This window comes from Notamacropus eugenii, chromosome 2 (assembly GCF_028372415.1).
Source record: "Notamacropus eugenii isolate mMacEug1 chromosome 2, mMacEug1.pri_v2, whole genome shotgun sequence".
NCBI classification, from domain to species: domain Eukaryota; kingdom Metazoa; phylum Chordata; class Mammalia; order Diprotodontia; family Macropodidae; genus Notamacropus; species Notamacropus eugenii.
In genome coordinates, this window is record NC_092873.1 from 521,188,415 (window position 1) to 521,332,593 (window position 144,179).

The 144,179-nt window shown below is 39.7% G+C and overlaps 1 protein-coding gene across 1 annotated transcript; it reads left to right on the plus strand.

The window, feature by feature from the left end:
* Positions 1–24,745: 24,745 nt before the first annotated feature.
* Positions 24,746–87,287, plus strand: LOC140523242 (heat shock cognate 71 kDa protein-like). Its single transcript, XM_072638205.1, has 5 exons — positions 24,746–24,877; positions 62,161–62,269; positions 66,628–66,774; positions 85,006–85,655; positions 85,824–87,287. Exons 1-5 carry the CDS (start codon positions 24,746–24,748, stop codon positions 87,030–87,032), a joined length of 2,247 nt encoding a protein of 748 aa, XP_072494306.1. The 3' UTR covers positions 87,033–87,287.
* Positions 87,288–144,179: the final 56,892 nt, after the last annotated feature.

Consider the following 144,179-nt stretch of genomic DNA (forward strand, 5'->3'; position numbering starts at 1 on the left):
ATGTAAACAGTTAAACTTTAGAAAGTCCGTTATGAATTCTCTTTCCTGTATACATTTTCTTGCTTCTCTTGATTCTTCTATTTGAAATCAAATTTTCTATTCATCTCTGGTCTTTTCATCAGGAATGCTTGAAAGTCTTCTATTTCATTGAATGACCATTGTTTCCCCTTAAGTATTATACTCAGTTTTGCTGGGTAGGTGATTCTTGATTTTAATCCTAGCTCCTTTGACTTCTGGAATATCATATTCCAAACCCTTCAATCCCTTAATGTAGAAGCTGCTAGGTCTTATGTTAACCTGATTGTATTTCCACAATACTCAAATTGTTTCATTCTGACTGCTTGCAATATTTTCTCCTTGACCCTAGAACTCTGAAATTTGGCTACAATATTCGTAAGAGTTTTTCTTTTAGGATCTCTTTCCAGAGGTGATCTGTGGATTCTTTCAATATTTATCTTGCCCTCAGGTTCTAGAATACCAGGGCACTGTTCCTTGATAATTTCATGAAAGATGATGTCTAGGCTCTTTTTTTTTATCATGGCTTTAAAGTAGTCCCATAATTTTTTAAATTGTCTCTCCTGGGTCTATTTTCCAGGTCAGTTGTTTTTCCAATGAGATATTTGACATTGTCTTCTATATTTTTTCATTCTTTTGGTTTTGTTTTGTATTTTCTTGGTTTCTCATAAATTCATTAGCTTCCATCTGCTCCATTCTAATTTTTAAAGAACTGTTTTCTTCAGTGATCTTTTTAACCTCCTTTTCCATTTGACTAATTCTGCTTTTAAAAGCATCCTTCTCCTCATTGGCTTTTTGGACCTCTTTTGCCATTTGGATTAGTCAATTTTTAAAAGTATTATTTTCTTCAGCACTTTTTGGTTCTCCTTTAGCAAGCTGTTGACTCACTTTTCATGATTTTCTTGCATTGCTCTCATTTCTCTTCCTAATTTTTCCTCCACCTCTCTTACTTGATTTTCAAAATCCTTTTTGAACTCTTCCATGTCCTGAGATGATTGCATATATTTTTTGGAGGTTTTGGATGTAAAAGCCTTGAATGTTATGTCTTCCTCTGGTGGTATGCTTTGTTCTTCTTCTGGTTCTAGAATCTCAGGGCAGTTTTCCTTGATAATTTCATGGAAGATGATGTCTAGGCTCTTCTTTTGATCATGGTTTTCAGGTAGTCCCAGAATTTTTACATTGTCTCTCCTGATTCTATTTTCCAGGTCAGTTGTTTTTCCAATAAGATATTTCACATTATCTTCCAATTCTTCGAATCTGCACGGTATGTTCTGAGATATCTGTCTTTCTCATAAAGTCCTTAGCGTCCATCTGTACCATTCCAGTTTTGAAAGATCTATTTTCTTCAGTGAGCTTTTGAATTTCCTTTTCCATTTGGTTCATTCTGCTTTTGAAAGCATTCTTCTCCTCATTGGCCCCTTGCACCTCCCTTGCCAACTGAGTTAGGCTAGTTCTCAAGGTGCCAATTTCTTCAAGATTTTTTTGGTTCTCCTTTAGCAGGGAGCTGATCTGCTTTTCATGCTTCTCCCTCATCCCTCTCATTTCCCTTCCCAGTCTTTCCTCCACCTCTCTAACTTGATTTTCAAAATTCCTCTTGAGCTCTTCCATGGCCCGAGCCCATTGGATGGGCTGGGACACAAAATCCTCGATTTCTGTGTCTTTGCCTGATGGCAAGCATTGTTCCTCCCCATCAGAAAGGAAGGGAGGAAGTGTCTTTTCTCTGAGAAAATACCCTTCAATAGTTTTATTTCTTTTGCCTTTTCTGGGCATTCTCCCCCAATCAGTGACCTGACCTCTGAATGTTCTCCTCAAACCCACCTCGCCTCCTGGTCCTCCCAGCCAGCGTTTGGGGACTGAGATTCAAATGCTGCTTCCCACCTTAGGGTTTTTGGCAGGGGCAGGGCTGCTAATCAGTGTGAGAATTAAGTTCAGGTGGTCAGGGGCAGGGCCGCCTCTCTGGCTCAGTTCCCTCAGGGGGTTTATGCACAGACCTTCCACAATGGATCCAGGCTCCCGCCCGTTTGGGGAGCCCCTGTCTGTAGCCGCCTCTCAACTTCTATCTCCTGGGGGGGCCCGAGCCATGGGGGCACCCCACTCCCCTCTCAACCCGCCAAAGAGACTCTCTCACCTACCCCCATCAGTCACCTGTTGGTGGTTGGGCTTGTGCCGCCGCTGGAGATCCCGTCCCCTTAGCCCTCTCGGATCTTTTCCTCACGGTGTCATGGCTGTGGCAGGGTTGCCCTCTGCTCCCCATCCCGGCGCCCAGTCCACGGCACGAAGGACCCCCCGCGAGAGGTTTGCAGGTCTTTCCGGAACAGAAATCTCCCTCGCTCCAATATTCCATGGTCTCTGGCTGCAGAATTCACCCTGGGTTGGTCCCCTCTAGCCGTTCTGTGGTTTGTGGGTTCGGAGCTATGTGTATGTGCGTCTTTCTACTTCACCATCTTGGCTCCGCCCTTGCTTTGTTCTTCCTCATCCAAAAGCATGGAAGAAAATACCTTTTTACTAAGAAAGTAATCTTCTAAAGTCTTACTTTTTCCCTTTTGGGGGCATTTTCCCAGTCAGTTATTTGACTTTTGAGTCCTTTGTCAAGTGGAAGGTATACTCTAGGGACCAGTTCCTCCAAGGTAGCAAAATCAAGGGAGAGGAGTTTACTCCTTTCCTGGCCTGCTTTCTGGTCTGGAAGCAACTACAAGCTTTTCTTCAAGGATCTGCAAGTAGCCTCCACCAGCTCCACCAGACAGTTCTCCTCTGAAGCCCAGGGCTGCCATTCAGAACTGAGACCTAGTTTGGCCACTCAATTACCCCATGGTCTTTAGGTGGAGGGCTCCAAAAGTGGACACTATTGCAGCAGTGGATGACACAGCCCTGGGGCCAGGGTTAGGATCAGACTCTGCTCCCTTCTCACTTAGGTGAAAGAGCTTTCTCACTGTGACATTTAAAGCTGTCTTTGGCATTTGTGGGTTGAGTAATCTGGAAACTGCAGCTGCTACCCATGATTCTATGCCCCAAAGCCTGTTCCAGTCCAGCCAATGTCATGCAGGAAAGGCTGAGCTGCACTCAGCTCTGACCCCAGTGTGATCGGCCTTTCCTGTCAGCCTTCCAGGCAGTCTTGAGCTGGAAATCTCTTTCACTCTGTTGTTTCATGGTTTCTGCTGCTTTAGCACTTGGGTCATTTTTTACAGGTATTTTATGGGCTACGGGGGTAGAGCTAGAGCAGGTCTGTCCTTCTACTCTACCATCTTGGCTCCACCTCCTCTAACAACTCTTGATGAGCATCTCTTAAGTTGCAGAGGGCTTCTGCCTTGCTCTGTGACCAAGAGATAACCATGGGGTTATGTATTATAACCCCCAGCTTTACAACCCCTATTCCTAGGGACTAGAATATTTAATTGTTCTGTCAGTTAAACAAGTATTTATTGAAAAATTGCAATGTGTCAAATGCCTAGCTAAGCCATTGGGCAGACAAAGACAAACGTTTCAAGGATCGTACATTCTACCTTTCAATGTCTTTAGTCCAGTTAATGAAACTACCCATAAAGAGAAGAAAATAAGCCACAAAGTTTAGCAAATGTCAATGAACTAGACTATTTTATCCCTCATTTAAAATATATACATATATATATAAAACTTTAATCAATTTCAAATACCATCATGGGCCATATCTTTAAATACTAAAGAAGTCAAATTTGTTGATAACTCTGGAAGGCAGATAATAAAAGTATTTTGATGACCATTCTATGGAAGAGGAAACTAAGGCTAAGGAAAACAGTGTGATAATTTAGGTTAAATCTCACTTCTGAACAGACTCCCAGGGTTTCTGTATCTTTTTCTGTAAAATGAAAGTGTTAGAATAGATTATGTTGGAGGTCCCTTCTGGGTCTGGATCTTGGATCCCATGAGTCCATGTTCCTATTTGTTCTGGTCAAGCCATAAATGTAGTCCCCAGGGATGTGAGAACGAATGCCAGCTTTCTGACTCCAGCAAATCCAGGCTTCACTGCATTAGGTGATGCTGCCTGGAGCATATGGACCTATACAGCCTTCAAAGGCAGGATATAAGAGTCAAATCTCAGTGCCTAAGTACTATTTAACATTCCTGAACACCCTGGCTAATTCAGCCCAGCTTCTTTCTTCCCCTTATTCTTAAATAAGGGCCCATTATACATTTTATAGTATTACCCTGAATTTCTCCTCTAGTCATCCTCTAAGAGAGGCCTTTTCTTTGTGAAATAGCCATTTCTAGAGAAATTCCTCTCCCAGGAATCTCACATTTTCCCAGCAGAGGAACAAAGATCAGACATGAGGCCAGGACCCCCTAATCTCCTATCAGATGGTCTGTGAGCCCATCTTCTTGGCTCCTCTCTGGTTGAGCCCAGGGCTACCAAAACTATGATCAAATGTGGAGGAAAAAATACGTAGGACATTTCATTTCTTCCACTGCCTACCCACCATTGATTAACCAGACTTTTGGGTGGGTCTTCCAAATGTTGGGGTGCTAGACTTCAGATTGGCTTCAGGCCTCTCTGGTAATTATGTATTCTTTCAGGCAAATTATTCTACTTTGAATAAAAATAACTTGTATGAGTTTCTCTGGAATGATCCCCACATACTTATCTCACAAAGTGTACACAGAGTATCTTCTGAAATAAAAGCATCCTGAAACAATCCCCCTAAAACAAACAACCAAAATTAATCCAAAGCAAATCATTAATCTGCAAATGTCAGCGCATTCCAAAGACAGCTGTGGTCGAATACAGAAGACCTGGGATTGAATCGCTATTCTGCTTCTATTACTGACTTTGTGTCTTTGGACAGTTCATTTCACTTATGTGGGTGTCAGGGTGTCTTCACTAAAATGAGATTAGACCAGCTGATCTCTAGGGTCTGTTCTAGCATTAAAATGTGTTTAATATTTAGAAACCATATTTTAAAAAGTTACAAGAACTGAGAAAATTTTAAGTTGAGCATTTAAGTGGTTGGCAGCAAGGTGGAGCAACAGATAAAGTGCCAGGTCTGGAGTCAGGAAGACCTCAGTTCAAATCCAGCCACAGACACTTACTAGCTGTGTGACCTTGGGCAAGTCACTTAGCTCAGTTTGCCTTCATTTCCTCATCTGTAAAACAAGCTGGAACCCCAAATGGGATCATGAAAAGTTGTACACAGCTGAAATGACTGAACACCAAATTTTAAGCAGTATGATGGATAGAGTGCTATCCTTAGCATCAGGAAGACTTGAGTTCAAACCCTGCGAGACTTGGGAAAGTCACAACCTTCTTCAGTCTTCTTTCCCCATTTGCAAAATGAGAATACTAATAAAACTTTCTCCCAAAGTTGTTGTGAGGATCAAACTTGAAAGCATGTAAAGTTCTTTACAAACCTTAAAGCTTGGTATAAATGCTTGTTATTATTCATTTGAAAACTTTTAAAAATCATTTTTGAGTCAATATGTATTTTTTTTAATATTTAGCAGATAAAGACTAGATCCATGATTTCACAGGAATTAGAGCTCATAGTTAAGGAAACCCCCTCTCCCAATGTGTTACGTTCTCTGAAACTTTGTCTTTGAGGCTTGCTTTCAGCACTGAGAAATCCCAGGTCATGCAGAGAGCCTCCCAGCCAGTATGTGCCATAAGCAGAAGGTGTGTACCCAGCTCTTCCTGGGCCCAGAGGTTATCTCGTTATCTTTATCACATTTCCATGTTTCTAGGTGACAAATGAGGCTAGGTTTTGTTCTAGAAAGAGTCGTGTTCCCTGGCTTTAATGGGCAGTGAGTTTTTCTGGGCTGCAGGGTTTGGCCAGCCTCCTTGCCATGTCCCCAGAGGACATTATTATATGTGCTCCTCCCCATTAGAAAGAAAGTTCCTTGCAGGCAGGGACTATCTTGTCTGCTTATGGAACTTGGCACCATGCCTGACACACAGTAAGCACTTAATAGATGTCTTCATCTCAGTACCTACACAACTCATGTGGGTTTTGTGAATCTTTGATGAGCTAGCACAGAAAAAAACTCCCTTGAGTACTACTCAGATACCAGTTATTTTTCACACAATTAAACAGTCAGCTTCTATATGAAGGAAACTCAAGTTTTTCTAACCTTTTAAAATATGGTTTCTAAATATTAGACACATTTTAGTGCTAGAACAGACCCTAGAGATCAGCTGGTCTAATCTCATTTTAGTGAAGACACCCTGACACCCACATAAGTGAAATGAACTGTCCAAAGACACAAAGTCAGTAATAGAATCAAGAAATTATAGAACAAAAACAAAAGAATGAAAAAATAGCAGGCAATGTGAAATGTCTCATTGGAAAAATGACTGACCCGGAAAATAGATTCAAGAGAGACATTCTAAAACTTATTGGACTACCTGAAAGCCGTGATCAGAAAAAGAGCCTAGACATCATCTTTCAAGAAATTATCAAGGAAAACTGCCCTGATATTCTAGAACCAGACAGTAAAATAGATATTGAAAGAATTTGCCAATCACCTCCTGAAAGAGATTCAAAAAGGAAAACTCCTAGGAATATTATAGCCAAATTCTAGAGCTCCCAGGTCAAAGAGAAAATATTGCAAGCATACAGAGAGAAACAATTTGAATTTCATGGAAATACAATCAGGATAACAGAACATCTAGCAGCTTCTACATTAAGGAATTGATGGGCTGGGAATATGATATTCTGGAGGTCAGAGGAGCTAGGATTAAAACCAAGAATCACCTACCCAGCAAAACTGAGTATAATCTTTCAGGGGTGGGGAATGGACATTCAATGAAATAGAGCATTTTCAAGAATTCTTGATGAAAAGACCAGACCTGAATAGAAAATTTCATTTTCAAATACATGAATCAAGAGAAGCAATGGGGGTGGGTGGGGAGGGAGAAAGAGAGAGAAGTTGGAACTTAAAGTTTTAAAAATGAATGTTAAAAATTGTGTTTACATGCAACTGGGAAATAAGACATACAGGCAATGGAGTATATAAACCTATCTTGCCCTAGAAGAAAATAGAGGGGGAGGGGATAAGGGAAGGGAGGGATGTGATAGAAGACAGGGCAGATTGGGGGAAGTGGTAATCAGAATGCAAGCTGTCTTGGGGTGTGCAGAGGGGAACAATGGGGAGAAAATTTAGAATACAAAATATTGTGGATGTGAATGTTGAAAACTAAAAATAAATAGTTTTTTTTAAATAATAATATGAAAAATTATATCCTAGAGTTTCAGCTAAAAAGACCTCATTTGGGGAGTGGGGAAGACTTTTATCAGTGATACATTGGTTCACTCTGCTTCTAATTTTGCTATACCTAAAAGAAAGATTTTTTTTTCTTTTTTTTTCTTCATGGGTTTATTATTAGTGGTCAAAGTCTAACCACACAGAAAGGAATCAGACATTGGACAAACTGTGTTGGCATAGAAACCCAATTTATGATGTTGAGCATGGGGAAGTAGGTTGACATCTGGACTTGGAGTCAGGAAGACCTGGATTCAAATCCTGCTCCCTAACAGAAGGCTTATTAGCCTGATCCTTGAAAAGCCACCTCATTTCTACAGATTTCAGTTTCTCTACCTATAAAAGAAAAGAGTTGGAGCTGAAGAGCTGTAAGTTCACCTTCAACTCAAAATCTATTATCCTAATCAAAGGAAATCAGAGAATCAGGCAAAAGTCATCTGAATTCAGGAAGTGATGAGAGAGCAAGGCTAAAACCTAGTAGCTTCCATATTCAAAATATTTTCAGGCTAAGAACTTTCCTCATAGTGTCCACATAACACACAGGATGTGACATGAAAGTCTTATGGCCTCCATTTTTCTTTTGGCTCCAGACCATGAATATCACTTTTGTAGGGATCTCCAAGGTGAGGCAACTCCCTCTATCAACAGCACTCTGGACAGCACCTGGCCCATAGAAGGTACTTAATAAGGGCTAGTTGACTTAATCTGATGACTACTAATGTCTACTAACTTGCTTCAGCAAGTTCTGCATGTCCTAGTCTTAGAAAGTTACCCAACAATACTGAGAGGTTACATTTGCATCACACTTTGAGATTTGCAAAACACTTTACAATTATTACCTCATTTGACCTTCACTATGCCTCTGGGAGGTAGGTGTTATTATTTCTCCCATTTTTATACAAGAAGAAACTGAGGCAGACAAAGATTAAGTGATTTATACAGGATCACACATCCAAGATGGGATTTGAACTTAGGGCTTCCTGCCTATGGCAGCTACATGGAACAGTTGATAAAGAGCCAGGTCTAACACCAAGAAGACTTATATCATGAATTCAAATCTGACCTCAGATACTTACGAGCTTTGTAACCCTGGATAAGTGACTTAACCCTATTTTCTTCAGTTTTTTCACCTGTAAAATAAATTATCAAAGGAAATGGCCAACCATTTCAGTAACTTCACAAGAAAACCCCAGAGGGGGCACAAAGACTAGGACATGACTTAAAAATGACTGAACAACAACTTCCCAACTTCAGGACCAGCATTCTATTCACTGTGTTCCATACTCAGCATCATAAAACCATTAGGCTGGATCTGAACGCAGGTCTTCATTACTTTTAGGTCAGCACCATAGCCATTAATCCCATTAGGTAATGGAAAAATTACTCCCAAAGAGGTGAAGTGATTTGTCTAATGCAGGGTGGGGAAACTTCAGCCTCGAGGCTACATATGGCCCTCTAGGTCCTCAAGGTAACCCTTTGACTGAGTACAAACTTTTGTTCTGTGAAGTTTGGATTCAGTCAAAGGGCCATACTCAAGGACCTAGAGGACCACATGTGACCTCATGTTATCCCAAAACTTAAAGTTATCCTCTTACTAGAGCCAATCAGAGCTATATCTTAGAGTTAGATTTTCCAGTACCAAATAGAAAGTTTATTTTTCTATGCTGTTCCATGCAAGTCCTACCCTAGTCTCTCTTTGTAACAAAGCTTATCTGAACAAAGTCTATCATCTATGGGGTCCAAATAATTGCTTAACTTCAATTGGGTCAGGAAGAAGTAAAGCTCACTGAGTGAGACTCAATTCAAATATTTCCAGAAAACTGAATCCAAACCCCAAATGAACCCCACTTTAAAATTATATCCATTACCCATATCACCATCCCCCTAATTATCCTCATAATTTATATGAGTCTCAAAGTCCTTATTATAGATGTAATTTTCAAAACAGCAGACTGTAAGTGAGAAGCCACTTAACTGGTCTGATCAAAGGCTAAGACCACTGGAAACCTTGTATAAGGCTGGAGAACATTTTCATACAAGATCCATCCCAAATTTCTAGGTACTCATGATTCCAGAAGCTGAATTATTATGGAACATATCAATATTTATTTTAAAAATTTCAATAAATTGAATAATTGTTTAATTGAATATTTTATTGAATAATTGTTAGATTGAATAATTTAATTAAATAGTTGTTAAATATGTAATTTTTTTCCGATACTCATTTATTTAACATGAGCAGTGTTGGAAATACTACAGATGGACCCAATACTTCTCTGTTGTGTCTTATTCACAAACTAGTATGTTCATATATATTTAATGTTATTAAGTATTTTAAGTATTATTTAATCCCAGGTCTGCATTTTGCAGAAAAAGGAATTGAAGCCCAGAGAGATGAAGTCATTTGCCCACACATTGTCACTTAGTGACAAAGCCACTTAGTGTTTAGAACCTATACATCCCAACTGTTTTTCAGGCTTAACTTACCTAAAACCAGGACCACAACCTCGTGAGCCACTGTTGGTTGCTATGTAGCAATCTTCCTACAATCCAAGTATTCCTTAGATTTATAGACATCATATAGTAAGGCTAGAAGGGAGCATGGAGGTCATCAAGTCAAATGTTTTCATTATAAATATGAAGACAAACTCCAGAGAGATCAATGAACTTGGCCAGGGCCACATGGCAAAGTTAAGGATAGGATTGGGACTAGATTATTAGTTAGGACACTGATGAGGCAGATGGTGTGCAAAGAATTATGTCAAAGACAGTTAGAGAGCTGGAGACCATGCTATTAAAAATGATCAATCTAAAGCAATGAGAAGGTAACCATAGAGAAGAATGAACATAATGGGTACTTGATCACTGACTCTAGGATTTGCCACTTTTCCAAAGAAAGATTGGATGTATTCCATTTGACTCATAAAGGCAGAAACAGGAGCAAGGGATAGAAATTGCAGAGGAGATTTAGACTCAATCTTACACAAAATAAATGGCTACTTGTTCAGTTTCAGCTGTCCCATAGTCTGTTTCAGTATTCTTCAATGAGGGTCTCCAATATAAAGCTAACTGACTACTTTTCATAGGATGAAGATGAAATTCCTATACAGGTTCACATTGGACCAAATGTTATCTAAGGCCCTTTTACAGCTCCCAATTCTGTAACTAATTTTTGAACCAAGTCTTCTGAGTTTCAGTTCAGGGTTTTAACCATTAGTCCTTGTATGACTGAATGGTCAAGTCCTCATGGAAAAGACCTAGCTACTGCTCACATAGCATCTTCTGTCTCCATGCCTTTGCTCTGACCTTCCATCATTTTTAAAATGTTCTTCCTTAGTCTTAAAATCACTGATTTCCTTCACGACTTAGCTCAAAAGTTACTAACTTAAGAGGGCTTTCCTAGTCCTTCACCCTTACCACTAGTGCCTCCACCTCTAAAGCTACCTTCCACCTATTCTGTACCTATTTTATATGTGTCTATTTGTATGCGTGTCATCTCCTTTCCCCACTTATATTTAAGCTCCATGAGGACAGGAACTCTTTTTGCCTTTCATTGTAGCCCCAGGGTTTCGCACAAAGCCTGACATATAGTAACCATTAAGTAAAAGTTTCTCTATTGCTTGAAAATAAACAAAGATTTTTGATGGTAGTGGAGGAAGTCAATTAGGGGTATGAAAACAAACACACCCCCAGAGTTGGAGATGTCGTCATTACCCCAGTGTTGCCTTCAGGTTTTTCCATTTATAATTTTAATTATTTTAATGGGTGTCATTGTGATAATTGCTTTGAGGCCTAGAACACTGCAGAGGGTACTGGATGAGATCCTAAACCACTGTAAAGAGATTGGTCTAACTCTCCATTGCAGAAAACAAAGTGGTATAGGAAAGCCTACTGTCCAGATTGTGATTTCAAAGAGGAAGGTAAGTTGTGGAGGCTATCAATCATTATGCATACATGTATATAATATATGTATGCACATACATGCACACACATGTATATATGAATTCAATACATTCTGTAAAAGGCTGATAAGTTGGGCCAAAATTGAACAGGAAGAGAAAAGCAAACTAGATTGCTTTTGGAAAATCATAAAGTTCTGTTAATAAAACAAACTTCTACCTTGGAGCAAAGGTTCATCATTTTAATCCTGGCATTGTTCTATGGTTGTGAGTCATAGACCCATAAAAACTCTGAGCCACTGAAAATGAGTATTACCCAGAGATTGATGGGGAAGTATATGGTGGGTGGATGCAGGCTGCCACACAACCCAATCAGGGCACTACAAAAAAGTAACTAAGTAAAGAATGTTATCATCAAAGGACGTATGAGTAAAACAGAAGATTGGCCATGAGAGAGCTCATGTGCCCATCAGTAATTGCAGAATGCCAACAGAAAACAATAGAGCATTTGGGATAGACTCATTGATGACAAAATTTTAGGAAGAAAACTGGAAGAGTCATCCATATAGGATGGGCAGAGAGGGATGAGTTGAATCATTGGAAGGAATGTTTCCATTAACAGAATGAGAAATATTTTTTTGATAATTTACCTGTCTTTAGGACTAAAAAAAGGAACTGGATCTCTGATTTCACTAGTATATGAAAGATACCCATATTTCTTACCCTTGTGGGTCAGTCAATCACTATCTTATCTATCATTTATAGTCAGAGAGTTTCCTTAGCCAGTGAGAAAATAAGTGACCTGCTACTCAGATTCACAGAACAGGACTTGATCCCAGGTCTTCCTGGGTCCAAGGAGAGTCTCTGTTCACAGAAGGCAGTCTCTCTGAATATCTTTAACACAAGCAGTTAAAAACTCATGTGGCTCTTTTTTTGTTGTTAATTTTTTTTTCTTTAGCTTGAAAATATCAAGACTATTTCAACATGGAAGAAAACATGTCCTTTTGTGACGTGGAAGGGGTTTTCTATGAGTCTTGATTAGTCAGGGCATCTAAGATCCCAAGGAGCCCTCAGCCCTCTCAGCCTCATAAGTCTCAGATATTATCATATGATTTCTTATAGTGCGTTACTGATACAAAGCCAGCCAGCCCCCTCCCTCAACTTTCCTCAATATCCAAGATTAATAACTTCAAGTTCCAAAAAACTTCCCGTTTCTCTGTGTATGTGTGTGTATGTGTGTGTGTGTGTGTATGTGTGTATGTGTGTGTGTGTGTGTGTGTGTGTGGTATTTTGTTTTTGCTTTTGGTGGTTTTTTTTGTTTTTTTTAGCAACAGCTATCTCCTTCTCTGTGTCTTTCATCTGATCTTAACAGTTCCCATCAAATTCTGTATTTTGCTTAGTAGTTGGACCAGGGGGGATATGATCTTCCCCATTTTCCACTGCTGTTCTAATAGGACCATACAAAACTCAGATTGTTTTTATAGGAGTCACTGAAGGCAGGTCACATTTCAAGCAACACCCGAAAAGCACCATGGACTCTGGCTCACCCAGTGATTTATGACTAACCCCTTCAGAGCAATCCCCATTTACGCATTCATTTATCCTGTCTCAGGGTGTCATATTTTTGGCAGACTCATGAAGCACAGTATAGGGTGTCCTAGTTCTCCTCCTGCGCCATCAGAAACCATTTAGCAGAAGTGAAATGATATTGCCTTTTAATTTTCGCATATAAGGCTGTGGTTTGTGTAACATGACTCAGCCAGGGCCTGATTAATGAGGACGCATCCAGTCACACAGCGGCCAAGTCCACAGGTATTAAAAGCATTAAAGATTCTAACGCCAGGATCCAAAAGCAAGGTCCAAAGAGATTGGAATGTACTGCTGGGAGGAAGATTGCAAAGGAACTGAAAATAAATAGGGTGGAAAAGTCAAGGAAGCGTTTGTGTTGCCCCACTATGACCACTCCTTCTTCCACTAATGGCATCCTTAAATTCTTGGAAATCTGGACACAGGTACATAGGAGAGAGCAGATCTCAGAGAGACCTTCTATGGAATAACTGAATTTCAGAGTCTTGTAGTTGGAAGGTGAGGATAACTAGTGAAGCCTTTGCTTGCTCATGGAGTCTGCTTATGAAGGAGGCTAGACGGTATAGTGGTCAGAGCACTGCACTTAAAGGCATGAAAACCAATGTTCAAACCTTAGCTCTGAATCTAACTAGCTGAGTGATGCTCAGGAAATTGCAAAGCTTCTCAGGCTTCATTATCCCCATCTGTCAAATGGGGATGATAATAGCACCTGTCTCACAGGGGGGTTGTGGGGATCAGATGACAGGCATTTGTCAACCACTTCGTGAAACTTGAAACAGTACATCTTTCCTTTTATAATCATTATTTTTCACCACATGGTATGACTAAAGGATAAGCAGACATAACAACACTCACATCCACAGTATAATCAACAAATGAGAGGAAAGCTTCTAATGCATCTTCCCACTGTGGAAGACTTAGAGGAGTGAATGAAAAAGGATCACCAAGGATAGTGCCCACCTGGATGAGATCACAGTTTCAGAGTCTAGTAAATGGGATGCCCTAAACAGAAAGACACAGGAATTGGGAATTATCCAGAGTGATGCACGTGGAAAGCCACCTGGTGCTCAATAACTCAGAATTCACAATAGTCCAATTACTAAGGCCAGCGTAGCAGGGCTCCAATCAACAAGCTTATTGTCAATGACTGCTCCTTCAGTGCACACGTGTCCTTTAATCTAGCAAATATGGTAGGGCATAATTATTTCCAGAAACGAATTTGTGACTAGGACTCATGAAAGGTGAAGTAAAAACCCCATCCATTTTGGTTTTCTGCTTGAGCTATAGTTCTTGTACAGTCAATCCATGCCCCATTTTTCCTACTCTCCAGATATTTACAATCACCCACAGAATACCCCTCTTTAAACCAATGAAAGTAGCCACCCTTCCAACCAACCTAGTGGTCATAGAGCTGAAAGGACTCACAGAGGTCATCTAGCGCATCTCCACAAGGCACAGAACAGGGCAATGACTCCCCAAAGTCACACAGAGCCAAGATTCAAGTACAGATTCCAGTGATTCTAAACCAAGTACTCTTGCCCCTTTAGTCTAGACCCCTTCTTTTACAGAGAGGCATCCTAATGCCTGAAAAAGTGAAGTGATTATCTCAGCATCAAATAGTAAGGAAAACCAGACCAGGAGGCTGGTAACTTGGTTTTTTTCCAATATACCACAACCTCGTACTCATCAATAAGTTGATCAAATTCATATCCCATTAATGTATATTTTTCACTGTTTATGCAAGACATTTTAATAGATTCTGGAATCAATGAAGGTTTTTTTTGAGATATTGTCCCTTAAGGAGATACAGTACAATAGAAGAACTCAAGTAGAAAATCAATCATAATACTAAAGAAAAAGAAAGAAAGACATGCAAGAGAATTAGGAACAAAGTGGTAAGGGAAGTTTAGGGAAGAAAGAGACCAATTCTGGACAGGAAGGTGGGTATCAGGGATAATTTCAGAAAGGAGGTGACACTGAGTTTTATTATTCAGTCAGTCATTTTATTCATTCAACTAATATTTATTAAATAGGACTGTGTTAAACAGCATGACAAGTACAATGTTTGAATGTGACGCAGTGTTATCCTACCCTCAAGATTTCTCCCTGATCCCCACCAAAACCCTGTTCACTGTGACATCTAGCAGTATGGCTGTTAGTTAACTATTCAGTAGTCAGAGAGTCAGTTTGAGATGCAATTGATGGAGCAGAGACATGGATAGAGTGAAGCAAGCACCCCAAGGAGGAAGGAGCTTGAAGGAGTGGGATCTGTGGGAGCAGTAAAGAGAGCCGTCTAGGAACTCAAGAGACAGTTAGCCCTAGCAATTGACAAATAAGCTGAGTGACCTACAGTGCAGAAATAGGACACCCAAAGGGGAGTTTTCTAGGAAAGTTTGAGGCACAAGTTGTGAATTGCCTTGACCATATGTCTTCCCTATAAATGCACTTCTTTGCATTTTCAGTTTCTGCTTACTCTTCCATGGGAATGTATATGTGTGGGTGTGAGAGAGAACATTCCAAATTTCTAAGGTGAATACTGTGTAGTTACTTTAAAAAACCTATGTCATTTTAGTAAATATTGTTCTATGGGCCATTTGTGTCTGGGTGACTATTGATGTAATGGGCAGCACACAGGTAGGGGCTAGTGAAGTATGGTAATAGGAAACAAGACTAACAGACTGGCCCCTTCAAACCTATGACAACAGTTACTCTTCTTGGAAACCTCTGAGTTATGAGTGAAGAATGCTGCTGAAAGGAAGAGGGACAGAAAAGATAGAAAGACAGACAGACGGACAGACAGACAGACATAGACAGACAGACAGACAGAAAGACACATAGATAGATAGATAGATAGATAGATAGATAGATAGATAGATAGATAGAAAGATAGATAGATAGATGATAGATAGATAGATAGATAGATAGATAGATAGATAGATAGACGGATGGATGGATGGATGGATGGATGGATGGATGGATGGATGGATGGATAGATAGATAGGTGGATGAGTGGGTGGGTGGGTGGATGGATGAATGGATGGATGGATGGATGGATAGATAGATGATAGATAGATAGATACATAGGCAGATAGATAGATAGGTAGATAGATAGATAGATAGATAGATAGATAGATAGATAGATAGACAGATAGATATGTATTTGCATGGTATATTTGTGCTTATATTGTCTCCCCAAATATAACATAATCTCCTCGAGAAGAAACTTTTCCACTTTTGTTTTCTTATCACCAGCACCTAGCACACTGACTGGCACATAGTAGGTGCTTAATAAATTATTGCTGATGAATTAATTGATAGATGGATAAAGGCAGGTTTTTTCATTTTATTTCCTTCCTTATGCTTACCATGACATTCTAGGCATAGAAAAGGTTTAATAAACGCAGTTTGAAATTAATTAAACAGAAGTGACTGAGTAAACTCCCTCCACTTTGTGGAGACCATGTGGCACTTTCTGAGCCTGGGTCTGTTTGACACCAATTTTGCCTCCCCCTTCCAGCTTCAACACCAGAGACCTCCAAAGACTCCCGGTGGTGACAAACCTGCCACCGCTCTCAACTGCAACTGTTTTTAGAAGTGGAATGGGGGCTGACTACATTCCCAGCACTGAGAAGTCGCCCTGCTGTTCTGCTGATGTATCCATTCTGTTTGGATATTTTTAGAAGAGGAAGAGATTTTGAAGGGTGTGGAGGATGGTTGATAAAGACTACAGACCCCAGATGAATGCTAAAGAACTGGAGAAGAACTGATTAACAAGAATGGAAAAGGCTCCTTCAGGGATGTGGGGGAGAATTAACCTAGGAATTCTGAGTAAAAGAGAACCACAAGTAAAAGATTCACTCATTGTTGATAGTTGGAAAATAAAGAATTGGGGGCATCAGGCAGTCAGTGTAAGGTAGTGGAATTAGGAGAAAATCTTTCAAAAACAGCATATTGGCCTCCCTTCCTTCTTTGAAGAGGCAGAGGGCTATGAATGTGGAACACTCTATGTATTGTCAGATTTAATGAATATATTTATTAGTTTTGCTGAAAATTCTTCTAAATTAGACTCTGAGTCTTGAGACAGACCCTGGTTTTGGTTTTGGTTTCAGGGAATTTTTTTACATCCTCAGAATTTAGCACCATGCCTGACACATAGTAAGTACTTAAATATCCGTTGACTTACAAGGGATGACTCTCTGGATGGGAGAAAGAAGGATATATTGGGAATTGATTGTGACTATAAAAGCACATATGTGTGTCTACTTCTCATAGTAGATAGACCTAGATTCAGGAAGTCTTAAATACAAATCCAGCCTAAGACACTAGTTTTGTAACCTTGGGCAAATCACTTAACCTCTTTCTGCCTCAGTTCCTTCGATTATAAAATGAGGGTCATAACAGCACCCACTTGCCATGCTTGTTGTGAGAAACAGACGAGATCATATTTGTAAAATGCTTTGCAAACCTTAAGGTACCATGTAAATACTACTTATTATTATCACATATATAATACACGGCATATTTACATAGTAAAGCAGTGAAGCAGTGTGGATGTAGAGGTGGATCCTAGAACCAGGAAGGGCTGGATTCAAGTTGCACCTCTGATACATGCTAGCTATGAGACCCTCATTGAGTGACTTAACCTCTCGGCTCTCCAGCCAACTCCCTCAAGTTGGCATAGGAGAAAGTTTTGTCATCCAGCGTTCCCTCTAGCAATGCAATCTGGGTCTAATTCTAATGCAAATCCAAGGGGTCAGAGCTGGAAAGGTCCTTAGAACACAGAATGTTAGAATGTACATCATAGAGTGTTAGCAATATCAATATTATTTAATACAATATTAATTTTATGAAAGAGGAAAGCAGGGACAACAGAAGAAAAGCAACCTGTTCAAAATCACAAGGCAAGTTAGTTTTGCTTTGTTTGGTATGGTCTGGGGCCCTGAATGTCATTTCACTGATGGGGGTACCTCCCACTAGAGAAAGTCACTCCATCAGTGCAGTCAGTCAATAATACATCTATACCTTACATTCTTAAGTATTGTCCCAGGATCACGTAGCTGTCAAGCGACTTATCTCCCTATAGTCAGATTCATGAGCTATGCGTAGGGAGGGGGAATTCTTAACCAAACATAGGATAGAGTCAATTCCAAATTATAAAATAGACCATCTTGATTACATGTTTTGATTACATGGAACTGAAACACTTTTGCACAAACACAATTAGCATATCTAAGACAAGAATGGAAGCAGCTGACTGGGAAAAATTCTATGAAATTTGTCTGATAAGGCTTTGATATCTGAAATAGACAAGAAATAGAGATGTATAAGAACAAAAGTCATTACCCAAAAGTGATGCAAAGATATGAGCAAACAGTTCTCAAAAGAAGAATTGCAAACTCTTAGCCATCATGAGAAAGAACACTTCAAGTCATGAGTGATTAAAATTGCAAATCAAAACAATTTTGAGTTTCACCTAATAGCCTAATTAGGTTTCACCTAATACTCAGCAAATTGGAAAGGTGACAGAAGATGGCAATAATCAGTGTTAGAAAGGTTGTGAATAAAGCTTGCACACTAGTACTTTGTTGATAGAGCTGTGGATAGATACAATTATTCTGGGAAAGAAAATTGGAATTAGGTGAATAAAATGACTAAAACGTTCTTGTTTTTTTACCCAGAAATCCCAATGATAACAATATACTCCAGGGAGGATATTGACAGAATAAATATTCCATATACATGAAAATATTTATGGTACCATTTTTTTTAGTGAGAAAAAACTGGAAAAAAGTAAATACCTCTTAAATTGTTCTATATAAATATAATGCAGTGTTTCTGTAAAAAATGGTGAATGCAGAGAAGTATGGGAAGAGCTATGTGAACTGACATAAAGTAAAATAAACAGAGCCAGAAAAACAATATACACAATGACTACAACAAAGAAAATTGAAAAAGAAATAACCACAAAACTAAACTGAATATTTTGAAATTGTAAGGACCAAGCTTTACCTCAAAGAAGCGATATAATAAAGTAATTCCTCCCAGTCCTTTGTAGAGATAGAGGCCAATAGGTGTGGAATATTTCATATGTTAGAGTTTAACTTAGATTATTCTTATTATTCTTCCATCTTTAGAAATACATTCCTTTTACATTAGGAGGGCAGAGCCAAGATGGTGGACTAGAAAGACTGACCTATAGAAGTTCTCCCACATAACCTATAAAATAGCTGTAAAAAATGACTCTAAACAAATTCTAGAGAAGCAAAAGCCACAAAACAACAGAGTGAAAGACATTTCCAGCCCAAGACAACCTGGAAGACTGACAGGAAAGATCATATTGCACCCCACTGGGCATGGAGACGAGTGCAGCCCAGCCTGGGCCATAAAGCATGGCAGGGATAGGACCTGGAACAGGCTTCAGGGCACCACCAACAGCAGCAGCTCTCAGATTGCTCAGCTACAAATGCCATAGACATCTTCAAATGTCAGTGAGAAAGCCTTTTCATCTGGAAGAGAAGGGAAAGTGGTCTGGCCCCGACAGCAGGAGCCACTGCACCAGCAGCATTAATTTTTGGAGCCCTCTGCCTAAAGTCTCTGGAGGAGCTGAGCAGCTGATCTGAATCTCAGCTCTGAGTCAGGCCTTGAGGTGGGGAGGAACAGCTCTGGCGTGATGGAGCTGGAATTCTACTTACACATTCTGGGCAGAAAAGTTTTTGGTTGTTCCCAGACCAGTGTGCAGGCCAGGAGAGGAGTAATTTCTCTCTCATGATTGTTCTACCTTGGAGGAACTGAGAACGTGCAGGTGCCCAGAGTATGCCCTACTTTTGACAAAGGACTCAAAAGTCAAATAACTGACTGGGAAAATACCCAAAAAGGGGGAAAAAATAAGAGTATAGAAGGTTACTTTCTTGGTGAACAGGTATTTTCTTCCATCCTTTCGGATGAGGAAGAAGAATACATGCCATCAGAGGAAGTCAAGGCTTCCAAAACCTCCAAAATAAATATGCAATGGTCTCAGGCCATAGGAGAAGTCAAAAAGGATTTTGAAAATCAATTAAGAGAAGTAGAGGAAAAATTGGGAATAGAAATGAGAGAGATGCAAAAAAATCATGAAAAGCAAGTCAACAACTTGCCAAAGGAGACCCAAAAAAATGCTGAAGAAAATAACACCTTTAAAAATAGGTTAACTCAATTGACAAAAGAGGTCCAAAAAGCCAAGGTGGAGAAGAATGCTTTATAAAGCAGAATTAGCCAAATGGAAAAGGAGGCTCAAAAGCTCACTGAAGAAAATAGTTGAGTCTTTCTTATTTTTTTTAATTTTCAGTATTCTACAATCACTACCATATAACTTAGATTTTCTTCCCTCCCTCCTTCTCTTCCCCGCTCCCTCCCTGAGATGGCATACAATTTTATATAGGTTCTACTCATACATTCCTATTAAATACATTTTCACCATAGTTATGCTGCAGAGAAGAATTAAAATGAATGGGAGAAATCATAAAACAAACCAAAACATAATACCACAGATGATAATTTGTTACATTCTGTGATTGAATTCCATAGTTCCTTTTGTGGACATGGAAGGAATTTTGACTTAAAATTTCATTGGGAATTTTTTAGGTCCTTACATTGCAATGAAGTTCTAAATCTACCAGAAAAAATCCTCACACACTGTGGTTTTTGCTGTGTACAAAGTTCTGGTTCTGCTCCTTTCACTCAGCATTAGACCATATAAGTCTTTCCAGGCCTCTCTGAATTCTTCCTGTTCATCATTTCTTATAGCAAAATAGTATTCCATTGCATTTATATACCATAATTTATTCAGCCATTCTCAAATTGATGGGCATCCCCTTGATTTCCAGTTTTTGGCCACCACAAAGAGTGATGCTATAAATATTTTTGTACATGTGGGACCCTTTCCCATTTTTATGATCTCTTGGGGATACAGCCCTAGAAGTGGTATTGCTGGGTCAAAGGGTATGCATATATTTGGAGCCCTTTGGGCATAGTTCCAAATTGCTTTCCAGAATGTCTGGATGAGCTCACAGCTTTACCAACAATGAATGAGTGTTCCAACCTTTTCACATCTTCTCCAACATTTATCATCTTCCTATTCTGTCATGTTAGTAAATCTGATAGATGTGATGTGGTATCTCAGAGTTGTTTCAGTTTGTATCTCTCTAATCAATAGTGACTTAGAGCATTTTTTCGTATGATTATAGATATCTTTAATATATTCCTCTGAAAACTGCCTGTTCATATCCTTTGACCATTTATCAGTTGGGGAATGACTTGTATGCATTTGACTCAGAAGAAAATAGTTTTTTTAAAAATTAGAATAGAACAGATGGAAGCTAATGACTTTATGAGAAACCAAGAAATCGCAAAACAAAACCAAAAGAAAGAAAGAATCGAAGACAATGTGAAATATCTCATTGGAAATACAACTGACCTGGAAAATAGATCCAGTAGAGACAGTTTAAAAATTATGAGACTACCTGAAAGCCATGATCAAAAAGAGAACCTAGACATTGTCTTTCATGAAATTATCAAGGAAAACTGCCCTGATATTCTAGAACCAGTGGACAAAATAAATATTGAAAGAATCCACCAATCAACTCATGAAAGAGATCCAAAAAGAGAATATGATCAATATCCTATGAATATTGTAGCCAAATTCTAGAGTTCCCAGGTCAAGGACAAAATATTGCAAGCAGCTAGAAAGATACAATTCAAGTATTGTGGAAATACAATCAGGTTAACACAAGATCTAGCAGCTTCTACACTAAAGGACTGCAGGGCTTGGAATGTGGTATTCCAGAAGTCAAAGGAACTAGGACTAAAACCAAGAATCACCTATCCAGCAAAACTAAGTATAATACTTCAAGGGAAAAAATGGTCATTCAATGAAATAGAGGACTTTCAAGCATTCTTGATGAAAAGACCAGAACTGAAAAGAAAATTTGACTTTCAAACACAAGAATCAAGAGAAGCTAGAAGTAAACAGGAAAGATAAATTATAAGGGACTTTCTAAAGTTGAACTGCTTACATTCCTACGTGGAAAGATAATGCTTGTAGCTCTTGAGACTTTTCTCAATATTTGGGTAGCTGGACAGATTACACACACATACAGACACACACACACACACACACACACACACACACATATATATATATATATATATATATATATATATATATATATAGAGAGAGAGAGAGAGAGAGAGAGAGAGAGAGAGAGAGAGAGAGAGAGAGAGAGAGAGAGAGAGAGAGAGAGAGAGCACAGGGTGAGTTTAGTAAAAAGGGATGATACATAAAAAAAATAAAATTAAGGGGTGAGAGAGGAATATATTGGGAGGAGAAAGGGAGAAATATAATGGGGCAAATTATCTTTCCTAAAAGAGGCAAGAAAAAGCTTTTTCAATGGAGAAGAAAAGGGGGAGGTGAGAGGGAAAAGCAAATCTTACTCCCTTCACATTTGGCTTAAGGAGGGAATAACATGTTCACCCAATTTGGTATGAAAATCTATCTTACACCACAGAAAAGTAGGGAAGAAGGGGACAAGTGGGGTGGAGGGTGCTAGAAGGGAGGGCAAATGGGAGGAGGGAGTAATTAGAAGTAAACAGTTTTGAGGACTGACAAGGTCAAAAGAGAGAATAGAATAAATGGGGGACAGGATAGGATGGAGGGAAATATAGTTAGTCTTATGCAACATGACTAGTATGGAAGTATTTTGTAAAACTACACATATGTAGCCTATATTAAATTGCTTGCCTTCTCAGTGGGGATGGGTGGGAAGGGAGCAAGGGAGATTAGCTGGAACTCAAAGTTTTGGGAATGAATGTTGAGAATTGCTTTTTGCATACAACTGAGAAATAAGAAATACTGGTAATGGGGTATAGAAATCATCTTGACCTACAAGAAAAGACAGAAGATGGGGATAAGGGCAGGGAAGGGTGTGAGAAGGGAGGGCATATTGAGGGAAGGAGTAATCAAAATGCATGGCATTATGGGATGGGTGAAGGGGAGAGATGGGGAGAAAATTTGAAACTCAAAATTTTGTGGAAATGAATGTTGAAAACTAAAAATGAATACATAAACATTAAAAAAAAAGAAATACATTCCTTTAAGTCAAACCGTATTTATGAAGCACCTACTATGTGACTGACATAGTGCTAAGCACTGGGGATGGAAAGAAAGGCAAAATCAGTCACTGTCCTCAAAGAGCTCACAAGCTAATGGAGGGAAAATATGCAAATGACTGTACAAACTAAATATATGCATGTGCATATGTGTGCATGTATGTATGTGTGTGCGTATGTGTGTGTGTGTTATTGGCAGTAATCTGAGAGAGAAGGTACTACCATTAAGGAGGTCCAGGAAAAGCTTCTGACAGAAGGTAAGATTGTAGTGACATTTGAAGGAAGCCAAGGAAGCTAGGGAAGGCTAAGAGAAACAGATAGGGGAGAAGTATAGGTGATACAAAAACAAAATATGCTAATAATAATCTATTTTTAAAAGAATACATGCACATTATGGGCAGGGTTTTTTTTGTCTTCATTTTGTGTCACAATACCACTTTGGTATTATCCCATAACACTTCATAAATACCTATTCCTCGTTTGATCAGTTATTACAAATAGTGTTCTTAAACCCAGGAAAACTTATATGAACTGATGCTGAGTGAAGTGAGCAGAACCAGGAGAATGTTTTACACAGTTCTAGCCACATTGTACAATGACTGACTTTGATCAATTTGGCTCTTCTCAGCAATGCAAGGACCTAAAACATTTCTAAAGGACTCATGATGCAAAATGCCATCCATATCCAAAGAACTATGGAATTGGAACACAGAATGAAGCAGAATATTTTCTCTTTTGTTATGTTTTGTTTTATTTTTCTTTCTCATGGTTTTTCTGATTTGCTGTAATTCTTCTACCCAACATAACTAATGTGGAAATGTGTTTAATAGGAATGTATGTGCAGAACCCATATAAAATTGCATGCTGTTTTGAGGAGAGAGGAGGGAGGAAGGAGGAGAAAATTTAAAACCTATTGATGTGAATGTTGAAAACTGAAAACAAATTGATAAATCTGGGGGGGGGGGGATGAGAATTTTTTAACTACAATCATGATTCTATTTCAACAGATTTTGTTTCTGTTGGTACCCCCGTTGCTATTCAATTGGGATTAAATGCTGACTGGTTATTTTTCAAGCACAAATAAATAAATAAAATAGTGTTATTTATGACTAAATATTCAACTAATGTTTACCTTAAAAACAATGATTACTGAGCATAATTTAATTTCAGTGACCATCCACAATCATTTATTTTGAAAATCAGTTGAAATAATAGGCACATACCATTTTGTAATCATACAATGTCATAAATACGAGCTGTCATCACGTGATATTGGAAGATCTGAAGAGCCTATTAGCTACGAAAGATCTCGGAGGCTATGGAGGTCCACCAGTTCATTTTGCCGATGAGTAAACTGAGGTATAGAGAGATTAAATATCTTTTCCAAAGTCTAGAGGAAGTAAATCTCAGTAAAGTGAGGGGTTTTTTACCCCAGATCCTCTGATTCCAAAGCCACAATGCTCCCAACATCATTGTTATCACTGCACTTGCCATTTGCTATATTAGAAAAGACAATGGGATAGGAAATAGAACTCCTTGTGTTTTTTTCCATATATGCCATTGTCCAATTGACAGGCCATTCACTGGGGTACACTGTGTAAACACTGCATCCTTTGATAGAGTCAACCGGCCCTGCCAGTTATTCACTCCCTGTTCAAATGTATCCCAACTCACTTAATCATCTTGTTCTTCAGTCTTCTCATATGAAAAATGTGGGAGTGGAACTAGATGTCCTCTGAGTTCCCTTCCAGCTAATCTCTTTGCTCTTAAGAGCCTATAGTACATGCAAATGCACCTAAAGGAAGGCTTTAAAGAAATTATCCTAAGGCACATTCTTTGGCAGGGACCAGTGACAGAGTGGAACTGGTGGGGGCATGGCAGGTGTCAAGCCTCAGAAGATGAAGCCAGGAAATCAGCGCAACTACAGCAACAAGCTCCTTGACGTAAGCGCTGAATCCAAGTCAGTTGGAATGAGCTCACCTTTACTAAGCCCTAGTGGCTGCAAGGTCAGTACCTCATGGCGAGAATATATCTATAAAACCTGATGTAGGCCTGGTCCCCAAGGAACTCACAAATAAGGATAAAGGAAAGAGTAAAAATCTCCCCACTGCTGAAGGATTGTTCTTCCTTCTGGAATGTGTGGCGCTTGGGGCTGCTTGAAATGTCCTCGAGAAGAATGCCAAGTGTCAAGCTCAAATTGACAGTTCACAATCCTGACTTGGTTGTTTTTTGATGTTTTACTAATCTGTAAAATAAAGGGACTGTACTCAGTGACCTCTAAGGACCTTTCTAATGCTAAATATGTGACCTACTAACAACATTAGTGGCTATGAGTGGATTTGTGGATGAATCTTGATTTCCACCTACATGACATTCTGTACTTCCAAATGAATTCTGTTATTTTTCTAATTCAGCAAAATAATTTTTCAATAATTTACTTTGGATGACTCTCTGTTCACTCCTGGCCTAGTCCCATTGTCTCTTATCCTACTGGCTCCTGGATGAGTCAAACCAACTCAGGCTATTAGTATTGTTTTAGATACCATATTTGGGGAAGGACATCTCCACACTGGAATGTATGTAGGGAAGGATGACCATGATAGCAAAGAGTTATGGAACCAACCAAATCATTCAATAACAGGTTAGAAGAATGCAGATTTTAATCCTGGAGAAGAGAAGATTTGGAGGAAGCATGATTTCAGTCTTACTCTTTGAAGAAATGTCATATAGAAGATGAATTCAACCTTGTGTGTAGCCTCAGGACAACAATAACAGCCACAGACAGTTGCTTAATATGCAGAAGATTTGGAATGGTCCAAAAATGAAATGAGTGCCTAAAGCAGTAATGAGTTCTCTATTATTATAGCATTTTAAGGGGAGCTTGATGACTATTTATCATGTATGTTGTAGAGGGGATCCAGGCTTCAGATTGCAACTGGATTGGGTTCTATTATCCAACTCTGACATTACATGACTCGATGCTTAGCCCCTGCCTTCAGCATCTTCTTGGTTTTCCTGATCCTCAGATTCAGTGTATGTCAACTATATGCTTACTATGTGCCTGGTACCAGGGACACAAAGTCAAAATAAACCACCACCAACTAGTAGTCCATCCTCAAAAAGGTGTATATTACTAGGGAAATACAAAGTAGAGAAACATTAGTATAGGGACAATAATGCAAGGGAAGATGGAGCTATAATTCCAAGTGCTGGAGTCAAAGATCAAGGCAAAAATGAAAAGGATGAGAAAACTTCCTATAGGTGAGGACTTTCCATCCTACTTCTTTCTTCCTCTCTAATTCCCAGAATCCTAGCCCTAAATATAGCAACCTAAAAACACTCTCTAGTGAATAGTTGGAAGATCTCAAAGCTGTCTTTTGACTCTTCCATTCTCTCATTTATCACTCCCACATTTGATTATTCAAATAAAAAGCCTTTGGATTTTGAGGTCACACTATCAACAAGTGAAAGTAAACTGCGTTCGTTGAATATTATGTCATGCTGAGTTGCAGCTAGTCAGTCTTTCTCACTTTCTGGAAACGTGTGGGTATTAGGCAGCTCTGTTGGACTAACACATGACTCACAGACTTTCAATGTTTCTTATCAAGAGATAAGGCTTCCTGCCAAGCCACTATCCACTGATACTCTGAGTATCAAGCAGAAGTCTTCTCTGATTGGGTGGGATTTGGGGGAAACCGCACCACATGTCAGTCATATAAAATTTCAATTCATTTTTTAAATGTCACCCATTTATTAAGTACCTGTCATAGAAAATCATTGTGTTGGAGATGAGCATGCAGAAAAAGAAATGAAAAACCATTCTTGTCCTCAAGGAGCTTACATTGTACTGGAGACAGAGATGAGCTATACAATATGTATGCAAATGTATAAATAAAAGATAATTTTAGAGAGAGAAAGAAACAGGGTGTGGGGGAGAAGACAATTGAACACATTAGAACTGATGAGGTCACCAAAAAGAAGCTATAAAATAAGAAAAAGTCTGGCATGGAGCTTAAAAGGATAGCTGCAATTAAGAGGTGGGATATGGATGATGATCCAGCACTTGAGACGAGCAAGAAGAAGGCAAACCTGGAAACAATGATGCCATGGAAAATGATTTTTGGGTGTCTATGAAGCCACTTCTCATTAAGAAGGCACAGGATTCAGGTCTGGGGAGGTGATGGACCTGTTATTTCTATCTCAAGTATTACATTTTAGGGAGGACATTGAAAAGCTAGAGAATGTCTAGAGAAAGGCAACGAGGATGGTGGAAGGCTTGGAGATTACTCCGATGTAGATCACTTGAAAGAAATAAGCAAGTTTATCATGGAAAAGAAGAGGAGACAGGGTAGCAATCTACTAGATATATTGAAATGGAACCCTATGTGCATTTCACATTCAACTTGTCCAAAATGAAATCCACAATCTCCCCATCCCCAAGCCTATTCTTATTAGTAATTTCCCTGTTTCTTCTGAGGTCCATTACCATTATTCCATTTTCATAGTCCCATCATTCTGGGGTCGTCTTCAGCTCCTCCATCTCCCCTCGTTCCACATATGTCAATTTGTGCTGATTTTAACATCATAGCATCTCTCACATCCATCTTCTTCTCTCTGTTCCCATGGCCACTACTGAACTTCACCAGGATTACCACAAGGCCTACCACATAGTAGGCACTAAATTAATTCTTGTTAACTTGATTGACTTGACTTTCTAATTGTCATCAGGGATTTGGGGGGCTGTTCTGTGGAAGAAAGATATGACTTATTCAGATGATTAGATTCTTAGACAATGACCTGTGATGAGAATAAGACTGTTGTCACTCACTCTACTTCCAAAGAGTTGTCTCCAGCTCCCTGTGTTTTTACTTTTTTAGTGCTAAGCATACTTCCTAGAACTGTATGCATTTAATAAATTCTCATTAAAGGCTACAAAAAATGATTATAGTGAGAGAGAGAGAGAGAGAGAGAGAGAGAGAGAGAGAAGAGAGAGAGAGAGAGAGAGAGAGAGAGAGGAAGGAAGGAAGGAAGGAAGGAAGGAAGGAAGGAAGGAAGGAAGGAAGGAAGGAAGGAAGGAAGGAAGATAACACATTTGTTAAGTGTTTACTATGTTCCAGACAGTCTGCTAAGTACTGGGATTACTAATACAAGGAGACTAGACAGTCCCTGCTTTCTAGGAGCTTATTCTGTAACAATGGAAGACAACAGATAAAGTGGAGCTAAAAACACAAGGGCAAATTGCATATGGCATGAATGACATGGAGCATACAGTAAGCGATATTGATGATAGCAAAACTCATCGCAATAATAATAATAGGCAGCATTCACACTGTTTTACGATTTGAAAAGCTCTTTACACACGCTATCTCGCTGGTAAATAATTTTAGTGCACATAAAGCTTTAGAGATGACCAGTAGCTCTCTATGTTATCTTTCTTGACCCTCCTCTACCTGAGTTCTGATAGTCTCCTGACGTAACACATGCAAAGAGAAGGCATTCTTATAATTGCTGAGTGATTTGTCCTGGTTTACATTCATTAAAGATGAAAATAATTGAAGCAGCCCCACAAATTCCCATTCTAAGCAATCTTTATTAAGAAATACTTTGCACTTATCTCCTACCTGGAAAGGCAAAGCATTCAGCCTTTTTTCTGATTTCCACAGCTTACCCTTCATTAATAGAAGAGGAGAATTGAGACCTTATGTCATAACTGCATCATGTCCCACAAACAAAAAGGATGCTGGGTGCTGAAAGCAACCAATGCTGCTCTCTTTATGCCATTGTCTTCCTTTCAGACCCCCCCCCCCAAAGGGGATTTTTTTCTGTTAAGCTCCCTCCCCCTAACACACTTGGCTCTGATTGCAGGCACTGGTTAGGTTAATTAGAACAATTAAGATGCACCTGGGGTATAAATATCATTTTTAGTTTATCTGAAAAGAGGCATGCCATTGGGCTTAACAAGCTGATTCTCTCTCTCCCTGGAAAATAGAATGAAAATAGCAAAGCTTCTGCTCTGGGCCAGCTCCTTCAATGTTCTCTCCAACCCCAGAGTGAAATGAGGCTCCAGACGGTCAGGCAGCTGTAGACAAGACTGCCAGGGGTCCACTGCTTTTCTGGTGTGGGAGTGGAGCTGAAGGGAATGCTTGTCAGTGTTTGGGAGAATTGAATCTCCACCTGGACTAACATCTGTTTAGTCTAGGGTAACAAACAGACCCCAAATATCCATTCCAGAAACAGTAATGTGATAATAACTCACAATTAAATAGCTCTTTATACACCTCCTGCTCAGAGTCCTCATCATGTCAGGGAGATGGTGCTGGCTTTTCAGAGGAGTGGAGGTTTTAGGAGATCATAGCTCTAGAACTGGGAAGGATCTCAGAGGCTATTAACTCCAGTTGCTGCCCCTTCATATTACAGATGAATAAACTGAAGCCCAGGTCTTGAGATCCAGGATTTGTCTGAGCCCACATAGACAGAAAGCATCAGATCTAAGATTTGATTCTAACTCCAGGAGCCAAGAAGCAAGAAAGGATACAGAAGTGATCTGGTATAGATGAGAAAACTCCCTCATGTACAGATGAGGAAGCAAGAGCCCAGAAACGTTCAATGATTTCCCCAAGGTTACACTGGTAACAAATAGTAGATTTGGGACTTGAATCCAGATTCTCTGCTGCCAAATCAATGGCTCCTTCCATGCCACCACACTAGCTTTGCTTTCCAAGATTGTGCTGGTAGAGCACCAACTTTGGGGGATTCAATAAGCTAGAAATGCTCTGAGTCTGGTTGGGGCAGAGGAGGTGCTGGGCATCTTCCATCTGAGAATCTCTCTAGCTGTGTTCAAAGAGTTTGCCAGAATGGCCTTAATACAATGATATTTTTTGAGCTGTAATGAATCACAAAGGCAGTTTAGTATTAGGGAATGTGATCTGTATCAACAATAAACATCCAGGTCAATGAAATCATCTTCTCACCAGTCATTGATCCTTTAGGGCAAGAGGCAATGCCCTGGAAGACTTAAGTCTTTCAGCTCCTGAACTATTGGGTCTAAGGTCATGAGCAGTAGGTGAGCGCTTCATGTGCTTCATGACTTAGAGGAAGTTTTAGTTATAAAATTTACATAAACATGTACTTTACTTGCCACCACCTTCTTGACAATTACCATCCTGAGCCAAACATCCATTTTTCAGCTCTGAAATCATAATCAAATCAATGTTATCATTGCTACTGGAAAGGGCACAATAGCCTGCTCTCCTGTGGCTCTGCACACTGTCTCTATAACTCTTTTTTCTTTTCTTTTTTGTTCGTGAGGTAATAGGGTTAAGTGACTTGCCTAGGGTCACACAGTTAGTGTGTGTCAAGTGTCTGAGGCTGAATTTGAACTGAGGTCCTCCTAACTCCATGGCAGGTGCTCTATCCACTGCTTCACCTAGCTTGCCCTCTTCATAACTTTCCTTACCAAAATACTCAATCCCAGTCACAATCCTATATATGTTCTGTCTCTCCTTAGAATATGAGCTCTCTGGGAATAAGGACTTTCTCCCCTTTTGTATTTCTATCCCCAGTGCCGAGTGTAGCTCGTTTATACTGATCTTTAATCCCACTCTCACTGATAAATCAAGTCCCCAGAGCTTGTCTGCCTACTTCCCTTAGGATTCTAGTGATACCCCTGACTGATCAGAGGTTATTCTATGACACCATTAGCTTGAATCCTTAGTGCTATGCCTCCCATCATGACTGTCAGTTGAAAATCATTTTAGTCATCCCACCTTAAGTATATAGGTGGTACTAGCTAAAATGATATAATAAAGAACAGTTGGCACAAAATATCCTACACACACACACACACACACACACACACACACACACACACACACACACACACACACACACCACTCTCCCATCAGTAAGTACAAAAGCCAAGGGAAAATAGGCTCAAACTTAGAAAGAAAATAGGGCAAAGGGATAATATTCAGCTCCTGGTTGCTACAAGTCCTTTTCTCCTATTTGGGAAGGCATGAGGAATCTGTCTCCATCTATCCTTTGCTCCTGATGCGTATACTGTCATTAGCTGATCTAGGGATATGACTAAGATACCAATGAGAGGATGGGAAGCCCAGCATCCTTTGGACCCTTCAAAGCCCACAAGGTCCTCTTCCAGCCAAAAACAGTGGTGAGTAAAAGAAAGAAACTTAGCCAAGGACAAAGCTGCTCTCTCTCCTCTCTGACCCAGATGCTTTCTCCTAAGCTGTGAAGGAAAGCCACACTTGCTTCAATTTCTGGAAATTCCTTCCTAACTTGACTGATAATTTATAGACAAACCCAAGTTTCCTCAGTCCATTGGAACTGGTCTCATGTCTGAAGTCATCTCACTCTATCTAATGGTTTTCAAAGACTTTTTACACATAGTCTGACATCATTTAATTGATTGAGAAAAGTTCTCAGTTAAGATATCAGAGCTAAGTGGACTAGGTTATTTTGAATACCTGGCTTTACATCAGCACACTGCTTGTCACATAGCAAGTGCTTAATCCATTGTTTTCATTTCTTCATACATTCAATGAAATATAAGAAATGTATGTTAACCATGACTAATATGAAAATCTGTTTTGCATAACAACGTGTTTAGCCTGTATCAAATTGTTCTGAATTTGGAAGAAGGGAGGGAAGGAGAGAATTTAGAACTCAAAAATTTTTTAAATAAACGTTAGACTTTTTACACGTAATTAGAAAAGCAATTTTTTAATGTAATGTTATCCATGGGATGAAAAAAGAATATGTTACTTTATTTGAGCCTCAAAACTTTGTGAGAGAGATACTGTAATCAATCACCAAGAATTTATTAAGTGTCTATTACTAGTACTAGGTGTGGTGTCAGGGAATCAGAGATAAAAGTATGATTCTTGCCCTCACGGAGCTTATATCCCCTTGGGGAACTTGTAAACAGAGAAGCAATACTGGATACATGATAAATGTACAACGTGCAGGAGCAGAGAGGTCGCCAACAGCAGGGGTGGGGGAATCAAGAAATGCTGATCCTTGAAGGAAGCTAGGGATTCTAAGAAGTAGTGAGGCAGAAGGACATTCTAGACATGCAGGATAGCCAGTGCAAAGGTACTTAGGTGGGAGATGGTCCTGCTTGGAAGGACAATAGGCTTAGTGACAAGGAACAATGAACCAGTAAATGTATGTTGGCCCCAGATTGTAAAGGACTTTACAAGTCAAATAGAGAAGTTTGTATTTTAGTCTACTGGCAGTGGGCAACCATGGAACATTCACAAGCATAAGAGTGATATGATCACACTAACCCCTTGAAGTCTGAGTTCCAGGGGGAAATATCCTGAGGAATTACAGAGACATAAAAGCAGCTACATATGCACACATAGAGAACTGATGAACTGGGGAACAGAAATGAGTCACATTAAACACACATTAGGCTTTGTCAGGAAACTTGAAAATCTATATTTTTGGTCCATTTCCAAATATATACCTCACACCTCCCCTAGTCAGATAGCCATCCTTTGGGGAAAAAAAGAATAATGAGGAAGGGGTTTTAAGAGGAATGGGGGAGAGCAAAGCAGTTCTGCAAATAGCTGAGTTTGGCAGTATATGTAATGTTCCACACCTGACTTCCCTGCTTTTCTAGTGCAGAAATGGAGATACTTTTTCCACCTCATCTTTAAGTTCAAAGTTGGCCATCGTAAGTAGAAAACATTCCCATTCAGGGACTTTGTTCTTTCCATCTACATTGTTGTGGTCATTGTACATGTCGTTCCCTAATTCTGCTTACTACACTCTCCATCAGTTGCTTTATCTTTCAATATTTCTCTGCATTCTTCATAGCGATCTTTCCTTATTCTATTGCATTCACGGACCTCATCTTGCTTGACCATTCTCTAATCAAAGGGCATCGACTTTGTTTCCAATTCTTTGCCACCACAAGAAGGGCTACTATGAGTATTTTTGTGTGCGTACATGAGATTTTTCTTTCTCTCTCTGACCTCCTTAGAGTATCTGTGCAGCAGTGGAATCCCTAAATCAAAGGTTGTGTACATTCTAATCTGTCAAGAAACTTGTAAGCATAGTAATGTCCCAAATTCTGCATCTGATTGAAATTCCATGGGCTCTTGTTCTTCCCCTGAGGAAACTGGAGGCATCTCAGCAACTTGACCATGAAGATGCTTGGGACTGCTCTAAATCTGATTGGTGGTCACTTGTCATTATTCCACAATGTTGATATCAATGTACTGATAGGGGATTATTATTATTATAGGTAATTTCTATATGAGCATTTGTAATAGAGCAGTGAAATCATAGGTCTAGAATCTAGAAAGTCGGCAATACTGCCCCCAGAGGAATGCTGGAATGAGGAGAGGCAGCTAGTAGTGTCAGGTGCAATTGGAGGGAGGGGTATTGAATAAAAATAAGGGAGCAGTAGAAGCATAAGGAAAGAAGAGAAGAAAATTTTTAAAACTGTTAGTACAAGTTTCATCTATTTCATAACAGAGCTAAAGTCATAGGTATTACACATTATTTTCAAAATAAAACACACAAAATGCAAGTTATAAACAATCAGTGGTCAAGTCTGCCAACAGATCTTAACAAGCAAGTGTTGGCAGGGTGAGCATGTCATGCATTCTGGGGAAGCCCAGTATGCCTCAGCAAGAATATGTCATGTCATCATGCAATATTGCATCATCAAAATTTCAATGCAGGAAAAAACCACAAACTTCCCATAAGTTGTTATTTTTAAGATATCATTATATATATGCATATATATATATTTATAAATTTTAAATGATGCACATTTCAAAAAAAACCTGTTTAAGGGTCAAAGAAAGTAGATATCCAGGAGAGGAGGGGTCTGAGTAATTTTTTTAAAGGGAGCAGTAGGTCAAACAAGTTTAGGAACCTCTGGTCTAGACCAAAGGACTAATACTTCAATACTCTAGTATAAAATACAGCTTGAAGGGTAGCCTATGGTAACCATTGGAAGGAAGGTATATTACATGGTTTGTACTGTAGTTTATTTTTAATAAATCCTAGGCTTTCACAGTTCCCTCTCCTTCTTGTGATTTCCTACTCTGCTTATCTTCCACCATATTGTCAGCCAACTAACTTAATATTTGAGCTGAATATTTGAGCTGTTACAGAATCAGAGAATGTCAGAGGTTGAAGAACCTCAAAGATCACATTGTCCAGTGCTACCAAACTCAAGTAGCCGTACAAAAGAATCCTTTCAGGCTGCATGTTAGCTTAGAAAACCACCTTCCAAGTTTTATTGGCTTTTTATTTATTTTGCTAAATGTTTCCCAATTACATCTTAATCTGTTTCTGGCCACACTCTGAAAGTATTATGAGCTACATGTGGCCAGTGAGCCACATATTTGATGCTTCTAACATAGTACAACCTATAACTGAACTATTGTCCTTTCTTGTAACAGTGAGAGGCTCCACAAAAGTGAAGCAGATCTTCATACCATCTCTTGACCATTAGCAAACCACACTGCCAGCACTATGGCCAGTTTCCTCTTTCCTCTCGCTGGAATTCTCTCCTGACCCCCACTCCTTTCAGCTTCCTTTTTTGCATTATCATCCCTCATTAGAATGTTAGAACATAAGTTCCTTGAGTTCAGGGACAATCTAGCTTTCTCGTATTTGGATCTTCAGTTCTTAGCATGATGCCTGACATATGGTAGGCACTTAACAAATGCTTTTCTCATTCATTCATTCATCCATTCATTCATTCATTCATTCATTCATTCATATCTACCTTTCATTTTAAAATCTCCAGAGAGAGCCTACTATCTTCTGAGGCAGTCCATTCCATTTTTGGACGGTTTTATTTGAGGAAGAAACAACTTTTATTTCTCTCAAACCTAAATATGTATCTCTGAATTTTGTTCATGGCTTCTATTTCATCTCTTTTTATCCTTTATTTTTCTTTAGACCTTCACTCTACTAGTTAGTAGAGCTTGTCTGACTAACACAAATGACTGGCTGTGATTTTATTCCCATACCAGCAGGTGATCATCTTTTGCCCATTAAAATATAATCTTCAAATATACATTATATGGAATATGTGTCAGCACGTATGTGTATATTATATATACTTGTGTACTCCATATGCAGCTACATACTTGTATAAATAACTATATCCTACATTGGATAATATACAAATATATACTTAAATTTTCATTTCTGTGTATATAAATGTACATATTTACATGTAAAGACACAGATAGATGCATAGATAGATACACAGAGAGACACATAGAGAGATAGAGATGGATAGTTTGGTGCTAAGCATGTCTGATACATTCTACCTCTATTAGAAGAAACGATTTGTAATATAAAGTTGTGAGACTGAATGGGCTATAAGCCTATTACCTCTTTCATTTCTCAAACTTAAACTATGTTTTCTAACAGTAAGGAAAGTAAAAAGAAAAAGAAGATCTTATGCTTGCCAAAGGGACCCCAGGAGCCATCCAGTCCAACATCTGTTGCCACTATAAATACCCAGTCTGCCTGAAGACCTCCAATGACAGATAATTCCCTACCTGTTAGAGTAGGCCATTCCAGCAACAATGGAAGCTCTCACTGTTGAGAAGTTTTCCCTAAAAAGCCTAAGTTCACCTCTTTGAATCTCCCATCCATTTTCTCTGTTAGGGCTGCCCTCTGGATCCAAAAGAGTAAACTAACCCCCCACTTCCATATTATGACCCTTTGAATATTTGACTATTGTTATCTCCCTCCTTCCCTGGTCCTTGAAAATCTTCTCTTCTCCAGGCTAAAAACATCAGTTCTTTCAACAGCTACTCATATGGCATGGATTTAAGACCCACTATCATTCTAGCCACCCTCCACTAGATAATTGTCTTAGCAATGTCCTCTTTAAACTCCAGAGGTAAACACAGCTCCCCAGATGTGCTCTGACCATGACCAAGTCCATCCCTTTCATCACCCACCCCTGTGACCACTTTGATTGAAGGTACCAAGTTTCAAAGTGTATGTAGGTTTTGTTGGGAGAACTTTTCAAGCTCTTTCAAAAATGTCACTACTTTCTTATTCTCTGTAATGGATGTTGACATGTAAACTGTAATTATCTTCATGGTGGGCTTTTTGCTTATGTTTATCTTAAACAAAGTAAGACAAGATAACCGAGCATCCCATGAAATGATGCCCCTTGTTGCCTTTGGGTACATGATGAAATCAGCTCCAGTAAATCCTTTGTTTGCTTCTCCAAGGAAGCACTATGAGTCATCCTTCCATTCTGTTACAAATTGCTTTTGGTCTTCTGGTTTCATTTACCATGAGAATATTAATCATCTTTTTAAAAAATGTTTCCTCTAACAAGCACTTTTTTTCTCTTCCCCTTCTCCCCCTCACCCCTAAGAAGGAAAACAAAACCCTTAGAGTAAACAAGCAAAGCCAAGCAAAACAAATTCTCTTATTGACCATGGCCAAAAACCCACCTCATTCTACATGTTTAATCCATCATGTCTCTGTCAGGAGGTAAAGAGCGTTCTTTATCCTTAGTCCTTTCGAATCATGATGGATTATCTCATTCATTAGAGTTCTTAAGCCTTTCATAGTTATTTGCTTTTTATACTATTGCCATTATAATATAAATTATTTTCCTGGTTCTACATCCATCCATACAAATCTTCCCAGGTTTCTCTGAAACCATCCTGTCATCATTGCTTACAAAGCAATAGTATTCCTTCATCTTCCTATACCATGATTCTCCATCTTGATATGACCCACTTCCTTCAAAAGTGTGTTAATTATTTAGCATTTGGCAAAGGTCTCACACTGGTGGATCTTCAGTTAAATTGATGAACATCATCAATTTAAAAACACTTGTTAAGCAACTACTATGTTCTAAGCATGGTGCTGTTGTGATGATGACAACAGGGAGCAAGTGTAGTGCCTAGTATTTTATAGGCACTGTGTTACATGCTTTACAACCATCTCAATTGGTTTTCACAAAAATCCAATAAGGTAGGTGCTATTATTATCCCCATTTTATAATTGAGGAAGCTGAAGCAACCACAGGTTAAGTGGCTTGCACAGACTCACACGGCAGGTAAGTGTCTGAGGCCACATTTGAACTCAGGTCTTCCCAATCCCAGAATTCTACCAATTATGCCACCTGGCTACCTCTAATAAGAGCTAACATTTACTAAGCTTTCAAATTATCCTATGGACATTGTCTCATTTCATCTTCCAATCACCCTGTATGAGAATTCCTTTTTTTATTCTCATTTTACACCTAAAGGACCTGAGGCTGAGAAAGTTTAATGATGTGGCCATGGGTTCACAAACTAGTAAATTCTTGAGACAGGCTTTGAATCCAGAGTTTCTTCCTCACTCTGTGTTTGGCCCTCTATCCCATTTAACTCATTGGTTATAGATAACCTGAGAATGGGGTGATTTGGGGAACTGTCTTCCACCATTCAGCCACCTCAGGAAGGAAGTAGATGGTATGCACACAGGGGTAGGACACAACTGATCACCAGAAACTTTTCTCATGGAATCAGTAGAGTCTAAGAGATTCCCATGGAGTTGGTAGAGCTCAATCCATCCTACCACCCCAAAAATGTCCATAAGTAAATGGAATATTGGAAAGTCTACATGAATAAGGTCTGGTCTTAACTTATGGGAAAAAGGCAAGGGTCTGGAGAGTTCAAGTCATCTTCCTAAGGAGAACACTTTAATAGGTAGGATGGGTTCAGGGGATGAAAAGTCTTAAATATGAGGCTGAAGAGTTCATACTTTCTCCAATGAGAAATGGACACCAGATCTGATTGAATATACTTTGATAGAATCATAGGCTCATAGACACAGAGGCAGGAGGGACTTCAGAGGTGATCCATTCTAAATCTTACAGGACTCAATGTAAACATCTCCTCCGTGAAGACTTCTATGAATCATCCCATCATCATTGCTGCCACCATTCCTTGAATTCTACATATGACTTTGTACTTCCCTTTTGGAGTAACTCTGCTAAAGTTTTATATTCTAGTTTGTTTTGGTAATCATAGACTTTATAAATGGAAGGGACTACAAAGATTACTTTGTTCAAGTATTACATTTCATCAGTGAAAACTGAGACGCAGAGAGGTTAAGCAACTTACCTAAAGCCTCACAGGTATTTTGAGGCAGAGCTCAGATCCAAACCCAGGCCCTCTTGTTCCAAATTTGTGCTCTTACCCTACACCATGCTTTCTTATCTACCCTTCTAGATTGCAAATACAATACACTAAGGCATGAGGACATCATTTTTATCTCTGTTTCTCCCAGCTTGTCACCTGAGTAAATATATCTAAGTAAATATAAAGAGAAAGTAGAGATAGTATGCTTGGGTTCAAGAGATCTAGCTTGGAGGTCTAGTTCAATTATTTGCTAGCCTTGAAACCATGGATGAGTCTCATTATTTCTCTAAACTTCAGTTTCTTTATTTAGGAAATAGGAATAAAACCATTCATATACTTAGCCACTCAGTTGTGGCATTTCCACCTCTCTAATATTTCTTACATCTAGCTTTCTCTCCTCTATTTCCAAAGTCACTGGAAGAGAGAGGGAGGCTGACAACTTTGCACAACTCTATCTCACTTAAATCCAATTCACACTCAAGCCATCACCCTCATGATCTCATTGCTCTCCTTCAAAAATGAAGGACACACAGCAACAACCCTTCAGTAGGAAGAGAACTCCTCAATACCTACTTGATCTAAAATCCATTCTCTTTATCTTTTTTTTTTTTTGCTTAGAGTTTTGGCTCCTGTCATGGACTCCACACAAAAACTTTGGGAGGAATACTTTGGAATCGGACAGGCAATAATAAAGCAATCAACCTGTACCTACTCAGGCACTGACTTGATAAATGTTGGGGGCACAAAGTGAAAAATAAAAGTCTCTAGGTTTTAAAAAACTTATAATTTGAACCTTAACAAGTATTTTATTTTTATACTTGTGGGACTGAAATTGGCGCTCCATTTTAGCAATGGTAGCTTTTCTAGGTAAGAATACTTTTGATTGAATTCAACACTAGAACCAAGTGTGCCCAGGGTCTAGGTGTTTCCTTGAATCTCTCAAAGCTATATGTAGGTATGACAGCCTAAATAATTTCCATCAAGGGAACAAGCAACCTCAGAACTGGAGGAGAAATTGAGAGTATCTGGATTTGAGAATTTAGGGCAAATATGGCTTATCCAGCATACCTATTGGGAGCAAACAGAGCGGAGATGGAGTTTCTCTAGGTATCTTGAGACCATTTTCCCAATTTTGGCTCCCAGAGCCTATCTATCCATAAATGTTATAATATAACCTTCTGTTCAGTTACTCATATGTTTCCAGTAAACCAAATTTTGCTTCATCTACAAAGAGAACATGGGTTAATGAGAAAGAGACAAATAGACTGAAACAGAGAAAGGCATAGACTGAGAAACAGAGAGCAAGAGTAAGAGACAGAAAAATAAAAAGACAAAGACCGTGAAGAAGAGGGAAAGGGACAGAGCACTTTTATTAGGTATTTAATAATAATTTTTACAGTATCAGCACACGTTGAAGGCTTGAGTTGGGATAGTATTGATGTAACCATAGAAAGAGTCCATCAATCAGGTCATGTGCCAAGTCCTGAAGAAACAAAGATGATAAACCAGGAAAAAAATTTAAGGATTGGTATACATGTGAAGTTAGGCAGAAAGCATTTAGGCATTGCCTAAATATCAGGAATTTTCTTAACTTGCTCAGAGCAAATGTGACTGAATTCATAACTTGGAGTCTCAAATAAGTTCTCTTAAGATAGAGGAAGGAAGTGGACATTATGAGGCCATTATAGTACCCAACAGGCTTAGTTGTTGCAATGAGTTTTTATATATACATTATTTAATTTGAGCCTCACAAGAATACTGTGAAGTAGATACACTACAGAAATTTGTATCTTCATTATACAAATGAGGAAACTGAGGCTCAAAGAGGTGAAGTGACTTCATAGGATCTCAGAAATTGAAACTGAAAGGGAATTTAGATTTTATCTAATTTAATTTATCTAATCTAATTTAATATCGTTTTACAAATGAGGAAAGTAAGGTCCCAAAAATGAGAGTGACTTGTTAAAGGTCATAACGACATTCAAGAACAAAGGTAGGAATTGAACCCAGGTCCTCTATGACACCAAATGCATGACTCTTCCCACTATACTGTGCTTAGTTGCCCATTGTCACAATGCTAATAATTGTCAGATGTGAGATTTTATACAGGTCACTCATTTACTCTGAATTCAACATTCTATGCACTGAGCCACACTACCTCTCATTAGGGTGATGGAGACATGCTTTGCTTTCCAGGGATAACTACACATGCTTAGACCTGAGCACCTTTTTCCTATAACCCATTTCTGAGCACTTTGCTGAGCTAGCTTTCTCCCCATATCCCAAGAACTCAGGGAGGGAAAGGGCAGCTTCAGAGATGTGCCTGGACTTATCTTCCTGCTTGAATAATACTACAATAAATTCTGTTAGCTCACTCACAATGTAATTCCCACATTAGGGGGGAAAAGTCATTTTCAGCCCCAGGATTATTCTAAGTGTGGGTGTGAGGCTGGCTCTGTGGGCTTTCTTCCCCCAGGAGTGGCACAATGCTGATTGCCCAAAACAATGAGCTCATCCAGAATCTCAGCGCACTGGATGCCAGGTGAACAAATTGTACTATTATTAGGTTTTTCAGGCAGGAAATGCTTTTGTTTCCCTCCTTTGCATCTTAACACCAGCCACTGCAATGGATGTCAACTTTGGGAATATCATTTCCCATTAATATGGGAGGAATGTAAAAAGCTTTGGGGGCTGGATTTTGCATGGAACAATTAATTTTTGTAGGAGGAGATTTATCAGGGAAAATTTTTATAGTATCAGCACACATTGAAGGTTTGAGTAGGGAGAGTACTGATGTAACCACGGAAAGAGTCCATCAATCACAATGGAGCTTTCACGACTGAAAAGTAGACTCCCTCTATTTGGGCATTGATGCATCAGGGCTTTGATTTTTTAAAGAATTGTATTGTTTTTATTCTGAATATAACAGATACCAAATAAAATGAATATTTCCATAAACATGGTAAAGCCAAAATCTTTTGATAATATACAAAACGATAGTATATAGCACATTTTCTCTAAATACTTCAGACACTGATGTTGCTTTCAAAGCATTCAATTTTTCTGTGATTCATTTTGGTCTTCTATTCTCAATGTTGTTAATAATAACATAATATCTAGCATTTATAGTGTTTTAAGATTTGCAAAAACTTTTACATATTATTTAACCTTCAAACTGACCCTATGAAGCATGAGTCGAATAATAAAAATAGCTCGCTTTTTTGCAGCATTTAAGGTTTTCAAAGTTCTTTACATATATTATCTCATTTAATCCTCACAATAACCCAATAAAGTAGATACTTTGTTATCTTCTTTTGACAGAGAAGGAAACTGAGGCTGAGTGAGGTTGTGTCTTTCTAGGGTCACCCAGTTAGTGTTAGTCAGGACTTGAATTCAAGTCTTACTGATTCTAAGTCGAGCATTTTTTTCATTGCTTCACCTAAAGCATTTTTTTCAAAATCCTACAGTTATCTTTTTCTTTCTTCCTTCCTCTCTCACTCACTTTCTCCCCTCACTTCCTTCCTCCTTTTATCCTTTCCTTCTTCTCACTCTTTCTTTTTTCTTTCTTCTTCTTCCTTCCTTCACCCTCTTCCTTCCGTCATTCCTTCTTTCCTCCCTTTTTTCCTCTTTTCTCTCTTCCTTTTTTCTTTGCTTTTTTCCCTTTCTTCCTTCCTTTTTTCCTTTTCCTTCCTTCTTTACTTGCTTCTCTGTCCCTAACCATCCTCTCCCTCCCACCCACCCACATTGAAAAAGAAAAGGAAAAACATTGATAATAGATACACATAGTCAAGCAGTTTTCTGTGTGGATGGTCAGGTGATACTCTTATGAGTGATTATAGATTTCTTCCAGGTGGCTCTGAAAATTCCATTGCTTTATGAAATTAGCACAATGTTAACCAAAAAAGAGGAACATCTGCAGAATCTCACCATTCATGGAAAATCTCTGCATCTCAACATCTGAGCTGCGTCTCCTCCATCAAAGTGGGTAGCACTTTTATTGAGCACACATCTTCCTATTTCATACCTAGCCTGGTGTTTATGATCGAAGTGTCATGGAAAACATTACTATTATATTTTTCAAGGAATTTTGAATGATTTTGTTATGTGGTTGATAATCAGCTTATCATAAACCACAAGCCAGTGGTTTTATTCTACTTAAGCAAAGGCTTTCCCATAATCAAAAAACAATAAAACATAGTAGGTGCTTATGTGGTCCAGTGATGAATATCTCTTGTGAAAGTCTTTGGGTTCTCTACTCATACCTTCACTACAACTGCCATCCATGTATAGATGAATCACATAAGATTTTTGCATACCTAGAATAAGATCAGTAATTTTTTTAATGTTTGCTCAGACACCTTTTGTTGTTGTTGTTTTGGTATTAATAAACTGAGTTGTTTTTTCCCTCCACATCTTTGGTATCTTCTCCTCCTTCAGAAACCTTGCACATTGTTCCCTAAGCACTCTCAGAATTCTGTCTCCTCTAGCATAAATCTCTTCTATATAAATGTGGTCTAATCTGGCTAGTTCTTTCTGACTCTGTTCTCTTGGTACCATTTTTATTTCTCTTATAAAAACATCTGGGATTGGGATGTTAGAATCAAAGTGTTAAGGTTCCATTGTCTTTGATGATGTAAGCACTTTGTTATAGTAATATTTACAGATCTTTTTTTTCTATTCATTGTTTTCATTTCCTTTTGGACCTTGGGGTGGTTTTGTTTAGTTGTATGTGTTAACTAAGCTTTCTTTAAACTGGTTTTATCCTCCACTGCTTTTCCCTGGCAGAAATGGTACTACTCATAACCATGCGTTATCCTTCATAAGAGATTACAAATGAGTTTAAATTATAAACCAATGTTGTGTTTGTCTGTTTGATAAATAAATCAAATGTCCACTTACTAAGGTGATTTCTGGACTTTTTTGGTCCTTTCATTATGACAACAGATTGTAGCTAATAAATTTATATCAAATAATTATAATCAATGTTGATATCCTTTCTTATGTCTATTTCCCATTTTTCCATTGCTGGTTACTCATTTAAATAGTTCACAATTTAGTTATTTCGATTGTGTGCCACATTTCCCTTATTATTCTTCTTTTTAAACTAATTCTGATCTTTGACTTAATAAGATAGTGGTCAGCCTATTCTGGGATAAATCCTATATTAGAAACAAGTCTCTTTCTATCTATTAAAATTCAATCATTTACATCTTTTTCCATGTTAATGCTCATAATATCCTGTGCCTACCAGTTACTTTCTCATAATATAAATACCATTTACATGTCTGTAAAGTTTGTAAAGAGATTTATAACTATTATCTCATTTGATCTTCACAATAATCCTGGGAGTTAGATGCTATTATCCTCTTTTTACAGGTGAGGCTGCTAAGGCAGACAGAGATAAAACACATTGCCAAAGATTATATTGCTAGCAAGTATCTGAGGCTAGACTTCAATTCAGGAGAACTGGCTTCCTGACTTTAGACCCAGCACTCTATCCATGGAATCACCTAGCTGCCCTCAACTACTTTGCCACTTATTGTGGGGTGTTTTTTAAGGAATTTTATGTTCTTAATCATTTATGTGTACGTATATATATAATATGCATATTATATATATCTTTTATTAAAAACAAAATATACATACACAAATTACACGCATACAAAATATATACTTTAAGGACATATATACATGCATGTGAGTATATATCTATCTAGTCAAATTCCTTGGGAAGAACTAAAGGATATATTTATGTGTGGCTCTACAGTTAGGCAGCTCTACCATATTTCCAAATATATGAACTCTAAAATTCTCTCCAATAATTCATAGCTTCCTTCTGCATTAAACAAACCACTCTATCTGGATGATCCATAGGCTTGCACAAAAACCTCAGTTATGATGGGAACCTGCCTATCCAGGAAGCAAGACTATCTAGAAAACATGCTTCGACTTACAGAATGTTAGAGCCCAGAATAACAAAGTAAGGAGCAATCTTGGAGCATTAAATGGTAGAGTGGGAGCAAACTTGAAACTTTACAAAATGCTATTATACGGATCATAAGATATTAGAGTTGGGGGAGCAGTGGTGTGAAGAGAGATCCTGGAATAGAAAAAGAACATAGAACGTCAGCAACAGGAGAGACTTCAGAACATCAAATATTAGAGAGAAGGAACCTTAGAAATTGGAAGGTTAAAACAAAGAACATAGACTGTAGGACTTGGAAGGGTCCTAACATTCAGTGTTAGGACATCAAAAGCCAGAGATGAGAGGCACATTAGAAGATAAAATGTTATAATATAGAACATCAAAGTTGGAAGAGACCTCAGAACTTAAATTAGAATTGAGAAACCTTAGATAATAGAATACCATTAGTAAAGGTGACCTTATAATATGGAAGCTTGCATATTGGAGTTCGGTGGAGAAAGAATTTAGAACACAGGATTAAAGCACAGACTATCAACAATAGGATGGACTTTCCAATATCAAATGCTAGATCTGAAGGAACCTTAGAACTTGGAGTATTAAAACAGTAAAATATCAGGGTTGAAAGGTATCTTGGAATATAGGCTGTTAGAATAAAGAATGTGAAAGGTGGAAAAGACTTCAGAATACTATTACAGTTGGAAAGGAACTTAGGATATAAAATGCAAGAACACAGAGTGTTTGAAATTGGAGGAATGTCAGAATCTAGAATTTCCAAACCCATAAAATGAATTTCTAGAGCTGGGATCAGACATGAAGAATCATCTGGTTCAATCTCCTCATTTTACAAAAGAATATAGAAAGGTTTAGATATATTTGATAACTTGCTCAAGGTCAGGTAGCATGTCAATGACTTACATTATTATTTTTGCTTTCCATCCAAGGTCTCATTCCTTTTCCTTTTCCACATTGCCATGATCATATTGAAATTTTTTTTCTTTTGGACATTGCCAGTCTGAAACTTTTATCAAAGCAGCCTAATTACAGAAATTAGTATAGGAATTATTGCCTAGCAAAAAAAATGATACTGATAGAGCCAAATTCTCAGAGAACAGAAGCTAGTCTCCAAGAGTAAATTAGTTATTTGGGGGTGGAGTGGACAGTGCTACATTAAATCTATGATAATCACTTTAAGGTCAACCTAATATCTCAAATAAAAATTTCCACCTCGTTTTGACATATGGCCAATTCTCAATTATCTGCGGCAATGAAGGATATAAATTGCATGGATAATGAGGGGTCAGCAGGAGAGAAAACAAAGCAATGTGAAATGACTGCTGGACACAAAGTCAGACAAAATGGATTGGAATTCGGGTTCTTCCACTTACTACATGTGTAGCCTTGGACAAGTCACTTAACTTCTACAGACCTCAGTTTCCCTGTTTGTAAAATAAGCAGATTGGACTCAATGAGCTCTACAAACCTTTCCATCTCTAACATTCTATATTCCAAAGCCCCTCCCAGCTCTGATATTCTTTTCTCTAGCATTCAGGTGTTCTAAGGTCCCTCCCAGCTCTAACATTCTAGATATCAGTATTCTGTGTTTTAAGGTCTCCTTCAAAGCTGCAATTCTATGCTCTAATATTTCTATATAATAAGGTATATCCCAACTCTTTCATCCTGTCTCCTAATAGTCAATGTTCTGAGTTTCCTTTTAGATCTAATATCTTATAATTTTCAACATGATTCTCTACAGTTTAGATTCATGGGGAGAAAAGGCCACATCTAATGCCTGTAACCTTATAAATGCTGCACCAGTGAAGGTGTTTTCCTAACCACGTGAATCAGAACCTTTCCCCACTTTACAAGAATATCTTCAGGAAAAAATGGCAGAGTACAAGTAGCAACTCAGCTGAACTCTCCCTACAACAACCTCTAGACACCTTTAAAAATAACACCTGAAACTGAATTTTGGAGTGACATAGCCAACAAAATGTTACAGTGACGCATTTTTCTAGCCTAAGACAACTTAGAAGGTCAACAGAAGAGGTCTGTGACACCAGGGTTGTTGTAGCGCACACAGTGGCAGCACCAGCAGCTAGCCTTGAAGGCAACTGCAACAGGTGTCAGCAGCAACTTTGGAAAGTCTCAGCTGAAAGACTGTGATGGGATAGGACAACTGGTCAGAAAGAGATTACCCGAAACCCTTTGCTGGCACTGAGTGCAAAACTCTGTTTCATTTCCCATAGCCAGTTCCAGATCACAATTTCAGGGCAAAAATAAGCACTAGCATTTGTGGCCAAAGCAGAGCAAGGGTCCTGGTCACAGTTCCCGAGTGTAGAAGAATTCTTATGATGCTCAGAAAAGAGTAGGGGCCCTGGTCTTAAATCTAAGGCAGAAAGGAGCACTGGTGCTTGTGACCACAAAAGATCAGGGGACCCAGTCACAGTTTCAAGGCCAAGAGGAATGATAGCACTTGTGGCTACAGGGAAGCAAGGTCCCTTCCTGGGTGAAGACCAGAGGACAGGCCAAGAGAGCAGTAACCTCACCTCTTCTTGGATCAAACCCCCTTGGGAGCACCAAAAATTACAGATTCTTAGGACTAGCTCTGAAAACAACAGCATGAAAAAACAGAAATTTGGGCAGTGTCCCTAACATTCTAGAAGCAGAGTAAGTAGAAGCTAATGACTCCATGAAATATCAAGAAAAAAATAAAACAAAGTCAAAAGAATGAAAAAATAGAAGAAAATTTTAAATATCTCAGAAAAACAAGTGACGTGGAAACTAGATCAAGAAGGGATAATTTAAGAATTATTGGACTACCTGGATGCTACCACCAAAAAAAAGACCTTAAACATGATATTTCAAAAGTTTGTCAAGGAAAATTGCCATGGTATTCTAGAGCCAGAGGGTAAAATAGAAATTACAAGAATCCATTGGTCACCTCTTCAAAAAGATTCCAATATGAAAACTCCCAGAAATACTATAATCAAATTCCAGAGCTCCCAGATCAAGCAGAAAATATTACAAGCAGTCAGAAAGAAACAGCTCAAGTATCATGGAGCCACAGTCAACATAATATAAAACTTAGCAGCTTCCACATTAAAGAAGCAGAAGATTTGGAATATGATATCCTGGAAGGTTAAGGAGCTAGGATTACAAGGAAGAATCACCTACCCATCAAAACCAAGTATAATCTTTCAAGGGGAAATAGATATTTAATGAAATAGGGGATTTTCAAGCTTTCCTGATTAAAAGACTAGAGCTGAATAAAAAAAAATAACTTTCAAATACGAGACTCAAGAGAAATAAAAAGTTTAACATGAAAGAGAAATTATAAGGGATTCAAAAAGACTAAACTGTGTATACTATTATATAGGAAGATAAGAACTTTATCATTATTAAGGTAGAAAGGAGTATGGAGGGCACAGGTGTGAATTGACTTTAATGGGAAAACCACAAAATTTATTGGGTGAAAAAGAGGCATGCACTAGGAGTAAAGGGAAGAGAGAGGAAGAATTGGAGAAATTATCTCATGTAAAAAATGCAGAAGGAGGAATTTATATAGTGGAAGGGAAAATAGGGGGTGGATAATGCTTAAACCTCACTCTTATTGGAATTGATTCAAAGAAAGAATGCTGTACACATAAGGTTAGGTATAGAAATCTCTCTTACTCAACAGGAAAGTAGGATGGGAAAGGGATAAAAGAAGACAAGTAGGGTGGCTGATAGAAGAGAAAGCAGAGTAAATGAAACAGTGGTCAGAAGTAAAACAGACTTTTGAGAAAGGACAGAAGGGAGAAGGAGAGACCAAGAAACAGAAAGGAAAAGCAGGGGAAAATAGGATGAAGGCAAATAGACAGTAACCATAAAGATGAATTTTAGTGTTATGAACTCATCCAAAAAATGGAAGTAGATGGAAGAGTGGATAAGAAAAGAGAATCTGACAATATGTTGTTTACAAGAAACACACTTGAAACAAAAAGATGCACACAGAGTAAAAATAAGAGACTGTAGCAAAATCTGTTATGACTCAGCTGAGGTTAAAAAACAAAAGGCAAGGGTAGCAACCACGATCTCAAGCAAACCAAAAGCAAAAATAGACCAAATTAAAAGAGACAATCAGGGAAATTACATTTGCTAAAAGGAATGATAGACAGTGAAGTAATAACAATACTAAACATATATGCACCAAATGGCATATTATTGAATTCTTAAATGAAAAGTTAAATGAATTACAAGAAGAAATAGATAATAAAATTATACTCAGGGGCAAGGAAGAGGCTTTAACTTTCCCCTCTCAGAATTAAATAAATCTAACCATAATATAAATAAGGAAGAAACTAAGGAGATGAATAGAATTTTAGAAAAGTTAGTTCTGAGAAACCTCAGGAAAAAATTTCAATGGGAATAAAAGGAGTATATCTTTTTCTATGACGCCTTCAAAAAAAATAACCATGTGTTAGGATACAAAAACCTCACAACCAAATGGAGAAAAGCAGAACTGTTAAATGCATCATTTTCAGACCATAATGCAATAAAATTACATTCAATAGAGACATGGAAGCACAGATAAAAATTAATTGGAAAGTAAATAATTTAATCCAAAAGAATGAATAGGTCAAAGAACAAATCATTGAAATAATCAATAATTTCATTGAAGAGAAAGACAACAGTAAAACAACTTATCAGAATTTGTACTTAGGGGAAAATCTATCTCCAAATGCTTACATCACTAAGAAAAAAATAAAGAGCAGATCAAGGAATCGATCACAGAGCTAAAAAAATTGAAATATAACAAATGAAAGATTCCCAATTAAACATCAAATTGTAAATCCTGAAAATCAAGGTCGAGAGTAATAAAATTGAAAGTAAGAAAACCATTGAACTAAACTAAGAGATGGTTTTATGGGGAAAAAACAGTAAAATAGACAAACCATTGGTTAATTTGATTTTTAAAAAGACAGAAGAAAATCAAATTGCCAGTATCAAAGATGAAAAACGTGAATTCACTACCAATGAAGAGGAAATTGAAGCAATTTTAAGAGCAATTTTGCCCAATTGTATGCCAATAAATCTGATAATCTAAGTGAAATAGATGAGTATTTACAAAAATTTGCCAAGATTAACAGAAGAAATAAAATACTTAATACCCACTTTAGAAAAAGAAATTGGAAAAGAAAAAGAAATTGAACAAGCCATCAAAGATCTCCCTAAGAAAAAAATCCTCATGGCCACATGGATTCACAAATGAATTCTACTAAACACTTAAAGAAAAATTAATTCCAATATATAAACTATTTGGAAAAATTGGCAAAGGAGTCCTACTAAATTCATTTTCTGAGGCAAATATAGTGCTGACTCTTAAACCAGAATGGCAAAAACAGAAAAAGAAAATTACAGGACAATTTATCTATTAAATATTGATGCAAAAATTTTAAATAAAATATTTCCAAGGAGATTAAAGAAACATATTACAAATAGCATACATTATGGCATTTATATTAGGAATGCAGGGCTTGTTCAATATGAGGAAAACTATGAGCAAAGTTGGCCGTATTAATATGTAAACAAAAAAAAATCATGTAATTATCTCAATAGATGTGGAAAAAACTTTTAACACAATGCAGCCTATATTCCTATTAAAAAAAATTAAAAAAAAAACAAATGGAGCTTTCTTTAAAATGTTCAGTAAAATCTGTCTAAAACCAGTAGCAAGCATTATTGATAATGGAGATAACGTGGAAATCTTCCCACTAAGGAAAGGGTTGAAACAAGGATAACCATTATGATCATTATTACTCAGTATTTTACTGGAAATTCTAGCTATAACAAAGAAAAGAAAAATTTAAGGAATTCAAATGAGGAAGAGGTGGGAAGGTAGGAGAGAATTTGGAAATCAAAATTAAAAAAAAAAAAACACTAAAAATAAATAAATAATTTTTAAAAGAGCATCTTGAATTCTATGACTGGGAAGTCACCAGCTGGGGGTGAGGATGAGTCATTCATCTATTACAACATATTGTTCAGAAAAAAAATAATTTTCAAAGCAAGACCACAGAGCAACTTTTGGACAGTCTTTGGAGAGGAGAGTTGGTAGGTAAGGAAGGAAACTGATACATTACATAAACAGCCCCCAATATATAGCAAAATCCACTGGAAGGCAGTGTGCCGTTCTGCTGAGAGCCCCCATACATACTCATGTGGTTCTGCTCTGCAATGATTTACTGCCGGTAGTTGTTCTTAGAGAACGCAAACAAGTCATGAATGAACTTTGTAATGTGCCATTTCCTGCTGCCTTCTCCAGATACTCCCAGACCAATTTTATTTGGTCAAAGGATCTCAGAGTTGGGAGGGACCCCAGAGGCCATCCAACCCAGCACATCCCTGAACAAGATCACTCTACAACTTCTCTGACCAGTGGTCATTCAGGCTTTTCTGGAGGACTTCCAATTCACTAATTCCGCAGGCCCATGGTTGGATAATACTAATTGTTAGAAACACTTAGGAAATCTTTGGATATGTGGTCAATAACGGGTGAGATGAAATGAGAAGGAATAGTTACTCCTAGATTTTTTTTTCCTTTGGACAGAAGAAATTATCTTCTTTTGGAAAGTATGATCCTGAAAGCAGCATATTATAATGGGAAGAAAAACCCCGCCAGATCTTTAATGCAATTCCCAGGATTTGCTACTTTTGAGACATTAGCTAACTCCATTTTGCATTCCTTTTCTGATTTTTAAGTACGGTTTTATGGGTGCTTCTTGTCTTTAATCAGTCATTCCCCACAAAATCCTGTATCAAACACCACCTTATGACCAAAGCAAACAAGTGAATTAAATAATAAATAAAACTGTCTGCTACAGAAAACTTATCTGACAACGTAGACAACATTTTATTCTGGTAGTCCCCTTCTTCAGTGTCCTTTCTTCCTCTCAGCACGCTCTTCTTGCCCTTCTGCAGACTCTCCTGGCCTTTCTGTACAGTGTGCAAGAAACCTCTTCTCCATCTCCCACATTGCCCTACTAGTTGTCCCTTGTACACTACACTGCTAATGAAGCCCATTTAAGCTTAGTTTAAATGTACCATGAAGTCCTGTGGCTGCTTCCCAGCATCCTGACTCCTCGGCATAGGCTGCTCTTCTCACTTCTACCTCTTAAAAACTCCAGTTCCCTTCAAGGTCAAGGTTAGCTGCTCTGTCCTGCATGAAACCTGTCCTGACCCAGCACTCATACACACAAGCACACACACGTTGCTAATGGCTTCCCCCCACCCCCAGGAAATTATTGTGTACTTAGGTAGCATCCCCAAGAGGATGAGTAGTGGAGAGGCTCTGCAGGGCAATTCTGTTAATTTCCTACGGCTTGCTGTCTGCTATACGTGCATTTTTCGTTAACTGCTGAGCTGAACATATATATACACACACATTACATAAACTTATACATACACTTGTATACGTACTTGTATATCTATATATATATATGATAAAGGCATATTCTCTAAGCCTGAAACCACTTTCTGTTCTGCTAAATTCAAGAATGTGGTTCCCTCTCCAAGCTGGGGAGGGGAGCTGAGGTGTAGCCTGGCTGGTGGGCACATAGCAAATCTGTCCTGGTAGCCAGAGTCTTCTTGCCTTCCCTTTAGTCTAACAAGATCCTGAAATGCGGTCCCCACTTCCAGAGTACCTAAGCGGGTACAGCAGCAGGCTGTTCAAGAGGGAGAAAGCCACCCACTGGAAGAGAGTCTGCGGGGAAGTAAATATCCCACAGGGCAGGGATCAAGGCTGCCCTCAGGGGAGGTGAAATGTAAAGTAACTAATGAGGAGCCCAATTGCCAATGACATAATGAGGTTTATGTCCTAGTCCCTCAATTAATTGTCCTCATTCTAGAATTCTCTGTTTAGCCTTCCCCTTCCTGTGTGGGAATTAAATTTCTTGTCCATACCTGAGTCATGCTTGAATTCTGGGCACCTTCTACTAATGTTCTCCCCCTCCCCATTCTTACTGGGAATGACCTTTTGCAAAGTCCAAAATCAATTTTTTTTTCCTTAGAACTTGAAGTGGTAATGGAATTGAAACACTAGGGCCCTAGTCTTCCTAGTCAGGCAACCCTGGAGCAACGAACTCAGGGCTAACCTCCAGGGCAGGCAGAGGCAGGGACTGGGGAAGGTCACTAGCTCCAGCAGCTACAGTCTGTCTGTCTGCCTTATGAGACCCAATGATAGATTTACTTCATCTCTATTTCTCTAAGTGTATGTTGATTCCCCCATAGAATGTGAGCTCCTGGCAGAAGAGAACCAGTTTCCTCATTTATATCCCTGGCTGTGGGACACAGAGGATACAGAACTGACCTTGGCCTCTGTAGGGCCTGAGTTCAAGTCCTAACTCTAACATATGTTGGCTATGTGATGCTGGGGAAGTCATTAGCATCCCAGTATCCCCAGACAACTCTCTAAGCCGCTATGTTGAAAAACTTTTGCATCATAACTGTTGGTAGAAGGAGTTTTCTCAAAGCTGTTCAGAATTCATAGGTCTGTAGATCCTTGTCCCCCCACCCCACCCCCCCCCACCCCCCGCCAAAAGGGAAAGTAAATCTGTGGGCCTTAGAAGTGCTTTACAAATAGTATGTGCTTGATAAATATTTGTTGAATTGAGTTCTATAAATAATTCAAGTAGGCATTTTTAGGATTAGTTTCAACCTCATCCAACACTGAACTTCTCCCCAGAGCTCCTAACAATAAAATGGTCTGATGAGAATTTCTTCACCTTTCCCTTCTACTCTTCTTGCTTAGTAATGTTTTCCTCCAATTCTGGATTCATCTTCTTTGGAAACGGAAAGGGAGGGAGGAAAGCAGGAGCAGCCTGGAGCCCAGAGTCTCTGCAGCTCTGGGATAGTATCACATGACTCTCCCAAAGTGAATTCAAGGGCTTAGGAATCAGTTTGAACCAGCAAAGATAAACAAGTCTGGAAGACATTAGTCTAGGCCTTGGCATGTGCTGAAAAGGGGGATGTCAAGACCAAACTCCGAAAGGATGATCTATGTATTTATGTAGCTACATTTCGAAATGTCCAGGAAGCACTGTGCCCCTCTCTGGTTCCAGTGTTCGTCTCTCTGTTGTTTGGGCTGTCAAATAGTGATATACCCCTGGCTTAATTTACTCTCCCAATAAACAAATCAAGAATGAGTGTGGTCATATTGACTGCAGTTCATGTAACAAAACAAAAAAAAAAAAAGAAATTTATATTTAGGGTTTTGTTTTAAGATTTGAGTCATTGCCTGTGGTTAATTCACATGAGGGAATTTAACTGCCTTCTTCCCTTGGTGTTACTCCTTGACAGTAGAAAACAGCAGAGTCAGACTCCAATAAGAACCAAGCTTGCTTAAGTTCAGGCCAGTGACTATCACCTCTTGTTTCCCAACCAGCTCAAACTCATTCCTTGGTTTTGTTCTGCTTCATGAAAATAAAGAGATATTAGTTGGGTTTCTCTTGAGGAGCCCTAGCACTCCCTAGAATGCAAATATAGGATGAATAAAACTATATCAACTCCAGAAAGAAGAACCCCAAGTAGACAGATGATGAATTTGTAGACAAGGTTGGAGAAGTTCAGACCCCTATAATAGAGGATTCCTCTGATTCATAGGGTCCTGTTAATGACTCGTATCTGTAGAACTATGACATTTCCCCTCCATTGGCTTGCCTCACCAAGTTTGAGACAAGTAGCCAGGATCCAAACACCAGTATCACAGGCGTCGCTGGCTCAGTTTCCTAAGGACTAGACTCTGTGCTTTCTGGCAACCACAGGACTTGAAGATCGTAGATTTCAAACTGGAAATGATGTTAAAGACTATCAAGACCTGGATGACATTAAGATTTGAATCATTTTGGTCTTTTAGCTACATTACCCCAGCTGATAATATTCCTTCTTTGGAAGAATTTGTGATTTCATGTTTTCTTGAACTTAGCATATATGAAAAAAATCACTCTAATGACCATACTAACTTCAGAGGTAGAATTTTTACCACATGATAGGATTTAGAGCTTAGGAACCTTAGAAAATGACTGTTTCAGCTTCATTTAACTTATGAGAAGACTGAGATCCAGAGAATAGAAATTACTTTTGAAGGTAAAGATGCTAGATTTGTAGCCCAAGTCAGTGTTCTCTCCTCTCCACCGTATGAACCCAGGGCTACTTTTTACCCCTTAAGCATGTATGTCCCACTGCAGGAGGAGATGGGGGTCTTTATTCTTCTCAGCTTTGACATATTTGCATTTCTGACTATGGTTTGGAAAGAGAAAACAAGGTGGGCCACAGAAAAGATGCTGGGAAGCAATTTCCTTCTTTTAAAATAGCTTCATATTTGAAATTGTCCCAATTACATGAGTTCAACCCTAACACAATGATCAATTGCTCCTCTAGGGACAGTTCCCAATGAAAATTTTTCTGGGAGTTTGAGTGTTATATAAATGGAATAAATAAATAAATGGAAAAATCGTGCTTTGGGCCAATAACTCCAGATTAAAGAAGACACTGTTCAAATTTTAAATGCACACGGCGCTGGGCCATACCTTTCATCAAAAGGAAAGTAACAGCTATATCTTGAAGCAATGGCAGGAGTTCACAATCGAATTTAACCTTGAGTTTTGGAGGGGTCAATGTGAGATTATTTTACTTCCCTTTGGTGTTTTTATCTGGAAAATCAAAAAGTTGGATTTGATGATTTGAAATTTCTGTGTAAATTTAAAATACTCTTCCTAATGCCACTACTTGAGATAGCTAGATCGTACAACGATGAGTGTGCTGAAATCAGGAAGATTCAAATCTGACTTCAGACATTTGCTAGTTGTGTGACCCTGGGAAAGTCACTTAACCTCCACCTGCCTTAGCTTCCTCTTCTATAAAATGGGGATTAGAAGAACATCTACTTCCCAAGGCTGTTATGAAAATAAAACAAAACGATGTGTAATGAGTTTTACAAAGTTTAAAGCACTCTGTAAATGCCAGCTGTTGGTCTTATTATTATTTCTATGATCTCTAAGATCTGTTCTAGATATAAATCCTATGATCACAAGAGCCAGTGGTCCTACTTTGTAACTATTAGGGTAGAGAGGAGGTAATACATTTGTGGACTACTTGGTAATAGCCAAGTTTCCATAAAGTAAATCCTATTTTTCCCAATGAAATCTACAGTAAAACTTTTATTATCTCTTCTTGAAAAACTATAAAAATAATATTGTAATAATGATAACCATTAAAATCCACATCTGGATAGGTCACTATGCTTGTAAGATTTTTTTTAAATCAACTGTCCCCTTAAAACTCAACTAAAGCTTTGGGGAAGGGGTATGGCTGTTGATGTCAGTTTCATGGCCCTGGGATAGTGACATAGTGAGTAACCTCAAACCCAATCAGTACCATGGCTAGGAAAAGTATGAAGTTGGTCACAACTGTGATGCATTGAAATATTATGGGCATATGGTGGTGGTAGTATGTAGTGGAGAAATAGGAGAACCTCTTACATATCCTTGAATTAACTCAACAAATGTATTAAATATCAGATGCAAAGCACTGGGACTGGTCCTGGAAATAGAGACAAAAATAAAAATCAATACCTTTTCTTAAGGAGTTTATATTCAACTGTGGCATACGATATATAAATGTACAACACAACAAAAGATAATTTGAGGAGGGAGAGAACAAAACAATCAGGTAAATCAGGAAAGATTATATAGGATGTGGTTCTTGGGCTAAGCCTTTAAGAAAGCTAAGGATTCTCAGATGTGGAAGTGAAGAGGAAATTTATCCAGTCTTGGGGAATCATCTCTCTAAACAGAGGCAAGGGATAGAATTCTAAGACCAGGGAAGAGCAACTAGTCCAGTTTGGCTGGGGTCTCAAGCATCTAAAAGATAGCAACGTACCATGGCTGGGAAGTTTGGCTCATGTCAAATAAAGAAGAACATTAAATATCAAGCTGTGGCCTTTGTATTTTATATTAGGTACAATGGGAAGCCACTAAAGACTCTTGAACAATAGAGCAGTATGGTCAAATCTATGTCTTGGGGAGATCCATTTAGCAACATCTCCTATATACACTCTTTTCATTCTTTTAGTGCTACCATCACCCTGGTGCAGACCATTACCCCATGCTTGGGCTATTGTGATCATCTACTAGAGAGTCTTCCTGCCTCAAATCTCTCCCATCCATCTTCTCCTCAGCTAGAAAATTAATCATCTTAAAGTACAACTCTGACTAGGCTACTCCCTACTCAATGATCTATACTGACTCCCCATCACCCCTGTCTAGCATTCAATTCCTTTGATAACCTTGTAAATTCCTGGCTCCTTCCTACCTTTCCAGGCTCCTTATATCCTACTTACCTCCATGTACTCTATGACACAGTGACATCAACCTTCCTGACATTCCTCACACAAGACTTTCCATTTCTAAACTCCATGGGTTTTTCACTCATACCTAGAATTTTCTCCTTCCCTATCTCCACTTCTAGCTTCTCTAGTTTCTTTTAAGTTCAGCTAAAATTCCACTCTCTGTAGGGAGTCTTTTTCTAATCCCCTTTAATGCTAATCTTTTCCCTTTGAAATTGCCTTCTTCTTTTTCTCTGAATATATCTTGTTTGTACAGAGTTGTATGTCTGCTCTCTCCTTGTTAGATGGTGAACCCCTTGAGGGAAGGGCCTTGTTTACTTTTCTTTGTATTCTCAATGTTTAACATTGTACTTGGCACTGGTTGGCACTTAATAAATGCCTGTGGACTTGACTTGATGTGATTTGACTACAGTGAAGATGATGAACCATAGAGCAGAGTTTGGAGTCAAGGAGGCCAATTAGGAGGCTATTATAATAGTCAAGGTGAGACTTGATCCAGGGTAGTGTTCATGTGAAAAGAGAGGAGATGATGAACATGAGAAGCGTTATGGAATTAGAATATTTGGAAGCCTTTTGAACAGATTCCATTGTTATTACAGTTATTCAGAGGAAAGGGGTGACTACAATATTTGGGCTCCCCAATTTAAGGTTCAACATAGATGGCAGGCATTGTTACCATTGATATATGGCAAGAATATATTTTTAACTCAATGCTTTCTGAACTTAGTAAAGGGAGCTATGATCAGCAGACACCTATATGGCTTACTAAGCTGTATTTACTCATTTCACACTGTTATATTTGATCCACAGGAAATCAGAAGATACCATTATATCCATTTTAGCATGTGAAGAAACGAAAAAGCAAAATATAAATTACTTACTCAGGGTCAGGGAGCTTGAGACACAAAAATTAAACCCAAAATGTCTTACACCTATTTCACAAGCAGAGGAGAGAATTGTCTCATTCCCTTTTCTTCCACAGAAACAGAAGGTGATTTTTCAAAAGTTCTTTGAAGTAAGAGGGCAGGGCATGCATGGCTACTCTGGGAATGTATGTCACAGGCAATGACTTCAGGATATTTCTTTTGACTAATGCTGTGTTACTATAGGCATGCCCACCATGACCCAAAGATACTGAGGGCTGAAAGAATCAATGTCTTTAGATTCTCCAGGGAACTCTGCAGAAAGACACCTCTATAATCATATTTAATCTAAGACTGGAGAAATATAGACATGGAATGTAATCACAGAGATGTTCTGAGCAATCTACATGGTCTTCTTTCATTTCAAGATGTCAATACCCTGCCAAAGCTGCTTGCTTGAGAAGGCATAGAAGCGATTAACATCACCAAAGAAAAAGGAGACCATGTTCTTCAAGATAATACAATCAAGCAAATACACATCTCACACCTCCCACCTCATAGTCCTACATCATACCTCACACCTCACACCTCACCTAGAAACTGATGTCAAGAATATCTCTGATTAATCTCTCACCCCTTGACAGTACTATTTATAACTCAGCGAAAATACAAAGATATATTGATTATGATTTAATGACAACACCACTTATTGTGGTGAAGGATGGTAAAATATTTTACAAGGTTAGATTATTATCATTTGTTGATGTTTCAAGGTTATAAATAATGAAACATGACAATCTCAGAATGGAATTTTAGTATCATGCAAAGACCAGTGGCAAGGTTTAACATGGGCATAGGAAGGAGGCTATAAAACATCACAAATGAGAGATGAAGCAAAAGAAGTGGTGTAAAAAATGCTATTAGAGAAATGTATGATTTGAAAAAGTAGACCAGTCGTATGTGAAGAGAGAGTGATCATCTAAGGAAAGACCGTATATTCCATGGTTATCCATGCAATGTTGAGAAACCTAGAGGAAGACCCATAGCATCGTGTGGAGGGTTCTTGTGTTGGATTTTCATGAAGACTTGAACAAGCAATGCACAGGATGGGCTGCAATCTGCATTACTAGAGGGCATATCTCCATGGATAGGATCATAAATTCATCAGAATATTTATGTGTCAAAATGCAGATTTCCTGAGAAGCAATGGAATGAAATAGAAAGAAGATGAAGCTCATAGGGTCACAGGAGTTCATAGGATCATAGCTTTTGCTTTGGAAGGGACCTTCAGACATCATCTAATGCTACTCCTTCCTTTCACAGATGAAGAAATTGAGGTCCAAAGTGGGTCAATTGATTTCCCAAAGACATACATAGGTATTACGAGTCACTCCTGGATTTGAGCTAGGCTTCTCTAACTCTAGCTCCTAGTACATACCTAGCTTCTAGTCCTGCTATACACATTTACAAGTCATTTGACCACAGCTAGATCTCTGTATCCCACTTTCCTCATTAATAGAATGGGATCGCTAGTACGTATACCATCATATTTTAAAAGTTTGTCAGGATCAAATGAGGGAATGCTTGTCAAAATGTTTTATGAAACTTAAAATTCTTCATAAGAGCCAACAGTTATTATTATTCTCTTGACAGGTAAGCATGTTTGACACTTGCTCTCCAGAGTTCCTGTAAACTAAAGAATGAAAGCACCAACAGCATAAGATTCTTTGGAGGAAGGGGAAGCAAAAGGTAAACATTACAGTATTATATAAATAGGAGCTCTGATTACCTTTCATTCTAGTAACCCCATTTCCACAGCTGTGCACCAAGCAACCTTGCATTCATTATTGCATTTATAGCAATGCCATGGGTCATAACCAGATCCCAACTTTCCTGTCTCAGAGTCCAATGTTCTTTGGAGCAGCAGCCATTTTAATTGAGTGTTTGACATTGTCTAAATGAAGGAAAGATAAAAAAAAAAAGTAAAGTTGTCCCTTTGCTCAATCCAGCCTGTGGACTAGTGCAGACACACAGAAAACACAAAATGGGGGATCATCCTGGACTCTACCCTAAAGCAGGCCCTCTCACTTACCCCTGATGCAAGTCATACATCAGAAACATGGCCAGATGTGCTAGCATTAAAGCAAAAGGGTCAGAGGAACACAAAGTAACAGGGCAACTGAAACTTTGCAGATTATTTTCATTCAGTTTATTTTTCTCCATATATTCACAGGGTACAGAGAGTAGGGCAAGAGTTACATCACCATTTGGCAAGTGAGGAAATTAAAAGAGTGTCAAGAAGACACTTACGCAAGCTAGCCCAGCTACTAAGTAGAAGATGCAGGACTGGGACACAGATCTTCTGATTGAAAGACCAATGCAATTTCTGCTACACTATACTTCTTCATATCATTCATTTATTAATTCATTCATTTATCTATCTGAATTGCCCATTTATTTAATTATTTGTTTGCCCTTGCACACATTCATAAATTTATGTATCAATTTTCTTCATTCCTTAATTAGTTTATGCATTTATTTGTTCATCATTCATTTATTTTTGTTCTGGATCTCTGATTTGGTTGATATAAAGGGTTCTGGGTATAGAAATTCCCTTTCACAAATATAAAAAAAAAATATTCTTAGCCATTTACAATTTTGGACAGTTTCATAAAAGTCACTGAGAATAAAAATTATTTAAATCAGTGGTGTCAAACTCAGATAGAATTGAGACCACCAAACTTTGCATAAAGAACAATCCCTACTGGCTGTACATTAACTTAGAAAAGCACATATTAACGTTATATTCTATTGTATTTTCAGGGGGAACTAGGTGGCACAATGGATAGAGCACTGGGTCTGAAATCAGAATGGCTCATCTTCCTGAACTCAAACGTGATGTCAGATATTTCTGTTTGATCCTAGGCAAGTCACTTAACCCTATTTGCCTCAGTTTCTTCATCTATAAAATGAGCTGGAGAAGGAAATGGCAAATTATGCTGGTATCTTTGTCAAGAAAACCACAAATGGGTCATGAAAAGTTGGAAACAACTGGACAACAACAAAATTGTATAGTTATTTATCTTGTTAAATATTTTTGTAACTATAACACCTCACATCCAGTAGATTGACTAAGATGATAGAAAAGGAAAATGACAAATGCTGGAGAGGGTGTGAAAAAATAGGTACACTAATGCACTGTTGGTAGAGTTGTGAACTGCTCCAACAATTTTAGAGAATAATTGGAACTATACTCCAAAGGCTATAAAGCTATGTTTTTGACACAGCTATACTGCTATTAGCTCTGTACAAAAAAACCAAGAAAAAGGAAAAATGGAATATATACAAAAATATTCGTTGTAACTCTTCTTGCAGTGACAAAGAATTGAAACCTGAGGGCATGCCTATCAACTGGGGAATGGCTGAACAAGTTATATGTGATTGTGATGGAATACTTTTATTCTATAAGAAATGATGAAGGGGATGTTTTCATAAAAACCTGGGATGACATACAAACTGATGCAAAGTAAGGTGAACAGGATTAGGAGAATACTATACATAGTAACAACAACATTGTTATGATAAACAACTTTGAAAGACTTAGTAATTCTGATCAATAAAATGAACACCACATTTCCAAAGGCCTCATGATACAAGGTTCTCCACCTCCAGAGAGAGAAAGAATTGAAGGATTCAGTGCAAATTAAAACAATTTTTTTTCACTTTGCTGATCTTTATTGCTTTTTTTTTTCACAATGTGGCCAATGTGGAAAGGTTATGCATGCCTTCATTTATGCTGTGATATTTCTTGCCTTCTCAACTGGTGATGGAGAACTGGGGGAAGGAAAAGAATTTGAAACTCAATTTTTTTTACTATTATTACTATTTATTATTATTATTAAAAATTTTAAGTTTTAAATAATTGGCATATTAGAAAAATATTTCCCAATTACATTTTTAATAATTTATTTATTTTCAGTTTTCAACATTCACTTCCACAAGGTTTTGAATTCCAAATTTTCTCCCCATCTCTCCCACTCCCCCACCCCAGGACAGCATGCCTCACAACCACCCCTTTCCCCAATCTGCTCTCCCTTCTGCCACCCCCCTCTTCTCACATCCCCTTCCCATCTGTTTTCTTGTAGGGCAAGATAGATTTCTATACTCCATTGCCTATACAATTTATTTCCCAGTTGCATGTAAAAACAATTTTTAATATTCATTTTTAAGGCTTTGAGTTCCACATTCTCTCCCTTCCTGCCCCCTCACCCACCCTCACTGAGAAAGTAAGCAATTTGATATAGGTCATACATGTGTAGCCATGCAAAACACTTCCATAACAGTCATGTTGTAAAAGACTAACCACATTTCCCTCTCTCCTGTCTTGCCCTCCATTTATTCCATTCTCTCCCTTGACACTTGCCCATCCAATAGTGTTTGCTTCCAATTCCCCCTTCTGCCAATCTTTCTATTATTCTCCCTCTCCTATCTCCTTCCCTCTGCTTTCCTGTAGGGTAAGATAGATTTCCATACCCAATTAAATGTGTGTTTTTCCTTCTGTAAACCAAATCCAATGAGAATAAGCCTCATTTACTCCCTCTCACCTTCCCCCTCTTCCTCTCCATTGTAAAAGCTCTTTCTTGAATCTTTTGTGTGAGATGCTTAACCAAATTCTACTTCTCCCTTTCTCTTTCTGTCAGTATGTCCCTCTCAACAATTAATTTTATTTTGTAGGTATTGTCCCTTCATATTCAGCTTATGCTGTGTCCTCTGTGTGTATATGTATGTGTGTGTATATATATATATCATACATATACGTATACCTACACATATATAACATACACATACATACACACATATATGCTTGTACATAAATATTTGAAAATCAAATTTTCTATTCAGCTCTGGTCTTTTCAACAAGAATGCTTCCTATTTCATTGAAATTTCATTTTTTCCCCTGAAGTATTATACTCAGACACAGGGCAAAGCTCAGCCCAGCCTTGGCCACACACCTGCACCAGGAGGAGGACCTGAGCAGGCCTCAGGTCGAATCCCTAGCTACAGTAGCTACGGTTTGCAGATCTCTCAACCCACAGGCACCAAAGGTCAGTGAGAGAGTTTTTACAGCTGGCTGAGAAGGGAGTAGGGTCTTCCCACAGCTCCTGCCTCAGGTGGGGGCAGCAGAGCCCACAGCAGTCCATATTCATTGTTCCATTGTAAAACCCCTGGGGGCATTGAGCAATTGATCCTTACCTCAGCCCTGTGTGGCAATCCTGCCCCCACCTGATGCTCCTGGAGGATTTGAACAACTAATCTTTATCTCACACTGAATGGCCTAAAGCCCCTGGGGTAATTGAACAGCTTATGTGAATCTCAGCCACCAGTTCTGGCTTGGTGGAACTGGAGGCCAGGTGGTCTTGGAGAGGAAACTAATACCCACAGATTCTGGGCACAAAAGTTTCTTGTTGCTCCTAGACCAGTGTACATGCTTGATTGTGCCACCTTGGAGGGATTGAGATACTACAAATCCCCAGAATATATCCTACTCTTGACAAAGGACCCAAAAGTCAAGTAACTGGTGGGGAAAATGCCCAAAAAAGAGGGAAAAAAATAAGATTATAGAAGATTACTTTCTGGGTGAATAAATATCTTCTCCCATCCTTTCAGATGAGGAAGAACAATGCTTACCATCAGGGAAAGACATAAAAGTCAAGGCTTCTGTATCCCAAACATCTAAAATAAATATTCAATGGTCTCAGGCTATGGAAGAGCTCAAAAAGGATTTTGAAAATCAAATAAGAGAGGTGGAGGAAAAATTGGGAAGAGAAATGAAAGAGATGCAAGAAAATCATGAAAAGCGAGTCAACAACTTGCTAAAGGAGACCCAAAAAAATGCTGAAAAAAAAAAAACCTTTAAAAATTGGCTAACTCAATTGGCAAAAGAAGTTAAAAAGCCAATTGGGAGAAGAATACTTTAAAAAGCATAATTAGTCGAATGGAAAAGGAGGTTCAAAAGCTCCCTGAAGAAAATAGTTCTTTCAAAATTAGAATGGAGCAGATGGAGGCTAATGACTTTCTGAGAAACCAAGAAATCACAAAACAAAATCAAAAGAATGAAAAAATGGAAGATAACATGAAATATCTCATTAGAAAAACAATTTAACAATTATGGGACTACTTGAAAGCCATGAAAAGCCAAAAAAAGAGCCTAGATATCATCTTTCATGAAATTATCAAAGAAAACTGCCCTGATATTTTAGAACCAGAGGGCAAAATTAATATTGAAAGAATCCACAGATCATTCCCTGAAAGAGATCCACAAAAAGAAACTCCTAGGAATGTTGTAGCCAAATTCCAGAGTTACCAAGTCAAGGAGAAAATATTGCAAGCAGCTAGAAAGAAACAATTTGAGTATTGTGGAAATACAACCAGGATAACACAAGATCTAGCAGCTTCTACATTAAGGGATTGAAAGATATGGAATATGATATTCCAGAAGTCAAAGGAACAGGACTAAAACTAAAAATCACTTACCCAGCAAAACTGAGTATAATACTTCAGGGGAAACAATGGTCTTTCAATGAAATAGAGGACTTTCAAGAATTCTTGATGAAAAGACCAGAGCTGAAAAGGAAATTTGACTTTCAAACACAAGAATGAAGAGAAGCATGAAAAGGTAAACAGCAAAGAGAAGTCATAAGGGACTTTACTAAAGTTGAACTGTTTACATTCCTACATGGAAAGACAATATTTGTAACTCTTGAAACTTTTCAGTATCTGGGTAGTTGGTGGGATTACATACACACACACACACACACACACACACATGCACACACACACAGAGACAGAGCACAGAGTGAATGGAATAGGATGGGGTCGAATCTTTAAAAAATGAGATTAAGGGGTGAGAGAGAAATATATTGGGAGGAGAAAGGGAGAAATGGAATGGGGCAAATTATCTCTCATAAGAGACAGGCAAAAGACTTTTTAGTGGAGGGAAAAAGAAGGGAGGTGAGAGAAAAACATGAAGTTTACTCTCATCACATTTGACTAAAGAAAGGAATAAAATGCACACTCATTTTGGTATGAAAACTTATCTTACAATACAGGAAAGTGGGGGAGAAGGGGATAAGCTGGGTGGGGGGATGATGGAAGAGAGGGCAATTGGAGGATGGAGCAATTGGAAGTCAACACTCTTGGGAAGGGACAAGGTCAAAAGAGAGAACAGAAGGAATGGGGGGGCAAGATAGGATGGAGGGAAATACAGTTAGTCTAACACAACATGACTATTATAGAAGTCTTTTGCAAGACTATACATGTACAGCCTATATTGAATTGCTTGCCTTCCCAATGGGGATGGGTGGAGAGGGAGGAAGAAGAGAAGTTGGAACTCAAAGTTTTAAGAACAACTCTAGAGTATTATTCTTGCATACAACTGGGAAATAAGAAATACAGGTAATGGGGTATAGAAATTAATCATGCCCTACAGGACAAAAGAGAAGATGGGGATAATGGAAGGGAGGGATGCTAGAAGGGAGGGCAGATTGGTGGTAGGTATAATTAGAATGCTTGGCGTTTGGGGGTAGGGGAAGTGGAGAGATGGGTAGAAAATTTGGAACTCAAAATTTTGTGGAAACAAATTTTGAAAACAAAATAAATAAATAAATTTAATTTTAAAAAAAGTATTATGTGCAGTTTTGCTGGATAGGTGACTCTTGATTTTAATCCCAACTGCTTTGACCAGGGGAATATCATATTCCAAGCCCTCTGATCCCTTAGTGTAAAAGCTGCTAAAGTCTGTGTATCTTGATTGTGTTTCCACAATACTCAAATTATTTCTTTCTTGCTGCTTATAATATTTTTCTCCTTGATCTAGGATCTCTGGAATTTGGCTACAATATTCCCAGGAGTTTTCCTTTTGATATCTCTTTCAGGAGGTGATTGATGGAGTTTTTCAATTTTTATTTTACCTTCTGGTTCTAGACTATCAGGGCAGTTTGCCTTGATAATATCTTGAAAGATGATGTCTAGGCCCTTTTTTTAATCATGATTTTCAGGTAGACCAATAATTTTTAAATCATCTCTCCTGGATCTATTTTCCAGGTTAGTTATTTTTCCAATGAGATGCAATTAGTAATGGTAATTAGTAATTAGTAAATGTAATTAGTAAATAGTAATGGCAATTTAAATGAGGAGATTTTTCTCATTCATTAACAGGCCCATGTTACCTGCCTGGGTTACATGCAAGTCTGAGTCACATGGAGCCTGTGGTGAGCGGAGTTTCTGAATAGGTGGAACAGGAAGAGGCAGAGTTAGAGCAGACCTGAGAGGAAATTATTTATGAGAGCAGTCAGAGCTACGAAAGATGCAGGCTGCTGGTGAAAGAGATTGTTTGTGATTTGTTTAATGGAGTTGGTTTATGGGAAGCCTAGCAGGGGGAAGGCTTGGGAATGGTGTTGTTCTCTGCATTATTACTGTGTGTAGGTTTTTGTTACTATGATGAACTTGGCTTTGTGGTGTCTGAATAAATGTTTTGGTTCTGTCTTTCTTGTGGACAGTGTATGGTATTTTGCAATTCAGAATTGTACCAGGATATTCATGACCACTGTAGGCACTGTGAATATCACATTGTAGCCACAATATTTCACATTGTCTTCTATTTTTTCATTCTTTTGGTTTTATTTTATAATTTCTTGATTTCTCATAAAGTCATTATCTTCCATTTGCTCCATTCTAATTTTGAAGGAATTATTTTCTTCAGTGAGCTTTTGGACCTCCTTTTCCATTTGGCCAATTCTGCTTTTTAATGCATTCTTCTCCTCATTGGCTTTTTGAACCTCTTTTGCCGTTTGGGTTAGTCTATTTTTAAAGGTGTTATTTTCTTCAGCATTTTTTGGGTCTCCTGTAGCAAGCTGTTGACTCGTTTTGTATGATTTCTTCATTCTCATCTCTCTTCCCAATTTTTCCTCTACTTCTCTTACTTGATTTTCAAAATCCTTTTTGAGCTCTTCCAAGGTCTGAGCCCATTTTATATTTTTCTTTGTGTCTTTGGATGTAGAAGCTTTGATCTTGCTGTCTTTCTCCAGTTGTATGCTTTGATCTTCCTGTGGTTGTGTGCTTTGAGCTTCCTCATCATAAGAAAATATCTTTTCACCAAGAAAGTCATCTTTTATAGTCTTATTTTTTCCCCTTTTGGTCATTTTCACAGCCAATTGCTTGACCTCTAAGCTCCTTCTTAAGTTGAAGGTGCACTGTCCCGAAGTGTCAGGGGTTTTATGCAGCTGTTTTCAGAGATATCTTCAGGGACCTGTAAATTCTCAGCTCCTCCAAAGTGATATGATCCAAGGAGAGGTGTCTACTTCTCTCCTGGCCTACACTCTGATCTGGGAGTAACCACAAGCACTCTTTTCTGCCCTGCATCTGTGAATAGGATTTGCTCTCAACAGTCACCACCACCTCCACCATGCCAGTGCTCCTCCTTGCCCCAAGGCTGCCACCCACACCTCCAACCCAGATCAGCTGTTAGATTCCCCTACCATCTCTAGACCAAGAGCTCCAGAAGCAGCTGTGGCTGGGGGTAAGACCAGACCATGTTCCTCTCTCACCCAGCTGAGAGAGATTTCCCACTGACCTTTGAAGCTGTCTTTGGTGTCAGTGGGTTGAGGAGTCTAGAAGCCATGGCACTGTGATTCAGCACCCTGAAGCTTGCTCCAGTCCTATCTGTGCCCACACAGCCCATGCTGGGCTTCACTCTGCTCCGAATCTGGTGCAATAGATTCCTTATGTTGGCCTTCTAGACTGTCTTGGGCTGGAAATGTGTTTCACACTGTCATTTTGTGGCTTCTGATGCACTAGAATTTGTTCAGTCATTTTTTACAGGCATTTTGACGGGTTTGGGTGGAAAGGTCAGGTAGATCTCTGCTTCTACTATGCCATCTTGGCTCCACCTCCCTACTATCCTCGATTACATTTTAATCTAGCTTTGACTACCCAGTGTTTTCTACCTCTGTGTTAATCACAGCTAGCATGAGAAATGGATATTTGTGATCAAGGAATAATAGGGAGTAGATGTGTAGGTGTAGCATAGAACATGTAAAGGGAAAAACGTAAAAAAACTGGGAAAAGTACAAGGGGTCCAGATTGTGAAGGACTTTAAATGCCAAACACAGGAGTTAAATTTGATTCTGGAAGTAACAAGAAGCCACTGGAGATATTGGGCCACCTGGAAGTTCCCCATGGTAATGGCATCACAAATTCCATCCCCTGATGCCCATTTAACAGACTGAGAAAATGATGAGAAGATTAAGAAATCGAAGGCAACTTTATAATTATCTAGGCCTGTCCCCATTTTACAGATGAGAAAACAGATGCCCAAGAAGACTGACTTGACAAAAATCACACTTCTGTTGTTACTATCATTAATATTAATAATAGTTTATTATTGATTATTATTAACAAATAATATTTTTAGCAATTTAAGGCTTGCAAAGTACTTTACATATAGTACCCACTTATTGGATCTTCACTGTAAATCAGTGCAGTGAATATTATTATTATTATCATCCACATTTTTCAGATGAGGAAACTGAAACAGAGAGATTAATTTATTTTGGTTTCCAAGTGATCTCTCTCCATTACTCTCCAGAGAGGGGAGAGTTAACCTCACTTTATTTGTTATGCACCCATGTATGGCAAAACCTAGATTTTTTTTCTTTTCATATAGAATGGGAGTATGGGAAGATTTACTAAAAAACCAATAAGTTTTGGGGACCAAAAATGTTTGGAAACCCATAATATCTCTGAAATATAGGAATCTTACTGCTAAGTCAGGCAAATATAAATCTCTCTCCTCAAAAGCACAAGATCATAGGCATCTAGGTGTCACAATGGATAGAAAGCCAGGCCTGGAGTCAGTAAGACCTGAGTTCAAATCCAACCTCAGACACTTCCTAGATATGTGACCTGAGGTAAGTCATATAACCCCAATCTGACTCAATTTCTTCATCTGTGAAATAGGGATGATAATAATAGTGTCTACTTTCCAGGTGTGTTATAAGGATAAGATATTTTTTGTAAAATACCTTGCATTTAAATCACAATGTAAGTGCCAGCTGTTCTTGCTTCATTGTATCAATAACAGAACTAAAATCTATTGTTCACCCTGCTCATTCCCAAAACTGGATTTTGGATGTCTGCTTAAGTAGAGGAGAAAAAAGGAAAAGAAAACACAACGGACATGAGAGAATAAACTGCTCTCCAGAATGCCCCTCCCACCCAACTGACTTCCATGGAATACAGGCAGACCACAGAATCCTGGCAAGACCTATTTCACATTCAGTTTTTCCCAATTGAGCCGAAGTGCATAGGAATGAAGAAGGAGGCCTGTCAGCACATGGGGACTACTGATGTGGTCAGACAGTGGAATGTACCAGTGAGCCACATCACAGAGATAAGATCCCTCTGGGAAGGAAATTCTCACAAATTTACATGCAGTGGGGGAAATCACAGGACACTGCTCATGGAGAGCCCAGAGAACTGACCACAGTGAATTCTCTGCTTCTGTGGAACCCCAGGACCTTAATCACCCAAGATCAGACTGAAAGTATTTTATTTTTCTAAACTCTCACTTACATGGCTTGCAATTCCAGCCTTTGGAGATCTTCTGAGGTCCCTGTAGCTTAGACTGATTTGAGATGCAGCTCCTTTACTGAGTGTCACTACAGCAAGGGAATTCTCCAGGGACACCAATGCCTTCAAATGTCCTATTACAATTTTACAAAGACTCAGCTAAAAATAAAATTACACTTAATATGACATATCCATCCCTTTATAATAAATGGGGGGGGGAGGTTGGGGGGGAGGAGGGGGACCAGATAATCACCAAAGTTCCTTCCAATTTTAACATCCTCTGACTTGTGTTGGAGGAGAAATCCAAAGATGAAACTGACAGATAATGTACAGGAGGTCCTCTGGATAATTGAATTTTCTCATTAGCTGAGAGCTGAGGGTAGCATCCTTTCCCCTCTTACTCCTTATTAAAAGGGTTTTTTTCTAAAATTTATTTGCTTTATTTGTCAAAAAAAAAAGAGAGAAGGGTTTGAAATAACAATGAGGTTAAAAGGGGGGAATCTATTAAAACTATTTGAAAAAGAATATATCCATATATTTCCAGGCTTCAGGGAGCACATTGAAGTGTAGATGACTCTTTTTGATGGTGGAGAACCTCCTAGAGCCTCTCTAAGAACACCTCCATCTATCCTTATACATGATGCCTTGAAATAAAAGCTAGGGGATGACTTAGAGAAAGATTTCTGGGAATAATATGATCTCACAGTTCATCCTTGGCCACCCTTGCCCCACTAAGTCATCTTACCAGCACTTTCTACTCCCCACCATCCCCAGCTGTTCCTGGCTGCCCACAGTTGTATACAAACCAATATAGTCTCCAATTATAACTTCCTGTTCTCCCATGAGCATAGAACCAAGATGCCCCTTAAATATCTGGGAGTAAATCCTTCACAGTATCCGTCATAGATTAGACAGAAATTTTCAAGACAGAAACAAGAGTAATATAAGGAAATTGCTGTGGGCAGAGATGACCTGGGGGCCTTCAGTCTTGTAGGAACTCTCACCAACAAAGTGGCCTTAATCCAGTTCTGCCCTTGCAGAATGCTGTAGCAAAGGTTTAGCCCTGGAGAGAGACCAATTAGCTTCCCCAAAGCCACTATGTTGTTGCTGAATTTAGCTGACTACCTTCACAGGTCAGAAACTTCAGTTGAGGAGTGTGGGTTGTAACTGCCATAGTACACCTATGATTTGGGACAGCTAGGTGGCACCATAGTGTATAGAACATTGGGTTTGAAATGAGGAAGACTAATCTTCCTAAGTTCAAATCCAATCTCAGATACTTACTAGCTGAGAGATCCTGGACAAGTCACTTGACTTCTGTTTAGCCCCAAATTTCTTCAATTACAAAATGAGGTTGTTGGAGGGATGAAATGAGATTTGTAAAAGTAATATTTGTAAAGTTCTTGGCATAGTGCCTGGCACATAGTAGGTGCTTAATAAATACTTATTTCCTTTCTTTCTTAGGAACTGATGAGATCACCATAAGAGAGAGTACAGAAAGTGAAAAAAAAAGATCAAGGCAGAATCTTTAGAATTTGTCTCCTTGAGAGCAGTGACTATGCTTTGGGCTTTGGGGTTTTGTATCTTTCTATGTGACTCCAGCACTTAGCATAATACCTGGCACATTACAGCTATTCAAGAAATGGAGAGAGAATACAATGTCACAAAAGCCAAGGAAGGAGAACTTATTCAGGTGGAAAGTTTGTCACAGGTTCAAAAACTTCAGAGAAGTCAAGAACAATGAGGAATTTAAAAAATTAGGACAGTTGAAAAGATGATAGATAACTTCAGGAGAGCAAAATTGCCATCAGGTTTTGAGGTCAGAAGCCAGTTTGCCATGGAATGAAGAAAGATGGGAAGATGAGGACGTAAGGAATGACTGGAGAGAATCTTTTACAGAGTTTAACTGTAAAAGGAATACAATCCATAGGACCATGGCTTGAGGAAATGTCAGGGGCAAGTGAAGGTTTTTTCAAGGATGGGAGAGGGGGTCTGGCTAGAATTGTTTATGGCAGTGAAGGAGGAAATGAATAAATGACGATGGAGGAGAACAAAAATAAGGGAATTGATATACTGGGCCATTTGTTAGGGGAAATGAGAGGGGATAAGAGTAAAAGGCCAAGATGGGAGGGGTTCGCCTTTCTTCCTCCTCTGAGACTGGATCAAAAGAATGCATACAGAATTTTTTTAAAAAAAGGTTTTGATATACAGGCAAGAAAAAGAAGGAACAATGAAATGTGGCCTTTCTTTCCTCAGTAAAGGTGGAAATCATAGATACTTTGGTCAAAGGAAGAGGAGGTGGTATAAAAGGTGGAAGGGGAAAGGAAAAGATTTTGAATAGGACTGTGGAGACGATGAGAGAATGAATCAGAAGGAATCATGAAAGGGGGAAAAAGAGTTGATGTGGAGCTGTGAGAATTCAGATAAGAATCAATAAATGAATTTATAGTGAACCCACTGGAACTATTCCTTGGCCTTTTCCAAGTGTACCCAGGGTTATGAATGGAAGCAGAGAAGTCTGAGACTGGGAGCAGTCAAGGTTTGGAGTATAGCAAAGTAAGACAGGAAAGCTAAGTGGCACCATGGTGCACAGAGCACTGGACCTAGAATCAGAAAAGCTACCTTTGTGAGTTCAAATCTAGCCATGGACACTTACTAGCCATGTGACCCTGGGCAAGTCACTTCACACAGTTTGTCTCAGTTTCCTCATCTGCAACATGGACTGGAGAAGGAAAAGGCAAATCACTCCAATATCTCTGCCAAGGAATTCCCAAATGGGGTCACAAAGAGTTTAGCACACCAGATACATCGAAACAACAAAGTGAAGCCAAGTGAGAGGACAAAGGGGCCAGAGACTCAAAGACAGTTTCTAGGTGCTGCAATGGATAATGTTGAACTTGAAGTCAGGAAAAACCAAGTTCAAATTCAACCTTGAACACAACTCACTTCTCTCAGCCTCAGTTTCCCCAACTATTAAGTGGGGATAATAAAAGCACCTCCTTCATAATATTTACTTGTATAGCACATATGACTATACAAGTGCTCAGTAGAATGTAAGCTCTTTGAAGGCAGCAACTATTTCAGTTTTAACTTTGTAGGCAGTTTATATGCATTTGAACTGAACTGAGTACATGGGAGGCAGATCTCAGGTTTTTAGTGAACTCCTGTTTAATCAGTAGTATGATATGGCACCTTTTAATGCAATGATCTAAATGTTCTATGCAGAGATCCAAAAAAAGGGAGATGATGCACTCTGTGTTTGGCTTCCTCTACTGTAGTGTCATCAATTCTAGGTACCACATTTGAGGAGGACATTGACCAGCTGAAGAGTGTCCAGAGCAGAACAGCCTGAATGTTGACATTCTCGATCTCAAGATCCTCTCACATGAATGTCTGGGCATGTTTGGCCTAGAAAATATTTTGGAGGAGATCAGAGTGAGGAGAAGGATAAGCCAGCTAGCTTCCAAGTATTTCAAGATGTGAAGTTTGGTCTTGGAGTCCAAAACTAAGATAGTAGGGAGAATGTATAAAAAGCAGAGGCAGAGTTTAACTTGAGAGAAATCTTTCTAACCATTTGGTGAAAAAAAGATTTAGAATATCAATGGAAATGATGAAAAAAAGTAGGGATAAAGGGGGAATAGCACTTTCATACCTCAAGTTAAACTATAAAGCAGCAGTCATTAAAACCATCTGATGTTGGTTAAAGAACAGAGAGCTAGATAAATGTAACAAAACTGGACAGGAGAGAAGCAGAAACAATTGAATTCAATAACCCAGTGTTTGAGAAAGTAGAAAACATGAATTACCTAGGAAAAACTCTTTATTTGATCAAAACTAGTCTGGTAAAAATTAGCCTTAGAGCAATATCTTATGCCATATTCCACAATACATTCTTAAAAAATTAATAGTAAAGATTTTACTACCAAAAATAATCAAAGAAAAATGGATCATATACCTCTTGCAGCTGTGGATCGGAGTTCTATTCTTAACCAAAAAAGAGGCAGAAGCAATTAAAAGAGATTAAATGGATAACTTTGATTACTTGAAGCTGAAAAGCTTCTGCACAGACATTAATGTGCCTAAGATAAGAAGGAAAGCAATAGAATGAAAAAGAAAACCTTCATGTCAAATTTGTCTGATAAGGGTTTGATATCCAAGATATATTATACATACACACACATATGCATATATGTGTACTGAATGTATTACAATAGATAAGTGATCAAAGGATATGAGCACACATTTCTTGAAAGAATTTAAAAGTATTTACTACCACATGAAAGCATGCTCTAAATCGCTAATCATAAGAGAAATGTACATCACAACATACTTGAGGTTTTACCTTGTACCCTGAAAATTGGTAATAAAGAAATAACAATAAATGCAAACAGTCAGTTGTGTAGTAGTTACAAAAGGACAAGCACACTAATACATTGTGGGTGGAGCTGTGAAATGGTGCAACTATTTTGGAAAGCAATTTGGAATTACACAATTAAAGTAACTAAAATGTCCATACTCTATGAACCAGAGAATCCATTACAGGATTTATGCCCCAAGAAAGCCATCGATAAGAAGAAAGTCCCCATATACCCCAAAATATTTATTATGATTGCTAAAACTTGGAAGCAAAGTAGTTGCCCACCAAATGGGGAATGGTTAAACAAACTTTGGAACATCAATGCAAGGGACTATCACTGTGCCAGAAGAAATTATGTTTGCAATGAATACAGAGAAGCATGGGAAGATCTATAAGAATTGATGCTTCATGATGTAAGCAGAGTCAAGAAAACAATTTCCACAGTAACTACTACATTGTAATCGAAAGAATGACACCAGAAATCAAAAGGAAATGTAACAAAATTGTAAGGATCCAGCAGAACTTGAATGAAGAGATACAAGAGGCCATCTTAGCCCACCTTGTCATGGAGCGGGGAACTGCACACGTTTTACAGATTGCACATATTTTTGGATTTTTTTCAATATATTGATCACTAGTGATGATTTTTCTCTTTCTCTCTGAAAAATATTATTTGTTTTATGAGATGCTTCTCCTGGATGGAAAGGGGGAATACTTAGGATAACTATGATGATGTGAGAACTGACAATATCAAGAAAAACTTTTTAAAAAAAAAAAGAGAAATTGTCCTAAAGATTAAATCCATCAGCCTGGGTGGAGCCAAGATGGCGGAGTAGAAACACAAATACACTAGCTCCAATCCCACAGCCCATGAAATATCTGTAGAAAAGAGCTGACAATAAATTCGGGAGCAGGAAAAGCCACAGAACAGCGGAGCGGACGAGATTTCTGTTCCAGAGAGCCTGAAAACCTCACTCAAAAGGTTCTTTGCGCTGCAGACTGGGAGCCAAGCACAGCCCTGCCACAGCCGCCCGGTGCCAAGAGGAGCAGATCTGAACGGGGAGCAGATCCGAGCAGGCTTCAGGGACAGAATCTCCAGCAGCCATGCGGGTCCCTGCACCCACAGGTGACAAGGGTCGGTGAGAGGGTCTCTTCAGTGGGTCGAGAGGGGAGTGGGGAGCCCCCATGACTCAGGCCCCCTCAAGAGGCAGCAGCAGAGGTGGGAGCAGACCAGGGCTCTCCAAGCAGGCAGGAGCCTGGATCCATTGTTGAAGGTCTCTGCATAAACCCCCTGAGGGAACTGAGCCTGTGAGGTGGCCCTGCCCCCACCCAGGCAGCTGAACTTGATCTCACACTGAATAGCAGCCCTGCCCCCGCCCAAAGCCCTGAGGCTGGGGAGCAGCATTTGAATCTCAGACCCCAAACGCTGACTGGGAGGATCAGGACGTGAGGTGGGTGTGAGGAGAATATTCAGAGGTCAAGTCACTGGCTGGGAAAACGCCCAGAAAAGGGAAAAAAACCAAGACTATAGAGGGTTACTTTCTTGGTGAACAGGTTTCTCCTCCCCTCCTTTCTGATGAGGAAGAGCGGTGCTCACCATCAGGGAAAGACATGGAAGTTCTATATCCCAGCCCACTCAATGGGATCAGACCATGGAAAAGCTCAAAAAGAGCTCAGAAAATTTTGAAAACTATGTTAGAGAGGTGGAGGAAAAACTGGGAAGAGCAATGAAAGACAAGCAAGCAAAGTATGAACAGCAGGTCAGCACCCTGCTAAAGGAGACCCAAAAAAATTCTGAAGAAAATAACACCCTGAAAAATAGGCTAACTCAATTGGCAAAGGAGGTTCAAAAAGCCAATGAGGAGAAGAATGCTTTCAAAAGCAGAATTAGCCAAATGGAAAAGGAGATTCAAAAGCTCACTGAAGAAAATAGTTCTTTCAAAATTAGATGGAACAGATGGAGGCTAATGACTTTATGAGAAACCAAGAAATCACAAAACAAAACCAAAAGAATGAAAAAATGGAAGATAATGTGAAATATCTCATTGGAAAAACAACTGACCTGGAAAATAGATCCAGGAGAGACAATTCAAAAATTATGGGCCTACCTGAAAGCTATGATCAAAAAGAGAGCCTAGACATCATCTTTCATGAAATTATCAAGGAAAACTGCCCTAATATTCTAGAACCAGAGGGCAAAATAAATATTGAAAGAATCCACCGATCACCACTGGAAAGAGATCCAAAAAGAGAAACTCCTAGGAACATTGTGGCCAAATTCCAGAGTTCCCAGGTCAAGGAGAAAATATTGCAAGCAGCTAGAAAGAAACAATTCAAGTATTGTGGAAATACAATCCGGATAACACAAGATCTAGCAGCCTCTACATTAAGGGATCGAAGGGCATGGAATAGGATATTCCAGAAGTCAAAGGAACTAGGACTAAAACCAAGAATCACCTACCCAGCAAAACTGAGTATAATACTTCAGGGGAAAAATTGGTCTTTCAATGAAATAGAGGACTTTCAAGCATTCTTGATGAAAAGACCAGAGCTAAAAAGAAAATTTGACTTTCAAACACAAGAATGAAGAGAAGCATGAAAAGGTGAACAGCAAAGAGAAGTCATAAGGGACTTACTAAAGTTGAACTGTTTACATTCCTACATGGAAAGAAAATATTTGTAACTCTTGAAACTATTCAGTATCTGGGTACTGGGTGGGATTACACACACACAAATACACATGCACACACACATAGAGGCAGAGTGCACAGAGTGAATTGAAGAGGATGGGATCATATCTTAAAAAAAAAATGAAATCAAGCAGTGAGAGAGAAATATATGGGAGGAGAAAGGGAGAAATGGGATGGGACAAATTATCTCTCATAAAAGAGGCAAGCAAAAGACGTTTTTAGTTTGGGGGAAAAGAGGGGAGGTGAGAGAAAAACATGAAGTTTACTCTCATCACATTCCACTAAAGGAAGGAATAAAATGCACACTCATTTTGGTATGAAAACCTATCTTACAATACAGGAAAGTGGGGGATAAGGGGATAAGCAGGGTGGGGGGGGGACGATGGAAGGGAGGGCATGAGGAGGAGGGTGCAATTTGAGGTCTACACTCATGGGGAGGGACAGGATCAAAACAGAGAATAGAAGTAATTGGGGGCAGGATAGGATGGAGGGAAATATAGTTAGTCTTATACAACATGGCTATTATGGAAGTCATTTGCAAAACTACACAGATTTGGTCTATATTGAATTGCTTGCCTTCCAAAGGGAGGGGGTGGGGAGGGATGGAGGAAAAGAAGTTGGAACTCAAGGTTTTAGGAACAACTGTCGAGTACTGTTCTTGCTGCTAGGAAATAAGAAATACAGGTAAAGGGGTATAGAAAGTTATTTGGCCCTACAGGACAGAGGAGAGGATGGAGACAAGGGCAGAGAGGAATGATGGAGGAGAGAGCAGATTGGTGATGGGGGCAATTGGAATGCTTGGTGTTTTGGGGTGCGGGGAGAGGACAAGGGGGGGAGAAAATTTGGAGCCCAAAATTCTGTGAAAATGAATGTTTAAAGTTAAATAAATAAATAAATTTTAAAAAAAAAGATCAAATCCATCAAAAATGGAATGACTTCCTATGGGAAGTTGATAATCTCTCCACTAGAGTTCCTCAAAGGAAGATTGAATGACCACATGGTGGGGATACTATATAGGGGACCCTTCTTCAAAAACTATTTGAAGTATATAATCTCTGAAGCCCCTTTTGACTGATTTTTGGTGATAGCCCAAGTCAAACACCATAGGCAGAACACAATGCCTCAAAGTCTGTCCCAGGAAATGGTGGACTAAGACTTTGTGGGCTTACGTAAAAGACTTTTGAGGGACAGTCTTGGTTCTGTTGTCAGGAATCATTAAAGAAATTAGATCAGTGTAATGTTAATTAGATCTTCCCACCCATTAATAGGCCTCAATGCCTTTTGTTAGTTTCTATTGAGGCACTGGGTCAGCTCTAACAAGTATGTAAATACTCTGAGGTGAGGTTTTACTTGGGGCTTAATTTTTGGAAGAAGGTTGGTGTGCCAGATGAAAGTAGATGAGACTGGATGAGACTAAAGAGTCCTCTGCTTTGAAAACCCAGAGGCTGGTGTTCTCTCTCTGGTAACTATGTATGTATTGTTTCTAGTCAGACAGTTGGAAGCCCTGTCTGTTGATCTTTATTTCTCTGTTTGTATTTTCTCTGAAGTTCAAGGTGCACACTTTTTCTCCTGAACTAAGTGAATGATCTATGTGTTTGATTAAAGTAGATTGTTCAAGTTGCTTTCCTTTTTAAAAAAGCAGATCCAAGAACCTGTAGAGCAGGTCTTCCTGTGCATGTCAGGGTCCTTGCTGTTACAGATAGAATGTTGAGTTTATATATAGATAGATTGCTGGAAAAAGATATTGCTCAGACTCCGCAGAGAAATTGAGTACCTTGGATCGTCTGAGCTCCATTTAAATAACTCACAATCTTCTCAGGTAGCCCATCTATCTCATCACTGGATTGCCCTGATTGCTAGGAAATTGTTGAGGGAAAATACTGAATAAAAAGACTTGAGTGGCACTAATGATATTGCCATAATAATAATATAATACTATAGTAGCCAGCATGTATATAGCACTTTAACGTTGGCAAAGTATCTTATACATGTCATCTCATTTAATCCACATGACAGCCCTGTACAACAGATTCATTTTACTGTTATGTAAACTGAGGCTGAGAGGTTAAGCAGCTTCTCCAAAGTCATAAAGCTAGTAAGCAAAGTCAAATTTGAATTCAGGTTTTACTCTTAAGTTTGACATTCCGCTACAGGGTGTACATTCAGATGTCAAGTTTATGAACTTTCCTCAGTCCCAGTGCGTCTAGCATCATAGAATGGGGACCTAGATCTATGTGGCAATAAATGATACTACTACCAAAAAGGAATCCCCAAAGATTGCAAAGGATTGATTGAGAAGTTGAAGGATGGAGATAGCCATCATTACTCAAGTGGTTGAAGGTAAGGGCCTTTGTGGAAAGTTAACCACAAGCTAGAATGGCACCTGAGATCAGGATTCACCTTTCTGGACCATGGTGTGGCATGATCTTGGCCAAAACTAGATGTCAAAGAATATTTTTGCCTGGAGATGATAGATTAGATTAAAAGGACTTTAAGCTAAAAGGGGTAGAAGACGGGAAAAAGAAAAAAAAGCTCAGATGCTGCAGCCAAATCAAAGACTGTTGATAGCCTCAGAGGTGTCAATGGGAAAAGGAAAGTAGGAAAGGCTGTGTATTGCATAGAAGACAATGATGGAGAAGAGAGGAATGTGTGATATTCATGGTCTCAAATGTTCTATATGCTTGTTATATCACACTGAGGGTTCAGCTGGGCAAGAAAGGAGGCCCAGATTGCCTTCCGGGAAGGTTCATGGTTAGGGGATGTAAAGTAACAGTTATGGAAGTGTCAATGAAGACGTAGAGCAGAAACGGGCAGACTAGATGGAGGAGGGGACAAGAGAAAAAACTCTTGGCCTCTGAGATGTTGTACCGTTTCTCTCAGATTTCACAATGCAGAATGGGAAAACTTCTTCCAGCCTTGCTAAGGAATTTGTCAAATAGTTTCTGAGAATGTTGATCATTATCCGCATTCCCTTTTATTCCACATTTAAATACTTCCACTAATTCAGTCAGATTTTTAGTGACATGCTGGTTCGTCGAGTCAGCAGTATGATACGGTAACCTTTAAAGCAATGGTCTAAATTTCTATGCAGAGATCCAGAAAACGGGAGGTAATATACCGTTTGTTTAGTCCTGCTATACAGCAGGTAATTTTTTATCCTCACAACAACCTTGGGAAATAGGTACTATCATTATCACATTTTACACATGAGGAATTGGAGACGGAGAAAAATTAAGTATTGTGACCAAAGTCACACAGCTAAGTGTCTGTGGCTGGATTTGAATTTGCACTCAGTTCTTCCTGGCCCGATTACAACACTCAATCTACTGCATCACCTAGATCAGGGGTGGGGAACTTACAGCCTCGAGGCCACATGTGGCCCTCTGGGTCCTCAAGTGAGGCCCTTTGACTGAATTCAGACTTCAAAATGTAACTCTAAATGAGTCTCACCCTAACTGTAAAGGACTGCACTTGAGGACCTAGAGAGCCCCAAGGAGCCTCAAGGCCACAAGTTCCCCACCCCTGACCTAGATGTTGGTCCTCTTCTTTTTCTTGAAAATCAAGGCATCAACAACCTTGTCTATTCCTAAGACACAGCCTTTGTCCTCAACAATCATTCAAAAAATACTAAGATGCTAACTAATTAAGCTACTAACCACTAAACTAAGCAGCCACATCTACCTGTTTAACCTTCAGTACTTGAAGGTATAGTTCTTGTGTTTCTTTTGCTTAGTATTTTATTTTTCCCAGTTGTACATAGAAACAATTTTCAACATTTATTTTTCAACTTCTGAGTTCTAAATTTTCTCCCTCTCTCCCACCCCACCCCCATTAAGAAGGTAAGGAATTTGATGTAGGTTATATATGTGTACTCATATAAAACATATTTCCATATTCTTGTTGAAAAAGAAAATTTAGAACCAAAAAAAAAACCTTAAGAAAATTAAAGTTTAAAAAGTATGCTTCAAGCTGTATTCAGGCACCATCAGTTCTTTCTCTGGAGATGGAGCATTTTTCATCATAAGTCCTTCAGATTTGTCTTGAATCATTGTACTGCTGAAAATGACTCACCATAGCAGATCTTACAATACTGCTGGTACTTTGTACACAGCACATGTCACTTTGTATAAACTTCTGTAAATCTTTCCAAGTTTTTTTTCCTTCTGAGAGTATCCTACTCATCATCCCTTATAGCACAGTAACATTCCATCACAAACACATACCACAATTTCTTCAGCCATTCCCCCATTGATGGACATCGCCTCAATTTCTAATTCTTTACCACAAGGAAAGAGCTGCGATAAATATTTTTGTACATATAAGTCTTTTCCTTTTTGTTTCTCTTTTTATATTTTTTGGGATACAGACCTAATAGTGGTATTACCAGTTTAAACTGGATGCATGGTTTTATATCCTTTTGGGTGCAATTCCAAATTTCTCTACAAAATGGTTGAATCATGTCACAACTCCACCAACAACGCATTCATCTCATTTTTCCCACATTTCCTCCACATTTGTCCTTTTGCTTTTCTGTCCTATTAGCCAATCTACTAGGTATGAGGTACTATCTCAGAATTGCTTTAATTTGCATTTCCCTATCAATAGTGAATTAAAGCATTTTCTCATATGGCTAGAGATAGCTTTGATTACTTCATCTGAAAAGGGGTCATATCTTTTGATCATTTATCAATTGAGGTATGGCTCTTATTTTTATAAATTTGACTCAGTTCTCCATATGTTTCAGAAATAAGGCTTTTATCAGAGAAACTTGCTTTTCATATTTTTTTCACAGTTAGGATTGCTGACTGTATTTCTCTTCATCCTGTACTCCCGGTTTTTTCTATTCTCTCTCTCCTTACACCCCATCTCTCTTTAAAAGTGTTTTGCTTCTGACTACCACCTCCCTAATCTGTCCCACCTTCTATCACCTTCCCTTCTCTTATTGCCTTCCCTCCTACGTTCCTATAGGTAGATTTCTATACCCAACTGAGTGTGTAGGTCATTCCCTCTTTGAGCCAATTCTGAGGAGAAAAGGGTTCACTCACTCTCCCGCTCCCTCACATCCTCCTCTTCCCCTCCACTGTAAAAGCTTCTTCTTGCTTCTTTTTATGTGAGGTAATTTACCCCATTCTACCTTTCCCTTTCCCTTTTACCCAGTGCATTCCTTTCTCACCCCTTAATTTTATTTGTTTAGATATCATTCTTTCATATTCAGTTCACACTTGTCTGCTCTGAATGTATACATATATATATATATACACATACACACACACACACATATATATGTATGTATGTATATATACATACATACATACCTTCTAACTGCCCTAATAATGAGAAAGGTCTTATGAGTTACAAAAATCATCTTCCTATGTAGGAATGTAAACAATTTAAACTTCTTAAGTCTCTGATGGTTTCTCTTTCCTGTTTGTTGTTTTATGCTTCTCTTGATTCTTGCATTTGAAAGTCAAATTTCCTATTCAGTTCTGGTCTTTTAATCAATAATGCTTGAAAGTCCTCTATTTAGGGAGGAGGGAGGGAGTGTCAAGGTGGCAGAGTAAAAGCAGGGACTTCCCTGAGCTCTCCCCCAAAGCTCTCCAAATACCTGTAAAAATGACTCTAAACAAGTTCTAGAGCAACAGAACCCACAAAATGACAGAGTGAAACAAGTCCCCAGCCCAAGACAATGTGAAAAGCAAAGAGGAAGGGTGTTTTGTACTGGACAAGGAGCACAGCACAATCTGGCATGGGCCACACCACCACAGACAGGTAGGAGTAGGCCTCAGGGGACTGAATCATTGGCAGCTGTGGCAGTTTCCAGAATTCTCAACCCACAAATACCAAAACGGTCAGTGGGAAAACTCTGTGGGACCTGGTGAAAGAGGAGCTCCCAGTCTAGCTTGATCCAGCCCCAGCCCTGGGACAGTGGGGGTGGGGGTGGCCAGCAACATCTTTGGTGGCAACAGCAGAAGCTGCTTCTGGAGCTCTGGACCCACAGACAATGGGGGATTGAGGGGTTGATACAGAATCCCTGAATCCTGGGACAAGACACCACCCCCACTGGAAGCAGAATTCTACCATGACAAAGAATAAGAAAGGCAAATGTTTGGCTGGGAAGACGAGCAGACATCATAAAAAAACTTAGACTATAGAATTTTACTTTGATAGCAAGGAAGATCAGGGTATACAATCAGAAGAGGATAGCAGAGTCAAAGCTCCTACATCACAAACCTCCTAGAATATGAATTGGTCTCAGGTCATGGAGGAGCTCAAAAAGGGCTTTGAAAATCAAGTAAGAGAAGTAGAGGGAAAAAATGGGAAGAGAAATGAGAGTGATTCAAGTAAATCATGAAAATCAAGTCAACAGCTTGCTAAAGGAGACCCAAAAAAATCCCAAAGAAAATAACATCTTAAAAAATAGACTAACACAAATGGTAAAAGAAATCCAAAAAGCCAATGAGGAGAAGAATGCCTCAGAAAGCAAAATTGGCTAAATGGAAAAGAAGGTCCAAAAGCTCACTGAAGAAAATAATTTCTTCAAAATTAGAATGGAGAAAATGGAAGCTAATGATTTTATGAGAAATCAAGGAATTACAAAACAGAACCAAAAGAAAGAAAAACTAGAAGACAATGTGAAATATCTCACTGGGCAAACAATTGATCTGGAAAATAGATCTAGGAGAGATAACTTAAAAAATTATTGGACTACCTGAAAACCACGGTCAAAGAAAAGAGCCTTGACTTCATCTTTCAAGAAACTATCAAGGAAGAGGGCAGAGCCAAGGTGGTAGACTAGGAAGACAGAGCTGCTTTAGCTTTCCCCCAATAGCCCACAAAATACTTGTAAAAAATGACTCTAAACAAATTCTAGAGCAGCAGAAGCCACAAAACGACAGAGTGGAACAGATTTTCCAGCCCAAGACAGCCTGGAAGGCTGACAAGAAAGGTGTATCACACTTGGATAAGAGCTTGGAGAAGAGCACAGCCCAGCCTGGACCACACAGCATGGACAGGACTGGAGAAGGCTTCAGTGCATGGAATCACGAGCAGCAGCTGCAGTTCCCAGATTTCTCAACCCAAAAACCCCAAAGACAGCTTCAGAGATCAGTAAGAAAGCTCTTTCACTTGGGTGACAGGGGAGTGTGGTCTGGCCCCAAGGTGTCAGCAGCAGCAGCAGCACCCACTTTTGGAGCCCTCAGTCTAAAGACCCTGGGTGAATCAAGCAGCTAATCTGGTTCTCAGTCTAGAGTGGAGGTCCTGGGGTGAGGAGAAGCAGATGGTGGAGTTGGTAGCAGCTGTGGAAAGGGAATCTTACTTGCAGATCCTGGGCAGAAAAGAGTGCTTGTGGTGGCCTACAGGCCAGAGTGCAGTCCAGGACAGGAGTAAACTCCTCTCCCTTGATTGTGCCAGCTTGGTGGAACTGAGAACTTACAGGTCCCCAGAGTATACCCTCCACTTGACAAAGGACTCAAAAGTCAAGTAATTGGCTGGGAAAATGCCCAAAAAAAGGGGAAAAAATAAGGTTATAGAAGGTTACTTCCATAGCCTGAGATTATTGCATGTATTTTGGGGGAGGGTTTTGGATGTAGAATCCTTGACTTTGATGTCTTCTTCTGATGGTATGCTTTGTTCTTCCTCATCTGAAAGGATGGAAGAAAGTACCTTTTGCCCCCATTCTACCTTTCCCTTTCCCTTTTTCCCAGTGCATTCTTCTCTCACCCCTGAGAGAGTGAACCTTATTCTCATCATATTTGGTTTAAAGATGGAATAATATACACACACTCAACTGGGTATCTTACCCTACAGAAAAGTAGGGGCGAAGGGGATAAGGGATGGAGATGATAGAAGGGAGAGCAGATTGGGGGAGGGGGTAGTCAGAAGCAAATGCTTTATATAAGGAACAGGGTCAAAGGCAAAAATAGAATTATTGGGGGCAGTTGGAATAGGATGGAGGGAAATATGAACTTTCACAGCATGACAATTATGGAAGTGTTTTCATAACTACACAAATATAACCTACATTGAATTGCTTCTGTTCTCAATGGGTGCAAGTGGGGAGGGAAGAAGGGAGAAAATTTGTAACTCAAAGTTTTTAAAACAAATGTTAAAAAAAATTTTATATGCAACTTGGAAATAAGATATACAAGCAATAGGGTATAGAAATTTATCTTGCCCTTTAAGAAAGCCAAAGAGAAAAGGATAAGAGAGGGGATGATAAAAAGGAGGGCAGACTGGGGGAAGGGATAATCAGAATGCATGCCATCTTGGGGTGGGGGAGGGGAAAGATGGGAAGAAAATTTGGAACTCAAAATCTTGTGGAAATAAACATTGAAAAATGAATTATAACTAAAACTAAAATTAAGTAAATAAATTAAAAACTTCAAAAAACAAGCCCTCTATTTCATTGGGGAGAGCTCAGGTGAGTTGCTTCCTTTTCCTAGCTCCTCCCCCTTTGAGTCTTAAAGGAATTAAGGGCAGCTGGGTTGTTCTCCTACTATCTCCTTATTTATCTTAGGTATCAACTTGCCAAATATCTGGTCACTGGATCCAGATGGCCCAGGCGGGGAAGTGACCTTGCACAGCCCCTCCCTCACTCAAAACAAAGTCAAGTGCAAGTCAAGTCATCATTTCTCTGATGCCATGGTCTTCTTCAAAAATGAAGGATGAACACAGACAGACAGAGCCATTTTTTTTGTCCTGTGGTAGCAAATACAAAGATCTTTCATCCTTGTAGAAGAAAAATAGAAAAATTAAACTTGGGCTGCTATCTTTAGTGTGTTCTTCGTTATCACTGTCCCATTTACCCCAGTGCCATGCTCAGTCTCTTCTTCCTCCCTATATATCTTAGAACAAAGAAGCGTATTTGTCTTCCTTGGCTTTCTTTCTCAGTCTCAGCTCATCCTGAGCCTTAGCACTTCTGGATATACTTTGGACAATGCTATGCCACACTCATATTTATCCCAAGTGACCCACCATTGCTTCCTTTTCTGTATATATCCTTTTTTTAAAAAAAAAAAAATCTAAGCTGTTTCTTGAGTTCCCTGAATATTCCCACTGACCTCTTCAGGAAACTCTTTCTTTTCCTTCTCTTTGAGATCATTCCACTTTGTGACTTTGGAATTGTATTCTTAAGAATTTCCTTTCCTGGGTCTACTCAGCGCAGCAGCAGCCCTTCTTTCTCCACAGCGGTCAGCTACGACCCCCGGTTCCCCAGAAACCATGTCGAAGGGACCCGCAGTTGGCATTGATCTTGGCACCACTTACTCCTGTGTGGGAGTCTTCCAACATGGGAAAGTGGAGATCATTGCTAATGACCAAGGAAACAGGACCACCCCCAGCTATGTCGCCTTCACCGACACAGAACGTTTAATCGGTGATGCTGCAAAGAATCAAGTTGCAATGAACCCCACCAACACAGTTTTTGATGCCAAATGTCTGATTGGTCGCAGATTTGATGATGCAGTTGTACAGTCAGACATGAAGCACTGGCCTTTCACAGTGGTGAATGATGCAGGCAGGCCTAAGGTCCAAGTGGAGTACAAAGGGGAGACCAAAAGTTTCTATCCAGAGGAAGTGTCTTCTATGGTCTTGACCAAGATGAAAGAAATTGCTGAAGCTTATCTTGGGAAGACCGTCACAAATGCTGTCGTCACAGTACCAGCCTATTTCAACGATTCCCAACGTCAGGCCACTAAAGATGCTGGCACCATTGCTGGTCTCAATGTGCTCCGAATCATCAATGAGCCAACTGCTGCTGCTATTGCTTATGGCTTGGACAAAAAGGTTGGTGCTGAGAGAAATGTGTTGATCTTTGACCTTGGAGGTGGTACTTTTGATGTCTCCATTCTTACCATTGAAGATAGCATCTTTGAGGTCAAGTCCACAGCTGGGGACACCCACTTGGGTGGGGAGGACTTTGACAACCGAATGGTCAACCATTTCATTGCCTAGTTCAAGAGAAAGCACAAGAAGGACATCAGTGAGAACAAGAGGGCTGTTCGCCGTCTTCGCACCGCTTGTGAACGTGCAAAACGCACCCTCTCTTCTAGTACCCAGGCCAGTATTGAGATTGACTCCCTCTATGAAGGTATCGACTTCTATACATCAATCACTCGAGCCCGTTTCGAAGAGCTGAATGCTGATCTCTTCCGTGGTACGCTGGACCCTGTGGAAAAGGCCTTAAGAGATGCCAAGCTAGATAAATCACAGATTCATGACATCGTCCTGGTGGGTGGTTCCACTCGAATTCCGAAAATCCAGAAGCTTTTGCAAGACTTCTTCAATGGCAAGGAGCTCAACAAGAGTATCAATCCTGATGAGGCTGTTGCTTATGGTGCAGCTGTTCAGGCTGCCATTTTGTCTGGAGATAAATCTGAGAACGTGCAGGACTTGTTGCTGTTGGATGTCACTCCTCTTTCTCTTGGAATTGAAACTGCTGGTGGAGTTATGACGGTTCTGATCAAACGTAATACCACCATCCCCACCAAGCAGACACAGACATTTACCACCTATTCGGACAACCAACCTGGTGTGCTTATTCAGGTTTATGAAGGTGAGAGGGCAATGACAAAGGATAACAACCTGCTTGGCAAATTTGAGCTCACAGGAATCCCCCCAGCACCCAGAGGTGTTCCTCAGATTGAAGTGACATTTGACATTGATGCAAATGGCATTCTCAATGTTTCTGCTGTGGATAAGAGCACAGGCAAGGAGAATAAGATCACCATCACCAATGATAAAGGACGTCTGAGCAAGGAAGACATTGAGCGTATGGTCCAGGAGGCTGAGAAATACAAGGCTGAGGATGAGAAGCAGAGAGACAAGGTGTCTTCCAAGAATTCTCTTGAATCCTATGCTTTCAACATGAAGGCTACAATGGAGGATGAAAAACTGCAAGGCAAAATTGGTGATGAAGACAAACAGAAGATCCTTGACAAATGTAATGAAATAATCAACTGGCTGGATAAGAACCAGACTGCTGAGAAGGAAGAATTTGAGCATCAGCAGAAAGAGTTGGAGAAGGTCTGCAACCCCATCATTACCAAGCTGTACCAGAGTGCAGGGGGCATGCCAGGAGGCATGCCTGGTGGATTCCCCGGGGGTGGAGCAGCCCCATCTGGAGGTGCTTCTTCTGGACCCACCATTGAAGAGGTGGACTAAACAACAGAAGAAAGACCATTCCACACAGCTTTTCCAAAAATTGAAGGACTCAAAATTTGTAGCCAAGGCAGTGGCAGTTTAAAAGTAACATTTAAGCTACTGTATAAATCTGGGCATTCTGAATACTTGAATGTGTGCAGAGGGGAGAGAAGTGAACAACATTGCATTTTATCAGTACTGTAAACAAGTGGAAATGCAATTCTTGTCCTGGAGAATAAAAATTATTTAAAATTGGCACCATAAAAAAAAAAAAGAAAGAATTTCCTTTCCTTCCAGGCTGTATTAAATTACAGAAGTTTAGTCCATGGCCTTCCTCTGAACTCTTTGAAATCTTCTCTCTGAAAAATCTAGGCTTTTTGTCCAATTTTGCCTGGCTTTGCTCCTCCGTATCATAAACTCAAAGAGGGATTGAACCCTTCCCCACAAGGTTCCTATCATGCACACCAGATTCCACCACCATCACCACCACTGCCAAGAGGCCAAGTGTTCTCTATTGTTGTCAATCAAATCCAGAATAGCAAACACCCTTGTTGCTTCCTAAAGGAAAGACAAAATTGTTAAGGTAAATAAAGGAGTTTTTGACCGTTCATTTGAAAGAGAGAGACTGAGAGAGACAGAGAGATCTCCAGCAGAAGACTTGATAATAGAAGTCTTCAGTCACTCCTATCATGTTTCCTGAACTTTTCATCTATTTCTTCTTTCTGTCCTGGGGGTCTGTAGCATACTCCAGTGACCCAAAAATTAATAATAATAATTTATTTTTCCCTGCATTGATCTTCATCCAAATGATCTCTACCATACCTCCCCCATCTGATGGATTTCCCCACAGTCTTCCCTATATCCCTTCTACTTTTCTTGATTTTTTTGCACAAGATACACTGACACAGAAGCACATTCCAGGTGTAAATTCCTTCCCACCAAAGCTCAGTGATGTCTCCAAGGTCAAATTTGCTTCAGTAAGGTGGGACCATTCTTCTTATTTCTAGCTCAAACATTAGGCATTTGTAAGGAGGAAGAAGGAGTCTTTTAATTATATAGGTTTGAAATGGGGACATATTTGATAGGGATGGACAGGCTTGAGAAGATTGTCTTCTACAGCAGAATGTGTACTTATAGTTCTCCAGTATCCTTGAGAGGAACAAAATACATAAGAATTAGCTGCATCTTTTTTTATTCATTTAAAAATAAATTTGGTTCAATAGAATGAAAATGGGTTTAAAGCGGGAGTCTTAACCAGGAGTCCATTCACTTGGCTTCTTAAAAAGTATTTTGATAATTGCATTTTTATATAATTGGTTTCCTTTGTAATCCTCTGAATTTTATTTTATGCATTTAGCAACAATTTTTTTCTGAGAGAGGCTCCATAGGCTTTACCAAAGCAGGTCCATGACCCAAAAAGGTTCTGAAGCCACAATTTAAAAGCAAGATGAAAGTGGCTGCCGCATAACACATCAACACCCTCCATGACTATGGAGATATCCTTGCCAAAAAATCTGCTTCTCATTGACAACTATCATGTCAAAGAGACCCATGGTCATCATCAAAGCTCACCAATGTCAGCCAGCATTAAATGGGAGGAAGAGCTCTGGACTTAGAAACTGAGGATCAGGGTTTGGTCCTTGACTCTTTTATTGACTAGATCTGTGGCCTGGCACAAGTCTTTTAACTTCTGTGGGTCTCAGTTTCCTCATCTGTAAAATGGAATGACTAGAATAAATTTCTCAGTTTCTTTTCAAATCCAAATCTATGATACTTAGTCCTTTGCAAAGTGCAAACAGAATGTTCAATCAATCAATAAGGATTTATTAAGCACCTACTATGTACTAGATACTCTGCTGGGTAATAGTGATACAAGTAAAAAGAATGGAGGCATCTCTCCTCAAAGGAGTTCACATTGTAATGGAGGGGATCACAAACACACACACACACACACACACACACACACACACATACACACACGAGCACACATGCATACACCACACAGACACACATGCACATATATACATGAGCATGCACAACAGAAATACACTCACACTTACACATATGCTTGCATACCACACACATGCACACTACACACACACCTATATATACCTGCATATATCTATATCTATATCTATATCTATATATATATATATATACTCATGTGTATAGAATAAATATACTTAAGTATAAAAATAATGACAAAGTGGGTAAATATATGTGTATAGGGGGGCAGAGCCAAGATGGCGGAGTAGAAAGACGCACATACGCATAGCTCCGAACCCACAACCCATAGAACATCTGTATAAAGTAACTCACGGCGAATTCTGGAGCAGTAGAGGCCACAGAACAGTGGAGCGGAGGAGATTTCTGTTCCAGAGGGACCTGCAAACCTCTCGCAAAAGGTCCGTCATGCTGCGGACGCGGAGCCCAGCCCAGGCCTGCCACGGCAGCGGCATCGAGAGGAACAGATCCGAGCAGGCTTCAGGGATGGCATCTCCAGCGGCCACGCAGGTCCCTCCACCCACAGGTGATGGGGGTCAGTGAGAGGGTCTCTTTGGCGGGTCGAGAGGGGAGTGGGGTACCCCCATAACTCAGGCCCCTTCGGGAGGCAGAAGCTGAGGCAGCGGCAGACCAGGGCTCCCCAAGCAGGAGCCTGGATCCATTGTTGAAGGTCTGTGCATAAACCCCCTGAGGGAACAGAGCCTGAGAGGCGGCCCTGCCCCCACCTGGGCAGCTGAACTTAATCTCACACTGAATAGCAGCCCTGCCCCTGCTGAAGCCCCGAGGCTGGGGAGCAGCATTTGAATCTCAGACCCCAAACGCTGGCTGGGAGGATCAGGAGGCGAGGTGGGTGTGAGGAGAATATTCAGAGGTCAAGTCACTGGCTGGGAAAATGCTCAGAAAAGGGAAAAGAAATAAGACTATAGAAGGTTACTTTCTTGGTGAACAGGCATTTCCTCCCTTCCTTTCTGATGAGGAAGAACAATGCTTACCATCAGGCAAAGACACAGAAGTCAAGGCTTCTATATCCCAGCCCAGCCAATGGGCTCAGGCCATGGAAGAGCTCAAAAAGAATTTTGAAAATCAAGTTAGAGAGGTGGAGGAAAAGCTGGGAAGAGAAATGAGAGACATGAAGTCAAAGCATGAACAGCAGGTCAGCACCCTGCTAAAGGAGACCCAAAAAAATGCTGAAGAAAATAACACCCTGAAAAATAGGCTAACTCAATTGGCAAAAGAGGTTCAAAAAGTCAATGAGGAGAAGAATGCTTTCAAAAGCAGAATTAGCCAAATGGAAAAGGAGATTCAAAAGCTCACTGAAGAAAATAGTTCTTTCAAAATTAGAATGGAACAGATGGAGGCTAATGACTTTATGAGAAACCAAGAAATCACAAAACAAAACCAAAAGAATGAAAAAATGGAAGATAATGTGAAATATCTCATTGGAAAAACAACTGACCTGGAAAATAGATCCAGGAGAGACAAGTTAAAAATTATGGGACTACCTGAAAGCCATGATCACAAAAAGAGAGCCTAGACATCATCTTTCATGAAATTATCAAGGAAAACTGCCCTAATATTCTAGAACCAGAGGGCAAAATAAATATTCAAGGAATCCACAGAACACTACCTGAAAGAGATCCAAAAAGAGAAACTCCTAGGAACATTGTGGCCAAATTCCAGAGTTCCCAGGTCAAGGAGAAAATATTGCAAGCAGCTAGAAAGAAACAATTCAAGTATTGTGGAAATACAATCCAGATAACACAAGATCTAGCAGCCTCTACATTAAGGGATCAAAGGGCATGGAATAGGATATTCCAGAAGTCAAAGGAACTAGGACTAAAACCAAGAATCACCTACCCAGCAAAACTGAGTTTAATACTTCAGGAGAAAAATTGGTCTTCCAATGAAACAGAGGATTTTCAAGCATTCTTGATGAAAAGACCAGAGCTGAAAAGAAAATTTGACTTTCAAACACAAGAATGAAGAGAAGCATGAAAAGGTGAACAGCAAAGAGAAGTCATAAGGGACTTACTAAAGTTGAAATGTTTACATTCCTACATGGAAAGACAATATTTGTAACTCTTGAAACTTTTCAGTATCTGGGTACTGGGTGGGATTATACACACACACATGCACACATCCACACACACACACACACACACACACACACACACACACACACACATAGAGACAGAGTGCACAGAGTGAATTGAAGAGGATGGGATCATATCTTAAAAAAATGAAACCAAGCAGTGAGAGAGAAACATATTGGGAGGAGAAAGGGAGAAATGGGATGGGACAAATTATCTCTCATAAAAGAGGCAAGCAAAAGACTTTTTTAGTTTGGGGGAAAAGAGGGGAGGTGAGAGAAAAACATGAAGTTTACTCTCATCACATTCCACTAAAGGAAAGAATAAAATGCACACTCCTTTTGGTATGAAAACCTATCTCACAATACAGGAAAGTGGGGGATAAGGGGATAAGCAGGGTGGGGGGGATGATAGAAGGGAGGGCATGGGGAGGAGGGAGCAATTTGAGGTCGACACTCATGGGGAGGGATAGGATCAAAAGAGAGAATAGAAGCAATGGGGGACAGGATAGGATGGAGGGAAATATAGTTAGTCTTATACAACAAGGCTATTATGGAAGTCATTTGCAAAACTACACAGATTTGGCCTATATTGAATTGCTTGCCTTCCAAAGGGAAGGGGTGGGGAGGGAGGGAGGTAAAGAAGTTGGAACTCAAAGTGTTAGCATCAACTGTCGAGTAATGTTCTTGCCACTAGGAAATAAGAAATACAGGTAAAGGGATATAGAAAGTTATCTGGTCCTACAGGACAAAAGAGAAGACGGAGACAAGGGCAGAGAGGGATGATAGAAGAGAGAGCAGATTGGTCATAGGGGTAATTAGAATGCTTGGTGTTTGGGGGGGAGGGGAGAAAAGGGGAGAAAATTTGTAACCCAAAATTTTGTTAAAATGAATGTCAAATAAATAAATAAATAAATGAATATATGTGTATATACACATGCATTGAAATTGTTAAATATCAAATAATTTATTATTTGAGGGAACTCAGGAAAATATTTCCTTTCTAAACAGAAATTCTCCAACTGTTTCTATCATATTTATAGTATTTTTTTCCAGTGGAGGGATGAGGGGAGGACCAAATCTCCAATTTCATTAGTGTTTACAATTTCCTGGGAAGGAACTCCCTACACCAAAGAAGATTGGTAGCTCTTCTGCACTTGATGCTCTCACAAAGCTCCCTGGGGCATCTAGAGGGTACATGACCTGCCCAGTCATGCAGTCAGTAACATGGGAAAAGGCAGACCGAAACTTCAAGGTCTCCCTCACTCCACAGATGGTTCTACCCACTGTAAAACATTGCCTCCCTTCATAGAGAGCTTTGTTTCAAATACATCGATAACATAATGTCATAGCTGCCATCTAGTCTACCTGTTCCTTCCCCTCCTCCTGCCATTTTACAGATACCCAGAGGAGTTTGGTGATTTTCCCAAAGTTATGCAAGAATTATTCAGTCAGAGGCAAGATTTGAATCCAGGTCCTTTGACTTCAGGACCAGTGCTCTACCCACTGTTAACTTGCTGTCTTCTCTAGCCAGTGGCTATCCACCCTTCACTTGAAAAGTTGTGGTTAGGGCAGGGGGAAAGTAGAGAGGGAATGAAGTGGGGAATCCACTACCTCCCAAAGCCTACTAAGGCATCTCTCATTGCCTTTCTACAACTTCTTCCTTTTGCCCCAAGTTTAGACTTCCAGGGCCAAGAAAAGCAAGTTTACTCTCCCTTCTAGGTAACAGACCTGATAGCTGCCCTCCTCTGGCCCCTTCCCTGCCCCCAAGTCTTCCCTTCTCCGGGCTAAAGTGCTTCATTTATATCATTGATCTTCCTCTACCAGACTCAAGATTTTGGCTGCCCTGGTTGCCCACCTCCAGACATCCTCCAACTTATGTCTATCCTGCTGAAGCTGTGGCTCTGAGAACACTCCAGACTGGGTCTGACTGGACTAGGACCCTTTGGGATGAACAGCTCCTTCTTTCTGCATGCTACGTCCCTTTTCAATCAGCCTACAGTGATATTAGGTTATTTTGATGCCAGATCAAAATGCAATTCATGAAAATCTACACATTTTTCCCCTAGCATCACCCTCCCAGTGCAATGGCCATATGTGGAACCCTACTGCAAACATATCCAGCTACATAAAACTCTTTGTTACTGTTCAGTCATGTCTGACTCTCCATGACTCCATTTGGGGTTTTCTTGGCAAAGATTCTGGAATGGTTCACCATTTCGTTCTCCAGCTCATTTTGTAGATGAGAAAACTGAGTCAAGCAGACCTAAGTGACTTGCCTAGGGTCACACAGCTGGTATCTGAGGCTAGATTTGAACTACGATCTTCTTTACTCCATCCCCAGCACTCCCTTCACCATACTGTCTAGCTATGTGTATGTCTCAGCTTTATCATCTGTTAAATAGGCATAAAATCTGTAGAAACCATCTCCCAAGGGTGGGGTGAGGCTCAAATGAGAAAATATCTATAAAATCCTTTGTAAACCTTGAACTGTTGTAACACACTGTATAATATTCAGAAAAGTAGCCAAGATTTACATAGTGCTTCGAAGCTATCAAATTACTTTTTGGATGTTATCTCCTTTCATCCTTGCAATAACTCTAAGAAGTAGAGGTTATTATTATTATCCAGCTCATTTTACAGATGAGGAAACTGAGGCAGAGAGGTTAAATGACTTACCCTGGGCTCCACAGCTAGTGTCTGAAGGAGCATTTGAATTCAGTTCTTTCTGATTCGAAATCCAGCACTCTTATCACCACCCACTTAACTAGGATAAGAGTCTAGACCTGTGGTTTTATCAGCATAGAAAATTCCCTCATGAGGATATATCTTCTGTCAAGGCAGGTCAGTCCATTCTTGCCTAAGGCACTGAGAGATTCAGTGTCCAAGGACACACAAAACAGATGACTTTGAACCTGGGTTTTCATAGCCCTTAAGCTAGCCCTTTATCTCTACACCAGGCTGTTATCTAATAATTAGGAAACTGCTCCTGTGATTACAAATGTAAGCTTTTACATTTACTCCTTTGACACATCACCTTATCAGATTGGCCCAACTATCTAGTCTATTGAAATCTTATTGGATGCTGCCCATGTGTCAGTTCATGGTCCTCCATGGCCCATATTGCCATGAGACATGACTACCCCTGAGCCACTACCCCAGCTCCTCCACCCTGTACACCTAGGATCTCATCTAGAAAGTAACCCTTTCCTAGAGATGTCCCCTTGCTCTGCACCTCAGCCCCATGGGGGTATGGACCAGATTCGGGGATACAGGACACCTCTTCTACCAACTTAATTGCTGTCCCTTTTCTCCAAGTACTCTGGTACCCACCTTCACCCACAAGAGTGAATTTCTCCCAGGTGCAAGCATTCCTGGCTCCCGATCTTAGAGCCCTCGGCTGTTTGGGATTTCCAAGGCTTAGCTGCAGTACAGCACTGTTCTAGCCCTGCCCTGCCCTGCCCAACTGCAACATTCTCTTGGCAGACCTTGCTCCCTATGATGATCACAAACACAAAGCATTATGGGATAGTGGAACTAATTTTGAGAAGAAGTAGCAGTTTCCTGACCAGTCCTGGCTAGGAAAGTCTGCTTGTTGAGTGAGTCAGCTTAGAGAAACTGTCCTTTCCTTCTGGCTTCCATGTCACTAACGGCTGTTGCAACAGCCTTTCTCCTTCTTAATCATCTTAATTCTCTCCTTGTGTCCTTTGAGTTAGCTGTTAATAAAATCTTAATGCCTCCCTGGTTATCCGGGAGTATTATGTGTTTATGTTTATATACCCCGTACTGGGAACACAGTAGGCATTTAGTAAATGTTTGTTGATTTTCTGACTTTGTCTAATGAAATACTTTCTCAGAGCCTCCTGGTGCCTGGAATTCTACTACTGTGTCAAAACTATTTTCAGTTTAAGGTTTTTGTTTTCCAATTAGGATATGCCTGTAGGAGACCCAACTTTAAGCTGCTCTCAGTCGATTATACCTCAGTAAACATGAGTTCCAGAATGTATTACCTCTTCTGATGCTTGTATTTCCACTGATAGAATGTCAACTCCTTGAAGACAGGGTTTGTCACATAGTAGGCATCCTGTAAATTGTGGAGATAAAAATTATCCAACTTCCAATAAGAGAAACTGAGGCACAGCTCTGAGCCAATGGAACAAAGTGGACTTCAGATCTTCCTCACAATCTGAGATGCCCTATCCTTCTAGGGCCCTATATTTTTTAGGGATAGATATCTAAACATTCAAGAACAGCTATACCAGATACAGAATAATTCCACTGGTTGACACATGATGCATAGACTAAAATAAGCAAAAATGATCTGTTAGGAGGGTCATAAGTTGGGTGAAGCAAGGAATATCTCCACTGACTAGGTGCTCATAAGGTGGTCATAAGATGGGCACCTGCTCAGGGTGGATAAGAGATAATGGTCCAGAGGTACAAAAATAATTTGGGTGCACTTTCCATGTAGTTGAGTCACCTTAGTTACACTGGTCTTGGTCACCATGACAAGTAAAACAAGGGTGGAGGGCCTCTAGATAACTTCCTATGACAACCATGAACTTACCAGTTCACTTGGCCCAACTGGAGCCAAATATACAGAACTTATAATCGTATCAATTGATTGATACTGATTGGAATAAAGTAAAGGTCTTCAATGAATCAACTTCCTCAAAATGTGTGATGATTGAATGACTGCCTTGGGCATAGTGGGATAGAGCTTTGAAGCTGGAGTCAGGAAAATCTAGGTTTGAATTCTCTCTCAAATACTTATTAGTTGTGTGATGATAAGTCACTTAACCTCTCTATGCCTCAGTTTACCATTCCATAAAATGAATATGCTAATAACACTTACCTCCCAAGATTGTTTTGAGGATCAAATGAGAAAAATTTGTAAAATATTTTTCAAATCTTAAAATATTCTAAAAGTGCTAGCTATTATATGCATGGCAATATTCTGAGACAGGGAGTGGAACAGATTTAGAACCAGAAGGAACTTTAGAGATTATATAGGTTTAACTTCTTTAGTTTGCCGAAGTGGACACTGAGAATCAAAAAAGTAGAGAGATAAAATCACTTGTCCAAAATCACATTGACAGTAAATAGCAAAACCAAATCTGAAGTCAGGTCTTCTAACTCCTAAAGCCAGACCTCACTCCCTTATAAACTTCTCACTTTATGATCAATTGGAGATAATATATGTAAAATGCTTTGCAAAACTCAAAGCCCTGTGTAAATGCTAAGATTTATTATTACAGTTAAGGAAACTGAGACTCAGAGAGTTTTGGAATTTTCTCTAAGTTCACACCAGTCAGTAAGTGTCAGAAATGGAAATCTTAGACCATCTATTGACTCCTGGTTCATTACCCTTTCCACTGGCTTCTGGACATTTATCAGGCAGTGGTTGGATGGAGCGCTGAACCTGGAGTCAGGAAGGTGTATCTTCTTGAGTTCAAATCTGGCCTTAGAAACTTACTAGTTGTGTGACTCTGGGAAAGTCACTCAAACATTTTTGCCTCAGTTTTCTCACCTGCAAAATGAGCTAGAGAAGTAAATGGAAAACCACTCCTGTCTCTTTGTTATGAAAACCCAGAGAGGGTCATGAAGAGACAGACATGAAGAAACAATCGAACAGTAGCACAGGCATCTATACCCCAGTGTAAAATGAATGGGGAGAACATGGGGGTGGGGGGAGAACTAGACACCATAGACAGGGAGAATGTCACTAAGGAAGGGCAGGGCATATAACTAAGACCCCGGGGTAGTAGAACAAACTTTATTTATGTACACATTGGTTTAATGAATATCAGAATCCTAGGTTTAGCATCAAAGAACCTACTGCTTAGTACCTTAGTACCTTGGCCAACTCATTTAATCTCTCTAGATTCAGTTTCCTCATCTGTAAAAAGCAGAGGTCAAATTACATGGCTTCTGGGGTCCTTTCCAGTTATAAATCCATGATCCCATGGAGCAGTATGAATTCCTGAAGTGGTTTACCAGAGTCATTTGGGGATAAAACAGCAAGAAATGTCTGTGTCTTTACTCTTATAAGAACTGATTTTCCAATGCTCCCTCAAAAGAGCATCCAAAGTGGCCAAGAACTGGAAATCGAAGGAATGTCCATCAGCTGGGGAATGACTGACCAACTGGTGGTATATGAATATAATGGAATACTATTGTGCTATAAGAAATGATGAACAGGTGGATTTCAGAAATACCTGGAAAGATTTATATGAACTGATGCTGAGTGAAGTGAGCAGAACCAGAAGAACATTATATGCAGCAACAGCCACAGTGTGTGAGGACAGTTTTGATAGACTTAGCCCTCCACAGCAATGCAAGGACCTAAAACACTTCCAAAGGACTCATGATGCAAAATGCCATCCATGTCCAGAGAAAGAACTATAGATCCTGAATGCAGAATGAAGCACACTATTTTCTCTTTTGTTTTGTTTTGTTTTATTCATACTTTCTCCCATTCGTTTCAATTCTTCTATGCAATATGACTAATGTGAAAATGTGTTTAATAAGAATGTATGTATAGGGTCCATATAAGATTGCATGCCATCTTGGGGAGGTAGGGGGGAGAGAGAGGGAAAAAAATTAAAACTTATGGAAGTGATTGTTGAAAACTGAAAACAAATAAACAAGAAATATAGAAAAGAAAAGAAAAATAAATCAATTAATTAACAAACAAAAACAAAAAAAGCATCCAAAGAAATTGGGACTATTTAACCAGGAGAAGAGAAGGTTGGGGGAGGAGAGGGGGAGGGTGGTAGAGCAACCATCAGTTATCTAAAGATCTACTACATGGAGGAGGAATTGAATTATTCACTTTTGCCCTAAAAGTCAGAATGAGGATGGATGAAGATTCCAAAGGGGCAGACTTTGACTTGATGCAAGGAAAACGTTCCTAATAAACAGGACTACCCAAAAGTGAAATGAGCTGCCTTGGGAAGTAGTGTCCCCCACTCCCCTTTGGAGGTCTTCAAGGATAGAGTGAAGGATCCTTTCTAAAGATTCATGCGTGGATAAAGTGGCCTCAACAATCCCTTCCCAAATAGGACCACAGATACAGGACCAAAAGATTCCTAAGCAATTATCTATTCCAACGCTGGTGTTTGAGAGATCTTAGGATCCTAGAGCTAAGAAGATCTTAGAGGCTCTCCATTCCAAATGTTTCATTTCATAGATGGGGAAACTAAGGCCAAGAGAGGTAAAGGGCTTTGTCCAAGGTCACCCAGGTAGTGAGTGTGTCAGAGTTGGGATCTGCCCCCAGATCCTTTGACTCCACAGCCAAGAACATTCCACTCTGCCCCAATGCTCTGGGATTCTGAGAATTCTGTGAACAGCTCCCACTTTTGTATTCCATTTTTCATAGGTTAAGAGCTTCTGGCTCTCTTTTAAGAAAAAAATTTGGGAAAACTTCATATTGGGGAATGACTGTTAATATATCATTTTTGTTGCCTTTCATTTTGTGCCAATGTCCTGAGCCATAAAGAATGAGGTTTTGTCTGTCATTAGGATTTCACAAGCAGAGGATTATGTGACTTCAGATGGGGAATGAGCAGCTGGGAACAGGAACAAATGAATGTTTGAAAAATGCATATCTGCTTCATGTAGAATGGTCCCACCACCAAACACATGGAGGAAGGGAAATATTGAAATACTGCGCAGGGAATAGTCTTGCACGAAAGCGTTTTTCCAAAAGGTACAGGCTCTGCTTTTGGAATTCTCATCATTGAATTGAGGTTAATTGTTTCTGCAATGCTGCTCACAAAAGATGGCTGACCAAACTCTACCAGGTGACAGCACGGCCTAGTACAAACAGAACTAATCTCAGAGGTAGGTCACTAAGTCCTGAATCAAGTCCTGGCATTTCACATGTCTTCCTAGATCACAGAAACCTCTCCATGTCTCAGTTCCCTCAAATATAAAATGCTAAAGGTTGTCTAATATCCCAGTTTTGAAACTTAGGTGATTCAAGAATTATTGGGATCCCATATTTGGAGCCAGAAAGGACATTAGAGTCCATGGAGTTCAATTCCCTCATTTTACAAATTAAAAAACCGAGACACAGGCGGAGTTAGTGACTTGCCAAGGGTCACAAAGCTAATCAGACTCAGGGTCTGTCACCTAGTAGCCTCTTGGTTAACTTCTTTGTCTTGAGGTCAAATTCTATCCAATTTTTTTTTGTCTTTGTTGCTCCAGAGCTGAGCACAGAGCCTTGCAAGTAGTGAGTACTTGGGAATGTTTGTAAAATTAAATTGGTAATGTCTGTAAAATTAAATTGAACTCAGTCTCCAAAATAAAGGAAGGGCAGAAGCAATCAAATATTTCTATTCATGTTCTGTAAAACACTGCATGATCCAAGGTACCTTTCCTCGGAATGTTAATAAACTTTTGAAAGCATCCCTATTGTTTTTCAGGGTTACCAGGTTACAATAAACTCCAGTGGTATCTCAGTAAGTTAAGCAGCAGCAGCTTTAGGTCCTGACCTTTGGGATAAGATGACTGCCCACCAGACATTCCCCTTCACAGGGGGATCTGAGAGATATAGCCCAAGCAGGCAAGAGGGTAGCTGGTCAGAAGCATTTCTCTTGTGGTATAATGAGGGAAGGTGGCCATGATGGGATAGCCCAGAATATCCAGGGAAATAGTTTCCTTCCCCAGGAAGAGAGAAGTGGTATTATCCCCCCTCTTCTTGCTTCTGGAGTTCAATTCTGCATTTTGGGTAGAAAATTACTAAGCTCATCAACAGCTGAAGGAGCAAGTCCACGGTGGGGAAAGGTCTTATGAATATGTTGTATAGGACCAGGTGAAGGAAATGAGGCTCTTTATCCTAGAGAAGAGAGGACTTTGGGGAACATGATACCAACTTCTACATCAAGCCTCTTCTCATCCCTTCCCCCAGCTGCTTCTGCCTCCTCTCCAAAAAAAAAAAAAATGTTTTTGATTTATTTGGTATATAGACTTATAGATGCACAGGTTTTCTGCCTCTGATAGAATATAATTATGATCCTTGGAGGCAGAAACAATTTCACTTCTGTGTCTGTATCCCCAAAAGCTAGCTCATGCCTAGCATGCAATAACCACTTAATACAATTTCCTTGGCTGGCTGGTTAGCCTTTGGCCATGTGGAAGAGGGAATAGACTTTCCTACTGACTACAGAGGAAAGACTTCCTAGAAATTTGAGGCATCATCTAGCAGTCAAATGGTTGCCTAGGATATCCCCTCCCTCTGTCCCCAGTCATGAAGCACTTCAAGACTGGAGGACCATATGTAATGCATGTTGTGGAGAGGATTCTCATGTCCATACAGATGGGACTAAATAATGTTTGGGGTCCCTTCCAACTCAGAGATTTTGTGATGCTGGGGTAGAACAAATGGGCTCACTGAGAGCTCTGTAGTTTAGAAGGAAGCCCAACCCTTCTTGTACCATTGAGGGGGAGTGAGTGGGGTAGCGCACAGCTGTGCAGAATGTCTGTCTTAGCAATGGGGGAAGGGAAGAAAGAGGGAGCAGGTGTAGCCTCCAGGCTAAGAAGGGAGGGAACAGTCTCTTCAGCCCTTAGGAGAGCTGCAATTAGCCAGGGTGCAAAAGCATTGAGGGGCACCAGGACTTTGCTGGAGTTTCCTTTGAACACACCCCTTCATTTTACTGATGCCAATAAATGAGTAGACAAGAAAATGATGAGAAAATCAAAACCTTTCACCACAAGACAGCTCAGCCATGGTGGTCTAGGGCTCCAGGGTATCTTTCTTTGCTATGAGTTTCTTGGTATTCTGCTGACTAAATAAAGCCAAGAGCAAGGGTGTGGGTGGGGAGGGGAAGGAGATCTGTGTGTGTTTCCCAGGTATGTCATGTGTGCTTGAACCCATGCTGTCTGGAGGTCAATCAGCAAGCATTTTGTAAATCCTGCTATCATGTTAAGCATTATACTAGGGGCTGGTGGTCAATCAGCAAGCATTTTGTAAGTCCTACTATCATGTTAGGCATTATACTAGGGGCTGGCATTAGAAAAATAAAAACAAAACAAGCCCTGTTTTCAAAGAGTTCCTATCCAAACAGGGAGACAGCATGTCTCCATCTATCTCTATATCTACATCTATACCAGCATCTATATCTATACATATGCCTATGTCATCTATATCAATATCTATTCCTTTATCTAAATCACTAATATCTACATACAAATAATTTATGTCATCTACATCTATATCTAATCTATACATCTATCTGTGTGTGTATGTGTGTGTGTGTGTGTGTGTGTGTATGTGTGTGTGTGTGTGTGTGTGTGTAACCCATATAAAACCTATTCAAGGTGACTTTGGAAAAGAGACACCAGGAGCTGGGAGAACAGAGAAAATCTTCATGGCAGAGGCTGTCCTGCCCTTGGATGGCCAACAAAGAATCACTTGATAATGCTTTTTGGTCTCAGACTCAGCTGTCATTATGTGCCTGACACCACCCTTGAAAAGGCATGATGGCCATCATTCAAACTCATAGGGCTGGAAGAAACTTCAAAGTCCATTGTCTCATTTTAAAAATAGGGAACCTGAAACTCAGAGGAGCTATATGCAATGCCTGTCATATAATAAGTACTTAACAAACATTTTCTCATTCATTCATTCATTCACTCATTCATTCATTCATTCATTCATTCATGCATGCAGTGACTGGCCCAGGTTACCTAATAAGTAAATGAGAGAGCCAGGATTAGAATCTGGAGTTCTTCACCTCCAAACTGAGTCTTTTCCTCCATTGTACCACTCCTCAAATGCCTTAGTAGAAAAGACACGAGACTTGGAGACATGAGATGTCTCTGATACTCTTTATGTGACCTTTGGCAGCTCACTTAAGCTCTCTGAGCTTCCTGGAATCATAGATTTAGAATTAGAAGGGACCATGAAGGACAACTGATCCAATACTATTGTTTCACAGAGGGGAAAACTGAGTCTCTGAGGGCTGAGCGACTTTCTCAATGATACACAGCTAGTATGTGGAAAAGGCAAGATTTGAACTCAGGCTTTTCTTACTTTAAATTCAGCTCTCCCTGTACTTCCTTATCTCTAGAACATGCCAGCAAGTCCTTCATTCTTTGGAAAGTATTGGTTTCCTCTTCAATTTAGGCTCTCAGGCAAAGCTAGATAACCATTTGTAAAATGTATTATAATGTGAATTCTTTTGTTGGAGCATACTTAACCAATTGGCTTGTGTACTCCCTTCAATGCTGGGATTTTGATACCCAACAGATAAGGCTTCAAGGACAGATCATATGTCTGTTGTCTAAATGACTGCTTAGCTATGACTAGAGAAGGTCATTGTCACATTGTCCAAGAGGCAATACAACACAATCACAGAGGGATGGAAATCTGTATTGGGAGAGGATGCTATGGCACTGATGAGATCAAGGATGCCTGACATGATCAATTAGTATCATTCTTCTCATATCCTAAAGGTTAGATTGTAAGAGTTTCCAAGGTTTGGGAGGAAGGGAAGGGAGAAGTAGGATACCCTCAAGACCAGAGAAGACTTCCTAACCATGCTTCCGCCTTGTGTTTAGGGAAGGGCTTAGGGTGGGGGTTGGAGGAGGGACAGCGAGGTTGAACAAACGAGTGAGTTCCCAGCCAGAGCTGGAAATGCATTGCCTCAGGAACAAGTTGTCAATCTTAATTAAGATGTTGGCACGTCGGAGGAAGAAGGTGCCACGGTGCTGTCTATTGTTGAACTCTGTGTCAGGTGAAATCAGGACTAATTACATCCAAAGCCAAGTATGTCTGTTTGGTATCATTCCCCAAACTAAGGTCACAGAATTCTTAGGGAGTAGGAGTTTACACTCTTTTGGGTCCCTCTAAGTAGCAGGTGGACTTACAAATAAGCAACTCAGCATGTTGCATTGGGTCCCCACAGCTGTCCTGCCAATCAGTGAAGGATGAATGCAAGTTAATGCTAATTAGCTTCTGTTGATCTCCATCTAACAAGAACCTCCCAGGATTCTGGTTTTGATTTGCAATATTGCCAGTTGGGTATGTTCAGGAATTAAGAATCAGAAAAAAAAATTAGTTTCCTTGAAGGATAAAGAGATGGGGCTGAGGGAGGGGGGATTTGAATACCTATCAAAGGTCCCACAAGGCTCATAATTCCTTATGGTGAGGAGATCTTGGCAGTCCCCAGCACTGGACGCATAGAATCTTCCAAATGGAAGGGAACTCAAATGTTAGATGGTACAACATTAACTAGATAAAAAAACCTATCTTCAGTGGTGTTAATAGGTGGCCGTATCTCTCTTGCTTGGAGGTCCCCAATTCTGAGAAGCCTACATCTCCTTAGCCAACGCTCTCCTCATTTGGACTGCTCTAATTATAAGGAAGTTTATTATTGTTAATATCAAACTGAGACATATCTCTCTGCCATCTCCTCTTTGTCCAACTGAATAGTATTGAATTTAAAAGGGCATCTTTGACCTACTCTCTGACTTAGAGCCTTGTATATGCCTATGCCTTTGTGGCAAACTGGTGTACAACATGGGGCACCTAGAAATGCCATGAGGGAACAATCAGAAACTATATGAACAAAATTATTCTGCTTTGTTTCTATGGAAATCCTCAGGAGTGGAATGGGAACTACAGAACAGAGGCTGGAGGGGAAGAGAGAAGGCAGGCAAGGATTCCTGCAAAGTTGGCTATTTTCACTATGCTGAGAAAGGAAATGGATGGGAAATTACCCTTCGGGGACCAATGGATTTAAATTTTGCACCTGTACTTCATCAGGACAAAGTAAATATGATCTCACTAGGTAAACATTACAAAAACAATTTTCAAGAGTTTGACTTGGCTTTGGACTCAAAAAGTTCTCCTTCCCTGCAGTGATTAAACAATATTTCTTGGAAACTATTCATTGAACATGATAGCAAAGCAAAAAAAGGCTCATTTTGAGCCTTTTTTAATAGAAATTACAGCCCCCCACTTACCTTGATTAGATGGTGCAAGGAAATTGATTCAGCTTGGCACCAGGAACTTCATACTGATGGGAGTCACCCAGAAATAGAATTGGTTGCCTCAGGAGGTAGTGAGTTCCCTGTCTGCGGAGGGTTAGCCTGATATTTTCTTTTGTGTTTGTTATTCTGCAGAATGTTGCACATATTGTAGAATATTATAGGCTAAAATAACTGCTTTTTAAGTTGTAGTGCTCTAAGTTCATCTTTTATAGGTCCTATGAAAGCATTAATAAGATGACTCTATATACGGTCAGATGACAAGAGTATCCCATACCTCATCCTGTTCCCTCATGATTTACAAGTGTACCATTGTCCTCTGGAAAACTTTTCATTCCGTGTATCTTAAAGATGATGAGTATTTAGTACAGCAACATCTATTAAAGATAAGGCTCATAAGATTTTCTCCATCTGCATCCATGTGACTGGGGGCCAGTTCAAATACATTTTTGTGTATTGAAATGTATGTATATTATTGGTATTTATGTATATTCTTGAGCTCCCTAGGATATTTTAAAGTCTGTATTTATAGTCTGGAAATTTGTTTGGTTATGAAACTTCCAATGTTTAATTCAAGCTACGACATCAGTGCTTTTCTAAGTATTCAGTAGGTACTAAATTTTTCCATCCCACATTGATCTATTGCGCAATTTCTATCATATCCTTGATAAGTTGCATTTATCAATAACCCCACATTCCTTAAGGTTAAAATATCTATAATTTCTGATGACCATGACCTAGTCCTGAATTCCTATCATAAACCCTTTATTCCTATAAGCAGATCCGCAAAACTGACTTTTATAAAAAAAAGTTTCTTGGTCAATTTCCTGCTAGTGTTGTTCATATATGGCTGGTAGTATAGTATTTAAAGTTCTAATCTTGGAATCAAACCAGAGTTTGAATTCTTATGTCCCTGTTCAAGTTACTTAAACATCTCAGCTTCAGTTTTTTTATCTGTAAAAGGAAGATAATAATAGGTCTAAAATCACAGGGATGTTGTGAGGAACAAGGAGATATTTGTAAAGTCCTTGGCATATATTAAAGAAACTTACAAATATCTTTATTACCACTATTATTATTACAATGATTATAATTACCCAGCACTTAACACAGTGCCTAGCAGAGAGTAGGCATGTAATAAATGTGTCTGGATTGAATAATGGATGGAAAACTTTTTGACAGTCCTCTTGAATCTTATCTGTTCACAGGATGCATCCAATGGTAAACCACTTTTAGTTATATTTGACAAATTGAATGCACTTGTTGTCAGTTTCTAATATTGCTGAATGAAGGCATTCCTCTCCCAAAAGTATTTCTTTTGAGTTTTTAGCTTTTTTATCATGTGCACTTAGAGTATCAATATTTTTCCTCCCTTTTGATGAGGAAGAATTGATCTTCCCATAATTCCTTATTTCCCTAATTCCATAATAGCCCTAAGTTTTGCTAATATTGTATGGATATTTTGTCAGGGTACTTTCCAAATCAGTTATCCTCCATTTAAAAATTATAAAATGGGATGTTGCGGCTGGTTATGAACATACAGACTGATTACTTTAAATGATAATAAATTGTCATTTGGACTTGATGAGTATAAAATTCATAACGTATTCCAAGTAAAGACAGAGTCTCCAGACTTAGAACTTCAAACCAGAGTTCAAATTGAGCTAATGGACAAAGGCAATACTTACACATACTCTTACTGCCCCCCCCCCCATTTAGATAGATTTTACCAGCTTTCTTGAGACCATACAGACAACCAGAAATTTTCTACATGATTCTCATGGCTCCTCTCTTTAACTGAGCTCCTGCTCAAGCATCCCTGGTGAAACTGTCGATTGATGAATTCCTTGTTTTGTTCCTTGTGCTGCTTTGACATGCTGATACCCCCTTTCACCTTCACTTTTTGACTTTCCTTTTAGTTGCTGATGGAGAATTTCAAATATACTGCTGATTCTTTATTCTGTTCTGTATGTTTCTTTTCTGTGACTTTTCACTTGCTGATATATCATTCATTTTTTCTACTGTACCTCCTAAGTATGTAATAATGTATCCTTTAAGGTCTTTCTTCAAGTGATTAATAGCTTTCTCAAGTCTTTCAGAACCTTGGGAACATTCTTTGACAACCCCATCTTTCCTCCTGTTATTCTTACAACGGTACACATAATAGTGTATGTGTTGTTGCTAAAATATTTTTCCACTTGTGGTCAAGTTTTGTGAGAGAGTATGTTTCTTCATCATGATTAATAGAAAATGCCAGTATTGTTTTAATCACTTTGCCTTTCTGTAGTTGCTCTGTCCTTTAGTTTCAGGCCAGCAAACTCCAAAATTTTGAAATTCCAATCTAAGTAGGCTCACCTACTTCTCAGAATTATTTGAGGCACAAATGTTCAGCCATTTTGTAATTAAGTGGAATTCTTAGAAATTGCATTGAGTGAAAATTTTCAGTGGTTCCAAATGCTTCAACTTTTTACCCATTATGACTCAGTAGCTCCTCAGATTCAGCTCTAATGGAGATTTAAGGAGGAAGATCTTTCCAACAATTACTCGTCAATAGGTAGGTGACCTCATCAGTTTCCAAGGGTTTAGTTCCCATTTCTATGCCAATGACTCTCAGATGTATGCATCACCCTCTAGGGTCTCTCCTGATCTTCATTCACAGACCACCACCCTCATATTGTGCCTTTGAAACCTGAATGCTGAGAAATCATTGTCTTTCCTCTTAGGAACCTCACTATTTCTCTCAAGAGAATCACCACTCTGCCAGCCAACCACAATGTCATCCTCTCCCCTTCATATCAATATCTTTCATTCTGCTCTCCTTCTTTTCTCATGTCCAACCAGCTTCCATGCCTTGTCATTGCAACCTCAACAAAACCTCTTCCAGACCAATCACCCCAGGTATGTCCCTCATCACCTCTCACCTAAACTATTGTACTACATACCTCAAGGTTCTCCCCATTCTAATCCATTTTTTCCATAGAGTCACTGACCAGTTTTCTAAAGGCGGGTCTATTCATGTTACTCCCTCACTATCTTTCACAACATGTGTAAATTCCTCTGTTTGGAATAAAAATATCTTCACTTTCTGGGCCTTCCTGGCTTTGCAATCTTCGAATAGCTTATCCCCTCTTTGCACTGAGTCCCAGCTACATTGAGATCTTTCATCAATGCTGCATCCCTAGAATAATCTTCATCCTTACCTCTGCTTCTTGAGATCTCTGGTTTCTTTCAAAACTTTCCTGACTTTCCTAACTTTTAGAGTCAGCTAATAAATATTTAAGAAGCGCCTACTATGTTTCAGCCACTGTACCAAGTGATGGCAAAACCACCTTGTACTCCCCTTGTATACATTATTTAGATATGTATGAGTAGTCTATTTTGTTGGAATATAAAAGCTCCTTGAGGTCAGAGCTGCTTCTTTTAATCCCTAGTATAGTGATGTGTGCTGATCCTTCGTTGCCAAAGAAGACCACGCCATCAGAGAAGTAATGACATGACTCGTACTTGACTTTGTTTTGAGTGAGGGAGGGCTGTGCAGGTCACCATCCTCACTTCTCCTCCAGAGTCATCTGAATCCAGGGACCAGATATTCATCAGGATGACTGGGGATGACCAAGGATGAGGTAAGTGACTTGCCCAAGGTCAACTTGACACTCACTAGCTTGGGCAAGTCACTTTATCCCAATCGCCTCATCCTGGGTAAGAGACTACAAAGAAATGTTCCTTTTCTTGCTAAGTAAGGTCCTTTTTTTGACTTGAGACTTTGTTACTAGAGGCCAGAGGAAAAATAAAGCCTTTATAACTTTATTCCCATGTTAAGGAGCATGTTTTAATAAAAGAGTTTAAAATGTGGTGACATGTGTTTGGAAAGGCACCCGGAGGTGTTGAGGGTTATTTGTAGGGGGATGGCGGTAGGGAACCTGGCTTGTTTCTTCCCCACCGGAGCAGACAATAAAAAGCCCTAGTCTGTAGTCAAAGAAAATTAACAAGCATCCAAAATACTGCACTCTATTATGTAACAAAACACTTGTTCCCAATACAATACCATGCAACATAAAGGCCCCTATTCATGGAACTATAGGGAATCACACAATCCTAGTGGGTTGGCCTTCTTAAAAGCCCCTCATCCACTCTGGAATGAAAGTCCCACCACTCTCCAAATGATGTGGGAACAGCAGTATTTCTCAGACACTCTAATAAATATAAAATGAGACCCCAGGCTAATTTTTAAGGAGAAATTTATTTTGTAAGGGGATGGGAGGGGGAATTTTTGTGTCTCTTAAAAAGCTGGGATGTCCCTTTAAGATCAAAGGCAACTTTTAATGAGAAGAGGTGGGGCAGAGTCCCTCTACCCCACCTCCCCCTCCTTCTTTGATTCCCTTGGGGATAGAGGAAATGATCTCACAGTGATAACACAGAAGGTATTTGTATAACTCATGAAAGATCTTTAAAAAAAAAAAATCAAAGTTAATTATGACTGAATCCCAAGGCACCTAAATTCAGGAGGCACCAGGTTCTTCATATGTCTCCTCAGGCTCTAGGAACAATGCATCTTGCTGAAAGCCTGGGCGAAAGATTTTATTGGGGGCAAACTAGGTTTAATTGGCGTACTTCATCTTTGTCTTTGAATTATGATAAGAATAGTTAAGGCCCCAACAGAAGTTCCCAAGACTTGAGACAAATCTGTTTCATCTCTACCAGCTGCTTGTCTGGCCTCCTCGTGTGATGTCAAACCATCAGCCAGTCATTAAGCATATTTGGGACTCCTGTTGTGCCCAGCAAGGGACTAAAAAGTACCAATATTTGTCTCACAGGTCTTGACCCCCACCACCATGAGACAAAACTGTCACAGCACAAGAGATAAAGAACAAAAAGAAAGCTTGGAGGTTATCTAGGCTAACTGTCTCATAGAAATGAAGAGGCTGAAGCGCAAACAACACAGTAGACATTTAACAAATGTGGATTGATTGATTAATTGATTGATTGATTGATTGATTGAGAGCAACAGAATCAGAAGCCTGGAGTCATGAACACTTATCTTCTTGAATTCAGATCCAGCCTCAAATACTTACTAGCTGAGTGATTCTGGACAAGTATTTGACCCTATTGATCTCAGTTTCCTCATCTATAAAATGAGTTGGAAAAGGAAATAGCAAATCACTCTAGGATCTCTGCAAGAAAAACCCAAAATGGAATCACGAAGTTAAATTTGACTGAAAAACGACTGAACAGTGTAGCTGATAAGCTGTTTATAATAATAAAGTTATGTCTGGTTATAATCATAAGAATTGTTACTAGAGTTGTTGTACGGGAAATGCTTATTGATTGATTCCCGGTGTCGCAGAAGGGGTGGGTCACTTGAGATTGATGGCCTGCTTTTGCCAGTAATATGGTACAGAGAAGGCACTGGACTGAGAGATAGAAGACCTCAGTTCAAACCCCATTTCTGTAGCTATGGATAGTTCACTCTCCCTCTACAACCTTCTCTTTCATTATCTAGAAAGTAAGGACGATAAGGTGACTTGAACTCTGTACCTCCCTTGGCTAACTTTAAGACAATACTTTTTAGGATGTACCTCCATTAAAGCTCTAGCCCAATGATGAATCATGGCATAGAAGGGGCTCTGGGGTCTGGGAGACTGCAAGAGCAGTGCCCAGGCTTATCTTCCTCCCTTACCTCTGATTTCATGGTATCAGAAGCTCCATATGAGAAACTGCCTTTACCAGTGCAAATCAGCACATTGTCTGTGCCAAAGGTGAACTACTCAGTATGTTCTAGAGGCAGGACTTGAACCCAGGTCTCTCTGAATCTAAGTCAGCTCTTTATCTACCATATTGTACTGTCTTTTAAAGGATCCAAATGGGTGCCTGGCCATGGGCTGTATGTCTATTGTCTAAGGGTTTGGACTAGGTGGCCTCGTGGGCCCCTTCTAACTCTAACCTTAAAACCTTTGTGTGCAGATAACCAGCTTCCCCTCCCCTAAATTAATTTTCCTTATATAGCTTCCCCATAAAGTTCATCACCCATAAAGATCCATGAAGAGAGGAAGCAGGCAACATACAATTTAATTCACTTGTAATTAACCAATATTTCTTAATCCCTTATTGTGTGCAAGACAATGGTCTAGACGCTGTACATGTGCAAAGAGTCTCTGCCCTCTACGCTTACAGTTTATTAAATGAATACAGCAAATACGCAGAAGAGAAAAACACTTCTGCTCCAAGTTCCCTAAAGCTGAGCAACCCCTATCAGGAAGCTCATAAATTCCTCAGGGACCCTCCTTCTCCCTGCATCCACCAAATCCCACTCCACAATGGCCTTTAATTCAGGTTCTAGATCCCACAACCTCCCAGCACTCCCCAGGCCTTAGTCCCTCCCACACAAGGAATGGTGCCCTCTTTTTCCTTCCTTCCCAAATCCACCACCTCCACAACCAGGCTCTGCAACTGTGGGGATAGGGGAAAAGGAGAGGGAAAAACAAAGTGAGAAACCAGAGTGTGCTGGAGTGAGAAGAGATCTAGAGCAGGGCTTCTTAACCTTTTTCCACTTGCAACCTCTTCAGTACTTCTTAAGCTGTGGATAGTGACCTCATGAGGGGTTTGTTTAAGTTTAAGAAGCTCTGATCTAGAGAAGGTGCCCTAAGAATGTTGAGACAGGAGGGGTCACTTTCACTTGGTGGGATCCAGGTAGGCTTCCTGGAGGAGGTGCCATTTGTACGAGCATTGAAGGAAGAGAAGGATATCAACCAGAACAGATAAAGAGGTTGAGAGTTCCAGGCAGAAGGGACAATCTGAAAAATACACAGGTGAGAGACAGCAGCAGCAGAATAGTTGTGAAGGTGATGACGTGTAAAATATGAAGGAAAGGAAGGAGAAGAAGCCTAGCATCGTATATAGCAAGCCATGCTGTAAGTCAAGAAGATGTGAGAACCTCATCAGATGTGAACCCACCAATCTTGGAAAGAGCCTTTGGGCAACCCTCTAAGCTGCAAATCAGGTGTGATCCCCATTCCAAGAGTATTTTCTCATCAGTACCTTCCGAAACAGAGGAAATCACACATCCAAACAAAATGAAAATGATTTTTTTAGCAAGCCAATGGTTTCATTTGTTTAGGTCAACATCTCATATACAATATCTCAGAATAATATTTTTTATTTTTTTGCTCTCCTTAACTTGACTAGACTGGAAATAGAGCAACCACTAACTGCCTGATTCCTCTGCTGACCAGAATGGAAGCTGGTTTACACCTTAAATAGCCTAGTGGTTTGGAATAGTGTTAGCCCTAAATTTGTGCCCTCCATTACCAAGAGGTTCACCATATCAGTGTTGAGTTAGTACAGATGCCCTGTAGGCTTTGGTCCTACTGCAATCCAGAACTTCCAAGTCTGAGTGATGCGCCAGCCTTAGCCTCCCCAGTAGCAGGGATATAGGTGTGCATCACCACAGCTAGCAGAATACAGAAATGAAGTCTCCTCTACATGGAGGACACTAGGAAAACAGATGACTTCTCTCCAGGGGGAGGATAGTGGGGAGGGTCCTTCTTCTAGAACTGTGATGATGTATAAAGGAAGTACCTTGGAGATACTGGACCAGGTGTAGATATGCTGTAACTGATTCTGCTTAGTTGACCACATGGTTGGGAAGAGTCTTTTTCAACTGACTGCATGGCCAGAGGGGCAGCTACGTGGTACAGTGGATAGAGCCTCAGTGCAGGAGTCAGGAGGACCTGAGTTCAAATCTCATCTCAGACACTTGACACTCATTAGCTGTATGACCTTGGGCAAGTCATTTAACCCCAATTGCCTCATCCTGGGTCATCTCCAGTCATCCTGATGAATATCTGGTCACTGGATTCAGATGGCTCTGGAGGAGAATTGAGGCTGGTTACCTGCACATCCCTTTCTCACTCAAAAACAAAAAGTCAAGTGCAAGTCATGTCATCATTTCTCTGATGGCATGGTCTTCCTTGGCAACGAAGGACGAACACACATACACATGGCCAGAACTGTTGGAACCTTCAGAAAGACCAGAGTCAGCTTGAGCCTATCTTCAGCTCACAGAGGTGAGAATGATGATTTAAGTGGAAAGGCTGAGGCCTGAATGTCACTCTCCTTGAGATATCAATACTGTGCTGGCTACAAACCTGGCTGACCTGTATTTTAGCTCTGGGATGTTTATGGCTTGATCTCCCAGCTTTTGAAACTCCCAAGACCAGACCCTGTCTAGAATAGAAAAGAATGACCAGAATATTCAAGGAGGCCCTAGATTGGGGGATAGGACAAGGACTGTGATTGTACTGGCATGGGGAACTCCCAGGTCAGGAAACTCTCTACACCAACTTCTTTATAATTTATTGTCTGAGAGACAATAACCCTAACCCTAGGGCTTTTAATAGTGAAGTGACTTGCCCATGGTAACACAGCTGATATGTGCTAAGATAGCCCAACTGAGATCAAAGGGCATAAATTTAAACTAGACAGGATCATATAGACCAACTTTTCTAACTCTCCCATTTTACAGATTAGGAAATTAAGCCCAGAGAAATGACTTACTAAATGACCCACAAGTACAGAGTTGGAATTTAAACCCTGATCTCCTTACTCCAAATGCCACACTCTTTCTACCAAGCCATGTAGCCTCCCTTTACAACTTCACAGAAGTTCACACTTGGAAGGTACCACAGGTGCCAATTAGTCCAATTCCCACCTACATAGAAATCCACTCAGTTAACCAAGTATCCCTTTCCTAATTCTTGCTGTACAACATACGTTTTCAAAGAAGAGCTAAACTCTTGGCATCCCAGGAGCACGTTCAACATCCCGTTTAGTTACATTTCAAGCTTTAGGAGCATTAGTTGGTAACCAATACTTTCTATCCACATCCTCGATTTTTATCAGATCATAACATAGCAAAAGACAGATGGCTTCCAGTCCCAACTGTTGGGGTATTTTTCCCTCTGCCAATGAGGTTAGTGATCTTTCAACCAACTGGCACCCCAGACCATGCAATAGCACTTATTTGCATTTCATCTGAAGCAACTTTGAAAATTTCTAAATGTTCTTTCTACAACATGGAAGTGATTTGGCAACAAGTCATCGGCATATTCCTTGGAATGAGGATTGATCTCTGGCCGCAGACTTCATAGCGGAAGGCCTCTCGTGGAGCAAGTAGCTATTAGATATTTGATTAATGAACAAACAAATGAATAAAGCAAAGAAAGCCTGATAAAATGATTCATCTCAGGAGCAGTTCTCTTTATGTTGGTAGTTTGACATGAAACAATGGATTTGGCAATCCATTGAATTAATAATAAGAATAGCTGACATTTCTATGATGCCTTTATGATTGTAGCAGCTTTATGTCCAATACATCAATAAATCAGCATGCTAAAAGCCACAAGCATTAACCCACTCGATAGTGGATAGAAGCTGACCTCAAAAATTAGGAAGACCTGCATTCAAGTCCTCCCTTTGAAGTATATTGGTTTTGTCACCCTCTCGGTCAGTCACTAAGCATTTCTTCAGCACCTACTGTGTATAAGGCTCTGCCCCAGGTGATTCTCTTAAGACATTGGGGAGAAAGTGTTGGCTCATGTTGCTAGAGGAAACGTCTTCACCTAGGAGTTTCCTAAACCATCACAGATCTAGCAACTCTCTCTGTTTTATAAATGAGGAAATGGAGGCTGAGAGTTTGAGTGAGGGAAGAAACTGTTCCATTTTTGTCTTTGTATCCATCTTCAGTGTCTAGAATCTAATCGATCATTCAACCCCAAAAATTTCTGCTCTGCTCCAGGCATTGGGCTGACTCTAGGGATACAAAGGCCAAAGTATTCCTGTCCTCTGGAACCCTCCATTTAATTAGGGGAAACAATATGTATGCCTACAGGATATACAAAGCAAGTATAAGTTAATTTTTTGAGGAGGGATGTACTATGGACCAAGGGATCAGAGAAGATCTCTCACCTGAGGTATCAGAATTAAGTTTAGAAGGAAACTAGGAATTCTAAGAGTTAGAAGTGAGGAAGAAAAGTGTAATTGCAAACAATTATCATAACTAACATATACATATCTATATATGTAAGTGTATGTAAATGTAGAGAGAGTTAGCTATAGAGATAAATACAGATGGTAGGAGCATTGAGAGGGTAAGTAATCTGCCCAGCTGCACACAGTCAATGAGTTTCAGAGGTGGGCCTTTGCTGCTATAGAGCACAGTATACAGGGACGTTCTAGTAATCATCACGTATGCATACTTTTCTTAATTGCTTTTGGACATGAAACAGGAGAACAAGGACTATTTTCTCCAACACATCCTTTTCTGTCTCCCTCCCCGCCCCATGCAAATTATGCAAACATTTATTGTGAAACATATTTTCCCTTGCCATAGTGTATGATGTAAACAAGCTCCGGTGACATATGGGGCCATGTGTTTCTCTAAAGAGGTGTTATGTCTCTCCAAAGCAGCATATGGCCTAGGTGAGGCCGAGATTACCCCACTAAGGGCGGGTTTATTATTGTGGAGCTGAGCAGGTGCACCACAGACCATGTAAATAGGTGACCCTGCTGGGCTGCTGTGGGAGACTCTCAGTCCCCTCTTCTCTAGCCCAAGAAGGGCTTTGAGAGGCTGAGCCTGGTGCTGGGAAAGGGGACCTCACAACATCCAATGCCCAGTCTGTTTTCCTTCTGGATAGGAGACGGTCACCTCTGTGCACACAGAAGTCAAAGCAATTTCCTCAGGTATTAGACAATGCAAAGTTGGGAGGGATCTTAGATTGCACTGTCTTTCAACATCAAACAAGGAATACAAAGGTTGAAAGGGACCTTAGAAAACAGAGCACTGGATTTGGAAGGGACTACAGACAACAGAATGTTAGAGTTGGGAGAAAACCCTCAGGCAATAGCAAGTTGGAATCTGGAACCAGAGCAGTAAAAGATGAAATAATGTTGGAACCTGGAACATGGAATTTTAGAGCTAGAACAATAAAATGCTAGAAAATAGGATGTAAGGTCTAGAACAGATGTTCTTAACCTGGGGCTTATGACCTACTTTTTAAAAATATTTTATAACTATTTCAATATTACTGAATTTGATTTGATACAGTCAACTGATTGGAATTGATACTGGTGAAATTCTGTATTACTGAAAATCCCAGCATTTTATTTTCTGCATTTAAAAATGTGTTTGTGAGAAGGTATCCATGGACTTCACCATTGCTGGCCCAAAGGGACCAAGACTTATCCAAAAAAGAATTTATAGCCTAGAAAGAACCTTAGAGCAGACTCTTAGAGTTTAGGATTTAAACACATATAATAGCAATGTTGACAGGTAACTTCTGGATCACTTTGTCCAAAGATTTCATTTTACAGGAACATAAAAGGAATACTAGAGACCTGCCCAGGGTCACCCAGCTCATCAGTCAGAGGCTATCCACAGCTAGGGTCTCCTGATCTTCATTCTGTGTCCTCACCGCTCCACCCTGACATCTCCTTTTGTGGATCCCAGGTTTTGATGCAATGAACACAGAGTGGATTAAGAACCAAGGGGAAATATGCAAGTAGAGATGGTCCCCAGGAACACTGAATTGAATTGAATCAAGGAGAATTTATTTAAGTAATTCCTATGGATCAAGCACTGGGCTAGATGCTGGGAATATAAAAGAAAAAATGAAAACTGTTTCTGCCCCCTGTGGAACTTTGAATCCACTCAGGAAAATAACGTTAGATTCTGTGGCCTCCGAGTCCCTTTTAGCTCTAAATCTATGACCTTATATATGAAAAACTAAATAAAATGCATACAAAGTAAATACAAAAAATGGTATCATCTTAGCCTTGAATGGAACCAGGAATTCCATGAGGCCCAAGAAAGGAGGGGAAACATTCCAGAGAGAAGCCTGCCTCCCCAAAGGGAGAGAGGGGAGATGGAATGTCGTGTCGAAGGAACAAGAAACCAGTTTGGCTGGACCACAGATGATATGAAAGGGAGTACTAGAGAGCAAGCCAAGGAAAACAGGTTAGAGTCATTATTAAGGGTTTTAATCTCAAACAAAGGAATTTTCACTTTATCCTAGAAGCAATAGGGAGCCGTTGATGGCTTTTGAGCAGGGGAATGACAGAATCTGACATATGCCTAAGGAAAATCATTTTGGTGGGTGTGTTAAGGTTTGATTGGAGGATGGAGAGGCTTGAGGCAAGGAGATCAGAGAGTAGACTGGAGTGATAGCCACATAAAGAGAGAAGGGGGCAGATGGGAGGCATGTTGTGGAGATAGAGAATGGAAACATTCTAACTAACTGGATACTTGGATGGGAGGGTTGAAGAAAAGTGAAGAGCTGAGGAGGATCGTGAAGTTGGGAACCTGCCTGACTGGAAAGATGGTAACATCCTCAACAGAAAGATGGAGATTGGGACATATTTTAAGAAGAAGATAATGAGTCCTACTATGTTCAAAGTAGTAGAGTTGTATCCCAAAGAGATCATAAAAAGGGAAAAGGACCCACATGCACAAAAATACTTACAGCAGCTCTTTTGTGGTGGCAGAGAATTGGAAATTGAAGGGATATCCATGGCTGAACAAGTTGGGGTACACGAATGTAATGGGATACTATTGTGCCATAAGTAATTATGAGCAGGCAGATTTCAGAAAAACCTGGGAAGATTTATATGAACTGATGCTGAGTGAAATGTTCAGAACCAGGAGAACATTGTACAAAGTAATGACCAACTTTGACTGGTCTTAGCTCTTCTGAGCAATACAGTGATCCAATACAGTTCCAAAAGACTCTGATGGAAAATGCTATCCATATTTAGAGAAAGAACTATGGAGTCTGAATGCAGATTGAAGCATAGTATTTTCACTTTTTTTTCTTTCTTGTGGTTTTTCCCTTTCATTCTGATTCTTCTTTCACAACATGACTAATGAGGAAATATGTTTACATGATTGTACATGTGTAACCTATATCAGATTTCTTGTTGTCTTGGAGGGGAAAAGTAGGTAAGGAGAAAAAATTGGAGCTCAAAATCTAATAAAAATCAACTTTGAAAACTATCTTTATGAGGATGAAAGAATTTGGAACTCAAAGTTTTAAAAACAAATGTTAAAAATTGTTTTTACATGCAACTAGAAAATAAGATATTCAGGCAGTAGGGTATAGAAATCTATCTTGTCCTACAAGACAGTGAAGCGGAGAGGGATAGGAGAAGGTAGATAAAAGGGATGGCAGATAAAGGGAGGGGGTTGTGAGAATGCATGTCATCGCAGGGTGAAGGGAGGAGAGAGATGGGGAGACAATTTGGAACTCCAAATCTTGTAGAAATGAATATTGAAAACTAAAAATTAATTCGTTTTTAAAAGAAAACTATATTTACATGTAATTGAAAAAATAAGATACCTTTTATAAAAAAAAAAAGAAAAGATGAGTTCTGTAGTAGGTAGGCTGAATTCATGATATTTACCTGAATCTATTCAGGTGACATAGCAGTACCAGCCTTAGAGTTATGAAAAATTCAAATCTGCCCTCAGACACTTAGTAGTTTTGTGACCCTGAGCAAGTCACTTAACTTCTGTTTGCTTCAGTTTCTTCAAATGTGAAATGAAGTTTATAAGAGGAACTTCCTCGTAAGGTTGTTATGAAGAACAATGAAGGTAATATAAGTACATCCCAAAAGTCTCAGTTTAGTTGAAACCCTTAAAGTTTAAAGCTACACTGACACTTTGGGGACACCCTGTCTATGTATGTATGTATGTATGTATGTATGTATGTATGTATGTACGTATGTATGTATGCATGTAGGTATAGCAGTGTGCATACCTGGTGATTGGTTGGTTATTCAGGAGGGAGAGAGAGTAAGGAGACAAAGAGAGTGACAGGAGAGGAGAGAGAGGGAGAGAGAAGAAAAAAAAGGAGTGAGAGAGGAAGAGATAAACAGATAGATGGGTAGGCAGGCAGAGAAAGACAGAGACAGATAGCAGGAGAGATAGAGAGACAGATGAAGACAAATAGGAGAGAAGGAGAGGGAGAGAGAAAGGATAGCAAGGAGAGGAAGAGAAAAAGATGAATGGACAAAGATGGAGGCAGAAAGCAAGAGAAAGGGGAAATAGATCTATTAATTATTAAATCCAATGGTCTTTTTTTTTTTTGATTCTTATCCTTCCTTAACTCTCTGCAACTTATCATACTGCTAACTGTCCCTTCTCCTAGATACTCCCTCCTCTCTGATTTACCAAGACTTCAATCTCTTTTGGCTCTCTCCTTTGTGTATCACTCTTTATTCCCCTTTGCTAGAAATAAATGATCTCTCTCTTGCCCTCTAATTGTGGGAATTCCCCACAAGGCTGGTTCTGTCTATCTTGGATACTCTCCTCTTACTGTGCGCTCTGAGTGAAATCATCCAGACCTAGTCTGTCTTTGAGCTCTTGCTCCACATCACCAACTGCCTTTTAGACATATCCACTTAGCATCCCAGACACCTCAAACTCAGTAAGTCCAAAAGGGAGCTCAACGTTTTTTCCCTAAACCCAGCTCTCTCCCAGTACTTCTTAATTTCATGCAGGGTACCACTGTCTTTCCAGGAATCCAGATTTGCAACCTCAGAGTAATCCTGTATTCTTCATTCTCTTTCAGCCCCCCAAATTCAATCACCTTTATTATGTATCTCATAACCACCCAAAACCAAACATCTCTGTTCATTAAAGCCCTTCACAATCTGACTTCAAACTATCTTTTCAGTTATTTCATGTATGAACTGCTCTTGAAGAAGCCGTGCTGACTCTTTGTGATCACTGCTTCCTTTTCTAGTTATTAACTCACCATCCGTTTAATAATACCTGTTAGAATTTTGCTCAAAATTGACATCACACTTTCTGATCTGTGCTTTGCAGATTCTATTATTTTTCCTTGCTTGAAAATCTGGAATCATTTTCCCTTCCCCAGTCTAGAACCATCTCTCCTCTCCTTAATCTTTCAGAGAGCATTGACAGTGACTCAACAATCATCCGTCCTGGTTCTTTTGGCATTTGGGGATGGAAGTCATTGGGCACTTTGAACTCATCGAAGGCACCTGATATACTCTTATTATATTCCTTCTGGTCTTGGGCATCAATTCCCTAACAGTAAATTTTCCCGTAGACTAAGGGATTTGGACCTAATTCTATGGGCAAAGGGGAACTATTTATATTTTTTCCTATTGGCAGAGAAACAATGTGCAAAAATCAATATTTCCAGGAATATTTAATCCTGATAGTTTTTTTTAAGTGAAAGAGACTTGAAACAGGGACTGGTTAGAAAACTTTTACAGTAGTAGTCCAGTAATGAAGTGATGATGGCCCAGATTTTGGTGGAGCAATGGGGATAGAAAAGAGAAGACACATGTGAAAGACAGATGTTCAGGGAGTAAGAAATGAAAGAGGCCAGTGCTGGTAGACTTCTCAGAAGCTTCAGACCCACACAATGCAAATCTTTTCTTCAAGAGGCAAGTCAAAAGTACTAGATATAGCAATCACTGAAAAACATTACAAAAGCAGAATGGAGGCTTTCTCATCAGCAGAAAACAATTGATTACTGGCTTGAGACTCTTCTACATGCAATCAGATCACCTTCTGAATTGAGCGAAGTATCAGAAAACATTCATAAACCAAGAGGAGCGAAAGAGGCCAAGCAGGATGGTGGCAGACCCTGAGTCCATGTCACATGAGATAGACAGAAGTCAGTCAGTCAGTCAGTCGATAAATACTTCTTAAGCACCTACTCTGTGTCAGGGGCCAGTGGAGCTTGAGGCATTGCAGCTTTGCTTGCAGTAGCCAAGAACTGGAAATGATGTGAGTGTCCACCAGCTGTGGAATGGCTAAACATTTTGTAGTCCATGCATGTGGTAGGATAGCACTGTTATATAAGAAATAAGAAGATTGGCATGGACTGAAACAGAAGGATATTTTCAAATCCATGTAAATGAGATATATAGGGATTGCAAGTAAGAAAAACTATAAAATGAAACTGAGTGATATGAAGTCATTATAATCACCATGCTGTTCCCATGGAGAAGCTGATCAAATGTACCTCACTCCCTTCATTATAGAGATGGGGAACTGTTGGAAGTGTAGCTTGAATGGCAGCAACCTCCTTGTTGGAATGAAATGAAGCTCATAAGTCATTGGACTTTTAACAAGAAGGTTCACTTTGCCTTAACATGGTGAAGGGTATGTAACAAAGATACAGTGACACTCCACTTCTCTGGATGTCACACACACACACACACAAACACACACAGACACATACACACACACACACACACACACACACACACCTTATTTCTATTTAGAAATGTATCTGGCCAGTAAGTGATCAGAGTATGACAACTTACAGTATCTTAGGCACCCAAGTCAGAAAGGCACAGAAGCCTGATGTCTGGGATGTCCTATGCTCTGAGATGATCAGAAAACTGCACCAGGGAAATCAGGACCAATTGGATCCCCAGGGCAGCTGTGTCTTCTTTTAGTAAATTCTCTCCAAGTTGTAGGTGGGAGAAAAGAAGTTGCCTCAGGGAAATGTGGGTTCTATCCCAGGGACTATAAGTATCTAATATTTCATATTCAGATGTAGCCACTGAATTGCTTGGTTGGGTAACTCTTTTGCCAAAAGTCATAATATTTCCGGCTATTGAGAAATATTAGAGATCATTGGAGCACAAATGTGAAGCTGGGAGAGATGTGAGAGTCCATTGAGTCCATGCAACTCATTTTGTAGTGACAATACCGAGACCTAAAGGACAAAATGATTTGCCCAAGTTATGCAACAAGAAAAATTCCTAAAGTACGATTTGAAACCAGATCTTCCCAACACAAGTCGAGCATTCCATCTGTTACACCATGATGCCTCTAAACTCATGAATTTCGAAGTTGATTTGAGAACCTGTTTTGTGTTTCTTGCCACAGCTGGCCAAAGTGCCAAAAAGATCTGGATGGGACTGTTTGGAGGGATAATAGAAAGACATATCTTAGACTATGGGGATATCAATAAATTATGAAAAGAATTGCACACAGTCCTCTAGTATGGCAGACTAGATGATCTGAGGAAGAATTACAAAGAGAATTGCCCAAGATGGGAAAGTGTGGATGGATTTGGATCTCCATCAGACAGAGAATGTCTATACTCATCATGGATCTATCGACATATTAAAGAATATACAGAAAAAGGAAGTAAAAGCAGGTAAGAACAGATGAACACAAAAGCATATGATCCTTTCAGAAATGTTAAGAGAGCTAACTTTAGGAAGAGCTGAAGCTGTACAGAACTGTTATAATAATAAAAAGGGAGTATCTAGATGTGTTGGAAGAAAATGAAGAGCAAAGATAGAATAGGATCATGGATGAAGGTGAATTGATCAAAGATGATGGCTGATGGAGAGAGCAAAATTAATTATTTTACTTCTAGAATTCTCTTTCAAGGACGATCTCTAGATTTGGAAGGATAGGACACAGATGACTTTTAAAAAATGTAGAATGTGGGTGATAACACAGGGCAGGGGAAAGATGAGCAAGTGATCCCATCTCCAAACCTGTGCACACACACACACACACACACACACAGAGAGAGAGAGAGAGAGAGAGAGAGAGAGAGAGAGAGAGAGAGCCTGCAAAGTATGGATTGATTGAAATGACTTCATTTCTTAGAAGAAATATTAAAATTATTTTATTTTTAAAATACACACAAATACTACTCCAATTACTCCCAGAGAAAGAAAAGTGACCCTGCATGGGAGATGCATCTTAAAGGCAGAAAGAGACTCTAAGAGCCTGAGATAAGGAAAGAGTTTATCCCATGAAAGGTGAATGGCCAATGCAAAGACAGAAGATAAAGGATCACGTTCTTGCTGCCTCTTAGTCCATTCACTCTCTGTATTGCCACCTCAGTTCAATCCAACAGAGTTGCAAAGTACCTACTATGTATGCGTAGGGATAACAATGACCGTACACATGTGAACTCTCCTGAGCAGGGACTGGTGCTGAGCTCTGAGGTTACAAAAATGGAAGAGGATGCAATCTTTAAGTTTCAATCTAATAAAGGAGAAGGTGATCCCATGCGTAAAGGAAGGGATGATAAAGGTGAGGAGTTATGGGGCATAGGAGAAGTCAAGAGGAAAAGAAGCCTGGGAAAATTGGAGGAGAAAGAAAACTTGAAAGAGACTTGGAAGGTAGGGAAGGGGAGAGACAGGGGTCAGGGAAGACTTCCCAGAGAACATGGAATCTGAACTGAACAAGGAAATGGTGCTGAGGAACAGGCAGAGATGCACACTCCAGATATGAGCTTCATGGACTGAATGAATACATGGAGGTGGCAGATGGCAGGTCAGGACTGGGCAATAGCTAATAGTTTGGCTGGAACACAGAATATGTGATGGAACTAATAAAAAACCTGGAAAGGAATCAGAGAATCCAGTTCCTAGAGTAGTAAGGGGCTTCAGAAACCATTTAGTCTTCAGCAAGCCTCACTTGAATAACATCCCCAGCAAGTGGTCATTCAGCCTTGGCATTAAAAGGGAACCTACTTCTCAGACCATTTGGGGATCATTCCAATTAGTAGAGTTTCCTTTCATTAAGCCTAGATCTACCTCTCTGCAACTTCTAATGATTGGTCCCACTTCTATGTTGTCAGTGTCCAATCAGACCAGGTCTACTCCCTTTTCAGATGATATCCCTTCAAATAGCTCCTCCCCAGGCTAAAACCCCATTTCTTTCAACCAACTTCATCTCAAATTCTCAAAAACTTACCATCCTGGTCACCTCCAAGTAGATGCTCCTCAGCTAATCTCTATATATAGTGTGGCACCCAGAAGTCATTGCAATACTGCTGTACTCCCAAGTGAACTACAGTGGGACCATTTCCTCCATAAGCTTGGAATTAAGACTCTCTTAAAGTGATGTACAGTGATTTTAACTTTGTGAACCACCATATTGCTCCTAACCCATATTGTGCTACTAAGCAGACAGTTGATTACAATCCTCTCTCTCCTTCTCTCTCTCTCTCTCTCTCTCTCTCTCTCTCTCTCTCTCTCTCTCTCTCTCTCTCTCCACCTCTGAATCTCAGAATTTCATTTAGCTATATAGCTAGGCTTCCCCCATCTTATAATGAAGTTTTTTAACACAAATATAAGACTTTACATTTGTTTCCATTCAATTTTATATTATTTAGTTTCCTTGACAAAACTGAACACAATCCTGAGCACCACAGTTTAAGAAGGATAGCTTGAAGACTGTCCAGAGGACAAAACTAGGAGGGTGAAGGGTCTTGAGGTCATATGAAGATTGGTTAAAGGAACTGAGTATGTTTAGCCTGGAGAAAATTCGAAGTGGGGTGGGGGATGATGTATGTTTTCAAGTGTTTGAAGGTTTTCATGTAGGGGAGTGAATAGACTTGTTCTGTCTGGCTCCAGGTGGAAAAGCTAGGAGTAACAAATAGGTGGAAGTTAAAGAAGCAAATTTGAACTAGATGTCATCAAAAATAAATAGATAAGGAGAGAGAAAGAGAGAGAGAGAGAAATAGTTGGGCAGGTAGATAGCTAGACAATTAAGTAGATAGGTAGGTAGACAGAAAGACAAACAGAAAGACAGACAGATAGATACCTAGATACAGAGATAATAGATAGTTGATGGATGGATAGATAGATACATAGATGATAGTTGATGGATGGATATAGTTGATGAATGGATAGATGGATAGATAGATACATAAATGATAGATAGGTGATGGATGGATAGATAGATAGATACATAGATGATAGATAGTTGATAGATGGATGGATGGATAGACGTGTGTGTTCATCCTTCGTTGCGGAAGAAGACCATTCCATCAGAGAAATGATGACTTGACTTGCACTTGACTTTGTTTTGATTGAGGAAGTGCTGTACAGGTCACCAGCCTCATTTTTCCTCCAGAGCCATCTGAATCCAGTGACCAGATATTCATCAGGATGACTGGAGATGACCCAGGATGAGGCCATTGGGATTAAGTGACTTGCCCAAAGTCACACAGCTCGTGAGTGTCAAGTGTCTGAGGTGAGATTTGAACTCACATCCTTCTGATTCATGAACTGGTGCTGGATGGATAGATAGTTGATAGATGGATAGATAGATAGATAGATAGATAGATAGATAGATAGATAGATAGATAGATGATAGATAGATAGATAGATAGATAGATAGATAGATAGATAGATAGATAGATATGCAGATAACTCCACCTCCCTGACAATGAGACCTGTCCCAAGTGCTGTCTCAAGTGTTTGGACCTTCTACCTTCGTGATGGTTGTCAAACAGTGACTGAGCCACCCTTTGTCACACATGGGAGAGTGGTGATCATATTCACATAAAGAAGGCTCCTGGATTCTGGAACCCTGATACTCAGTCACTGTAGAGATCTTTTTGAACTCCAACTCTCTCCTACAAGGTGATAACCATTCTCTCCTGTTTCCCTGTCCTAGCCTTGTATCATCTAAAAAATATAAATATGGGAATAAAATATAAAACCCACATGACAGGGCTGAGGTGCAAAGTTCTCCATAAATTAGTACAGTAGCCTGAATCTAAGAAGATGGAATTTCATAGAAATAAGTATAAACTCATATTTTTAATTTTAAGTCAATTTCATGAAACCCTTTATCTACATTGTCTCCCTTCTCATTAAGAAAATCAAGGCCAAGGAAAATAATACAAGACATTTATTAGGGGTTTTAAGGTTTGCCAAGTACTTTATTATCTGTTATCTGTTTTGACCCTCACAACAATTCTGAGACAGGTGCCGCTATTATCTCTATGTAATACTGACAGAGGGTTAAGTTAAGGCCCAAGGTCACGTAACTAATAAGTGTCTGAGACCATATCAGAAATTTGGTCTACTGACTCTGGTGCCTGTGCTTAGCCACTCTGCTACCTCCACAGTAGAAGGGTGATGGGTCTATTCCAAATCCCCAATTTATAACAAGAGTGAGTGTATAGATGGCACCTTGGGAGGAATTCCCATTCAGCGTCACTCCTCTGCTCAATAAACCTTTTGAATCCTTGCCTAAGTGTCCTAAGGCAGGTAGATGCCAAAGCGACTAGATCACTGGACATGGAGTCAGGAAGATCTGAATTCAAATCTTACCTCAGATACATAATAACTGTGTGACCTTGGGCAAGTCACTTAACTCTAAGAGGCAGCATTGAGTCTTAGCTCACCTCAAGGCTCGGTTCAGGTACACCTCCCACAGGAAGGCTTTCCTAATGCTCTCCTAGGAGTGTCTTCCTCTTGACCTAAAATGACCATTGTAATGTATATATATGTATGTATGTATGTATGTATGTATGTATGTATGTATATGTATGTATGTATGTATGTATGTATATATATTTCATATTTTACTAATCTCGGTATTCTTTTTGTTTGTTCAAGTAGAATGTAAACTCTTTGAAAGTCGGGACTGCACTGTGGTTTTGTTTATTTTGTTATTATTGCTCGTTATGGTGGCAGTGCTGGTGATGGTCTCTGCAGACCACAGAGCCAGACAAATAGTAGGGGATTAATAAATATTTTTTATTTGAATTGAATTAAATATCTCTACATGCTCATAAGAAATGGCTGCCATTTGTTAAGGGGCCAGTTGTAGGTGTTATTGAGCATGTGGCGAAATAATAAAAAGGAGTTTCTGTGACCCCTCAAACTACTAAAAAGAAAATCTGATAACACTGAACTCAAGCTTCCCCAAATCCCAACTGTACATTACGTACCAGAAAAATCCTCCTCATGGGGTTACTGATGCTAGCTAACCTGAATACACTTATCCTCTGAAATACCATTTCTGATACTGTACTATTGCATAGAGGTTAACCTGGGCTCTCAAGGATTTGCCAGTAAAATGTAAGGTCAGATTCCAGACCATTGAAAAGACTTCAACTGGACCTCTAAAATGTGTATGTATGTATGTATGCATATACATGTATTTGGGCATATCCAAAGATCTTGTGTAAAGGTGGGATTCCAATGCACCCCAATTCCTCAATCAACAGACTGAACTACATATTAACAGAAATTTTCTGTAACCTCATCATAATTCATAACCAAATCACTTATACCCAGACTAATTACAGAAGGCCTAGGCATATTGATTGAGGCAATCAACACAGTAAATTAGATATTAATGTGTTTTCCTATAACTTCATCACATTAGGTGGACAATCCCCTAATTAACTGGAAAGGATCATTGGACTTTGCGACATCAGATAAAAGGCAGATGATGCCATACCAGAAATACCTTCTGAGATCAAGTCATGCCTCTTGGGTTACATGTAATTTTCACTCAGTCAAGTGGTGAATGAGTCCAACAGAGGAAGATGTCCATTCTGAGGATTCCCTCAAGGGTCTTGAGAGGAATCACTTTGAGAGATTAAGGACAAAAGTTTTTCTTCTTTCTTCTTCTTCCTCCCCATTAACCAAATTATCCAAGAAACTAGACCAACACCAAATGATGTTCACAAAGTATGTGACGGGACCAACACAGACACCGAGACAGAGAGATATAGAAGGATAATCACCCGAGTGAGGAAGGGTCTTCCTCACTGTGACCCACTTGTGGTGGAGAGAAATATTGGTTACAGACCCTTCAAACCCAGCAGGAAGAAGAACCTAAAGGAAGCTTCATAAGGAGTCTATAAAGAGGAAACATGTTAGTCTTTTGTCACATGTCCTCTACACATGTACCTCATTGACTTTGTGTTTTAAATTGGAGCCCACTTTCCTCAGGGACTTTGTATATGTAAGGGGAAAATGTGCTCTCAGTTAGGTAGGAGGTTATTTGGTTTTGTTGTTTATTTTAACCGACTGTTCTTAATATACCATCTTCATTAATACCTTTTCTAAAAACTAATTAAATCTGATTGTTGATGAGAAACACACCAGTGGAGGCTTTGGGCAAAGTGCTAGAGACACATCCCCTCCAGCCAACCCCTAGAGCCCCGAGGAGAGGATTAGTCAGCCAATTGTTGGGTACCCAGCCCACCAATTCAGGTGGGAGTTGTGCAAGTGGCTCAGGGAAGGGCTGGAGTGCTATGTTGGAAGAGACATTTAAAAAGGCAAAGGATACTTCTTGTATACTTTAATAGATTTGTGATTTCATCAGAGCAGAGATTTCTCCAAATTCAAGAGATCACAACCTGTCATATTCCTTATATACCTTATTTTCCTGAGCGACGTACATCCATGTTCTCCCATATATCTTCCATAGAAAATCTAGCCAAATGACAAGATCACAGAGTTAGTCAATAATCATTAATAAGTGCCTACTACATGCCAGGCACTGTTCTAAGTTCTAGGGATAGAAATACAGAAAACAAAAATGTCGTTTCCCCCCCCCCCCCCCCCAAGTACCTTATAGTCTAATGGGTGAAGATAGCACACTAGAAGAAGCCAGTGGGAAATGAAGACCTAAGAGCCCTCTCTAAATGGAGGTCCTCCAATCAGGGAGGTCCCCGAGGCAAAGGGGACTAATAAGGCAGGAGGATATAGAGAATGATCATCAAAGGCAGAATCCAAATCCAAGTCCTCTGACTCAGTAAGCTGGTTGTTTTTTTATTGTTTTTTTTTTTCAATGTGCCGTACTAAGTATTCGTAAGTACAAGACAGAGAAATCGAATTTGTGGTACAGTAGATAGGTCCCTAGAGCTCAAGCCAAGACAACATTACTTCACATCTTGCCTCAGTCACTAACTATGTGATTCCCAGCAAGTCACTTAACATTTCTGTGCCTCAGTTTCCCTCATCTGCAAAATAAGGTAGGACTTAATCACCTCCAAGGTCCATTCTAGCTCTAAATATTGGATCCTATGTGCAAATTATGTGGGAGCTAAAGCACAAACACACAACCAGGAACTACATAAATACAACCCTCTTTCCAGAAATAAAGAATATGGTTGAAGAAATGCCGTTATTCATAACTGGGCGGTACCATTATAGTATAAAGGAAAATGTTACCTAAGTTAATTCACCTATGGTGCTGTCCCCATCAAACTACCAGAAACTGTATCATAGAAAACAGGAATATGGAACAAATCTCTTATTTTACGAAGGTGATGTACTCTCTGGGTGGAAATTCCTTTCATCTACGTAGAGCACATTCTAACTCTTCCCTAGGAAAAGTCCTGAAATACAAAGAAGTGATTTGTCTGGGGTCACACAGGTGGTGTCAGAAGCTGAATTTAAACTCAGTTCTTGGTGATTCTAAACACAGTGTCCCACTCTTGTGCTAGTACCACCCTACAAAATAATAATAATAAAATATATTTGGAGGAACAAAGGGACAAGAGTTTCAAGAAAAATCATGAAAAAGTCCATTATAAAAGAAGATCAACTCTTATGAAATCTGAAACTATGTTAGAGACAAGTTGTCATTGACACTATTTGATATTGGTTTAAAAATAGAAAATTAGAATGGCGGGAGGATATAGACACATACTACCTAGAAGGCGATCCAAATAGTGGCCAAGTGTTTGATAGAGACTATGAATTACTGAGGAAGAGACAATCACACACACACACACACACACACGCCTTCACCACCTTCACCATTCCTCCAACTACCAACAACAGAGAAGTTGGGACTGTTAAAAAAGAAATAGACTGAAAATGGACATGGATCAAGTTCTTACACCAAATCCTACATTAAGCTCCCCATGGATAGATTATCTAAATGTAAAAAAGTCACCTCAGAAGACGATAAATTGAAGAAAAGGGGAGGTACTTTCACCATTATGGTTAGGAAGATAATGTGTCTATGCAACAAATAAAATAAGTGATCAAAAAATAAGTCAAATGTTCAAAGCTTTTGTACCAAATACATTCATCAAGAATAAAAAAAAGAAACTGCCCCTTTGGGGGAGGAGGGCCTATACAAGGAAACATTTAAGAGGAGAATAGCCCAGATATCCAGGGAATTGACACAAATTTTAAAATTAAGAGTAATTCCCCAATACAAAAATAGTAAAAGGATGTGAATAATTTTCAGAAGGAGAAATAGAAACTATCAAAAACATATGGAAAAGTGTTCTGAATTACTAATAAAAGAAACACAAATTAAAACAACTCCGAGGATTCACCTCATGTGGTATTGGAATCCAGTGCTGATGAAGCTATGAATTGCCATGACCATTCTGGAAAACATTTTGGAATTAACTGAGAAAAGTAACTCAAGCATTCACATCCTTTTTCCTATAAGATGCAGGTTACAGTTTGGCCAATGACAGAAAGGGAAAATAAAGGTGCCATATATACAAAGATTTTTTTTTAGTCCTTTTGTTACAGAAAGAAAGATAAGTGTAAACTAAGTGCATGCCCAATGCCCATTGATTAGGGAATGGTTGGGGAGTAAAATGTTACGTGAATAGAATGGAATATTGTTGTACTGTAAGGAATAATGAATACTGGGGACTTAGATAACATGGAAAATCTATATTAATGAAACAGAAGACCTAGATTCAAACTGGCTCTCCCATGGTTTCTAGCTATGCAACCTCAGCAACTCATTAACATTTTCAGGCCTCCGAGTCTTCATCTGTGAAATGAAGAGTTTGTATCACAGAACCTTTAACATCCCTCCCAGCTCTAAATCTATGACCTTGTAATTCAGAAAGAAGATAGTATAACCAGAGGAGCAATATGCAGGATAATTAAAAGGGTTGAAATGACAACAGCACGAGTCTTTGGTCATTCATAAATAGGGCCAATGTTAACTTGGAAAGGCAGATGCTGAAACATGATTCCCATCTCTCACTAGAGAGGTGGTGGATTATATGTCTGAGTGGAGCATACACAGGATGTCCCAGAAGACTTTGGGACATCCTGTAATGTCTGATAAATCACTCTGACAAAGTATTTGCTCCGAGGGCAGGTTTTTTGGGTAAAGTGTTTATTGAGAATAGACAGAGGTGTAAAGGAGGAAGGCAACCATATAACCCTGAATTTTTTTAAAAAAATAAAAATTATGGAAAGGATGGGAGAGTAAAAAGCATTGTAATATGTGATCAAATGCCATAATATTCTGATTAAGGAATTAATATTGTTATGATTAGTTAATGAATGATGCAGGCCCCTTTAGGGGAAGGGGCATTCATAAAAACCTTGAAAACAGTTGAGATAAATTGTACCACAGGAAAGGGGTAAAGGATGGGGGGGGGTGCTTGGAGGCAAAAAAAAAAAAAGTCCTTTTTGCCAAACACAAAAACATTAAGCGTGGGCATTCTAATGAGAATGTACACCATATGTTTCTGATTCATTTACATGTAATCCATCAAAATATTATTTTGTAAGAGATATTTAATGTCCAAGAAACCTGCCAAGCCTTGTTCTAAACATTTTTTTCCCCTGAAGACCAGCTGTGTTTCAACAGTCATGAATGAACTTATCCTTGAAAACTGGAACTTGCTTCAAAGCAGTGGGGGTACATTTTGATTTTCCCAAGGTACCTTCTCCCAGTTAATAGATTGGTGTCTCCTTACTATACATGAAGGATCAAGAGGATGTTGGATGATGATGAGGGGAGAGATGGATTTCAAGCTTGGGGAATTAGTCATGGCCTGGATTTTTAAGAACTATTCTCTAGAGCCTTGCTACAATCTTGACTTCAATTCCTAAAACCAAAGAGTGGAGATGAAAGAACTTTAGAGATCATCTCCCCTCAGCCCCTCTTCTTACATATGTTGAAACTAAGGCCTGAGTGATATGTCAAAGGCCTGACAACTACTTAAAGTGTCAACTAGGTGATAGACTGGATAGAACATTGGACTTGGGGTCAGGAAGACCTGAGTTCAAATTCTGAATCAGATACTTACTAGTTGAGGACCTTGGATAGATCACACGAGCTCTTTCATCTTCCATTTCGTCACCGGCAAAATGGAGATTATGATGGTGTCTACTTCACAAGGTTGATGGAAGGATTAAATGAGATGAGCCACACAGAGCACCTAGCAAACCTTAACAGTCTATGCAAATGCTGGCAAAATATGAATTATCATCACCAAGATTATTATGAAAGGTAGAGATGAGTTTCAAATTCAATTTTCCTGATTTCTGTTCCAATCTTTGGAATCAAAAAGTTCTGTGTGTAAAATTAAGAGTATCAGAATTAGAAGGACTTCAGAAACCAGCTAATATAGACTATGAAGTGTTCAGAGCTTTGAATGTCAATGCAGACAATACAGGATGTTGAATCAAAACTGTGGGCCTCAATTTTCTCATCTGTAAAATGGAAGGATTAGACTAATTAAAGACAATTTCAACAAGATATTTGTTTAGTTTATGTTTTGTTCCAGGCACAGTTCTAGGTCTATGCAAGGATGAAATATAACAACTCAGAAAGAACACCCTGCCTTTAAGGAGATTACTTTCTGCTGCTTCTAAAATATTGTTTTCCTTGTTCGTTGTTTTTCTACCGCAGATCTAGCACACTGCTCTCCAGTCATCTTTGGATCATGCCTCTCTCCCCCACTTCCTATTTTCCAACTCTGTCTCTAGGAATAGTATGCAAATTAACACTACCTACTATTATGGAAAGTGTGTGTCATCAATTGATCTACTTCTCCACTCACCATCCTGGAAACTCTCTGGACTAAAGACTGACTACCACCTTCTATCTCTATTGTCTTCCCCCATAAGGAAGGAGGGTAGGAATTGTCTTTTTGTGTTCTCCAGAACTTAGCAGAGTCTCCCTTTGTTTTCAACTACCTCCCATTTATCCACACTACAAAATGTCCAGAAACCCTTTAGACTCCCTTAGTCACTTTGCGCCCCTCTCCAACAAGTCATATCACTAGTCAGTACTTGGAGGGCAGCTTTGGCGATATGTTTCTCAATAAACTACTTCCAGGCCTATTTCAGCAGGGGTCAACCAGTTGAAGCAGCCCTGGTGAATAAAAGTCAGAAAAAACAGGAAAGGGAAACCCAAAGCCTTCCAGTTGAGGACCAGAGTAGGGAGAAAAGGAAAGTAAATAACATCCTGTATAGAAAAAGAAAAATGAAATGTGAACTAGACTTATCCCCTTCTCCCACCCCCACCCTCAGACTTCTGGGATATTGTTTGCTTAAAAAAGTTTTCTCTCCCTCTAAAGAAGTGCCCTCAGGCAGGAAGGAGGCCAGCATTTACAGCTGAAGCCTAAAACAGCCTCCCTGGAGTTTTCACAAAATTAGAATCTTGGAATTAGACAGGACCCAAGAGGACATTTCATCAAGCCTCTATCAGAGAGAGCAAGAATTCCCTTTGCCTTATTCTTGGCAAACCTTTCACCTGAAGGTCTCTTGTAGAAGGGAAACTCCCTACCTCCTCAGACAATAGTAGCCCAGTTTTCCTCTAAAAGTCCTATGAGTTCAGAGAATTGTTTGGGGAGTGGGAGTGATTCCCTTTCTCTCCAAAGGCCAGCAATGTTTGACTTCCTGTTAGGGATCTCAGTGCCCCAGGGCTTGAAGTTAGACATAGAAAAATAACTAAGCCTATGGGTTTCCCTTCTTACCCATGATCAACACCAAGCTTTTTAAATGTCAAGGAAAGTTTCCTTTTTTTCATAAGAAAGAAAACCAAATGAGAAAAGCTATTGCCTTTTTCTTCGAGATAGGTGTGCACTTGGCTTCCTGGGTAAAAAGACTCCCTCTCCCAGTCAGTAAACAAGTAGTTATTAAGCACCTGCTGTGTGCCAGACATGGTGTGAAGCCCTGGGGATACAAAGAAAGACAAAAACTGCCCTTAGCATCACAAAGTTCACATCCTAATGGAAGAGACACCTGTAAATAATTTGAGATATTACATGTGTGTGCGTGTGCAGGGAACATTCTTTGTAATTTATAGTCTTAAAGATTCTCTAGAGCACTGAGACACTTACTGTGTGACCCTACACAAGTCACTTAACCCTGTTTGCCTTAGTTCCCTCATCTCTAAAATGATCTGGAGAAGCATAGCAAACCACTCTAGTATCTTTGCCAAGAAAACCCCAAATGGCATCATGAAGAGTCAAACATGGCTGAAACAACTGAAAAACAAAGATCACTAGGACATTGTGTCTTATGTCAGAGGTCAGACTCGAATCCTGGTTTCATCTCACTGTCTACTAGACACACCTGCCTGTGCTATTTTTGCTTAAATAACTTTATTTCAAGGATAGCTCAATGGGTTGTAGTGCCAATGTGTTATTCACAGTACCTAAGCAGCTATCAATATGCCAGCACAGTTCTGAATTACAAATTATAACAGACAGAATGAAAACATTTATTCAAGCACCAGAAAGCCGAATCCCAACAGCAGAAAGTCAAATCCATCATGGCAATAAAGAAATCTATATACAATAACAATACAGGGGGTACTACCATCCCCAAGCCCTCCCTCCGTTAGGTTTCTCACCCTTAAACAAATCACAATCAAGCTCTCCCACTCAGGCTAGTTGCTGCCTGCTCTGTTTTTCCCAGCTATGGCTGTTCTGACTTATTTCCTGCTCCACCTATTCAGCAAGCTCCTCCCACCACAGGCTCTTGTGACTCAGACTTCCATGTGATCCAGGAAGGTCACATGGGCCTATTAATGGATAGGAAAGATCTTCTCATTTAAATTACCGTTACATGGATTCACCTTGTTCCCACCATCCTTTGGTAGGAAATATATAAGCACAAACCCAGAAACTGGGGCTTTATGGAGAAGTTTGCTTAGGGTTGAAAACAAGGGAAATAAGAGTGTAGTCAGAATGAGTTGTCTATAACAGTGGAAAGAACCCTGCATTCCTAGTCACAACTCCTGGGTTCAAGTTCCGGATATGCTGCTTATCTTAGGATATACTATATACCACCCATTCAGAAAGAATCATATGTTGGGAAATTCAGAAAAAAAGCTCACAAACGTGGCAAGCATGACATTGCAGTGATGGAGGACTTCAGCTATCCAGAGGTGTTCACTCTCTGCCAACAGTAGAAAAGCTGGTCAATGTGTGATTTGCCTTAATGATTCCTTCACCTCCCAAAGGACATGGGAATTAATGAGGGCAGTTTCTAGTCTGGAGAACCAAGAAATAAATTGTTGCTGGGCAGTTGTTGTTATTGTTTAGTCATTTCAGTCGGATCTGATCCCATTTGGGTTTTCTTGGCAGGGATACCTGAGTGGTTTGCCATTTCCTTTTCCAGCCCATTTTACAGATGAGGAAACTGGGGCAAACAGGGTGAAGTGGGTCACAACAATCATTTCAAGGAGGAAGCAGCTACTCTGCCGTAAAGATTAAGATTAACATGGAAAGGGAAGTACAAGCAAACAAACATCCTGCTACTATGGGAGGTAGATTTCAAAAGACTCAGAGAAAATATAGAGTCCTGCAAACTAAAATTCTGTAGGTGAAGTCAGACTAAAGGGAATGGGAAATTACTCAGAACAAAATTCTGAAGACGTAAGCAGAAGTGATTCCAAACAGAAGAAACTGCTGAAGGAAACCAATGTAGATGTGCAAAGAAGTCATTGATCAAGTGAGATTTTTAAAAGTCCCAAGCAGAAGATGAAATCCAGATCCAGTAATAGACAATGAATGTCCAAGCTTGGCACTATCTGTGAAGAATAGTGCCTAGGAAGCTGAAGCTCGGATGCCCTGGGCCTGGGGAGGCAAACTAAGATGGGGAAGAGATCGGACTAAATTGAGGAGGGGGAGAATCAAAGGAGCTCTAGGATCCCTGCTTTGGGGGAATAGGCTGAGGAAAATGAAGAATAATGAGAAAGTTGCACCACCCATAGATTATTTGTGTTTAAGGTCCTTTATGACCTTCCTCCTCTAACCTTATTACATAGTCTACCCCTTCACATTCTCTAAGGTCCAGCCAGTCTGCCTTCTTACTGTTGGTCCTCCCTTACAACATTCTATTTTCCCCTGCCTTTAAGCAGGCTGCCCTCCCCATCTCACCCCCATATTGGGAATGAAATCCATCCTCTGCCTTTTCCAAGCCCTGTTTTCCTTTTCAAGTTCAACTCAAGCACTATTTCTAAAATGAGGCCCTCCAGTCCTGGGGTCTCCTTTCCTTACTCCCCAATGATAACAACAGCAAATGTCTTGATTGTGTAAAAATCAATTATTATTATCAATTATTATTATCAATAATAATAACTAACATTTATATAGCACTTACCATGTGCAAGCCCTTTATAACTATTTCATTTCTATCCTCACAATGACTCTGGAAGGTAGATGCTATTACTTATCCCCATTTAATAGATGTGCATGTGTGTGTGTGTTTTCTCCCCTAGTAGAATGTAAGCCCTTTAAGGGCAAGAATGACTTCCATTTTTTTCCTTTATATCCCCAGCAGCTAGCAAAGTGCCAACTAGTCAGGCAGTCAGTCAATGAACATTTATTAAGTCCCTACTATGTGCCAGGTACTATACTAAAAGAGTAGGTACTTAATAAATTTCCGTGGATTGGCTGATTAAATTTTCTCTTCCCAAGAGAATGGTCTTTGGATGACCTAGAATACAAATCATTAACAAGCAGTATGAAAGCTCTGGTCTTTTCCTCCCTATCTATTCCATTCAGTTAAATTGTATACTATTTGATTTACTGTTCTTGCCTTATCTCTTTCTAGAGGGCACCACAGATGGGGGCTCTTGCTGTGTTACTTCTCCATTGGAGCCTGGGTTCTGTGACTGCAAAGTTGGGTAGGGCTCTTTTGACATCTGAACCATGGTGGAGGGAAGTAGGGACCCATTCACAAAGGAGATCATGTCATTCCCTTTCTAAGTCCTGCTTCCAATTGCATACCCTTCGCAGAACTCTTGCGTCTCAGGGAAAACTACTGGGAACTTGGACACCAATTTGAGGATAAAATGTGTCCTAAATACTAAGATCATAGATTTAGAGAGAGAAGAAGACCAGGAGCCAACACACTCATTTTACAGAAGAGAAAGCTGAGACTCAGAAAAGGGAGGTGAGTTTCCTAAAATTTAATAGCAAGTAGTAAATGCTAGAATTAGAATTTGAACACAGTGCCCCTTCGTCTAAATCTGACATTCTTTCCATTATGCTCAAATGTGTGGGAGCTAGCGAAAACCTTTTGAAAGCTAACTTCTAAATTTTCAGTGTGTTTATACCTTAAATATTGGCAAGCACCATAAATCAGAGCTTAATTCATTATCTTGCTGATTTCTAGACTTAAGAAACTGGTGGAGAAAAGTTAATACAAATTAAACTTGAAATTGTCTTGTATATGCTTTTGGAGAGCTAGTGGTTAAACATTTAACAGCATTCCTCTGGTTACACTCAACCATGGATCACAAGGAAAGGATGTTGTGAAGTATTATTATAATAGATTAATGATAAGAAATGATGTTTATATGAGAAACATAGAGGAGAGAGTGCTGGAAACCAAGGATCACAGAGCTGACAGGATGAGAAAACTGAGGCAGAGAGAGAGAGGTAAATTAAATTTCCCATAGTTCCACAGTTAGTAAATGTCTAAGATGGGATTTGGACATGGGTTTTCCTGACTCCAAATCCAGCGACCAATCTGGAAAGACCCAAGTTTGAATCCCACCTCAGACATTTTTTGCTAGTTGTAAGACACTGAGTAAGTCATTAATTTCTCTGAACCTCAGTTTCCTCATATGTAAAATGTGGATGATGATAGCACTAACCTCACAGGATTTATGTGGGGAAGATCAACCACATTACAATAAAAATAATAGTAATAGCTAGCACTTATTTATTACTTTAAGGTTTACAAAGCATTTTACTTAGGTCAACTCATTTGGTCCTCACAGCTCGGTGAGGTAGGTTCTCTTATTCCCTTTTTGTAGATGAAGAAACTAAGGCAGAGGTAAAATAGCTTGTTCAGGGTTGCACAGCTAATAAGTATACAAGGCAGAATTTACACCTAGGTCTTCCTGATCCAAGTTTTTCTCTATGGATAGATAGATAGATAGAAGAGATAGATTAAATAGATTAGATAGATAGATAGATAGACTTGCTGTCTCTCCATATACACACACACACATACGTGTATACACACACAAAGTGCTTTGCAAACCTTAAAGCACTCTATAGATATTAGCTGTTAGCTATAGATATTCAGCTAGAAGATATCGGTTCACATTTGTATTTAGACACTAACTAGTTCTGAGACCTTGAGTGAGTCACTTAGCTTCTTCTTGACTCAGTTTCCTGTAAAATTGGAGGAGGAGTGAACTAAATGGTTTCTCTAATTCATTCCAGCTTTAAGTCTATGATCTTATGAAGCATCAGAGAGAGGTTTGAATCCAGGTCTGCCCGAGCCCAGGTTCATCCCGTTAGACCCTTTGTCTCTGGACTCTCCTAGTCTCTCCCACTCAGTTTTCCTTGGATTTATTCCACGATATCCTATCCTCTCTACAAAGTGGGTAGCCCCTTCAGAGGACAAGGGGCAATGACATTATAACAAGAGCTCCTCTCTATTTCAGGACTTTGTTGATCAAATGTGTCCCCACAATTGGCATGACCAGCTTGATCACTTGTGCCCCCAATGTCTGGTGTTTCCACCAGACGGAAGTAATATAGAATTATGTAAATCAACTCAACTTGAAGTCAAGAATCATGGGCCAGTCAATAATGTTTATGCATCAAGAAAGGGCAGATCCTCCTGGAAGAAATAAAGCAGCTAGCCCGGCTGTAAGCAAACATTTCTAAGCAGGCAAAGGCCTGATCCCTGCAGCACATTGTATTATCATATTTCCACATAATTAGTTTGTTTTCCACTTGAAATCCGAAAACGATTCGACATCAGGTTCTGCGCCTCAGGACGGTGCATCCTCTGGAAATTCTCCTGCGAAGGTTCATATGTTGAATAATTAGAAAGAATTAATCTGTTGAAATTAAAGTTTGGGATATTATGGAACTCATGAATAGTGTATGGGCCAATCAAGGAAATGAAAGGCAAACCTGCATTTCGGGCCGGCAGACAATAGCGGATGACTGCTGGCAATCTGTTTTTTAATCAGTGTCTCACCAGCCAGAGGGATGAATATGGTGATGGCCTGTTTAGAAATATTGTCAAACCGGCAAAAATAACGAGGACCTGTCCCCAAGTCAGCCCTCACCTTCCTTTCTTACACCATGGGTCTTTGGACTGGTGTGAAGGGACCTGTCATCATGACCCCCCCCGCCAAGAAGCCAGTGGGGCTCTTGCCCTGCCACTAGGGGGTGGTCTGAAGGTCAAGGACCATTTCTTTAAACTCCTTCCCACAGTGAGTGAGTTACACCTTCTCTCTCCAAACCCAGAGCAATGCAATGGGAAAAGAGTTAAATGTGGAGTCTGAGGAATTCTTATCAAATCTTGGCTCTGCCACCATCCCTACCTGGATGTCCTAGGGCTGTATTTAAAGAGCTTTGGATTGAGCTCCAAGGGTCTGTGACCCAATCCCAGTGTTTCTATTAACTGGGCAACCTTGGGCATTACGTTTACCATCTTCAGGTCTTATTTTCTTCATTTAAGAATGATCAGACTGGTCTGTTACTTCTAAGGCCCCTTCCAAGGTCCAATGTGATGACTTGAGACTTATTCTTATGCAGGCTTTACTTTCCTCTGATATGAAATGAAGCGCTGGGGACTAGACAAGGGTTTCTCAGCCTTTCTGTGCTCAGTGGACTCTTTTGGCTCTTTTATGAATCTCCTCTCAGAATAATGTTGTTAAATGAATAAAATAGAATGTCTAGGATTGCAAAGGCAATAAATGATGCTGAAATAAAGATGTTCTCTCCCCTATCTAAGTTCATGGACCCTCTGGAATCATCCTTGTGAACCTCTCTCTGTTTAAGAAGCCCTTAGAGATGAGATAATCTCTGGGGTCTCTTATAAGTAACCAGTGAATGATCATATGATACTAAGGGCTCTCGTTCTTCTTGGGGTCCCAGTTTCCTCATCTATCCAATGAGAAGGCTGACTTACTTGACATCCAAAGTCTCTCTAAGTTCTAAATCCATGCTCCTAGGCTATTTGCTGAGTTTTAAGCCTCAGTTCCTGTATCTTCAAAATAAGGAAGTTGAACCAAATGACTTCCAAGTTCCCTTCTAAGTTCCAAATTTATGATGTCAGGATAGCTGCTTCTCAGGGGCTCAGTTTCCTCATCTGTAAGATGTGAAATTCGGACAAAATAACCTCCAAGATTGCTTCAGCTCTAAGATTTTACACTTTAAGGAAAAAGCTGAATGAGATCTGGGGCTAGTGGCTTTAATTATTACAGGCCTGGAAGAGAAGACAGCAGCGGGAGAGCACAGCAGGGGATCCCTGTTGGAAGTGGAGGGTGGGGAGACTTCTAATAGATGATGGGGGGGTTCATTTTCCAGGGCTATGACAGATTTAAAAGATATTTGTTTACATGTCTTGCTTTAAGTAGGGCAATATGGTGACCAGAGATGCAGAAATGGCAAGAATGTTTGAGCCTGTGGAAAACACAACCACAAAGGAAGTGAGTCATTAAGAGGCATAAATTATGGGTAGGATATTAGTTGTGTTAAAGGATGTATATTTTTCCATGTTGATCCCCCGCCCCACATTAAAAAGAAATAATAACAATAACCTTTGCTGATTCTCCGTGGAGAGAGTAGTTCTTAAACCCACCGTTCTTTGGCCCCTCTGCTATCTGTGAGGACTTGGAGGCGGCTTCCAGATTGAATTGAAAAATGGGCATTATGGCAGGCTTGCAGCTTCAATCTTGAAAATAAAGAAATGGATCCCGTCCAGTCCTTTGGCTCTCAACCAGTCTTTAAAATCCAGCTGAACAATGAACAAGGGGATGAGATTCACAGCCAGCTGGTGTCAGAGCTGGGCAGGGAGAGTGTCAAAATATTAGTGACTTTTTCACATTTGTCAAAAAGCGTGGCCAATCTGGGAAGCCTCCCCGGCCAGCTTGCAAATGTGGATCTTGCACCAATTTTTTTTTTTTTACCCCTCTCTCTTTTTGACATCTCGCCTCCTCCTCTCCGAATGTCAGCACCCCCTTGACTCCCCCTTGCACCATCAACAAGGACAGAATAAAATATCTTTTACTTAGAAGATGAAAATCCTCTATTGATTTATCATCAAAACATCAGTTGCTAATTTATTGCAGTTGAGCGCCAGACCTCACTGGAAGAGAGAAGGGCATCGGCATTTCCACGCTGAGCCCTTCACTTTCTGAGCTTTGCAACACATCCATTTAGCCAGTCATTCCCAAAACCTGGCATGCAAGGTCTCAGTGGGAGAATAAATATATTTATACAAAATGTTTAAGAAAGCCTGCCCACATTGGAGTTAGAAGAATAAGCATATGTTAGTGCTGTCTGGCACTCTCTTTTCAGCTCTCATATCTCTCCAAAAAAAAAAAATCCCACAACCCAACATTTTTATTTTATTTTTAAATGAAATGTTGCTGGCAGTCAACATACAATATGGGCTGAATGCTTTTTTTGCTATTTGGGAGGGAAAACTCTACAAGAGAAAGCAGTGAGCTTTTCTTCTGGTAGAAGAAAAACAGATATATGTGGGTATGTGTGAGGATGAGGGGCGACTCACATAACCACAGGATTTCAGAGGCTGAAGGCACCTCACAGGTCACCTACTCTAATACACCCTGGAAAAAAAATCTACGCATATGGATTTAGAGCTGGAAAGCCATTCAGTCATCAAGCATTTATTAAGCATTTACTGTGTGCCAGGCATAGAGGATACAAAGAAAACTAAAAATTCCATCTCTGTTCTCAAAAGAACTCACATTCTAATGGGAGAGACAACACACTGGCCACTTTGTGCATTCAAGACATGTAAGGCCAAATGGGAACTGACTATAGTATTTACACCACCCACCTCATGTGACTGTCGTAGGGAAAGTTCTTGGTAAACTTGAAAGTTCTGTAGGAATTTTCCTTATCGCTACCATGTCAGTCTTCTTCTCAGTTCTTCTGATGGTTTTTATATAAAAAATAGTCCTGTGAAGAGTCGATATTCTACTACTGTTCTCTTCCATTTAATGTGCTGTGGACCGTGGACAGATAGATAAAAAAAGACTTTTTGTAACTAAATAAAAGTATTGGGATGTGATCTCATGTTGGCATTCAAAGACCTTCACACTCGGCTCCCTTCCTACCTTTCCAGGCTCCTTATACCTTACTCACTATCACATACTTGGTAAAACAGTGAGAATCTGCCTCCTGGTTGCTCTCTTATGAAATCCTCCATCTCCAGATTCCAGGCATTTCCACTTGGCTGTCCCTCATGCCTAGAATGCTCTCCCCTCAATTTTTTCTCCTATTACTTCAAATCCCAGCTAAAACCCCACCTTCTACAAGAAGCCCTTTCCCAATCTCTCTGAACACTAGTGGCTTCTCTCTGCCATTGTCTCTAAATCTGGTTTGTACGCAGGTGTTTGCGGGCTTGCTCCCCCATTAGACTGGGATCTCCTTCATCTTTCAGGACTGTCTTTGGCCTTCTCTTGTAACCTAGTGCTTAGCATGGTGCCTGGACCTGTGCTATTGAGTGCCTACATCTGCGATGTCATTGGTCCCCTTTAAGAAAAGGCAAACAACATAAAAAAAATAGTAGGTATTTAATAAATGCCTTTTTAACTGACTTGAAAGGATAAATCTAAACGTATTAGGGGTATGTGTTCACAGGAAGATCTGAGTTCAAATCTAGCCTCAGACACTTCCTAGCTGTGTGACCTTGGGCAAGTCAATTCACCCCTATTTGCCTCAGGTTCCTCATCTATAAAATGGGAACACCCAGGAGAAGGAAATGGCAAACCAAACCAGAATTTTGGCCAAGAAATCCCCATGGACAAAAAAATCCATGGGGTCAAATGGAGTTGGACACAACTGAACAACAAGAAAATTTATTTTAAAAGGTTCATTGAAGTGTTAACATGGTGTCCTCTCTCCTCAGTTCCAAGACAGGAATTGGGGATCTTAAAGGTTCCTTCCTTTTAAATCTTTGAGATTATCATATGCATATATGTGTGCAGGTATATGTGTGTATGTGTATTTATGCATACACATATATACATATGCATCTATGTTTACATATACACATGTGTTTATGTATCTGTCTATATATACATATATGTATATATCTATATATATATCTTGCCTGCACATAGCTATTTTCATATTGTCTCCCCCACTTCCATGATCATCAGCTCCCTGAGGGCAAGCTACAGCTTCCAGCTGTCTTTGTATCCCTTAGCACAATGTTTCACACACAGCAGGCACTTAAAAAGTACCTGAAATTATTTGATTTGGAGTCAAGACATTAGCTCTCCAAGGAACCTATGATAAAACCTAAACATCCCAGAAAGAATAACCCTTGGTATCAATATACACTACTCACAATGTACTGTTAACTAATTAATCAGATTAGTTCCTAATACCTATTAAAATGAGGAGAGAATAGATGGCATTCTGGAAAAAGCTTAGTTTGAGTGGAAAGGAAAAGGCTTCAGAGTCAGGAGCCTGGGGTGGTCTTAGAGACAACCCAAAAGGGGCAACATGGTGAAGGGTCATTGCCAAACAGAGGATGATGAGTGGTTCCTGGGACCCTGAAGACAAGATGCCCATAAGAGGGAAAGGTAGGAAGCAATGAAGTCAGACTCCTTCTACACTGATTTTTCCTTGGCCTCAGGATAAACATAACAAATGACCAGGATCTACTCAATATCCTACAGAAATTTATGCAGTTTCTACTGTATGAAAGCCTGGTTTGAGCTCCATCCTTCCTGACTCCAGGTCCACTGTCTCTTCCATACTCCCTCCCAAAATGACCTGTCAGGTATTCTGTGTCTTCCCTCTGTGCCTCTTCATAGGCTGCCCCTCCTCCCTTCTGCCCATTAGCAGCTCCCTAAAGCACAGCTCATGTGTTGCCTCCTACATTCAGCCTTCCATGATCTCTCCATTTGTTTGCCCTCATGGTACCTTTACCAGGGTGTGCCTTGAGAGTGGTCTTTGTAGCACACAGAAGGTGCTTAATAAATGGTTGCTATTAAATTCTAAGGAGCCCAACAGTGCCTTCCCTCCCTAGGAATAGCCAGCAAGGTGACCCTTCACCATGCAGCCGGCCAAGCTCTTCCAGTCCCTAGCCAAGTGGATGGGACCTTGAGACCTGAGAGATTCATTTTGTTTGGCCATCAAGCCAGAGTGCTCACTCTGCAATTTTGAAATGTAAATCCAATCAGGGTTCACTCACAAAGTAATTTTGCCTTTTCTTTCTTTCGTTTTTTTAATTGGTCAGGATGCAATTCAAAAGTCTAATGACCACAGTCTGTTAGGTTAAAATGCTCAATTGAAATTTAAGACAATTACCTGCCCTTGGAGGAACTCTTAATTTATGGTGCAAAGAGTTTGGTCATTTACCATTTAATGAGTGCCAACTATGGATGGAAAGCAGCTTCTCTGGTGAAGAGAGGCCTGTGGTTAGAGGAAGAAGCCTCAAGTTTGAATTCCAGTTCTGCTGCTAACAAGAGGCAGCTTTGGACTGTCACTTCACCTGGGATCCTCTTAGGTCGAATGAGGAGACTGGCTCATAATACTTGCTTTGGCACATAAGAGGTATTTAATAAAATGCTTGTTGAATGATTAATTGAGAGTGTTGAAATAGATCAGAAGTTCTAATCCTAGGGTCACTATGCCTCCAAGGCATCTATGGATTATTTTAGGGGGTTCCTGAATCTCTCTGAAAAAAAATCCATCTATATTTTGCTAATATTTGGCTTTGTTTGTAATCCTATGTGTTTCATTTTATGCATTTTAAATAATTCTTCTGAGAAGGGATCCACAGGGCTCCCCTCAACTGCCCAAGGGGACCTTGACATACAAAAAATGGTTAAAAGCCCTTATCCTGGATTATCTTTAAGGTTCCTCCAAAGCTGTCTATGATGCTGAAGACTGTTGGAAAAGAAAGAGAAAGATAACCTCTGAGCAGCCCAGGATGGAAGACATGGGACCCTGCAGTCTAACCCTCCCATTTTACAGATGGGGAAACTGAGGCTCAGTGACGAACGGTATCTGAATCAGAATTCAATCCCAGATCTTCATGACTCCAAGTATAGCACTCTC

Excerpts from the sequence above, each read along its gene's own strand:
- LOC140523242 (XM_072638205.1), top strand. The coding sequence starts at position 24,746 with ATGGCAGGTGTCAAGCCTCAGAAGATGAAGCCAGGAAATCAGCGCAAC. Across the intron at positions 66,775-85,005 it reads AGAAGCAGCTGTGGCTGGGG|AATTTCCTTTCCTGGGTCTA; the intron begins GTAAGACCAGAC and ends TGTATTCTTAAG. Across the intron at positions 85,656-85,823 it reads CTTATGGCTTGGACAAAAAG|TTCAAGAGAAAGCACAAGAA; the intron begins GTTGGTGCTGAG and ends TTCATTGCCTAG.